General features: G+C 42.8%; 6 protein-coding genes across 10 annotated transcripts in view; 2 read left to right on the top strand and 4 right to left on the bottom strand.

Moving 5' to 3' along the window:
• The window catches only part of lin54 (lin-54 DREAM MuvB core complex component), a 12728-nt gene extending 9720 nt beyond the window's left edge, over positions 1 to 3008 (bottom strand). Inside the window, exons 1-4 of one of the 5 annotated variants that reach the window (XM_084571878.1) lie at positions 2876 to 3008; positions 1238 to 1301; positions 697 to 760; positions 1 to 313 (exon numbers count right to left, since the gene is read on the bottom strand). The exon at positions 1 to 313 is cut by the window's left edge and continues 463 nt beyond it. In XM_084571878.1, the coding sequence (XP_084428004.1) occupies positions 1 to 284 (284 nt within the window). In that variant the 5' untranslated portion in view covers positions 285 to 313; positions 697 to 760; positions 1238 to 1301; positions 2876 to 3008. Of the gene's footprint in view, positions 669 to 696; positions 761 to 1237; positions 1404 to 2875 lie in introns of those variants that run through there. The other 4 variants (XM_084571876.1, XM_084571877.1, XM_084571879.1 and 1 more) reach the window with 4 other exon arrangements.
• Positions 3009 to 4286: 1278 nt separating this feature from the next.
• On the top strand, positions 4287 to 9104 carry cops4 (COP9 constitutive photomorphogenic homolog subunit 4 (Arabidopsis)). Its single transcript, XM_084571821.1, has 10 exons — positions 4287 to 4394; positions 4790 to 4869; positions 4983 to 5134; positions 5225 to 5328; positions 5412 to 5565; positions 6651 to 6801; positions 6899 to 7069; positions 7349 to 7464; positions 7744 to 7828; positions 8625 to 9104. Exons 1-10 carry the CDS (start codon positions 4321 to 4323, stop codon positions 8756 to 8758), a joined length of 1221 nt encoding a protein of 406 aa, XP_084427947.1. The 5' UTR covers positions 4287 to 4320; the 3' UTR covers positions 8759 to 9104.
• Positions 9105 to 14183: 5079 nt separating this feature from the next.
• On the bottom strand, positions 14184 to 18440 carry LOC311508185 (placenta-specific gene 8 protein-like; the record flags this gene model as incomplete). Its single annotated transcript, XM_084572869.1, has 3 exons — positions 14184 to 14288; positions 16703 to 16827; positions 18356 to 18440. The coding sequence occupies 3 exons, from the start codon at positions 18438 to 18440 to the stop codon at positions 14184 to 14186; spliced, it is 315 nt and encodes a 104-aa protein (XP_084428995.1).
• An 11860-nt stretch (positions 18441 to 30300) lies between these two features.
• On the bottom strand, positions 30301 to 34202 carry LOC311507903 (placenta-specific gene 8 protein-like; the record flags this gene model as incomplete). Its single annotated transcript, XM_084572447.1, has 3 exons — positions 30301 to 30405; positions 31897 to 32021; positions 34118 to 34202. The coding sequence occupies 3 exons, from the start codon at positions 34200 to 34202 to the stop codon at positions 30301 to 30303; spliced, it is 315 nt and encodes a 104-aa protein (XP_084428573.1).
• A 13091-nt stretch (positions 34203 to 47293) lies between these two features.
• On the bottom strand, positions 47294 to 51365 carry LOC311507902 (placenta-specific gene 8 protein-like; the record flags this gene model as incomplete). Its single annotated transcript, XM_084572446.1, has 3 exons — positions 47294 to 47398; positions 50247 to 50371; positions 51131 to 51365. 3 exons carry the CDS (start codon positions 51363 to 51365, stop codon positions 47294 to 47296), a joined length of 465 nt encoding a protein of 154 aa, XP_084428572.1.
• Positions 51366 to 59009: 7644 nt separating this feature from the next.
• On the top strand, positions 59010 to 129764 carry adamts6 (ADAM metallopeptidase with thrombospondin type 1 motif, 6). The gene is given in 24 exon segments (XM_084571875.1): positions 59010 to 59668; positions 59761 to 60143; positions 62412 to 62586; positions 63204 to 63493; positions 63496 to 63618; positions 65824 to 65969; positions 69019 to 69062; positions 73112 to 73217; positions 76361 to 76507; positions 82476 to 82617; positions 88551 to 88658; positions 93131 to 93276; positions 95837 to 95900; positions 99533 to 99635; positions 101585 to 101718; positions 107364 to 107487; positions 108054 to 108134; positions 110867 to 111030; positions 113794 to 113932; positions 115541 to 115670; positions 119403 to 119607; positions 119684 to 119860; positions 122370 to 122526; positions 126647 to 129764. Coding segments are annotated over 24 exon segments (3498 nt in total). The 5' UTR covers positions 59010 to 59568; the 3' UTR covers positions 126757 to 129764.
• The last annotated feature ends 14415 nt before the right edge of the window (positions 129765 to 144179 follow it).

The raw sequence follows: 144179 nt of genomic DNA, 5'->3' as shown, positions 1-144179 counted from the left end.
GCGCTGGAAACCGAGACAGGAAGACGACTTCCAGGGCTGATGCTGAGTGTGGAGTCTGTGGCTGTGGAGGTGCTCAGAGCTGCTGATGAAGTGGCGTGTGAGCCGAGGCTCAAGTTTTCTGTCGCCACGGGTGTATCCGTTTCCATCGGGACCGACGTGTCGTCAGCGGGCTCCGACTGGACCGCGGCGCCGTCGGGTTGGGAGTGAGAGACGTCCTCTATGGCCTCGGTGTCCATGATCTCATCGGGAAGGAGGCTGTTAAGCTCTGGTGAGACTACGTCCATGTTTGCACCGTCTCAGCTCTCTGTTGATCCTGAAAGAACAACACAATTACTTTTCATTGTCGACCGAAAATAAGTCAGATATGCACAAGCAGAGGGCTTCTTCCCATTTGTCAAGGCTCGACTTCCTATGCTACTGTTGCAGGGTAAACAACGTGTAATAATAAAGTCTAGAGGTAACTTAGAGGCTAGACTACTAACGTTAGCAGCCTGGCTAACGTTGGCAGACATAAATCACTCGTCTTTTCGCCAGTTTTCAGGAGTTATGTTTGGTTATTTCTGCCGCTGTATTCACAATTGTTGACTGTATGTTTTTAACTTTTGCAGAAAAATCACAATTACGAGTTTTAATGCTCAGCACCAACATTTTATAATGAGAATAGACCACTACACTGGTGATATTTGTGTAACCTACCTAGCAATAACATGGAGGCGGGGCTTGAGAAATGGTAGGAGCCTTCTGATTGGTGGTTAGCAGACTAAGTCAGAAGGCAAACAAAGGGAGCAATTAAACTATCATAAAGCTATCAAGAAGCATGCATTTACTGCAATAAATGCACAATAGTGACTGAGTTCCACTTTGTCACATAACTCACACAATAAATGTATTATTTTGTTGCAGTAAACAAAGTGTAAAATTCAAAAACATTGCTCTGCATGACTAATAAATATGCATAACCTGATACCAACGCTGTCAGCTGTAAGAGGCTTTGCAGGAAATGTATGCAAACAATTAAAGCCAGCCAGTGAGTCATGTTTTTCACAGCAAAAGTGACTTTAGCTGTAAATGAGTAAACACTACAGAGGTGTGGGTGGTTTCTGATGGTTCTGACTGAAGCCGACGGCCGATACCGGGTTAGCCAGGCCTCACTCATCATCTCAGGCGTTATCTTGGTCCTGCTGCACTCCACTCAACATTAATGCACCGAAATGGTGGTGTTGTTTGTCTAACCTACCTAACAATAACATGGAGGCGGGGCTTGACAAACGGTAGGAGCCTTCTGATTGGTGGTCAGCAGGCTAGTAGGAAGGCAAACAAAGGTTGACTTAAAATATCATAAAGCTATTTAGAAGCACGCATTGACTACACAATAATGATTGAGGTCCACTATATCACAGGATATACACAATAGATGTATCATTTGGCGCAGTAATCGAGGTGCAAAATTCAAAAACATTGCTCAGCATGACTAATTAATATGCATAACTTCACACCAACGCTGTCAGCTTGCAAGAGGCCTTGCAGGAAATGTAAACAAACAATTAAAGCTAGCAAGTGCTAAAGTGACTTTAGCTGTAAATGAGTAAACAATGCAGAGGTGTGAGTGATTTCTGCTGGTTCTGACTGAAGCTGACAGCTGATACCGGGTTAGCCAGGCCTCACTCATCATCTCAGGCATTATCTTTGTCCTGCTGCTCTCTACTCAACATTAATCCACCGAAACGCACATATGAGCTCTACCCACCCCATACTACACACACAGACACACACAGCGAAGTGATCTGAGTGTTTTCCGGTCCCCAGATATAAACGAGCAGCCCAAACTGCACTGAACTGCTGTAGTTTATATAGAAACATCCAGAGAAGTGATCCCGGATGCGGCAAAGAGTGAGAAAAGGCGACGGGCTCTTGTGCTGGCTACGTTACTATTTCAGGCCGGGGTTGGATTTCGAAAGATCCGCCATTTTTACATCGTCATCAGCTCGGCTAGCTTCCCCGGCTAACGCCGAGCTACGCCAAATGATTGAACGCATTTAATATCACTGCACACAGTGTTGCGGGCAAAACACTCACCCGCAGCGACACGCCGCAAAACAAAGCGCAAGCCACGCGATAAGACTTGTTATTATCTGAGTACTACGGGCAAGTTACAAACTCTTTTAGCAGACTCCGACAACGTAAACAATGCTAGCTTTCTATAATTCCTCCTGTCAGTTGAGCGTTTCACTCGGATAATAACATTTAAGCCCGACAATGTAGTTATTGCAGCTGCATTAACAGATTCCCTTCTTATAGCCTGTGCTTTTGGGGCTAAAGTTAGCTTAGCCTAAACATTTATAAATGACATACTTTCGTTTAACATCACATAAACCCCATTTTTTACCCACTCACGTCAAGATCCGAGTATAAACCATTAAAAAAACATAAATACAGTAACGTTAACAGGTTTTCTGGCTAAAATAGTAACCGTTAAGAGCTAACTGCTGCTGACTTGTGTGGTGTAATTTTTGACAGCACATAAACAGTTGTCGCTAACTCTAGTTAGCTTTTACTACTAACTTAGTTCACATATTTCCACCACATGTAGTTAAAAAGTGCAAACTTTCTCCTAGCATAGATAACAGTACATTTAATCAGTTCCTGTGAATGTAGAGCTCTTCACTGGGGTCTACCCTTACCCATCGCTATCATCTTCATCACGCCAGCCCAGCGGGCAGGACAACTGTACTAGCAAACTTGCTGAGCTTGCTAACCCCGAGCTAGCTAGCACAACATTATATCTCAACATTGAACACGTCCTCGAGTTTGCGGCTTTCTTTCCGGATACGGTGCTAGCGAAGGCCGGGACGGACCGACGCGCGGTCGTGCTTACCCGAGATTTACACGCCAGGCAGCGTTTCCAGATTAAACGAGGAAAGGAAAAAGCGATTGTTCAAAATACCGCGCCGAGCGCCATTCCTCCCTGACATTTCACAGGCCGGCCACGCCCTCCGCGTACCACGTCACCGTGACGCAACCCTTAAAGGTACAGCGCAGCTTTGGCGACAACGTCACCCATGTTTAGTTTAGTAAATCAAACATTATTTTAAACTAACACAAAAGTATTAAAGTAAATTAAGTTAGCATTATTTTAATCCACTCAAAGGGTATGTAATATGTTATTTAAAATGTATTTTCTGTTTGTCTTCCCTGATTTTAAAACAATTTTTCATCTTTTCGGTTACAAATTGTGTATTTGTCACATATTATTTACAGTTTACTGCACTGATCTGCTCTTTTTTTTGTTCGTTATTGCAAACGAACAATATATACTCACTGGTGAAAATTAATACATTCCGATATAACAGTCCTGCACTCCAGGTTTTCAGCTTTTGTTTAGAAATAACTGAGAGAGCTGTTGATCCAACTGTGTTTCCAGTTATGGTTTGTCGAACTATTGTTTTGCCAACCCCATTTTGGTCAGTGGGATAGGCTAAATAACAGAAACACTGAGTTTAATTCAATATAATTTAACAGCACCACAAAGTACAACCTTCAAACAGATCATACAATTTAATTACCAGCTGCCACATGTACATATAGATATATACTTATTTATTTTGCTCGTATTTACACACAAACTTTATCTTGTATATAATAGTCCGTCCACATCACCTGTATATAGCCCCCATTCTTTCTTATTATTTGAGAGTCAAACCTGAAAGTCAAATTACTAGTATGTGTCGTACAGGGTGACATAAAGCTGACTCTGATTCTTATTTATTATTGCAATTCAATCAAAACAAAAGATAATAATTTACTAAATGAAAAAAATACATAAACTCTGCATGTACATGTCAAACAGAGAATCAACTTGATATTATTTTACTACCACAACTACTTTAATAAATGGTAGAAATAAAAGCATCGTGCTTTAAATATACAAACATGTAATACATTCGTGCAAATACAAATAAATAAGAAAAAACAGAGAATAATTATATTATATTATTTTATATTATAAAGATATACATGTAATTTTTCTTGTTGTTTGGTGCAATACATATATTAAAAAATAAAATAAAATAAAATTTAAAATAAACAAAGTACGCAAATAACATTAAAAGAGGGCGTTTTAAAATAATTAAGTTCGAAGAAGAAGAAGAAAAGAAGAAGAAGAAGAAAAAGAAGAAGAAGAAGCTTTCTTTGTGCGCACTCCCGCGGCTGCAGGAACGCGCCTCTGTGGCTGGTGGACGGACGTTACCGGGTTCCTCGCGGAAGTCTCGCCCCCTCCTGGCAGAGGAAACCGGTCTTGTTGACACTCCGACACAGGCGACAATGGCGGCCGAAGTGAGGCAGGAGCTTGCACAGCTCATGAATTCCACCGGATCTCATAAAGATCTCGCTGCCAAGTGAGTGATGCTAATCGTTAGCATTTACATTCACGCTCATAATAACCGCTCACCTCTCCAGGTCGGGACGTGAACTGTAACTGTTAGCTGTGATGCACCAAGCTAAGCTAACGTTAGCCACCTAGCTTCTTTAGCCATACATACAGCTAAGCTAGGAAGCTTAAACGTCAACAGTCTCGGATGATTTTAATGTTAATATGTAGTTTTATTATTTCATTATTTAGTATTTTATTTAAAATAAAATGCAGAAAGGCTACGTTAACCTTATATTTTTTAAAAATCATATTAGCTAACGAGTAGCAACCCTAAAGTTAACTACACATACTGCACATAGCTTTAAAATAGTTCGAACTTGAGCTAGTTAAAATGACACTAACCCCTAAAATCTCATGCAGGTATCGACAAATTTTGGAGAAGGCCATTCAGTTTACGGATGCAGATCAACTGGAGTCATTGAAAGCCTTTGTAGAAGCAAGTATGCTCTGACTGCCTTCTTCTTCTAATTTATTTTTTATATCATCCACATTTTCTGTTGTGTATTTCTGATGTAAGCGGGATGTCTCACTGTCATCTTCTGCGCTTTTGCAGTGGTTAATGAAAATGTCAGTCTCGTCATCTCGAGACAGCTGCTCACCGATTTCTGCACACACCTGCCCAGCCTGCCGGACGCCACGGCGAAAGCAGTGTACCACTTCACCCTGGAAAAGATTCAGCCGAGGGTCATCTCCTTTGAGGAGCAGGTGAACGCCCTCACTGTCTCTCGTTTTCCCTTGATCTATTCTGATTTGTCCGTCAGTGCGTACCTGAATAACGCTCTCACTCGTCCTCAGGTAGCCTCGATCCGACAGCACTTAGCAACCATTTATGAAAAGGAGGGAGACTGGAGAAACGCTGCCCAGGTTTTAGTCGGCATTCCCCTGGAAACGGGACAGAAGTATGTCAGCTATCTACAGGTTTGATTTGCTGGTTTTGTTATATTGCATCGTCTTTAAATACATGTTTGTTTCCTCCCTTTAGGCAGTATAATGTCGACTATAAGCTGGACACGTATCTGAAAATTGCCCGACTCTACCTAGAAGACGACGACCCGGTGCAGGCAGAGGCCTACATCAACAGAGCCTCGCTGCTCCAGAACGAGTCGTCCAATGAGCAGCTGCAGATTCACTATAAGGTACATGATGTCGCTTAGAATCAAAAGAAGTACGGCCGTCAGTTTAAATATTTAATCAGGATTAATCGCATGATTGATGTTAGCGATTAATGTCAGATTATTTAACATTTATTTAATCTGTTCTAAATGCACCTTAAAGGGATATTTTTCAAATTTTTAATTGGACAATTTAATGGACAGCTATTTCAACAATCCAAAATAATGATACTGCTCATTTTTGTGTATTTTTTTGCCATCTATGTAGACTTTTAATTCTTTAATTATCAAACCAATTATTAAAGTAGTAGCAAAACAATATTAGGCTGATTCTCAAGATGTTAAAAAAAGGAAAAGGAGATGCCACGTCTACATTGCCATGGTTTGCCTTTGGCGAGAGGAAGCTTTCTGTGGTTTTCAGAACTCATTGTGCTCCAATGGTGGCTCACTTCTCATCGACTGTGAATGAAGGTGGCTTTGTTGTTGTTGCTTTTGTTGGAAGAGCCATCTGGTGGGGCTTTGGGGCTGAACTTGCCATCCACAGCGTTGCTTCTGCATTGCTTCCTGATTTCCCAATTGCTTCTGACCATTTACTAACCCATATAACTTTTGTGTAATTTGTAGTCGTTTGGGAGATACTTAGATCTGCGTATATCCATATAGTGGGAGTGATTGGGGCACCAAAACGCAGCTTCTAAATAACGCATTATCTGCCCAGACGATGATAACGGGTAACTCGGACTCAACGGGGAGTAGCACTAGAGTATCATAACAAAATATTGGTGAAATGAATGGGTTTCGCTGCAGATAATGTGTTATTTAGAGGCTGCATTTCGGTGCCCCATTCACTCCCACTATATGGATGTACGCAGATATAAATATCTCCCGAAGGACTACAAATTACACAAAAGTTATATGGGTGAGTATACGATCCTCTCTTACGCCAGAAGTAAGGTCCAGGTTGTAAAAAACAGTAGTTCCCCTTTAAATCGCGAAAACTATGTCATTGTATAACTTTGACATCCCTACTATTAGGTAAAATATCAAACTTTGCAATACAGTGTCTGTAGTTGTGTGGACATGTGCTCAATGCTTGTTCTTCTTCTTAGGTGTGCTACGCCAGAGTCCTAGATTTCAGGAGGAAGTTTATTGAAGCTGCACAAAGATACAACGAGCTGTCATATAAGTCAATTGTCCACGAAAGTGAACGTCTGGAGGCGCTGAAACACGCCCTGAACTGCACAATATTGGCCTCTGCAGGTACCACCAGGACTAATGGGTTTAGTTTCACGTTGGTGGAAATAATCTGAAATGAACTGAGGTAATTTCCGCCTGTTTTTTTTTTTGTTTGTTTCAGGTCAGCAGCGCTCTCGTATGTTGGCCACTCTCTTTAAGGACGAGCGCTGTCAGCAGCTGGCTGCCTACGGCATTCTGGAGAAGATGTACCTGGACCGAATCATCAGAGGGAACCAGCTGCAGGAGTTTGCTGCCATGCTGATGCCCCACCAGAAAGCGACCACAGCGGACGGTACGTCAACATAAGCCGCCGGGGCTTGGTTTAAAAGCCTGCGATCGGGTTACACAGGTTGAATGTTAGTGCACGGTCTGGACGGGACCTTAGAGCTTCATGAGAAGCAACACATCTGATATGAATGTAAATTAGTAGGTTTCCTTGTGTAGAAGCCTAAAGCACCGAAAAGACGAGATGAAGTGACAAGATTGGGATAAGTTCTGGATACGGTGGTGAACTCTTGTTTTTCTTAAAGGGAAAAGTTTAAGTAAGTTTACTCTCCGTCCTCTGTTACAGGGTCCAGCATCCTGGACAGAGCTGTGATTGAACACAACCTCCTGTCTGCTAGTAAACTCTACAACAACATCACGTTTGAAGAACTCGGAGCGTTGCTGGAAATCCCCCCAGCCAAGGTGAGGCATGGACTGGCTTAACAAATGGATGTAATTAGCTTCCTGCTCTGTATGGAAATGATTTATATCTAGTCCTGCAAGGGAAGACAGCTCTTCAGAGACTCTCTAGAGGAGTTGTACGCAGTTTGTTTCTGCACATAAAGACCTAGAAAATTACACGATTTTACATTTACATTAACGTTATGCTCTGAGTTAGCGAATACAGCTGCATTTGAAAGATGTAATATGTCTGTTTTTACCTGAACGGACATGACAGTTCTGTTTGTTTTTTGTCTCCAGGCTGAGAAGATAGCTTCCCAGATGATCACTGAAGGACGCATGAACGGCTTCATCGACCAGATAGACGGCATCGTACACTTTGAAAGTGAGTCTGCAAAGCTGGCGTGTTCATCTTCATTCCAACACCGAGAGAGTCACTTGTGTTTGACATTAATAGCTCAAACTAAACTAAACTTTCTTTAGTCTCAGGAGCTTTGTCTGCACAGTGGCCCAGTGATCTAGTAGTTTTCCCAGTCTCTGCTTCAGGAGCCATTGTTGCAGAGTTTGCATGACTTATTGAATGTCTTTTACACAAAAGAAAATCTAAAATAGCTTGATTCTGGAGACATTTTGGAGAGTTCAGTAGGGACGTCCCAATGAAGTTTATTTTTCCCCCTGATCCGAGTCCTGATCCGATGTTAAATGTCCTAGAGTTGGTCTCCTGTTGCTTCCTAAATTCTGTCCTCGTCTTCCTTGTCTTCTCCTAGAGTCGACTGGATTCAGTCCAATAAATCTTTCTGTCTGTGGAGAGGGTAGCTGGTACCTTAAGATCTCTACCCCGCTGCCATAAACTCTCTAACCCTCTCTGGAAGATTTTTCTTGTTGACTCTGTCTCCAGGAAACTGATGCAGATTGGGAAATTGATCACTCAGTGTTGTTGCTTCCACTGCAGTGGCTGTTTTCCTAATTATCCCAGTTCCCAGATCTGTTTATAAGGCAAGGATGGGATGCTCAAAAGGGAATTTGATCCATTTACACCTGGAACATCTTGATCAGAAAGGCCAGGATGTACTGTGTGTCCATGGCCAGTAGAGGGCAACCTCTCCAGTCTGGATTGATGGAAACGCGTCTTCTAATCTCTCACTTTCTAATCTCTCTCTCTCTCTCTCTTTCTCTTTCAGCCCGTGAGCCCCTTCCTACCTGGGACAAACAGATCCAGTCTCTATGTTTCCAAGTCAACAACCTCCTAGAAAAGATCCGGGGGGCCGCTCCAGAGTGGGCAGCACAAGCTATGGAAGCCCAGATGACCCAGTGAAACACCACCTCCACCTCCTCTAAACCCCGGACGTTCTGTCTTCCTGCCACCAACCATCCCCTGCAGCCCCAGTAACGAAGCAACATCCACTCATTTTTTTTTTTTCTTTTGGCTAAATGTTTCAGACTGTACCGTTTTTATTTCTTTGCTCAGTGTTTCTTCGCATTGTTCACGCGTTACCGGGTGGAGTTGTTGGGATGTGTGTAATGAGGCGGCGAAGGAGACGCGTACATGGTGTATTTAAGCTCACTGCGTTCTCTGGTTTTTAACTTCAGAACACTGCTGCATCTGTAGAGCTGGGTTCATGTAAAAAACGCATAAAGGAAAAAAATAAATTCAAAGCTGAGAGAAAGTGTTCAGGTTCATGTTTGTTCATCGTCTGCTCCTGTGGCAAGTCAAAGAAGCGTCACCATTTAAATTACTTTTTAACTAAATGTTTTTATATTAGTGTTTATTGGGTTTACCTTACAAACAAATACAAGAACCACAATTAAAGTACAAAACAAAAGTAAATATTAGAACATGAACGTAGTAGAAGGGTGTATACAATCTTTATCAAGCCTTTTTATTATTATTGTTATTATTATTTGTCCAATATCTAGAAAAATGTTGCTTAACTAAAGTAGTCATTGTAAAACCTTAATCACTACAGTTTATATTATTATTACATAATAGGGCTTGGCTGACGTGTGACTAATTGTTTGATAGTCCCGCCCACTAACATGGAGGGGGCGGAGCTTATGACATATACTGCATCCAGCCACCAGGGGGAGCTCTACTTGATTTGGTTTCACCTTTGAGGAGCAGAGGAGCCTTTTGTACGCAGAAGGAAAAACAACTTAATTTTAAATGAAGTAACCATGAAATAAATCATTCATGCATAGATACTTTATTTATCCCGAGGGAAATTCGGTGTCCAGTAGCTTCATGTCCAGTAGCTTCATCACTTTGTTACCTCCCGAGTATGTAGCCAGGGGATGAAGGGAGGAAAACAAAAGAAAATTGTTTCCGGGCAAAAGGAAAGCGACACAGAGACCGATAACTGTGTGTAAAAGGATGTTTCTTTATTCAAAAACAAAATACCAATGATAACTAAGAAAGCTGGTCACGAAACTAAACACAACAGACCAGAACTGACAGCCACAAACAAACTAAAGGCGCCACCACACCTGGGGGGAAAAAAGACAAAACGAACCAAAAGCGCCACCACACCTGGGGGGAAAAAAGAACACAGGCAAAAGACCAAGAAAGATTACTGTCTTTTCCACAGAGAAGATTAGTCAGTACTTCACCATTCAGAGTTCCAACAAGCAAAGTCAACCTCACGCTTCCACCACTGTGGTCCACCATGTCTCTCTCTCTTTGCCGCACCTCTCCTCCACTCTTTAACCAGGATCAGCTGATTACCTGAGTGGAAACGGCTGCTGGTCGGAGGAGGGGCGATCACCTGGAGGAGGAGAGTGGGAGAGAGAGAGGCACAAACACACCAAAACAACCATAGAGGCACTAGGGCCGTTTGCTGTCTACGTTTTAAAGCATCACAATCAGCAATTAAGTGACCTGGTTTCAAGCAATAAAAACATGGTTTTTCACCTTTCGACCGCTGTACTGGAGCGCTAATGGTGGGAGCGCTAACAGGTGGGCAGGTAGGCTTCTGAGTTGAGCTACGGTTGAAAGATGTGTCATACCTGACAAAACTGCTCCTGTGGGTCAACGTGAACTCCTCAGCTAAAATGGCAGCCTGCTGTAAGGTGGACACCTTCTGCTCATTGAGGTAAGTCACTATTCGCTCAGGAAGGCAATTTTTAAACTCCTCCACTAGCAGCAGTTCTCTCAATGAAGTCATATCACATACTTTGCAAGCTGCACACCATCTGTCAAAGAGGAGACTCTTCTCCCTTGCAAAATCAGTAAAAGTCTGATTTTGACTTTTCTTCAGACCTCTAAACCGCTGTCTGTATGCTTCTGGCACCAATTCATAAGCCTGCAGAACAGCACTTTTGAGTTTTTCATAACTCAAGCTGTCTGCTGTGGTAAGGGAGGCGCAAGCTTCCTGGGCTTTTCCATTCAGTTTGCACTGTAGCAACAGTGCCCACACATCTTGTGGCCAGCCCAGCGCAGTTGCGATCCGCTCGAAAGAGCTGAAGTAAGTCTCGACCTCCGACTCACGGAACACAGGAACCAGGGGAATATTTTTACCGACATCGAAACCTGTGCTAGATGACTGTGACACATCTACCGACACAGGGCTAGCCCTAGCCTTTAGCTCCAGCTCCCGCATTCTCACTGTGGTATCTGCCTCTAATTTTTTCAGCTCCAGTTCTCGACGAAGCTGGAACTCCCTCTCCTCTTTCTCCTTCTCCCACTGGAGACGAGCAAGACGCACCCTCACCCGAGCATCAAGTCTTGAGCCAGGAGAGGACTCCACAGACATAGGGTCAAATTTAGGCAAGGTGACATGCGCTTCCTCAGCTACAAACCGTGTGCTGGGAGTACGACCGATCTGCTGTTCGCCTGAACCAGATGGGACTTCATCAAGCACTCCTTTTTCTACGAGGGCCTCCACCACCGCGGCCTTCAACTCTGCCTTACGTAGGCTACGAGAAACCGAGATGTTGTAATGAGTCGCCAACTCGTGCAAGTCACTCATCCTGCATTCATCTAACTGAGATAGTGACGGTGCAGCTGCAAACGTGTCCACACTGAAATTCTCAGACATTTTTTCTTAGTGTTTCTACAACCCCAATGTAATAAAACACAAAGATTCACACGATGGGAAAAGAAACCACTCAGACACACACTATACACCAACTTCCCCAGACCCTGCCTATCCAAGACTGAGCCTGTCTGTCTTCTTGGAGCGTGCCGGGCTCGAGGCGGCTTTAAAGGCAAACTTCGGCAGCAGAAGCTCCGAAACGCCTACCCCCGCCAGGGAATTGTATCCCCACCCAGGATTACTCCAGAAAATAAAAAAGGCAAAATAATAAATGAGTGCCCGAAGGATAAGCTGTGAGCAACTTAGCTGGACACTCCCCTACACTTACCAGGGAAGCCGTGCCAAACAAAAAACCAGGCTACAAACACCGCCAATCAAATCTCCCGACGCTCTCACAATGTGATCCCGGAGAAACAGATGCGAAATATAGAAATAGATAGAGTCTTATGTCCTGAGGGACAAACGTCCTCCTCAACCTGTCCACGGAGCAGGACAGAGACAGCAGCCTGTCACTGAACCAGCTCCTCTCCCTGACTATGGTGTCCTGTAGAGGGTGGTGGACATTGTTCATGATGGACCAGAGTTTCTTCAACGTCCTTTCATCTACCACTGATGTCAGGGACTCCAGCTCTGTCCCTACCACAGAGTCCTCCTTTTGGATCAGCTTGTCCGGCCGTGAGGTGTCCTTCTTCTTAGTGCTGCCTCCCCAGGACACCACAGCGTAGAAGAGGACACTGGCAACGATAGTCTGGTAGAACATGTCCAGCAGCTTCCTGCAGATATTAAACCACCTTAGCCTCCTGAGGAAATGGAGACTGAGTCTGTATCAGCCGACCAGTCCAGTTTGTGATCCAGATGTAGACCCAGGTACTTATAGGTCTGAACCACCTCTACACTCTCCCTGTTGATGGTTACAGGCTGCAGGAGGTGAGGCCTGGACCTCCAGAAATCCACTACCATCTCCTTGGTTTTTAGCTGCATGAGGGTTTTGTTTTTATTCTTTTTCCCATCAGCTTTCACTTTTGCCACCAGACAATAATCGGTGCAGCGTTTTATAATTTAAAGGATGTCATTTAATATAGTAGTGATCAAAACTAGAGCGGAGACTCTGAAATCTGAGGACTTTTAAACATAACCTTTCTTTTTAACACGAGTGTTAAAGGCTTAAAACAGTAGTTGATTTCTAAAAGCTTGGACTTTGATCCAGATTTGCATCTAAAATTAGTTTTACAACACCGAAGGAGCCTAAACAGGAACGAACGTCACAGCCACACACTGCAGTGACTATGATCAGTCCTCGATAAAGAGCAGCCCATCCTGAGCTGTAAAACATTAGATGGTTGTAACAATAAATTTACGGGAGTTTTCCCGTAACACTTTATGGGAGTCTTATCATTTCTGATAATTTCTGATAATACTGACTGTCATCAGTATTACGAAAAAGTTATGTCCACCGTCATGTTAGTGCAGCTATTGGGAGAATTATGTAATGCCAGCGCCCGTCTCAGTTTGCTGAGTTAGCTTCAGCTAATTTGAATAAAAGGACAAAGTACAGTTGAGGCTGATGTGAACTTCTACGTTAGATGGTATTTTATTAAAATAATGATGCTAGAGGAAAAGTCAGCCATGAATGCGGAGGACAAACACCACAGAGCTAGCATGACTAATAATAAAAATGTGTGCTCAACCTGGCGTCTAGTGATGTGCCATAAAATTATGACCGTCTAGTGAATAACTCTGATTATGTGGTTCCCATGGCTCCCATCAGTGGGTGGAGATGTATCAAAGAACACGTTGAACATTTTGTCCTCGGGGCTGACGTTAGGATTTGAGAGACTTTGACTAAACATAAACAAGCTGTCACGTCTGGATCAGAGCATCTCCAGAATTACAGCTCTTGATCCTGGTCTGCAGTGGTCCAAGGAAGGAGGAGAACCAGAGGCAGGTGGCGTCAAAAACTCTACAAGTCCCGTTGCCTTTTTTTAAAAACTCTTTTTGCATTTACCATGGGCATGGTGGTTAGCACTGATGCCTCACAGCAAGAAGGTTCTAGGTTCTAATCCATGTGCCGACTGGGGTCTTTCAGTGTAGAGTTTGCATGTTCTCCCTGTGTCTGCGTGGGTTCTCTCCAGGTTCTCCAGCTTCCTCCCACCGTCCAAAGACATGCTGGTTAGGTTCATTGGTGATTCTAAATTAGGTCTCTCTGTTAGTGTCTCTCTGTGTTAGCCCTGTGATAGACTGGAGACCTGCCCCCCCCCCCCCCCCCCGTGACCCTTCACAGGACAAGCAGTTACAGAAGATGAATGAATGAATGAATGAATGACTATACCATGACCTGGATGACTGAGAACCTTCACAGACTTATCCTATCCTAGGGTTAGGGTTAGGGTTAGGGTTAGTGGTGGTTTTAATCTTGTGGCTGTTCGGTGCATCAACATCAAAGATGAAATCAAGGATTCCAAATTAAAAATACTTCTATTTGACAAAACACAAACACAGAGGCTGCACTGAACTACATTTACTTTTATTTATCAGAACCGAGCTGATGCTTTATCAGCGCTGTCGTCCACATTTACAACTTTTCTCCACTGCCGCAACGACGGCCTCTGGAAGACACAAAGTTAGCATGTCACACTCCAGCTCCATAAATACATCAGTTTTTGTTTTTTTTCTGTCTGTGTGTGTGATATCTTTTTGGCATCACCCCGTTCAGAAGATGCCTTGCTCCTTCCGGCGCTCAATGTCTCTCTTGAGCTGGCAGGCGGAGCAGCATGGGCAGCAGCCCACCACCATGAAGTCGTTGCACAGCGACCCCTGGGAGCACAGGGCGGGTCAGGGTGAGAGGGTGAATGACGATGACTCAAATCTTTATCAGACTCCTGTTCGGCGGCTCGGTGTAATAACTGGATTTGCGTGGGCGACTGTGGCCATGGAAATTTGAACAATCGCGTAGCTGTGTTTTTTATTCATTTAGTTTTTCCTGCATCCACGAGGAAGAGGTGTGGCTGTAAATTACCCTATATGAGCTTTGCGTGTCATAATTCAAATTCAAAGATAATGTGTAACGCTTCATTTATGGTTATTTTAGTTTGTTGAAGAGATGATTTCCTCTTTAGCCCGAATGGAGGCAAGACACGCTGAATATAGTCGAAACCAGGGTGTGGTCAAAGTTATTTTAGGTCCTAATGTTTCTTTTTGTTTTAGTGCAAAGAAGAACAAATACATTATGATAATGTTCACATTTAATGAGCTATCGGTTTATTGGACATTTCTTGCCTCAAGATTCACAGTGGTGTTGTGGTTAGTTTAATGATCGATTAAAGCTATTGGTTTATTTCCTTAAAGTTTTTTGCATTTTCTGTAATATGCAACAGCTGGATCATACTTCAGATTTAATTTATTTATTTGCCATTTTAAAGAAGTCTTTCTATAACTGGTTACAATATTATTATCAGAGTCTGTCACACATTTACTTATTTTTTGGACATTTCTTGCCTCCAGGTTCACAGTGGTGTGGTGGTTAGCACTGATGCCTCACAGCCAGAAGGTTCTGGGTTCTAATCCATTATGGCCGACTGGGCCTTTCTGTGTGGAGTTTGCATGTTCTCCCTGTGTCTGTGTGGGTTCAGATTCATTTGAGAAGTGACTGAACATCTCAAAAAATTCTGCAAACTGTAAAGAAAACAGAAAACTACTACAGTGCTCTTTATGGTTTAGTTGTTCGTGCTTTTTGTTAGCCAAATGTTCTCCAGGTCATTAAGTGGCAGTTCAAAGATAACGTGAGACTTCATGTACGTGTTCTAACTTTTGCTTTTTATCATATTTTTGGAAAGCCTGAAGGTTGTAAGTCAAATGTAAATGGTTGGAAGATCGATGTGAATCCGTATAGGCTACAGGTGAAAACACTTTAATCCGTCCGACGCATTTCAGAGAAGAACGTGCAACTGCTGAAAATTTGGTTAAACTGAATTGTTCATTTTTGGGTTTTCAGAGTCAGTAGACCCCTGTCTCTACTGTTTTTTACAACCTAGGCCTTATTTCTGGCATAAAATACGATTGTTTACTCACCCATATAACTTTGGTGTCATTTGGAGTCGTTTGGACGATGTTGAGATCCGCGTATATCCATATAGTGGGAGTGACTCGGGCACCAAAAAACAGCCTCTAAATAACGCATCATCTGCCATGAAACAGGAAACTCCAGACTCAACGGGGAATAGCACTAGCCTACCATTACAAAATTTTGGTGAAATGAACGAGATAATGTGTTATTTAGAGGCTGCATTCTGGTGCCCCAGTCACTCCCACTATATGGATATACGCGGATGTAAATATCTGACAAACGACACCAAAGTTATATGGGTGAGTAAACGATCTTGTTTTATGCCAGAAATATGATCCAGGTTGTAAAAAAATCAGTAGTTCCCCTTTAACTCCAGCATGGGGTAGTTTATGATGGACAACATGAGGAGTTCGAGAGGCTCCCGTCAGGACGCAGACTCCGCTGTCCGCCTTGCCGGACACAGAGGAGGAAGGCAACCTTCATCCCGAGGGCTGTCCAGCTTTTGAATGACAACAGACTCATGAACACATGATTTTAACTGCCTCTTATGCACTTTGTTTTAATTGAAGCACTAAGGAAGCACTTTAAGAACTCTTAGAACTTTTAGAACCAATACTATGCGATGAATGACGATATGTGGTATGCAGTGTATGATTGTGCAGTGTGCCTGTGGAATATGTGCTGGTTGATTGTACAGTATGCGTGCTGCTTTTGTTGTTGACTGTGTCTCTTGTCCCTTGTTGAATAAGCTACTACTATGCGCCTTTTTAATTGCCCCTTGGGGACAAATAAAGTGCTTTGAATTGAATTGAATTGAATTGAATGAAGCTTTTTGTGTTTTTTTTTGGTGCTGTTTTAGAAAAGTGTTTCTGAGCCTGCAGGTTGTGAATCAAATCCACTGCAGAAGAATGAAAATATTTAATAATTTTTAATCAATTCCCGACTTCTTCCCTGTGTCCAGGTACCATTTATTTCTTAAATTATGCGGTTTGGAATTAGTATTACACACAGCCGGACTAGTCATATGATGAATAATTCTTCCGGACTGCTTTGACGTCATACTTTGGAGGGTGTAAAGCCAAAACAGATCTTAAATTACAGTTTAAAACTACCAAAACATCTTGAATTTAATTTGGTGAACTTAAAAATTTTTTGAAGTTCTTACGTTGATGTTGTATCTCGTCCTGTAGACACTTCGCAAGGCCATGGAATGACCGCACAAGAAGCACTCGTCCATGTCGCTGGCGATGGAAATGCCGAGCATGCAGTAGCAACACCAGCCATAGAAGACTGAGGATTTAAAGAAAAGGTTCACGGTCTTGAAATCTGTCTGGCAACTATGCTTTCTTTGCAGAAATTAAGAAGCGACATGTTGAAATGAATTCAGTGAGACAACTCCACTTGACATTGTTTTAGCTTTGTTTTAGAGAAATAATAAGAGTAAGCGATGGGGAACAAAATCCCAAGTCCTCTTTTTGTATAAAAATATGTTTAAGATGTTTCAGGTTTTTTTGTGCCACAGTTCATTTTTTTGCATTTCCATGCTGAGTTACAGGGTAATATAACATCAAAAACATAGATTTCTGGAATGAAAATGACTAATTATCAATTTACTTGGAGTCATTTTGATGTCAAAAGCCTCATTTTAACTTCAACTTTTACACCTGCACCATCGAGAGCATCTTGTGTGGGAGCATCACCACCTGGATGGGAAACCATACCAGGCAGGACTTCCTGGCCCTCAAAAGGGTGGTCCGTTCAGCGGAGTGGACCATCAGGAACCCCCTCCCCAACCTGCTGGACATTTATACCAAACGTTGCAGGTTAAGGGCCAAGAAGACCATGAAACACTCTCTCTACTCTCTACTGCCATCAGGTCGGCGTTTTCCAATGCCTGAGGACAAAGACTGAGAGGCTGAAGAAGAGTTTCTATCCACATGCCATCCACCTGCTCAACTCTGAGCCTTAACTGGATTTAAATACCACTGCACTTTACTCACATAGCTGCTTTCCGTACTGTAAGTGTGTTTATACATATACGAACTACCCCCTTCTAAGTTTACACTTGAGTTTACGTCTATATTTTATTCTATATTTCTTAGTTTACATTTACACTTATATTGTTTACCTTGTGTGTTATGTGCAATCACTACTGTTTTACTGTAGTACTTTTTTTTATAATAATAATAATAATAAATTTTATTTAGAAAAAGCGCCTTTCAAGGTACCCATTGACACTGTACAAATTAGGATAAGAAAGGACATAACATAAGTTGTTACTACTGGCTGCAGGTACAACAATACATTTCATTGTGCATTGTACTATTTATAACTGTACACGTGACAAATAGAAACCTATCTTATCTTATCAAATAAACCTTTGAACACGTTTTTGCACATGGAGTACAGTATTCAAAGTACAAAAGGAAGATGTTGGATATTAAAGGGTTAAGGTTAAAAACAGGAAGAAGTGCTCTTCTTCCATCGTACCAGATATGGGGTTGTTTTCTGCTTCGCTGCAGCCCTGCTCACGAGATAGGATGCACCACACTCTAATGTTTCACCTTAAGCTGAAGTCTCTGTACCTATTCTTTGCGTGCTACATAAATTGTCAATTGGAGAGAAGTTGTCAAGTGGTCTATTCATGGTTAGACTAACCTTTCCAATAGGTATAAAGATCCTGGGATGAAGGAGAGGGAAAAGTTCCTCCTTCGACAAAGAGATGTTATAAATACAAAAACTTCAGCAAGAAAACTGTTCTTGGATGTAACATCTGCAGTTTTTACAAACAAGTAACAGTAGAGGAAGGGGTTCTTACAGGTTCCAACGTCGTCGCAGCATTCACACAGGCCAGTCTGGAAGTCAGAGGGTTCATATGAGCGTGGTTGGTAGGTCATAGCCATGGTCGGGATGAAAACTTCTCTCTGCAGGATGAAAAAAAAAAAAAAAAGGATTCTTCTTATCGCCGTTCTCGAGCCTTAACGCTGAGGTTCTGACCGTGACTTCTCTTTCATTCCCCCCGGTGCAGACGTATCTATAAATTACCCCTCTTTTGAACATCAAACAACGTGGAAACGGGGCATAAGTTATCCGTTTTTTTTTTTTTCTTGGCAATTCAAGCGGGAGGTAAATCTTACCAGATGGTCGGAGGGGTTGAAGGACGGTGATGGAGGAGGCTCCTGGACAGGGCTGGGAGGCAGCGGGAGCTTTTATAACCGAAGGGAGTAGGTGACTGGCTTGTTGTAGACATAATTACCGTTTTATTGTGCGGAGGTTTTTTATTGTACAAGTTGGGCGTAGGCACATCACAACCCATCCGATGCCAGTAAACCTCAGATGAACATACAACTGATTGAAATTGAAATTGTCTTATATGTGCAATGGATTCTTGTTATCTATCTATCTATCTATCTATCTATACATACATATATATATATATTAGCCTAAAATAACAGTGATGGCTGGAAAATTAAGAGCATGGACTTTGTCTCATATGATGTGTCGTCCTGCTATTATGCCAAAGGTCTTTTTTTGATCAGTTTCAGTTTGAGAAAACTAACGAGCATCCAGTCAACCGACTCCAACTAAAGAAACAAAACAAAACACATATTCTGTGGTGTAAACTTTACGATAAACTCCCAGAAACTTTCAAACAGTAAATATTAAAGACAATCCTTTAAGATAATCTTCGTCTTCCTTTAAAATAATCCTTTAAGATAATCCTTTAAAATAATCCTTTAATTTATCCCACTGAGGGCATAAATTAATATTTATCAAAGCTAACTACAATAACATACAGAACTGACACAGCAGTTTAATTTGTGTAAAGGTTAATTTTTAGCTTCATACTTAATCTAAAAGTCTCTCTCCTGTTTGCCTCCTTTCATACAGACTTTGGTTGCTACCACTCATCTCTAACTGGGATTTATCATCTCCACATTAATTTGACCTATTCACATTAAATCTAATAAAGCACCAACCAGCCAACACTGGCAATTAGCTCCAGGTGATTAACAGGAAGGGTCTATTTACAGGGGACAATGTCAAATGAAACACTCAGTATTCACACCATCAGACTGCCATGTAAAATAAAAACAAAAATGATTTAAATAAATACGTACGCACATTAACATACCAGCTGTATGAACCATCCAAACCAAATACATAAATTTCTGATTCCATCGTCCCCCACACGTCTTGTGATGATGGTTTAACCCAAGAGTTTAAAAGCAGGCAATCAGACCATGCCTGGCTTTTTCTAAAAAAAATAAAATCTGTCAATTTAGAATCACCAATGAACCTAACGAGCATGTCTTTGGATGGTGGGAGGAACAGAAAGGCCCCAGATGGCCTGGATTAGAACCCAGAACCTTCTTCCTGTGAGGAATCACTGCTTAAGAATAATATTTGTAAGTTAAAATGTGAATACCTCTTCCAATACTTGTATTTCCTTGTTTTCCAACGTGATTGCATGTATTTTTTAGTCGTAAACATTACGAATGATTCATCTCGTTCTCATTCAGAGATTACTGAAAATGTAGTAATTGACCTGGAGTGACCTTTAGAAGACTGCAAAGTTTTACACTCACCTCCTCGACAACTATTTTAATGTTTGCTTGCTGTGCTCCACTCAGGCACACGGTGGCGCCACTTCCCACAAAACCCAGCCGACACTTACTTGGTCTGTGCAGGAGGGCCTGTAAATGCTGTGAATGACGACCTGACTGTAATGATATAGACTGCGACATAATGAGCGGCTGTGGCTGAAGCGCAGCAGTGGGCATGATTTTCAGTTTCCGACAGACTAAAGATAGACGTAGACTAAATTACACTAACGTACACAGAGCTGCTATTAGCCTGCGGCCCACAGAGCGACTCCATCACAACGCCTCTCTGCAAACTCTCAAATATACTGCAAATAAGCCATAAATAAGTCAGTTCTCAGTCTAGAGTGCATATTTTATTAATTAAATTCAAAGTCAGAGTTTAAAAAACACATTCATACCAAAGGGACTTCTACAAGTAGTTAAAATTAGCTCTTTTTCAGACAATTACAACAATTTCACATGTATGAATAAATCAACAATAATCTATACATATAATATTACAGCACTGACGCTGTATGATGAGACTTATAATTAATATTAAAGGCATTAAAATTCAGCCCAATATAAAAGTATTCTCTCCTAAATGGACTCAAAGTATAAAAAAATACTTGTTCTGCAGAAAAAAGAAGATGCTTTGATATATTTAATTTAATGTATACAGCTGTTTAGTCCAGGGTTTCCAAACCTATGGGTCGTGTCCCTCAAAAGGGTCACACTGCAAATCAGAGGAGTCCGGATTAAGATGAAACAAATTAACAAATGATTCACAAGTTGTATTTTTTTAGGATTACAAAGTTTTGGCAAAGAAAGTTGCTATGGAGTCTATCTGTTGGGATGTGATTCTGCTCCTGCAAAGATCTATCGGATCTGCCAATCAATCAAATCATTTGGGGGGGGGGGCTTTATGTGGTGATGAACAGTAGAGTAACAGTAGTCAAACACGTCATCTGAGCGCCATGGAGTTGAATTTGTTTACAACAAAATGTCTGTGATTGGATGAAGGACTAAGCAGTTGTGTGCAGAGTTTTTTGTTATCCTCTTGCATCAGTTGAAACACGCACCATAATGACATCTCATATTCTGATAATAAATTTATTCAAGTGAGACTTCACTTTCCAGTTTATGCAACTTTATATTACTTGTTCCTTACCGTTTAGTGGGAAACACAGTTATTTCATGTGTGTATAATCTAACCAGTAGCTCTAACTGTACAGTAAATGTAATGGAGTACTTAGTATAGAGTAGATTTAGATGGAAAAACTTCCATCAAATTCAAGCAGTCAAGTAAATGTACTTTTAACTTCAAATGTGGGTTCAAATTACATCTTAAATAAAGGATGTTTGGATTAATCAACTTTGGCCACTTATTAGTTTGTTATACGTGCTTTACTGTAAACTCTTAATCCTACAAAAATATTACTACTTTTGTACTTGAATGAAGTCTCAACAAAGATATTGACTACAGTGTAGAGTGTAGAGAAACTACTTAAGATAGATCAAAACATACACTCATACACTATTTTGGACAATATGTTGCATTATGTAGGTTTACAAAGTCTAAGTCAAAGTTTTTAAGTAAACCCTACTTGCATAAAGTCTATGGAATGGAGTAAAACAAATATTTTTACAGTGTAGATTAGGGACTTTTACTTAAATTCAGTCTAATGGACTTATGTCTCGTGGTGTATTCTTAAAAAATGTTGTATTTTATAAGTTGAGTACTTTTCACCTTTCATTTTGCTTCAAATACTTTCATACTTTGGAAAGAAAGCTCAACATTGACTTTAACTTATTATTTTGTTTTTACAGTGTAGAAAAGCTTCTTTTGCTCAAGATAAAATAATATATTAATCTGGACATACTGCTGTGTTTAACAGGCTTATAAAGTGCCTTTTTAAGTTAACTCATCTGTCAAACTTTTTTTTTTTTTTGCTGGTGTTTGCATGCACTTACTTTTCTCTCTCTCTCTCTCTCTCTCTCTCTCTCTCTCTCCCCCTCTCCCTCTCTCTCTCACTCTCTCTCTTAACCTTTCCAAATCCACTCTGAGCCACAGAACCTGAAAACAAAGTCTTGAATGTAGTCTCTGGCTGCTGGACGAAAGCCAAAAGCTCAAACTTTGTTCCTGTGCTGAGATCCTTGCTGCTTCTGCTTCTGCCGCTGCTGCTCCTGCTGCTGCTCCTGCTCGGGTAGTCCGGAGCTGAAGCGGAGACTCTCAGCGCAGATCCAGAGGATGGCCAGGGAGCTCAGAGGGAGATGAGAAGAGGAGAGCGGAGGAAGTTTGTGCATGGAACTTGAGGGGAGTCTGCAGGAGTCTTTTGTCCCGGGCTCTCCCTTCAATCAACACTTGGACCGGAGCTGACAGCGAGAATGAGCGTGGTAAATATCTCCTAACTCACTCTGCCTGTTGAGAACCGGGACCTTGTCTTAGCTGTAATTTATTTATTTTTTTTATGTCGATTTCACAGCCTCGTAGTTTTGAGTTGCGTGGGCAAATTTTCGCATTTTTGGCGAAGTCCCCCCTTCTTTCCCCCACTCCACCCATATTTTAAGCAGAGATACTGTGTCTTTAAAGCTATTGAGAAGGTATTGGGCTAAAACAAGGAGGATCTCATGCAGCCAGTGTAGTAACATGATCCAACATTGATTTGGAGTCAATAAATAACATGACCTGGAAGCTATTGAGCTAAAATGCTAATATTTACATATAAAAATTAATAAAAATATTGAGAGATGTACAATGTAAAACAAAGAGGTGTATATCATGCAGCCCATGATGGACTATGATCCCACACTGATTTGGAGTCAATAGATCACATGATCTGGAAGCTATTGAGCTGAAATGCTAATATTTACATATAAAAATTAATAAAAAATATTCAGAGATTTAAAATTTCAAAAAAAGAGGTGTATGTCATGCAGCCCATGGAGGACTATGATCCCACACTGATTTGAAGTCAAAAGATCACATGACCTGGAAGCTATTGAGCTAAAATGCTAATATTTACATATAAAAATTAATAAAAAATATTTAGAAATTTGAAATGTAAAAAAAAAGAGGTGTATCTCATGCAGGCCATGGTGGACTATGATCCCCACACCGATTTGGAGTCAATGAATTACATGACCTGGAAGCTATTGAGCTGAAATGCTAATATTTACATATAAAAATTAATAAAAACATTCATAGATATAAAATGTCAAAAAAAGAGATGTATCTCATGCAGCCTATGGAGGACTATGATCCCACACTGATTTGGAGTCAATAGATGACATGACCTGGAAGCTATTGAGCTAAAATGCTAATATTTATCAAGAAAAAATTATAAAAAATATTTAGACATTTAAAATGTAAAAAATAGAGTTGTAACTCATGCAGCCCATGGTGGACTATGATCCCACACCGATCTGGAGTCAATAAATGACATGACCTGGAAGCTATTGAGCTAAAATGCTAATATTTACATATAAAAATTAATAAAAAACATTCAGAGATATAAAATGTCAAAAAAAGAGATGTATCTCATGCAGCCCATTGAGTACTATGATCCCACACTGATTTGGAGTCAATAGATGACATGACCTGGAAGCTATTGAGCTAAAATGCTAATATTTATCAAGAAAAATTAATAAAAAAATATTTAGAGATTTAAAATGTAAAAAATAGAGTTGTAACTCATGCAGCCCATGGTGGACTATGATCCCACACCGATTTGGAGTCAATAAATGACATGACCTGGAAGCTATTGAAAACTCCACACAGAAAGGACCTAGTCGGCCCATGGATTTGAACCCGGAACTTTCTCGCTGTGAGACATCAGTGCTAACCACTTCTCCACTGTGCCACCCAAATCTCTACACATTTTTTATAAATTTTTATATGTAAATATTAGCATTTTAGTTTCCAGGTCATGTGATGAATTGAATAACCAACTTAAAACTAACTTCACTGTGGTCGCGCGGTGGAGATTTATGCGTCGCTTTCAGCCTCGGTGTTGTCATTAAACTGTCATCGGTGTTTAACTGATGAGGCACAAATGTAACTGAAAAAAAGAGGATAAAAGAATCAGCGCTGTGTCAAATGATGTGCAGAGTGAGAGCTGTAACGTGTTCAGTCACACCATAGCTGCGACTAACTATGCGTTTACGATGAATCTGCAACAGTTAGTCGATTAATTGATCGGTTATTAGCGTGCGGATGTGCAGCTTGTTCGAGGTTTACAGCACTGTAAAAACTTTGTTGGCTTGGGAAAGAAACTTTTTGTGTTTTTTTTGGGGACAATCATTAAAAACATAAAAATGCACTCATAAGATAAAACTGTCAAAACATTTTACGCAGTACTTAAGTAAAAGTACCTTTTTTACACTGTAAAAAATATGCAAACATCTATTAATTGATAGCGCCGTCATTGTGAAGCACCACCATCTAACGTAGAAGCACCACCGGCCAGGCTCCTGGTCTCCTGTAGCTTCCTAAAGTCTGTCCTTGTCTTCCTTGTCTTCTCCTAGAGTTGACTGGATTCAGTCCAATAAATCTTTCTGTCAAAGTTAATGTAGTGTGGAGAGGGTAGCTGGTACCTTGTGTTCTCTACTCCAGAAATGTTCTGGTCATCCAACGCTGCCATAAACTCCCTAACCCTCTCTGGAAGATGTTTCTCCTTGACACTGTCTCCAGGAAACGGATGCAGATTGGGAAATCCCTAGTTTTCAGTCTCCTCCTCCTCTTGTGCATGTCTTCCTTGTGGTTTCCTTTGCATCTACCTAAATATCTGAGTCAGAATATTAACAACGATCACTCAGTGTTGTTGCTTCCACTGCAGTGGCTGTTTTCTTAATTATTCCAGTTCCCAGATCTGTTTATAAGGCAAGGATGGGATGCTCAAAAGGGAGTTTGATTCCTTGATACCTGAAACATCTTGGTCAGAAAGGCCACTCTATGGAAGATGTGCTGCGTGTCCATGGCCAGTAGAGGGCAACCTCTCCAATCTGGAATGTTGGAAACATGTCTTCTAATCTCTCACTTTCTTATCTCTCTCTCTCTCTCTCTTTCTCTCTCTCTCAGCCCGTGAGCCCCTTCCTACCTGGGACAAACAGATCCAGTCTCTGTTTCCAAGTCAACAACCTCCTAGAAAAGATCCGGCAGGGCGCTCCAGAGTGGGCAGCACAAGCTCTGGAAGCCCAGATGACCCAGTGAAACACCACCTCCACCTCCTCTAAGCCGCTCCCCCAAGACCTTCTGTCTTCCTGCCACCAACCATCCCCTGCAGCCCCAGTAACGAAGCGACATCCACTAATTTTTTTTTTTTCTTTTCTTTTGGCTAAATGTTTCAGACAGTGTTTCTTAACATTGTTCACGCATTACCGGGTGGAGTTGTTGGGATGTGTGTAATGAGGCGACGAAGGAGATGCGTACATGGTGTATTTAAGCTCACTGCGTTCTCTGGTTTTTAACTTCACAGCACTGCTGCATCTGTAGAGCTGGGTTCATGTAAAAAACGCATAACGGGAAAAAAAATAAATTCAAAGCTGATAGAAAGTTCTCAGGTTCATGTTTGTTCATCGTCTGCTCCTGTGGCAAGTCAAAGAAGCGTCACCATTTAAATTACTTTTTAATTAAATGTTTTTATACTTTACTGTTTATTGGGTTTACCTTACAAACAAATACAAGAAAAGTGTACATTAAATTAATTAATTAATTTAATGTATACATATAATATATATAATTAATACAAAAGTAAACATTAAAACATCTTTATCTAATCATTATTTTTATTATTATTTGTCCAATATCTAGAAAAATTTTGCTTAACTAAAGTACTCATTGTAAAAAAAGGCAACCTTAATCACTGCAGTTTATATTATTATTATTACATAATAGGATCTGACTAATTGGTTGTTAGTTATCAGTTTTGTAAAAACTTCTGACCATGTTTAAAACAGACATGGTCGCTGCTTTAGTCCCACTACTACTCCAAAGGGGCCGCTTTGCGGAGCGGTTAGCATGGCAACCAGTTGTCGCCATTGTGTCACATCCTGTTTCTATAGCGTCAAATAACTTGAACATACATCAACATTATATTAAAAAAATGTATCTGACGTGTATTGTAGTGTTTTAGTTTGGCCCAAGTCCCACCTACTAACATAGAGGGGGCGGAGCTTATGACCTATACTGCAGCCAGCCACCAGGAGGAGCTCTACTTGCTGTGGCTTCACTTTAGAGGAGCTGTTCCGCTGTCGTCCATCTTTATACAGTCTATGGATTGTACGCCATAGACTGTTTCTTTAACGTCCTTTCATCTACCACTGATGTCAAGGACTCCAGCTCTGTCCCTACCACAGTGTCCTCCTTCTGGATCAGTTTGTCCAGCCGTGAGGTGTCCTTCTTCTTAGTGCTGCCTCCCCAGGACACCACAGCGTACAAGAGGACACTGGTAACCATAGTCTGGTAGAACATGTCCAGCAGCTTCCTCCAGATATTAAACCATCTTAGCCTCCAGAGGAAACAGAGACGGCTCTGACCTTTTATGTTTACTGAGTCTATGTTAGCCCACATGTCCAGTTTGTGATCCAGATGTAGACCCAGGTACTTATAGGTCTGAACCACCTCTACACACTGTTGATAGTTACAGGGTGCAGGAGGTGAGGCCTGGACCTCCAGAATTCCACTACCATCTCCTTGGTTTTAGCTGCATGAGGGTTTTACTTTTATTCTTTTTCCCATCAGCTTTCACTTTTGCCACCAGACAACATTCGCTGCAGTGTTTTATAATTTAAAGGATGTAATTTAATATAGTAGTGATCAAAACTAGAGCGGAGACTCTGACATCTGGGGACTTTTAAACATAATGTTTATCCTTTCTTTTTAAAACGAGTGTTAAACGCTTTAAACAGTAGCTGATTTCTAAAAGCTTGGACTTTGATCCAGATTTGCATCTAAAATTAGTTACAGGAACAGGAACTACTGTCACAGCCACACACTGTAGTGACTATGTTCAGTCCTCGATAAAGAGCAGTCCATCCTGAGCTGTAAAACATTAGATGGTTGTAACAATAAATTTACGCCGTCGCCGGCGGCCGGGAGTTTTCCAATACTTTATGGGAGTCTGATCAGAAAGACTGTCATCTGTATTACGAGAAAGTTATGTCCACCGTCATGTTAGTGCAGCTATTGGGAGAATTATGTAATGCCAGCGCCCGTCTCAGTTTGCTGAGTTGGCTTCAGATAATTTAAAAAGGACAAAGTACAGTTGAGGCTGATGTGAACTTCTACGTTAGATGGTATTTTATTAAAATAATGATGCTGGAGGAAAAGTCAGCCATGAATGTCTTTACCCGCACAAAATCACCAAGAAGCAACCCGCGCAAGACGCGGAGGACAAACGCCACAGAGCTAGCATGGCTAATAATAAAAATGTTTGCTCAACCTGGCGTCTAGTGATGTGCCATAAAATTATGACCGTCTGGTGAATAACTCTGATTATCTGGTTCCCATGGCTCCCATCAGTGGGTGGAGATGTATCGGGGAACACGTTGAACATTTTGTAATCAGGGTTGATGTTAGGATTTGAGAGACTTTGACTAAACAATGCAGGGCCAAGCTGTGATGTCTGGATCAGAGCATCTCCAGAACTACAGCTCTTGGTCCTGGTCTGCAGCGGTCCAAGGAAGGAGGAGAACCAGAGACAGGTGGCGTCAAAAACTCAAAAACTCTACAAGTCCCGTTGCCTCTTTTTTAAAACTCTTTTTGGATTTACCGTGGGCATGGTGGTTGGCACTGATGCCTCACAGCCAGAAGGTTCTGGGTTCTAATCCATCATGGTAGACTGGTTCCTTTCTTTGTGGAGTTTGCATGTTCTCCCTGTGTCTGTGTGGGTTCTCTCCAGGTATAAATACACCTCCCACCGTCCAAAGACATGCTGGTTAGGTTCATTGGTGATTCTAAATTGGCCGTAGGTGTGAGTGTCTCTCAGACTCCTATTTGGTGGCTCAGTGTAATAACTGGATTTGCGTGGGCAACTGTGGCCATGGAAATTTGAACAATCGCCTAGCTGTGTTTTTTATTCATTTAGTTTTTCCTGCATCCACGAGGAAGAGGTGTGGCTGTAAATTACCCTATATGAGCTTTGCGTGTCATAATTCAAATTCAAAGATAATGTGTAACGCTTCATTTATGGTTATTTTAGTTTGTTTACGAGATGATTTCCTCTTTATCCCGAATGGAGGCAAGACACGCTGAATATAGTCGAAACCAGGGTGTGGTCAAAGTTATTTTAGGTCCTAATGTTTCACTTTGTTTTAGTGCAAAGAAGAACAAATACATTATGATAATGTTCACATTTAATGAGCTATCGGTTTATTGGACATTTCTTGCCTCAAGATTCACAGTGGTGTTGTGGTTAGCACTGATGCCTCACAGCCAGAAGGTCCCGGGTTCTAATCCATGGGCCAGCTGGTTCCTTTCTGTGTGGAGTTTGCATGTTCTCCCTGTGTCTGCGTGGGTTCTCTCCAGGTACTCCAGCTTCCTCCCACCATCCAAAGACATGCTGGTTAGGTCAGTAGCGGTTTTAGGCACGGGCAAACCGGGCAGCCGCCCTGGGCGGCATTTTTTCATGACACAAGGGGGGCGGCACGAGCACTTGGAAAAAAATAAACAAATAAATCTGCACCGCTCCATGGTTTTCTATTATCTGTCATATCTGTGTTGGGAATTGGCAAATTGTCGCCACCTGCAGCTGCAGGCACCCCTGCTGCTGAGAAGGTGCTGTGCACAGAAGGTGTGTGTGAGACTGGGGACAGTTCACCTCTGGGTCTCTCCCAAATTGAACGGGGGGGGGGGGGTCCACTGTATAAAAGGGCTAAAGTCAGTCACACCTTGACTGTCTTACATGTAACGCACATTTCATTCATAATATTATAAATACAGGCCTAATTTCTGCACGTTTTTGTATTCATGAAATGTGTGAAATGGCCAAATAAAAATAGGTAATACAAAACGATTATGTGGTCACCAAGGTGAATTGGTTTAGTCTTGACTTCTGGTCGTGAGTGACAGCGTTGGGGGAGATGGAAATCTGTTGATTGTCGAGTGTCAAATAAATGCAGAGATGGACAGAAAAAGGTCAAAGCCATCAGGTGACCAATTTAGGAAAAAAAAGAAAAGATAAAGGTATGCTATGTTCTCTCTGTATGATTACAGTATCCATGTCATGAATGAAGGGCTGATGTTAATTGGTGGTATACGTTTGTTAGCCTTTTTGCTATGATGCTTGCAATGCTTATACAACAGTAATTCGTCTTAACAAACACCAGATCTAATTTCACTGTAAGATTGTGCTTTACAACAAAACTGTTACAAGTTCAGTTATTAGTTATTTCCATCACGTTGGAATTTTCATATCTGTAGGTAGTTTCAAAGATGAACATTTGCCATTTGCTACAACTCTATTTTGCGTCAAAACATACAAGCATAGAATTCGAGGCAGCAACGAAAAAGCTAATTGTTGATCACTGAAAGATAGATAAATATAGCGTCTACTGACAGACACTTAGCGTTCTTGGTGGGGTGCGCTCGGAGGGGGTCTCGCCCGGGGCGTAATTCAATGTAGAACCGTCACTGGGTTAGGAATTGGTGATTCTAAATTGGCCGTAGGTGTGAGTGTGAATGGTTGTCTGTCTTTCTGTGTTAGCCCTGTGATAAAGTCCAGGGTGGGATCCCGCCGTGACCCTTCACAGGACAAGCGGTTACAGAAGATGAATGAATGAATGAATGAATATACCATGAGCTGGTTGATTGAGAACCTTCATAGACTTATCCTATCCTAGGGTTAGGGTTAGGGTTAGGGTTAGTGGTGGTTTTAATCTTGTGGCTGTTCGGTGCATCAACATCAAAGATGAAATCAAGGACTCCAAATTAAAAATGCTTTTATTTGACAAAACACAAACACAGAGGCTGCACTGAACTACATTTACTTTTATTCATCAAAACCGAGCTGATGCTTTATCAGCGCTGTCGTCCACATTTACAACTTCTCTCCGTTGTCGCAACGACGGCCTCTGGAAGACATAAAGTTAGCACGTCACATTCCAGCTCCATAAACACATCAGTTATTTATTTTTTTTCTGTCTGTGTGTGTGTGATATCTTTTTGGCCTCACCCCGTTCAGAAGATGCCTTGCGCCTTCCGGCGCTCGATGTCTCTCTTGAGCTGGCAGGCGGAGCAGCATGGGCAAAAGCCCACCGCCAAGTAGTCGTTGCACAGCGACCCCTGGGAGCACAGGGCGGGTCAGGGTGAGAGGGTGAATGACGATGACTCAAATCTTGATCAGACTCCTATTCGGCGGCTCGGTGTAATAACTGGATTTGCGTGGGCAACGATTTATTTTTTCCTGCATCCACGAGGAAGAGGTGTGGCTGTAAATTACCCTATATGAGCTTTGCGTGTCACAATTCAAATTCAAAGCTAATGTGTAACGCTTCATTTATGGTTATTTTAGTTTGTTTAAGAGATGATTTCCTCTTTAGCCCGAATGAAGGCAAGACACGCTGAACATAGTCGAAAGCAGGGTGTGGTCAAAGTCATTTATAGGTCCTAATGTTTCTCTTTGTTTAGTGCAAAGAAGAACAAATACATTATGACAATGTTCACATTTAATGAGCTATCGGTTTATTTCCTTAATTTCTTTTTGCATTTTCTGCAATATGCAACAGCTGGATCATATTTTAGATTTAATCGTCTAACAGGTTACAATATTATTATCCGCGTATATCCATATAGTGGGAGTGACTGGGGAACCGAAAAACAGTCTCTAAATAACGCATTATCCGGATAAATAATTCTTCCTGACTGTTTTGACGTCATACTTTAGAGGGTGTAAGGCAAAACAGATCTTAAATTACAGTTTAAAAATACCAAAACATCTTGGATTTGATTTGGTGAACTTGAATCTGTTTACAGGTGAAAACACTTTAATCCGTCCGACGCATTTCAGAGAAGAACGTGCAACTGCAGGACTTAAAATTTGGTTAAACGGAATTGTTCTTTTTTTGGGTTTTCAGCGTCAGTAGACCCCTGTCTTAAAGGGGAACTACTGTTTTTTACAACCTGGACCTTATTTCTGGCATAAAATACGATCGTTTACTCACCCATATAACTTTGGTGTCATTTGGAGTCGTTTGGACGATATTGAGATCCGCGTATATCCATATAGTGGGAGTGACTGGGGCACCGAAAAACAGCCTCTAAATAACGCATTATCTGCCGCGAAACAGGAAACTCCGGACTCAACGGGGAATAGCACTAGCTTATCATTGCAAAATATTGGTGAAATGAACGAGTTTTGCTGCAGATAATGCGTTATTTAGAGGCTGCATTTCGGTGCCCCAGTCCCTCCCATTATATGGATATACGAGGATGTAAATATCTGACAAACGACACCAAATGACACCAAAGTTATATAGGTGAGTAAACGATCGTATTTTACGCCAGAAATAAGTTCCAAGTTGTAAAGTATGGGATAGTTTATGATGGATAACATGAAGCTTTTTGTGTTTTTTTTTTTTGGTGCTGTTTTAGAGAAGTGTTTCTGAACCTGCAGGTTGTGAATCAAATCAAACAGGGTGCAAAGTTGTTACTCACAACTACTCGGCCTAACAGGACTAAATTCATATTTTTTAGATGTTTATTTTTGGAATATTTACATTCATGTTCAAATGAAACCATTAAAAAAGTGACTTTAAAAATGTTTGAAGTTCTTACATTGATGTTGTATCTGGTCCTGTAGACACTTCGCATGGCCATGGAATTACCGCACATGAGGCACTCGTCCATGTCTCTGGCGATGGACTGGCCGAGCATGCAGTAGCAACACCAGCCATAGCAGCCTGAGGATTTAAAGAAAAGGTTCATGGTCTTTCTTTGCAAAAATTAAGAAGCGACATGTTGAAATGACTTCTAGAAAACTGAGACAACTCCACTTGACATTGTTTTAGCTTTGTTTTAGAGAAATAATAAGAGTAAGCGATAGGGAACAAAAGATGTTTCAGTTTTTTAGTGCCACATTTAATTTTTTTGCATTCCCATGCTGAGTCAAAAACATAGATTTCTGGACTAAAAAGGACTAAATATCAATTTACTTGGAGTCATTTTGATATCAAAAGCCTCATTTCAACGAGAGCATCTTGTGTGGGAGCATCACCACCTGGATGGGAAACCATACCAGACAGGACTTCCTGGCCCTCAAAAGGGTGGTCCGTTCAGCGGAGTGGACCATCAGAACTCCCTCCCCAACCTGCAGGACATTTATACCAAACGGTGCAGGTTAAGGGCCAAGAACACCCTGAAACACTTTTTCTTCTCTCTACTGCCATCAGGTCGGTGTTTCCGATGCCTGAGGTCAAAGACTGAGAGGCTGAAGAAGAGTTTCTATCCACATGCCATCCACCTGCTCAACTCTGAGCCTTAACCAGATTTAAATACCACTGCACCACTGCACTTTACTCACATAGCTGCTTTCAATACTCATTCATTCATCTTCTGTAACCGCTTATTCCTGTTAAGGGTCGCGGGGTCTGCTGGAGCCTATCCCAGCTATCCCAGTCATCGGGCGAGAGGCGGGGTACACCCTGGACAGGTCTCCAGTCTATCTCAGGGCCAACACAGAGAGACAGACAACCATTCACACTTACACACCTACGGCCAATTTAGAATCACCAATGAACCTAACCAGCATGTCGTTGGATAGTGGGAGGACGTCGGAGTACCTGGAGAGAACCACTGCAGACACAGGGAGAACATGCAAACTCCACACAGAAAGGAACCAGCTGGCCCATGGATTCGAACCCGGGACCTTCTCGCTGTGAGGCATCAGAGCTAACCACCTCTCCACTGTGCCGCCTTACACTTGAGCTTACCGTCTGTATTTTATTCTATATTTCTTAGTTTAGATTTACAGTTATATTGTTTACCTTGTGTGTTATGTGCAATTACTACTGTTTTACTGTAGTACTGTTTTTTACTAATAATAATAATAATAATAAATTTTATTTATAACGCACTTTACATCAAAGCAATGACCTCAAAGTGCTACAATGCACATAAAACAACATAAAGACTTTAAAACTAGCATAAAAGAATAAAAAAGAGAGACATTAAAAATAGCAGTTTTAGCCATAGGCTTTTATAAAAAGATGAGTCTTAAGGCCTTTTTTAAAAGAGTCCACAGTCTGTGGTCCCCTTAGATGCACAGGAAGAGTATTCCACAGGCTGGGTGCAGCTGAACAGAAGGCGCGGTCGCCCATGGTTCGAAGCCTTGTCCTTGGAGGCTACTGGCTGCAGGTACAACAATACATTTCACTGTGCACTGTACTATTTATAACTCTACACGTGACAAATAAAAATCCATCTTATCTTATCTTATCTTATCAAATAAACCTTTGAACACATTTTTGCACCTGGATTTTATCCTCTATCATTAACAATCAAAGTACAAAAGGAAGATGTTGGATATTAAAGGGATGAGGTCAAAAACAGGAAGAAGTGCTCTTCTTCCATCATACCAAATATGGGGTTGTTTTCTGCTTCCCTGCAGCCCTGCTCACAAGATAGGATGCACCACACTCTAATGTTTCACCTTGAAGAAATCAGTTAGAGCCGGCCTCGGCTACACTTGGAAAACTACTGATACACGAAAGGCCGCGCTGCTCATATTACCTTCAGGAGGAGCCTAGTAAGAACAAAAACTGTTTCGTTCAGGGCTTCTCCTTTTCTACCCATAAGGTGGTTAAGCAAAAGTCTCATCGCTGACTCAAGTGATCTATTCATAGTCAGACTAACCTTTCCAATAGGTATAAAGATCCAGGGCTGAAGGAGAGGGAAAAGTTCCTCCTTCGACAAAGAGATGTTATAAATACAAGAAAACTGTTCTCGGATGTAATGTCTGCAGTTTTTACAAACAAGTAACAGTAACAGGGGTTCTTACAGGTTCCAATGTCGTCGAAGCATTCACACAGGCCAGTCTGGAAGTCAGAGGGTTCATATGAGCGTGGTTGGTAGGTCATAGCCATGGTTGGGATGAAAACTTCTCTCTGCAGGATGAAAAAAACCCCAAAAAGTTTCTTCTTATCGCCGCTCTCAAGCCTTAACGCCGAGGTTCTGACCGTGACTTCTCTTTCATTCCCCCCGGTGCAGACGTATCTATAAATTACCCCTCTTTTGAACATCAAACAACATGGAAACGGGGCATAAGTTATCCGTTTTTTTTTTTTAAGCAATTCAAGCGGGAGGTAAATCTTACCAGATGGTCGGAGGAGTTGAAGGACGGTGATGGAGGAGGCTCCTAGACAGCAGATTGAGGGCTGGGAGGCAGCGGGAGCTTTTATAACCGAAGGGAGAAGGCGACTGGCTTGTTGTAGAAATAATTACCGCTTTATTGTGTGGAGGTTTTTTATTGCACAAGTTGGGTGTAGGCACATCACAACCCATCCGATGCCAGTAAGCCTCAGATGAACTGCATGGTTTGCTCTTGTCACCTGACGTCATACAACTGCCACCTCCCGTGTGAATAATTCAAATAAAACCAGTGAATAATTGTAATTGTCTTATATGTGCAATGGATTCTTGTTAGCAGTCTATCTATCTATCTATCTATCTATCTATCTATCTATCTATCTATCTATCTATCTATCTATCTATCTATCTCAATATATTAGCCTAAAATAACAGTGATGGCTGGAAAATTAAGAGCATGGACTTTGTTTAATACAATGTGTCGTCCTGCTATTATGCCAAAGGTCTTTTTTTGATCAGTTTCAGTTCGAGAAAACTAACGAGCATCCAGTCAACCGACTCCAACTAAAGAAACAAAACAAAACACATATTCTGTGGTGTAAACTTTACGATAAACTCCCTGAAACTTTCAAACAGTAAATATTAAAGACAATCCTTTAAGATAATCTTCATATTCATTTAAGATAATCCTTTAAAATAATCCTTTAAGATAATCCTTTAATTTATCCCACTGAGGGCATAAATTAATATTTATCAAAGCTAACTACAACAACATACAGAACTGACACAGCAGTTCAATTCGTGTAAAGGTTAATTTTTAGCTTTATACTTAATCTAAAAGTCTCTCTCCTGTTTGCCTCCTTTCATACAGACTTTAGTTGCTACCACTCATCTCTAACTGGGATTTATCATCTCCACATTAATTTGACCTATTCACATTAAATCTAATAAAGCACCAACCAGCCAACACTGGCAATTAGCTCCAGGTGATTAACACTAAAAGGGTCTATTTACAGGGGACAATGTCTAATGAAACACTCAATATTCATAATATCCCACTGCCATGTAAAATAAAAACAATCAATTATTTAAATAAATACATATGGACATTAACATATCAACAGTATGAACCATCCAAACCAAATACATAAATTTCTGATTCCATTGTCCCCCACGCGTCTTGTGATGATGGTTTAACCCAAGAGTTTAAAAGCAGGCAATCAGACCATGCCCGGCTTTTTCTAAAAAAAATAAAATCTGCCAATTTATAATCACCAATGAACCTAACGAGCATGTCTTTGGATGGTGGGAGGAACAGAAAGGCCCCAGATGGCCTGGATTAGAACCCAGAACCTTCTTCCTGTGAGGAATCACTGCTTAAGAATAATATTTGTAAGTTAAAATGTGAATACCTCTTCCAATACTTGTATTTCCTTGTTTTCCAACGTGATTGCATGTATTTTTTAGTCGTGAACATTACGAATGATTCATCTCGTTCTCATTCAGAGATTACTGAAAATGTAGTAATTGACCTGGAGTGACCTTTAGAAGACTGCAAAGTTTTACACTCACCTCCTCGACAACTATTTTAATGTTTGCTTGCTGTGCTCCACTCAGGCACACGGTGGCGCCACTTCCCACAAAACCCAGTCGACACTTACTTGGTCTGCGCAGGAGGGCCTGTAAATGCTGTGAATGACGACCTGACTGTAATGATATAGACTGCGACATAATGAGCGGCTGTGGCTGAAGCGCAGCAGTGGGCATGATTTTCAGTTTCCGACAGACTAAAGATAGACGTAGACTAAATTACACTAACGTACACAGAGCTGCTATTAGCCTGCGGCCCACAGAGCGACTCCATCACAACACCTCTCTGCAAACTCTCAAATATACTGCAAATAAGCCATAAATAAGTCAGTTCTCAGTCTAGAGTGCATATTTTATTAATTAAATTCAAAGTCAGAGTTTAAAAAACACATTCATACCAAAGGGACTTCTACAAGTAGTTAAAATTAGCTCTTTTTCAGACAATTACAACAATTTCACATGTATGAATAAATCAACAATAATCTATACATATAATATTACAGCACTGACGCTGTATGATGAGACTTATAACTAATATTAAAGGCATTAAAATTCAGCCCAATATAAAAGTATTCTCTCCTAAATGGACTCAAAGTATAAAAAAATACTTGTTCTGCAGAAAAAAGAAGATGCTTTGATATATTTAATTTAATGTATACAGCTGTTTAGTCCAGGGTTTCCAAACCTATGGGTCGTGTCCCTCAAAAGGGTCACACTGCAAACCAGAGGAGTCCGGATTAAGATGAAACAAATTAACAAATGATTCACAAGTTGTATTTTTTTAGGATTACAAAGTTTTGGCAAAGAAAGTTGCTATGGAGTCTATCTGTTGGGATGTGATTCTGCTCCTGCAAAGATCTATCGGATCTGCCAATCAATCAAATCATTTGGGGGCGGGGCTTTATGTGGTGATGGACAGAAGAGTAACAGTAGTCAAACACGTCATCTGAGCGCCATGGAGTTGAATTTGTTTACAACAAAATGTCTGTGATTGGATGAAGGACTAAGCAGTTGTGTGCAGAGGTTTTTGTTATCCTCCTGCATCAGCTGAAACACGCACCATAATGATATCTCATATTCTGATAATAAATTTATTTAAGTAAGACTATGAGGTAGTTGAGAATTTCCAGTTTATGCAACTTTATACTTGTTCCTTACTGTTTAGTGGGAAACACAGTTATTTCATGTGTGTATAATCTAACCAGTAGCTCTAACTGTACAGTAAATGTAATGGAGTACTTAGTATAGAGTAGATTTAGATGGAAAAACTTCCATCAAATTCAAGCAGTCAAGTAAATGTACTTTTAACTTCAAATGTGGGTTCAAATTACATCTTAAATAAAGGATGTTTGAATTAATCAACTTTGGCCACTTATTAGTTTGTTATACGTGCTTTACTGTAAACTCTTAATCTTACAAAAATATTACTACTTTTGTACTTGAATGAAGTCTCTACAAAGATGTTGACTTGACTTGCTATACATTATTTTTACAGCGTAGAAAAGCTATTTTTTACTGAGGCAATGCCTAAAGGACAGAATCCAGGGGTTTTATTTTGGCAATATTTTTTTTTTTTACAGTGTAGATAGGGAACTTTTGCTAAGACTAAGATTTATTCGGACAATATGTTGTATTTAATAAGATTATACGGAAAGTTTTTAAGTAAACTCTTCATCTGAAAAGTAGCTTGATTTTGCTTCAAATAGTTTCATACTTTGGAAAGAAAGATCAACATTGACTTTAACTTATTATTTTGTTTTTACAGTGTAGAAAAGCTACTTTTGCTCAAGATAAAATAATATATTAATCTGGACATACTGCTGTGTTTAACAGGCTTATAAAGTGCCGTTTTAAGTTAACTCATCTGTCACCTGTGAAATAAATTTCACAAAATATATTTTTACAGTGTATAACTCCGGTAAACGACATGAATGTCACCGTGTTTTGGGTGATCTCCTCCTCAGAGGAGCTGCTGAGGTGTTATTTCGGGGCGGCACTGACAGACATGCGCACAGCTGATGGAAGAGAGGCACATCTGCACTGACGTCACCTCCACCCCCTGAAAAAGCTGCCAATTTGAAGCTGTCCGAGACTGAGACACAACCCGGTCCCTGCAATGTAGTGAGGAGGAGCTGCTGCAAGCCAAACTCTTTTTTTTTCTTTTTTTGCTGGTGTTTGGATGCACTTTCTTTTCTCTCTCTCTCTCTCTCTCTCTCTCTCTCTCTCTCTCTCTCTCTTTAACCTTTCCAATCCACTCTGAGCCACAGAACCTGAACACAAAGTCTTGAATGTAGTCTCTGGCTGCTGGACGAAAGCCAAAAGCTCAAACTTTGTTCCTGTGCTGAGATCCTTGCTGCTTCTGCCGCTGCTGCTGCTGCTCCTGCTCGGGTAGTCCGGAGCTGAAGCGGAGACTCTCAGCGCAGATCCAGAGGATGGCCAGGGAGCTCAGAGGGAGATGAGAAGAGGAGAGCGGAGGAAGTTTGTGCATGGAACTTGAGGGGAGTCTGCAGGAGTCTTTTGTCCCGGGCTCTCCCTTCAATCAACACTTGGACCGGAGCTGACAGCGAGGATGAGCGTGGTAAATATCTCCTAACTCACCGGGACCTTGTCTTAGCTGTATATATATATATATATATATATATATATTTTTATGTGGATTTCACAGCCTCGCATTTTTGAGTTGCGTGGGCAAATTTTGGCATTTTTGGCGACGTTTACGCACTTGTATCCACAGTTTGCAGAGCGTAAAGTTTGTCCCTCGGCTTTAGGCAGCGAACGCACCGTTTATTTTGACTCGTAGACGCTCCTTGAGGTGCCGGTGTAATGCATGCGGGCCGGCAGCCAACTGTCAGAGTGGCCAAGTAGGTAGTGCTGTCTGTCTGGACCGCTCGGAGCTCTGCAGCTGAAGAAATACGCCCTAAATCCCCCTTCTTTCCCCCACTCCACCCATATTTAAAGCAGAGATACTGTGTCTTTAAAGCTATTGAGAAGGTATTGGGCTAAAACAAGCGGTGTATCTCATGCAGCCAGTGTAGTAACATGATCCAACATTGATTTGGAGTCAATAAATAACATGACCTGGAAGCTATTGAGCTAAAATGCTAATATTTACATATAAAAATTCATAAAAATATTGAGAGATGTACAATGTAAAACAAAGAGGTGTATATCATGCAGCCCATGGTGGACTATGATCCCACACCGATTTGGAGTCAATAGATCACATGATCTGGAAGCTATTGAGTTAAAATGCTAATATTTACATATGAAAATTAATAAAAATGATTTAGAGATTTGGGTGGCACAGTGGCGAGGTGGTTAGCACTGATGTCTCACAGTGTTTTCTTTTTTTTTTTTTTTACCAGTCTATCGCATGGCTAGACTGGCAATAAAGTATTTTCTGATTCTGATGCAAACTCCACACAGAAAGGACCTAGTGGGCCCATGGATTTGAACCCGGAACTTTCTCGCTGTGAGACATCAGTGCTAACCACCTCTCCACTGTGCCGCCCAAATTTCTAAACATTTTTTATTAATTTTATATGTAAATATTAGCATTTTAGTTCAATAGCTTCCAGGTCATATGATGAATTGACTCCAAATCAGTGTGGAATCATAGTCCTCCATGGGCTGCATGAGATACACCTCTTTTTTTGACATTTTATATCTCTGAATGTTTTTTTTATTAATTTTTATATGTAAATATTAGCATTTTAGCTCAATAGCTTCCAGGTCAAGTCATCTATTGACTCCAAATCGATGTGGGATCATAGTCCTCCATGGGCTGCATGAGATACACCTTTTTTTCTACATTTTAAATCTCTCAATATTTTTTTATTAATTTTTATATGTAAATATTAGCATTTTAGCTCAATAGCTTCCAGGTCAGGTGATGAATTGACTCCAAATCAGTGTGGGATCATAGTCCTCCATAGGCTGCATGAGATAAACCTATTTTCTTTACATTTTACATCTCTCAATATTTCTTATAAATTTTATATGTAAATATTAGCATTTTAGCTCAATAGCTTCCAGGTCATGTGATTTATTGACTCCAAATCAATGTTGGATCATGTTATTACACTGGCTGCATGAGATACACCTCTTGTTTTAGCCCAACACCTTTCTGCTTTAAATATCCCACATTTTTATTTTGAAAACCGGAAGTCGATAGCCGACTTCTATCTCTGTGTGTTTACCGTAGAGTCTGTAGTACGGGTGCACTTGAAATGTTGAAGTGGCTTGCTTGGAGTCGCACTGTACCCGTAGTGAAAAATAGGCTTACCCAGAGCGAATGTCTGTCGAATATCCAACTTAAAACTAACTTCACTGTGGTCGCGCGGTGGAGATTTATGCGTCGCTTTCAGCCTCGGTGTAGTCATTAAACTGTCATCGGTGTTTAACTGATGAGGCGCAAATGTAACTGAAAAAAAGGAGGAGAAAAGAATCAGCGCTGTGTCAAATGATGTGCAGAGTGAGAGCTGTAACGTGTTCAGTCACACCAGAGCTGCGACTAACGACGCGTTTACGATGAATCTGCAACAGTTAGTCGATTAATTGATCGGTTATTAGCGTGCGACTGTGCAGCTTGTTCGAGGTTTACAGCACTGTAAAAACTTTGTTGGCTTGGGAAAGAAACTTTTTGTGTTTTTTGGGGACAATGAATAAAAACATAAAAATGCACTCATAAGATAAAACTGTCAAAACATTTTACGCAGTACTTAAGTAAAAGTACCTTTTTTACACTGTAAAAAATATGCAAACATCTATTAATTGATAGCGCCGTCATTTAAATGCACAAGAATCTGAAGCAAAGTCATTTACTGAACTACTCTACGTTGATTTTGTTTGTACTTGAGCAGTTGTTCTCACCATATTCGATTTTGTTGACACGTTGGCGTAGAAGATTAAGATGAAAATGTGCAGTTATGTGCTTTTAAATTTAAGTAGAGTACTCGAGTAAATGTTCTTACCAGCTCTGATTTTTCTTCAAATGCTTTAAAACCTGAATGAAGGATCAATGAATAAGTTGACTTGAACTTGTTTTACATTAGTTTTACAGTGTAAATTAGGCACAACATCTTACTTTGTCCTAATTTCTGTCAAAAAAACAAAAACAAAATGAAACCCAAAAGTAAACTCCAGGTCTGATTTTTCTTCAAATGCTTAAAGCCCAAACCATTAAATAATTGACAGAAAATTCCAATTCTTTGAAACTGGAGCCTTTATTGGTCCTTCTGAACAAACAAATTTTTTTTTTTTCAAATATCAATTTCCATATAGGAGTTTTGATTGGTATCATATTTGATACAGCGGGTCACAATGCTCAAAGATTTTTTTTTTTCTCGAACAAAAAATACACAAACAAATCCAACAAAAACAATGCAGCAATGGAACTGGCAGGGTGGAAGTCTGGAAGACATAACATTTCAGTTATTTTTACTCATTTTGCGGTTCACAACCTTTTTATTTTGAGTGATGGTAGGCTTGAAAACAGTTTCTGTCCTTGTTCAGACAAAGATGCACTCTGCATTTCTCACAGTACACATGGGCAAAGTGGCCAATGCAGTGCTTGCATCTCTGTCGGGTTTCCCATGTTGAGAAATGATGAAGGCCATCCTTTCTCACATCAAGGGGCAGCTCAGGGGTTTTCCTCTTCCGGGGAAGGGTTGCCGTTGCTTCTGGAAAGGACAGTGGTCTGTCACACTTTTTGACCTTTCCTGCACTTGTGAGGGCGGAGCAGGTTTCAAATATGTATTTGAAATACATATATGGTGTCCAGTCAAGCCTCTCTTCAGAGTCTTCCTCAACACATTCCACAAACTCAACAGATGGAGGTTCATGTCTTCTCCACCGATACTCCTTCTTTTTCACTGGGCCTTCATCATCATCATTACCATCTGGGTTTTCCTCTTCCTCCTCCTCATCCTCATCATCATCTTCTCCGAGCTGCTCCATGTCACTTGAATTCCCATCCATAATCATTTTCAGAGCATCTTCAACACTGTATTTCTTTTGATATCTAAAACACACATGCACACAAAAAAACAGATTATTGTGTATTTTTTCTTTGAATTGGTCAGTTTTTAGTGAAAATCAGTAAGCAAAACGAAGTTGCTATCAATCATACCATTGCAACACCCAACTAGTCATCAATCATCACGATACAGCAAGTTGCATATCTAATTTTTTGCTCTGAATGTACCAAATAATGTAAATTAAACATTTAATTAGTTTACTTGAAAAATAAAAAGACTGTATGTTGCTTGATGTTATTTATAATGCATGAAATACAATAAAATGACAATTGACTGATTTAGAGTTACATGACCTTATACACCTGCTGTATCAAATTTGATACGTCATTTTTAACACGTATCTAACACATGTATATAATTGTATACATCGGGTTTTTCAGGGAAAAAAATGTCACACTGCTCATGTAGAGGGCTCAAAAACTCATGTATCACATATGATACGTTTGGCGTTATAGGGTTAAAACCTAAATGAAGGATCAATGAATAAGTTGACTTGAACTTGCTTTACATTAGTTTTACAGTGTAAATTAGGCACGACATCTTACTTAGTCCTAATTTCTGTCAAAAACACAAAGCAAAACCCAAAAGTAATCATTTGGGAAGCGTGAATGTTTGTCATCTTTTACAACCGATCGATTAATCGACGCCTCTACAGCGCTAATTTCTGCTCGATTTCCTCCGAACAGGAATGCAGATGGATCAGTCAAGACAAGTTTCCAATATAGAGCTTCCCGTTTGGAGTTACACCTGAGACTGACTGCGTCTGATGGATTACGGTGTTTTCTGCAAGCGGCTGACATGACTCCAGGGGCCAGCGAGATGTGGAAATGCTCGCCTTCAGGAGAAATCTGAGACCTGGATGAGCCGCCTTTGACGCTGTGAGAGAATTCAAGCGTAGGAGACAGACCATGGACTTGTTATGGTGTGACATAGTGTGCTTTTAACCCATCTGCAGCGCCCTCTCTCTCTTCTCTCTCTCCCCCCTATCCCCCTACCTACCTCCCCCCCATCCCACCCCATGTCACATCGTTCCCTGAATTATGGAAATTTTGTGGAAGACGCTGACTTGGACTCTGAGCCTGGTGGTGATGGCTGCTTCTGAATTTCAAAGCGTCAAAAGACTTTCGCACAACTCTCAAGGTATGATGGTGCGGCTGGGAGGCTTTGAGAGCTTTTATTAAAACGTTGTCACATAATTGGTGTCTCTTCTTCTCCCACCCTTCCTGTGAAAGAGGAGTTCCTGTCCTACCTGCAGCACTACCAGCTGACTGTCCCGGTGCGGGTGGATGAGAATGGAGAGTTCCTGAGCTACACTGTGAAGCACCACCGACCGGGCTCCTGGTCTCCTATAGCTTCCTAAAGTCTGTCCTTGTCTTCCTTGTCTTCTCCTAGAGTCGACTGGATTCAGTCCAATAAATCTTTCTGTCAAAGTTAATGTAGTGTGGAGAGGGTAGCTGGTACCTTGTGTTCTCTACTCCAGAAATGTTCTGGTCATCCAACGCTGCCATAAACTCCCTAACCCTCTTTGGAAGATTTTTCTCCTTGACGCTGTCTCCAGGAAACTGATGCAGATTGGGAAATCCCTAGTTTTCAGCCTCCTCCTCCTCTTGTGCATGTCTTCCTTGTGGTTTCTTTTGCATCTACCTAAATATCTGAGTCAGAATATTAACAACGATCACTCAGTGTTGTTGCTTCCACTGCAGTGGCTGTTTTCTTAATTATTCCAGTTCCCAGATCTGTTTATAAGGCAAGGATGGGATGCTCAAAAGGGAGTTTGATCCATTTACACCTGAAACATCTTGATCAGAAAGGCCAGGATGTACTGTGTGTCCGTGGCCAGTAGAGGGCAACCTCTCCAGTCTGGATTGATGGAAACACGTCTTCTAATCTCTCACTTTCTAATCTCTCTCTCTCTCTCTTTCTCTCTCAGCCCGTGAGCCCCTTCCTACCTGGGACAAACAGATCCAGTCTCTATGTTTCCAAGTCAACAACCTCCTAGAAAAGATCCGGCAGGGCGCTCCAGAGTGGGCAGCACAAGCTCTGGAAGCCCAGATGACCCAGTGAAACACCATCTCCACCTCCTCTAAACCGCTCCCCCAAGACGTTCTGTCTTCCTGCCACCGACCATCCCCTGCAGCCCCAGTAATGAAGCGACATCCACTCATTTTTTTTTTTCTTTTCTTTTGGCTAAATGTTTCAGACTGTATCGTTTTTATTTCTTTGCTCAGTGTTTCTTAACATTGTTCACGCGTTACCGGGTGGAGTTGTTGGGATGTGTGTAATGAGGCGACGAAGGAGACGCGTACATGGTGTATTTAAGCTCACTGCGTTCTCTGGTTTTTAACTTCAGAACACTGCTGCATCTGTAGAGCTGGGTTCATGTAAAAAACGCATAAAGGAAAAAAAAAATAATTCAAAGCTGAGAGAAAGTGTTCAGGTTCATGTTTGCTCATCGTCTGCTCCTGTGGCAAGTCAAAGAAGCATCATCATTTAAATTACTTTTTAATTAAATGTTTTTATACTTTACTGTTTATTGGGTTTACCTTACAAACAAATACAAGAACTACAATTAAAGTACAAAACAAAAGTAAACATTAAAACATCTTTATCTAATCATTATTTTTATTATTATTTGTCCAATATCTAGAAAAATGTTGCTTAACTAAAGTACTCATTGTAAAAAAAAAGGCAACCTTAATCACTACAGTTTATATTATTATTATTACATAATAGGATCTGACTAATTGGTTGTTAGTTATCAGTTTTGTAAAAACTTCTGACCATGTTTAAAACAGACATGGTCGCTGCTTTAGTCCCACTACTACTCCAAAGGGGCAGCTTCGCGTCCTGTTTCTATAGCGTCAAATAACTTGAACATACATCAACATTATATTAACTACCTAATATGTCAGAAACGATCCTTGAAAAAAAAATGTATCTGAGGTGTATTGTAGTGTTTTAGTTAGGCCCAAGTCCCATCCACTAACACAGAGGGGGCAGAGCTTATGACCTATACTGCAGCCAGCCACCAGGAGGAGCTCTACTTGCTCTGGCTTCACTTTAGAGGAGCTGTTCCGCTGTCGTCCATCTTTATACCGTCTATGGATTGTACGCAGAAGGAAAAACAACTTAATTTTAAATTAAATAACCATAAAATAAATCGTGCAGCACTGGAGCTGAATTATAAAGTATCACAAAATGGAAATTCAACTTTTCACTGCTGTCGTTTGGTGCTAATTTTGTTAACATGCCATTTTATTATTTGCTAAACACCAGCAAGTAAAACTATGACTGAGGTTAGCATTTCACTCATATCACTGTAGACAGCTGCATTTGTAGATAGATCATCACATAGAAACAGATATTTAAGATATATATGTATATATACATATAATGCACACTCCCCCTGTTGATGGTTACAGGCTGCAGGAGGTGAGGCCTGGACCTCCAGAAATCCACTACCATCTTGGTTTTAGCTGCATGAGGGTTTTATTTTTATTCTTTTTCCCATCACCTTTCACTTTTGCCACCCGACAATAATCGGTGCAGTGTTTTATAATTTAAAGGATGTAATTTAATATAGTAGTGATCAAAACTAGAGCAGGACTTTTAAACATAACGTTTATCCTTTCTTTAACACGAGCAAACGCTTAAAACGGTGGCTGATTTCTAAAAGCTTGGACTTGGATCCAGAGTTACATCTAAAATTAGTTTTAAAACACTGAAGGAGCCTAAACAGGAACCTCATCTCTTAGCACGCTCAGTAACGTCACAGTCGTACACTATAGTGACTACGTTCAGTCCTCGATAAAGAACAGCCCATCCTGAGCTGCAAAACATGAGATGGTCGTAGCAATAAATTTACGCCGTCGCCGGCGGCCGGGAGTTTTCCAATACTTTATAGGAGTCTTATCAGAAAGACTGTCATCTGTATTACGAGAAAGTTATGTCCACCGTCATGTTAGTGCAGCTATTGGGAGAATTATGTAATGCCAGCGCCCATCTCAGTTTGCTGAGTTAGCTTCAGCTAATTTGAATAAAAGGACAAAGTACAGTTGAGGCTGATGTGAACTTCTATGTTAGATGGTATTTTATTAAAATAATGATGCTAGAGGAAAAGTCTGCCATGAATTTCTTCACCCACACAAAATCGCCAAGCAGCAACCCATGCAAGACGCGGAGGACAAACGCCACAGAGCTAGCATGACTAATAATAAAAATGTTTGCTCAACCTGGCGTCTAGTGATGTGCCATAAAATTATGACCGTCCGGTTAGTAACACTGACTATCTGGTTCCCATGGCTCCCGTCAGTGGGTGGAGATGTGTCAGGGAACACGCTGAACATTTTTTCCTCATGGTTGATGTTAGAGAGACTTTGACTAAACAATGCAGGATCAAACTGTGACGTCTGGATCAGAGCATCTCCAGAACTACAGCTCTTGATCCTGGTCGGCAGTGGTCCAAGGAAGGAGGAGAACCAGAGACAGGTGGCGTGAAAAACTCTACAAGTCCCGTTGCCTTTTTTTTAAAAACTCTTTTTGGATTTACCATGGGCATGGTGGCTAGCACTGATGCCTCACAGCCAGAAGGTTCTGGGTTCTAATCCATCATGGTGGACTGGGGCCTTTCTGTGTGTAGTTTGCATGTTCTCCCTGTGTCTGCGTGGGTTCTCTCCAGGTACTCCAGCTTCCTCCCACCGTCCAAAGACATGCTGGTTAGGTTCACTGGTGATTCTAAATTGGCCGTAGGTGTGAGTGTCTCTCTGTGTTAGCCCTGTGATAGACTGGAGACCTGTCCAGGGTGGACCCCACCCACAACCCTTCACAGGACAAGCAGTTACAGAAGATGAATGGGTGAATGGACAAACCATGACCTGGATGACTGAGAACCTTCACAGACTTATCCTATCCTAGGGTTAGGGTTAGGGTTAGGGTTAGTGGTGGTTTTAATCTTGTGGCTGATCGGTGCCTCAACATCAAAGATGAAATCAAAGATCAAGGATAAAATCCTTTTATTTGACAAATCAAAAACACAGAGGCTGCACTGAACTACATTTACTTTTATTCATCAGAACCGAGCTGATGCATTATCAGCGCCGTTGTCCACGTTTACGACTTCTCTCCGTTGCCGCAAAGACGGCCTCTGGAAGACATAAAGTTAGCATGTCACACTCCAGCTCCATAAATACATCAGTTATTTATTTTTTTCTGTCTGTGATGTCTTTTTGGCCTCACCCCGTTCAGAAGATGCCTTGCTCCTTCCGGCGGTCGATGTCTCTCTTGAGCTGGCAGGCAGAGCAGAGTGGGCAGCAGCCCACCACCAAGTAGTCGTTGCACAGCGACCCCTGGGAGCACAGGGTGGGTCAGGGTGAGAGGGTGAATGACGATGACTCAAATCTTTAACAGACTCCTATTCGGCGGCTCGGTGTAATAACTGGATTTGCGTGGGCGACTGTGGCCATGGTAGGTGTGTTTTTTATTCATTTCTCTTTTCCTGCATCCATGAGGAAGAGGTGCAGCTGTAAATGACGCTATATGAGCTTTGTGTGTCATAATTCAAAGATAATGTGTAACGCTTCATTTATGGTTATTTTAGTTCGTCTAAGAGATGATTTCCTCTTTAGCCCGAATGGAGGCAAGACACGTTGAATATAGTCGAAACCAGGGTGTGGTCAAAATTATTTTAGGTCCTAATGTTTCCCTTTTGTTTTAGTGCAAAGAAGAACAAATACATTATGATAATGTTCACATTTAATGAGCTATCGGTTTATTTCCTTTTTTTTTTTTTGCATTTTCTGCAATATGCAACAGCTGGATCATACTTTAAATTTAATTTATTTATTTGCCTTTTTAAAGAAGTCTTTTTCTAACTGGTTACAATATTATTTTCAGAGTCTGTCGCACATTTACTTATTTTTTGGACATTTCTTGCCTCCAGATTCACACTGGTGCGGTGGTTAGCACTGATGCCTCACAGCAAAAAGGTTCTGGGTTCTAACCCATCATGGCCCGACTGGTTCCTTTCTGTGAGGAGTTTGCATGTTCTCCCTGTGTCTGTGTGGGTTCAGATTCATTTGAAAATTGAAAAGTGAATGAACGTCTCACAAAACTCTTGCAAACTGTAAAAAAAAAAAAAAACTACTGTAATGTTCTCCAGGTCATTATGTGGAGGTTCAAAGATAACATAAGGCTTCATGTACGTGTTCTAACTTTTGCTTTTTATCGTATTTTTGGAAAGCCTGAAGGTTGTAAGTCAAATCTAAATGGTTGGAAGATCAGTGTGAATCCGTATACAGGTGAAAACACTTTAATCCGTCCGACGCATTTCAGAGAAGAACGTGCAACTGCTGAAAATTTGGTTAAACTGAATTGTTCTCTTTTCAGTTTTCAGCGTCAGTTGACATTAGTCATACATCTTAAAGGGGAACTACTGTATTTTTACAACCTAGGCCTTATTTCTGGCATAAAATACAATCATTTACTCACCCATATAACTTTGGTGTCATTTGGAGTCGTTCGTCAGATATTTACATCCGCGTATATCCATATAGTGGGAGTGACTGGGGCACTGAAATGCAGCCTCTAAATAACGCATTATCTGCCGTGAAACTCGTTAATTTCACCAATATTTTGTTGTGATACGCTAGTGCTATTCCAATATTGCATTATCTGCAGTGTAACAGGTACAGCTCCGGACTCAACAAGGCCTAGGTTGTAAAAAAACAGTAGTTCCCCTTTAAGACATATGACTAATGTCTACTGACGCTGAAAACTGAAAAGAGAACAATTCAGTTTAACCAAATTTTCAGCAGTTGCACGTTCGTATTTTATGCCAGAAATATGGTCCAGGTTGTAAAAAATGGTAGTTCCCCTTTAACTCCAGTATGGGGTAGTTTATGATGGACAACATGAAGCTTTTTTTTTTTGGTGCTGTTTTAGAGAAGTGTTTCTGAGCCTGCAGGTTGTGAATCAAATGGAACAGGGTGCAAAGTTATTACTCGAAACTACTCGGCCTAACAGGACTAAATTCATCTTTTTTAGATGTTTATTTTTAGAATATTTACGTTCATGTTCAAACGAAACAATTAAAAAAGCGACATCTCACAACTCCTACAAACTTTGACTTGGAGTCTGAAGCATTTTACTTGAGCATGATCATTTTCTGCCACTTTTTAGTCCATTGCATTTCAGAGAACGACGTGCGACAGTCTGACTCTCTGGTTACACCATTTGTTTCCTGCATAATATGACCATATTATGACCATAATATGACCAACTGAGTCATGTTTACCAAACGTAAGCCTAGCTGCTCAAACAACAATAAAAACCAAAGAAATGTAAAATTACCACTGGAGACGGTAAACAAAAACAGGATAAAACGCTTCTGGACTGGACTTATTGTTGCTGCACATCTTGCACATGGTTGTGATTTCACTTCATTTCATTGCAATTTCAATTTGCAATTATTTTATTATTCTTGTAAATACTGTGTATATAGATTTTGTTTTCCTATTTTATTTTTCATTGCTTATTTTAGTTTTTTTGTAATATATTACGTGTACACTGAGTGTCTGTACATCGCTTCTGCACCAGAGAAATTTCCCAATTTGTCATTAATAATCTATTTTAAGAGAGCAAAACAAACATGAGGTTCAAAGACATAAAAGTGTTTCATGAGATCTCCAACAATCTTTTAATCTCAGGGTTATCTTGTGACATCTGCGTGGAAGATTAACTTTAAACGAAGTAGATAAGAGCGCCTCCAACAGTGGCATGAAGCTCATAAACTGGATATGATAACTTATCATTCACACGAGCCCTTTTATTATGAATCTTGTTCTTATTCTGCAAAGTAAACCTGTATATCTTTACATTTCGCAGCTAAAACCAAGGAATTTTAGATGAAATAGTCAATTATGAAAGTCACTGCAGAAGAATAAAAATATTTAATCATTTTTAATCAATTCCCGGCTTCTTCCCTGTGTCCAGGTCCCATTTATTTCTTAAATTATGCAGTTTGGAATTAGTATTACACACAGCCGGACTAGTCATATGATAAATAATTCTTCCTGACTGCTTTGACGTCATACTTTGGAGGGTGTAAAGCCAAAACAGATCTTAAATTACAGTTTCAAACTACCAAAACATCTTGAATTTAATTTGGTGAACTTTAAAATTTTTTGAAGTTCTTACATTGATGTTGTATCTGGTCCTGTAGACACTTCGCATGGCCATGGAATGACCGCACATGCAGCACTCGTCCATGTCGTTGGCAATGGAGATGCCGAGCATGCAGTAGCAACACCAGCCATACAAGCCTGAGGATTTAAAGAAAAGGTTCACGGTCTTTAAATCTGTCTGGAAACTATGCTTTCTTTGCAGAAATTAAGAAGCGACATATTGAAATGACTTCACTGAGACAACTCCACTTGACATTGTTTTAGCTTTGTTTTAGAGAAATAATAAGAGTAATCGATAGGGAATACAACTTTTACAGGGTAAATAACATCAAAAACATAGATTTCTGGAATGAAAATGACTAATTATCAATTTACTTGGAGTCATTTTGATGTCAAAAGCCTCATTTCAACTTCATCTTTTACACCTGCACCATTGAGAGCATCTTGTGTGGGAGCATCACCACCTGGATGGGAAACCATATCAGGCAGGACTTCCTGGCCCTCAAAAGGGTGGTCCGTTCAGTGGAGTGGACCATCAGAACCCCCCTCCCCAACCTGCTGGACATTTATACCCAACGTTGCAGGTTAAGGGCCAAGAAGACCCTGAAACACTCTCTCTACTCTCTACTGCCATCAGGTCGGCGTTTCCGATGCCTGAGGACAAAGACTATCTATCCACATGCCATCCACCTGCTCAACTCTGAGCCTTAACTGGACTTAAACACCACTGCACTTTACTCACATAGCTGCTTTCAGTACTGTAAATGTGTGTATATACGAACTACCCCCGTCTAAGTTACATTTCACTGTGCATTACTATGTATAACTGTACATGTGACAAATCTTATCTTATCTGATCTTATCTTATCAAATAAACCTTTGAACAAGTTTTTGCACGAAACGGGGACCGTGGATTTTGTCCCCTATCATTAACATTCAAAGTACAAAAGGAAGAGATGCTATAAATACAAACTTCAGCAAGAAAACTGTTCTTGGATGTAACGTCTGCAGTTTTTACAAACAAGTAACAGTAACAGGGGTTCTTACAGGTTTTAACGTCCTCGAAGCAGTCACACAGGCCAGTCTGGAAGTCAGAGGGTTCATATGAGCGTGGTTGGAAGGTCATAGCCATGGTTGGGATGAAAACTTCTCTCTGCAGGATGAAAAAAACAAGAAAAAGTGTTTCTTCTTATCGCCGCTCTCGGGGCCTTAACGCTGAGGTTCTGACCGTGACTTCTCTTCCATTCCCCCCGGTGCAGACGTATCTATAAATTACCCCTCTTTTGAACATCAAACAACGTGGAAACGGGGCATAAGTTATCCGTTTTTTTTTTGTTTTTTTTTTGGCAATTCAAGCGGGAGGTAAATCTTACCAGATGGTCAGAGGGGTTGAAGGACGAAGATGGAGGAGGCTCCTGGACAGCAGATTGAGGGCTGGGAGGCAGCGGGAGCTTTTATAACCAAAGGGAGCAGGTGACTGGCTTGTTGTAGACATAATTACCATTTTATTGTGCGGAGGTTTTTTATTGTACAAGGTGGGCGTAGGCACATCACAACCCATCCGGTAGCATGCCAGTAAACCTCATGTCACCTGACGATCATACAACTGCCACCTCCCATGTGAATAATTCAAATAAAACCAGTAAATAATTGAAATTGTCTTATATGCGCAACGGATTCTTGTTAGCAATCTATATATCTGTATATCTATATACACTACTCACAATAAGTTAGGGATATTGTTATTTACATGAGTGCTTTTCCTATTTGGTCTGAATTTTAATGAAATAAGTAAAAGTTCCCTTTGATATTACTAATAATGAATGAGAAGAAACACCATTTTCATTAGTTTAATATTTATTACCCCAAAAATTTAGACAATAACAAGGATAGCCCCAAATAACAAAAATTGACAATGTCAGTAGCGGGTGTTTCCACCATTTGCCGCAATGACAGCTTGACAGCGACGTCTCATGCTCCTCACTAGCCTCATGATGTTGTTCTGAGGCAGTGCGTTCCACTCTTCTACAAGTACGCAGTTCTGCCAGGTCACGTCGGGGTGGGGTACGATCATCCAGTCTCTGCTTCAGCTGGTCCCAGACGTGCTCTATGGGGTTCAGGTCAGGGGACATTGCTGGCCATACCATATGAGGCACTCCGACTTCCTGAAGTTGAGGTGTGACAATTCTGGCACGATGTGGTGGAGCATTATCATCCATGAACAGAAAGTTGGGGGTGTGCTGGCGGAATTGGGGGATGATGATGGGTTCTATGATGTCTCTGAGGTAAGAATGTGCAGTGACTGAGCCATCTACAATAACCAAATCTGTTTTGTGCTGACTGGTGATGCCTGCCCAGACTGTTGCACCTCCTCCACCAAAGTGAACACTGGGGACCATGTTGACCTCGGCGTATCGCTCACCTCGCCTTCTCCAGCAACGTTGACGACCATCATTTCTGTGCAAGTTGACCCGACACTCATCAGTGAACAGGACGGTAGACCACTGCTGCATTGTGCAGGTTCACATGATCTTGTGCCCACTGTAAACGTTCACAGCGGTGTCTTGGTGTCAGTGGAATCACTTGCAACGGTCGTCTGGCATTCAAGCCAAAGCGGTGGAGTCGGTTGCGAATGGTTTGTCTGGAAACCCTAGTACCCCTCACATCTCGTAAACGGGCCTGCAGCTGTGTGGCAGTTGCATAACGATGTCTGAGAGCATAGGTCCTTAGGTACTGGTCTGTCACTCGTGGGGCTCCACTCCTGGGTCTGTCACAAACTCTGCCAGTAGTTCTGTGTCTTGATGCAAGTCTGCTGATGACACTTTGAGACACACCAAGTTCACGAGCAACATCTGACTGCCTGCCACCGACCTGAAGGCACGCTATGGCCAAGTGACGCTGCTCATCCGTTAAGTGACGTCGTGTGTTCATGGCTGTTTGAATGATGAACTTGGAATGACTTACTGACAATACCAGCTTTTTATACCCACAGAATGTTGAAATTGATGCCACATTGAAAAGGGTTGTCTTTTAGTAGTTTTTGGTATTGGCCCCAATATGTAACACACACAGTCCACAGTGAGACCATTACGTGGAAAACACAAAATGAGGTGTGTCTATCACCCCAATACAATTGTCTCCCTATCCCAAAAATCTCTGAAGTGAAACAAACACCGTATGTATGACATCCACTGAGTCTCTCACAATATCCCTAACTTATTGTGAGTAGTGTATATATATATATCAATATATTAGCCTAAAATAACATTGATGGCTGGAAAATTAAGAGCATGGACTTTGTCTCATACGATGTGTCGTCCTGCTATCATGCCAAAGGTCTTTTTTTGATCAGTTTCAGTTTGAGAAAACTAACGAGCATCCAGTCAACCGACTCCAACTAAAGAAACAAAACAAAACACATATTCTGTGGTGTAAACTTTACGATAAACTTCCAGAAACTTTCAAACAGTAAATATTAAAGACAATCCTTTAAGATAATCTTTGTCTTCCTTTAAAATAATCCTTTAAGATAATCCTTTAAGATAATCGTTTAATTTATCCCACTCAGGGCATAAATTAACATTTATCAAAGCTAACTACATTAACATACAGAACTGACACAGCAGTTCAATTCGTGTAAAGGTTAATTTTTAACTTTATACTTAATCTAAAAGTCTCTCTCCTGTTTGCCTCCTTTCATACAGACTTTAGTTGCTACCACTCATCTCTAACTGGGATTTATCATCTCCACATTAATTTGACCTATTCACATTAAATCTAATAAAGCACCAACCAGCCAACACTGGCAATTAGCTCCAGGTGATTAACAGGAAGGGTCTATTTACAGGGGACAACGTCTAATGAAACACTCAGTATTCACAACATCCCACTGCCATGTAAAATAAAAACAATAAATGATTTAAATAAATACGTACGCACATTAACATATCAACAGTATGAACCACCCAAACCAAATACATAAATTTCTGATTCCATTGTCCCCCACACGTCTTGTGATGATGGTTTAACCCAAGAGTTTAAAAGCAGGCAATCAGACCATACCTGGCTTTTTCTAAAAAAAAAATAAATAAAAAATCTGCCAATTTAGAATCACCAATTAACCTAACGAGCATGTCTTTGGACGGTGGGAGGAACAGAAAGGCCCCAGATGGCCTGGATTAGAACCCAGAACCTTCTTCCTGTGAGGAATCACTGCTTAAGAATAATATTTGTAAGTTAAAATGTGAATACCTCTTCCACCACTTGTATTTCCTTGTTTTCCAACGTGATTGCATGCAGTTTATTGTCATAAACATTACGAATGATTCATCTTGTCCTCATTCAGAGATTACTGAAAATGTAGTTATCAACCTGGAGTGACCTTTAGAAGACTGCAAAGTTTTACACTCACCTCCTCGACAACTATTTTAAAGTTTGCTTGCTGTGCTCCGCTCAGGCACACGGTGGCGCCACTTCCCACAAAACCCAGCCGACACCGACTTGGTCTGTGCAGGAGGGCCTGTAAATGCTGTGAATGACGACCTGAACTGTAATGATATAGACTGCGACATAATGAGCGGCTGTGGCTGAAGCGCAGCAGTGGGCATGATTTTCAATTTCCGACAGACTAAAGATAGACGTAGACTAAATTACACTAACGTACACAGAGCTGCTATTAGCCTGCGGCCCACAGAGCGACTCCATCACAACGCCTCTCTGCAAACTCTCAAATATACTGCAAATAAGTCATAAATAAGTCAATTCTCAGTCTAGAGTGCATATTTTATCAGTTTTTATTAATTAAATTCAAAGTCAGACCCTAAAAAAACACATTCATACCAAAGGGACTTCCACAAGTAGTTAAAATTAGCTCTTTTTCAGACACTTATAACAATTAACAACCCCACATATATGAATAAATCAACAATAATCTATACATATAATATTACAGCACTGACTCTGCATGATGAGACTTATAATTAATATTAAAGGCATTAAAATTCAGCCCAATATAAAAGTATTATCACCTAAATGGACTCAAAGTATAAAAAAATACTTGTTCTGCAGAAAAAAAGAAGAAGCTTTGATATATTTAATTTAATATATACAGCAGTTTAGTCCAGGGTTTCCAAACCTATGGGTCGTGTTCCTCAAAAGGGTCACACTGCAAATCAGAGGAGTCCGGATTAAGGTGAAACAAATTCACAAATGATTCACAAGTTGTATTTTTTTAGGATTACAAAGTTTTGGCAAAGAAAGTTGCTATGGAGTCTATCTGTTGGGATGTGATTCTGCTCCTGCAAAGATCTATCGGATCTGCCAATCAATCAAATCATTTGGGGGCGGGGCTTTATGTGGTGATGGACAGAAGAGTAACAGTAGTCAAACACGTCATCTGAGCGCCATGGAGTTGAATTTGTTTACAACAAAATGTCTGTGATTGGATGAAGGACTAAGCAGTTGTGTGCAGAGTTTTTTTCCCTCCTGCATCAGTTGAAACACGCCCCACAATGAAATCTCATATTCTGATAATAAATTTATTCAAGTAAGACTATGAGGTAGTTGAGAATTTCCAGTTTATGCAACTTTATATTACTTCTTCCTTACCGATTAGTGGGAAACACAGTTATTTCATGTGTGTATAATCTGACGAGTAGCTCTAACTGTACAGTAAATGTAATGGAGTACTTAGTATAGAGTAGATTTAGATGGAAAGCTGTCATCAAATTCAAGTAGTCACGTAAATGTACTTTTAACTTCTAATGTGGGTTCAAATTACATCTTAAATAAAGGATGTTTGAATTAATCAACTTTGGCCACTTATTAGTTTGTTATACGTGCTTTACTGTAAACTCTTAATCTTACAAAAATATTACTACTTTTTTACTTGAATGAAGTCTCGACAAAGATATTGACTTCACTTGCTATACATTATTTTACAGTGCAGAAAAGCTATTTTTTACTGAGGCAATGCCTAAAGGAAAGAATCCAGGGGTTTTTATTTTGACAATATGTTTTTTTTACAGTGTAGATAGGGAACTTTTGCTAAGACTAAGATTTATTCGGACAATATGTTGTATTTAATAAGATTATACGGCAAGTTTTTAAGTAAACTCTTCATCTGAAAAGTTACAGATACACCTGTAAAGCAAATGTAATCGAATAAGAGTAAGATTTTTACAGTGTAGATTGGGTACTTTTACTTAAATTGCATATAATGGACACTCAATGGTTTAATCTTTTAAAAAAATGGTATTTGATTAGTAAATGTACTTGATGACTATATATATATATATTTAACTTATTTAACTTATATTATTTTTACAGTGTAGAGAAACTACTTTAGATGGATCAAAACATACACTCATACACTATTTTGGACAATATGTTGCATTATGTAGGTTTACAAAGTCTAAGTCAAAGTTTTTAAGTAAATGCTACATGCATAACGTCTATGGAATGGAGTAAAACAAATAGTTTTACAGTGTATATTAGGGAATTTTATGTCTCGTGGTGTATTCTTAAAAAAAAATTATTTTATAAGTAGAGTACTTTTCACCTTTGATTTTGCTTCAAATACTTTCATACTTTGGAAAGAAAGATCAACTTTGACTTTAACTTGTTATATATATATATTTTTTTTTACAGTGTAGAAAAGCTACTTTTACTCAAGCTATAATAATATATTAATTTGGACATACTGTTGTGTTTAACAGGCTTATAAAGTGCGTTTTTAAGTTAACTCATCTGTCACCTGTGAAATCAATTTTACAAAATATATTTTTACAGTGCATAACTCCGGTAAACGACATGAATGTCACCTTGTTTTGGGTGATCTCCTCCTCAGAGGAGCTGCTGAGGTGTTATTTCGGGGCGGCACTGACAGACATGCGCACAGCTGATGGAAGAGAGGCACATCTGCACTGACGTCACCTCCACCCCCTGAAAAAGCTGCCAATTTGAAGCTGTCCGAGACTGAGACACAACCCGGTCTCTGCAATGTAGTGAGGAGGAGCTGCTGCAAGCCAAACTTTTTTTTTTTTTTTTTTTTGCTGGTGTTTGGATGCACTTTCTTTTCTCTCTCTCTCTCTCTCTCTCTCTCTCTCTCTCTTTCGCTCTCCCCCCCCCCCCCCCCCTCTCTCTCTCCCTCTCTCTCCCTCTCTCTCTCTCTCTCTCTCTCTCTCTCTCTTAACCTTTCCAATCCACTCTGAGCCACAGAACCTGAACACAAAGTCTTGAATGTAGTCTCTGGCTGCTGGAGGAAAGCCAAAAGCTCAAACTTTGTTCCTGTGCTGAGATCCTTGCTGCTGCTTCTGCCGCTGCTGCTGCTGCTCCTGCTCGGGTAGTCCGGAGCTGAAGCGGAGACTCTCAGCGCAGATCCAGAGGATGGCCAGGGAGCTCAGAGGGAGATGAGAAGAGGAGAGCGGAGGAAGTTTGTGCACGGAACTTGAGGGGAGTCTGCAGGAGTCTTTTGTCCCGGGCTCTCCCTTCAATCAACACTTGGACCGGAGCTGACAGCGAAGATGAGCGTGGTAAATATCTCCTAACTCACTCTGCCTGTTGAGAACGGGGACCTTGTCTTAGCTGTAGTTTTTTTTTTTATGTCGGTTTCACAGGCTCGTATTTTTGAGTTGCGTTGGCAAATTTTCGCATTTTTGGCGACGTTTACGCACTTGTGTCCAGTTTGCAGAGCGTAAAGTTTGTCCCTCGGCTTTACGCAGCGAACGCACCGTTTATTTTGACTCGCAGACGCTCCTTGAGGTGCCGGTGTAATGCATGCGGGCCGGCAGCCAACTGTCTGGGTCAGAGTGGCCAAGTAGGTAGCGCTGTCTGTCTGTCTGGACCGCTCGGAGCTCCGCAGCTGAAGAAATACGCGCTAAATCCCCCTTCTTTCCCCCACTCCACCCACCTCCCCCTACAAGAAAAGAAAAGCTTCTCCGCTCTCTTTCATTTGACATCATCATCCCTCTATCACCGGCATCCGCTGACGTTTGTTTATACGAGTCTAGTTTGCGCATGCTGCCGTGGAGCGCGTCAGTGAGTAGTAGAAGAAGAAGAAGAAGAAGAAGAAGAAGAAAAAGAAATTAGATCAGTGCGCGCGGTGGAGATTTATGCGTCGCTTTCAGCCTCGGTGTTGTCATTAAACTGTCATCGGTGTTTAACTGATGAGGCGCAAATGTAACTGAAAAAAAAAAGGAGAAAAGAATCAGCGCTGTGTCAAATGATGTGCAGAGTGAGAGCTGTAACGTGTTCAGTCACACCAGAGCTGCGACTAACGACGCGTTTACGATGAATCTCTAACAGTTAGTCGATTAACTGATCGGTTATTAGCGTGCGACTGTGCAGCTTGTTCGAGGTTTACAGCACTGTAAAAACTTTGTTGACTTGGGAAAGAAACTTTTTGTGTTTTTTTGGGGACAATGAATAAAAACATAAAAATGCACTCATAAGATAAAACTGTCAAAACTTTTTACGCAGTACTTAAGTAAAAGTACTTTTTTTAACACTGTAAAAAATATGCAAATGTCTATTAATTGATAGAGCCTTCATTTAAATGCACGAGAATCTGAAGCAAAGTCATTTACTCAACTACTCTACATAGATTAAGCTTGTACCTGAGCGATTTCTGGCTAAAGAGTAAATGTTGATGCGTTGGCGTAGAAGATTAAGATGAAAATGTGCAGTTATGTGCTTTTAAATTTAAGTAGAGTACTCGAGTAAATGTTCTTTCCAGCTCTGATTTTTCTTCAAATGCTTTAAAACCGGAATGATCAATGAATAAGTTGACTTGAACTTGTTTTACATTAGTTTTACAATGTAAATTAGGCACAGCATCTTACTTTGTCCTAATTTCTGTCAAAAACACAAAACAAAACCCAAAAGTAATCATTTGGGAAGCGTGAATGTTTGTCATCTTTTACAACCGATCGATTAATCGACGTCTCTACAGCGCTAATCTCTGCTCGATTTCCTCCGAGCAGGAATGCAGATGGATCAGTCAAGACAAGTTTCCAATATAGAGCTTCCCGTTTGGAGTTACACCTGAGACTGACTGCGTCTGATGGATTACGGTGTTTTCTGCAAGCGGCTGACATGAATCCAGGGGCCAGCGAGATGTGGAAATGCTCGCCTTCAGGAGAAATCTGAGACCTGGATGAGCCGCCTTCGACGCTGCGAGAGAATTCAAGCGTAGGAGACAGACCATGGACTTGTTATGGTGTGACATAGTGTGCTTTTAACCCATCTGCAGCGCCCTCTCTCTCTTCTCTCTCTCCCCCCTATCCCCCTACCTACCTCCCCCCCATCCCACCCCATGTCACATCTTTCCCTGAATTATGGAAATTTTGTGGAAGACGCTGACTTGGACTCTGAGCCTGGTGGTGATGGCTGCTTCTGAATTTCAAAGCGTCAACAGACTTTCGCACAACTCTCAAGGTATGACGGGGCGGCTGGGAGGCTTTGAGAGCTTTTATTAAAACGTTGTCACATAATTGGTGTCTCTTCTTCTCCCACCCTTCCTGTAAAAGAGGAGTTCCTGTCCTACCTGCAGCACTACCAGCTGACTGTCCCGGTGCGGGTGGATGAGAATGGAGAGTTCCTGAGCTACACTGTGAAGCACCACCGGCCGGGCCGACGGAGACGAGGGCTGGCGGACGCCATCGCGGGACCCCAGCCTTCGTTAGACCCCCCAGAGTCCCGCCTGTTCTACAGACTGTCGGCCTACGGAAAGCACTTTCACCTAAACCTGACTCTCAACCCGCATCTGGTGTCAAAACACTTTACGGTGGAGTACTGGGGCAAAGACGGGCTGGAGTGGCGGCACAACACGGTAGATAACTGCCACTACGTCGGATTCCTGCAGAATCAGCACAGCACGACGAGAGTGGCGCTCAGCAACTGCAAAGGCCTGGTGAGTGGCGCGAAGCTCAAACAAACCCTCGTATTATTGCTGTCACACGGTCGTAGCTTTGGAGCTGCTGTCGCTGCAGCCGGTCTTCCAGAGGAGAGTTTGCTTAACAGTAATCTTGGCTTCCTTCCACCTGGCACTCTCTGTCTGAGTCTGCAGGCAGCTCGTGTAGATGCTCCGTTAGTGACAAGCATCAGGGCTTAAAGATCACACATGAGATCTTCACCTGGTCCTAAAGCACAGATGTTCCACCATGTTTAGTTTTCTAAAACACCTCTAATAAGGCGTCCAGTCAATTAAACAAAGAGTGTGAGTGTGTGTGTGTGGCGTCTCTTTATCTAATCAAACAATTGGGAGAGATTTTAATAGCTGTTATGCCTCCTTGCTCCAGAATAACTCTAAAGAAGGAGATTTAAAAAAAAAAAAAAAAGGAAAAGAAATGGCCTGCTGCTGCATATTGGCAAATGTAATCATGTGGAGAAAACATGCGGCCAAATGTGTTGGCAAGTCCTGCACCGAGCATCATAAATTGAATTAGTGTTTGCTCTTTTTTACTTACAGCACCAAAAATGGAAAAAATAAAAACCCTCTCACTCTGTGTGTGTGTGTGTGTGTGTGTGTGTGCGCTTTAATGTAATCAGCTGTCTGGGCCGTTTGAGATCTTGACATCATGCGCTATTAAAACCCTGAATCAGAAATGTTTGCTAGTGTGATATGTGCTTAATTGCTTTTATTGTTGGCTTTTACCGAGCCAAGCCAGTGTTTCCTATAAACCTAGTCTGAAAGGTCTTTACGCTCCAGAGGGAGCAATGACGGGGGGAGAGGAATGTTTTAAATGTTAGTCTTGATGTGTTTGATTGCTCGGGGTTGTTAAATTTGACTGCAGATAAGTGACTAATGCATTGGAAGTGTGAAAACGTCCCTAATCAGGAGGAGGAGGAGGCCACATGACGGGACGTGTTGCTTGATTAAAGGCATATTTCAGTTAATTAGGACGGCAAATCCACAAAGGCTAGAAAGAGCGAATGAAATATCCTGGCTTTAACTCCCCAAATAGGCTGGATCCTACAGTTCCCACAATGCAACGCAGCATTAGAGCGCGAATTTAAGATAAGCTCTTGTGTGACGTCTATGTGTCTCTCGGTGGACAACTGGACAACTTCTGTTAACTGTTGTCCAACATTTACTTCAGTTACGAAGTGGTTTACATGGAAAGGCCCAGAAAACGAATAAAACGCCATAAAAGAGAAAACAAAAAAGTACAAACAAAACATTAAAGAATGGTGCGAGGCAGTAAAACGGATCATAAATCCACAGCTCGGGCCAACACGATGAACCCGGTGCCAATATGAGGCTTGTTTGTATAAATGAGTCTTTAAAAGCTGTCCGGTGAGTCGACACGTCGACAGCAAAGGCACGATCGCCTTTGGTTTTTTATAATTAGTTTCTTTGAATGGCGCCCTCTTGTGGTATTTGCAACTGGAAAGTTTCCGTTAAGGGCCGAGGGCACGAGGAGTGGCGTGCATGACTTTGCCAAGTTTCATTTGAAAGGGATAAGTACGCAAAGAAACTCAACTCACTGCCGGCTAGCGCTGGTGCCAGCACAAATGCTCAAAACGTGAGGAAAGCTCTACGCAGATCCGTTGCACAAGTATAAACCAAGCTTTGCGCAGCTCTTTGCAGTGAGTTCAGACAGAAAAGGAAGCTAATCTGTGCGGATTTGCCTCAGATACCCTGTGCTGCAGCTTCACAAAAAACTAGCAATGTCCAAGCTAGCTGCTCAGCTCTTCTTCACCGTTTTGCTAACTCTCTGACAATTTACTTTCCTAATCATGAAGCAGATAAGTTAGACACTTTCACTTTGTGCTCACATGTTTTTGTCCTTTTGTCTTAACAGTTACTCCTAAAATTAAATTGATGTGTAAAATTAGACGATTGCACCTTTGATATAAACCAGGGGTGTCAAACTGATCCGTGAAAGGGCCGCTGTGGCTGCAGGTTTTCATTCCAACCATGCAGCACCCATGCAGTGGGTGTGGCTGGCAAGTTTTTGTTCCAATCAAGCAAGAGGACACCTGAAATGACTGCGTGAAGGCAGTTCAGTTGATTGATTGAGCCAAGTCAGGATTGCTGCTGCATGGTTGGAATGAAAACCTGCAGCCACAGTGGCCCTTTCACGGATCAGTTTGACACCTGTGATATAAACAAAAACCCTTGCATTTCTGCTTGGTTTGCACAGTTTCTAACCCGTTTCTTTCTTTCCCCGACAAGCATGGCGTCATAACAACAGAGGAAGAACAGTATTTAATAGAGCCTTTAAAGAACATATCCTCCACCACCTCCAGCGAATGGAACCTGGAAGAAGCACAGCAACATGTTATTTATAAAATGTCTGCCATTCCCTCACCACAAGAGCATAGCCAGGAGTTCAGCTGTGGCATTTCAGGTTGGTGAACCTCCATCTGGGTTGGTCTCCTGTGTGTGGGTGGAACTGACGTAAAGGAATGGCTATACATAGCAGGTTGGAGGAAGTGCTGGTTTGGTTCTAGGCCCAGGTTCTGGTAGACGTGACCGGGCCTCTTGTGTAGCCGCTCCTGGCCTGGACACCTTTTAACCTGTGAGGGGAAGCCTTGCTCCAGCTTTCATTCAGTGCTCAAAGACAACTTGGCTCTATAGGAGCAAAAGAATCCTATTTATAGAGTTGAAAATCATGTTTGGGTTTTAAAAATTCATGCTGCTCAGTTCCGTCCAAAGGCGGCGTCTCTTGAGATGTGACGAATTGGAAAAAGAACCAGGTGGATATTTAGGTATTTGGTCCAAGGTCTTATAAGAAACAGCAAAGGCTGTCATCGCCAGGAAGCTAGCATGCCCCAACATGTACCATCTTATAGCTTTTTTCCCAGAGCATCTGGGTCATAAAACAAAGGCTTTAGCTGCAAGGTTCAAAGGGGCAGACTCCCTATCTGCATCTATCATACACAAACCAGCCCTCCTTCCAACAGACCATGTGTTATATTTCCTAAATCCCTAACCCTGCCTCCCACCCACCCTTGTCGTCCACAGACCTCATTAAAAGCAGCGTACCTTGCCAGGTTAGCACACCCTCCCCTGTCCAGCCGTCCTCTGTCCCCCAAAACGACAGCGAGCCGTCGAACAGCACCCACAGGCAGAGGCGTTCCGTCAGCACCGAGCGCTTCGTGGAGACGCTCGTGGTCGCTGACAAAATGATGGTCGGCTACCACGGGCGGAAAGACATTGAGCACTACATCCTGTCCGTGATGAATATTGTAAGTTTGATCCTACTTTTTGGTCACGTTGCCCGTTTCCGTTTGCAGACGCCTAAATGTTGTCTAGTTGTCTGACTTTGTGTCTTTTCTTCTTTTCTGGAGGTCAGGTTGCCAAACTTTACCGCGATGCCAGTCTAGGAAATGTTGTGAACATTATTGTGACCAGGCTGATTGTTCTGACTGAAGATCAAGTAAGTTCTTCATTGTGCTGTGTTTCTTTTCTACCTGCACCCTCACCTGTAGCAAGTGTATAACTGATGAGCATGGCGTGAGTGAGCGGCAGTATTTTATGTGGCTGAAGGGCAGGGGGAGAGTATTCACCATATGGCCACCACTTCAGATGAAAGATGTGCTCAGGCATCTTCCCTCAGGGGGCTTCCATTGAGGATTGTACACGCTCTGTACATGTGTATGTATGTGTGATGGGAGAAACAGCATCCTCCTACCATCTGTTTTTTCTAAAGGGGTCATAGCGGCTCTTTATGCAGCATCAAGTCCAAAAGTTTTCATGTGAAGAGTCAAACTTTGTTCTATTTTGGTTCTAGTCTATCTCTTACGAATCTCCACTTGGTCACCATGATGGGCCCCTTGTCATATTTCCTGATCACTTAGGCTTAGAAGTGCACTGCTTAAGTTGTGTAAATGTATTCTCTACAGTGTACTACAGACTTAGCACTAGTGTGATAGTGTGTGATATGATACGATACAAAAAGATACCACATGTGATACGATAAGATATGAAACAAAGCGATACAATACGATATAAAATGGTTTAATAAGATACTTCAATATTTGATACAAAATGATAAGATACGAAACAAAACTATAAGATACAATATGAAGTGATACATTGGGATGAAATGATCTGATATGTTAAGATACAAAATGATACAAAGCCGTACGTTACAATATGATGCAGGAAGATACGATACAAAACACGGAAGTTATAAGATAAGATACAATACACTGTGATGCAATACAATGTGATACAATATGAAAACTAAACTAATCTAAATCATGCAGTTATAGGATATGATACAATATGATGAAATGTGATACTATACTATATGATGTGACAAGATACAAAAAATGCGATACAAAACAAAAAGATACAATACGAAGTTATACGATATGATACAATGTGATACGAAACAATGTGATATGATACAATATTAAAAGATATGATAAAATACGATATGATACGATATAAAAGAAAACAGTACGATACGATACAATGCAATACGATACGAAACGATATGAACCAAGACAAAACAAAGCGATGAGATACAATGTGATACGACGTGATACAATATGAAAACTAAAAACTAAAGTTACAAGACAAAACTATACGATACAAAACTAAACTAAACTAAATCATACAATATGAAGTTATAGGATATGATACAATATGATGAAATGTGATACCACACTATATGATGTGACACAATACGAAAGAAAACGGTACGATACTATACAAAACAAAAAGATACAACATGAAGTTATGTGATATGATACAATGTGATACGAAATGATGTGATATGATACAATACGATATGATACAATACAAAAAATACGATACAATACAAAGTGATACGATACAGTGCAATACGATACGAAACAATATGAACCAAAACAAAACAAAGCGATGAGATATGATGCGATATAATAGGAAAACTAAACTAAACTAAAGTTACAATACAAAATTATACGATACAAAACTGAACTAAACTAAGCTAAATCAAACAATATGAGGTTATAGGATATGATACAACATGATGAAATGTGATACCACACTATATGATGTAACACGATTTAAAAAAATACGATACAAAACAAAATGGTACGATACGATACAAAAAGATACAATATGAAGTTATATGATACGATAAAATGTGATATGATACAATGTGATTTGATACAATATTATAAGATATGATACAATACGATATGATACGATACAAAAAATATGATACAAAACAAAAAGATACAATGCGATACGATACAATATGAAACAAAACAAAGCAATGAGATATGATACAAAGTGATAAGATGCGATACGATGTGTAACAAAACAAAACAAAGCGATGCGATGTGATACAATACAATACAATGCATAGCAATATGATAACGTACAATGCTGTAGGTCATGATGTCTTTGAACGTGACGCAGCGTGATAAAATACGGCACAGTTAGACAAATATAGTATAAATGTGACAGCACATTATGATATGGTGCAAAATAAGACGATACAACACATCATGAAACAGTACGATATGACACAACATAACCTAATACTGTAATGTACTGTAGCAGAATGTTTGTGCTGTATTACTTGGTCTGGTTCAGTTGTATTGGATTTTACACTGTACCGTGTTTTCATGTGTGTCCTTTGCAGCCAAACCTGGAAATTAATCACCACGCTGACAAGTCTCTGGACAGTTTCTGTAAGTGGCAGAAGTCCATCCTGTCTCATCACGGCGATGGAAACAGTATTCCAGAGAACGGGATGGCTCATCACGACAACGCTGTCCTAATCACCCGGTAAGACTTGGCTCACAGCTGCAGATACGAACCACATTTTGCTCAGTTGTCAGTGCACTGATCCAAGCTGGAACCGTGAGACGTATTATTTTAACAGCACTTTTCCTTGTAAGTACCGCTTATTTTCTCATTTTGAGGGAACACGTTGTGGAATATTTTCTGCTGGGGCCAGGTTCCTGCGCGCACACTTTACCTGTAGCTGTTAAAGCCGAAGTGAATAAAGACCTCCGTTCTGCTGCAGACGCACTCTAACCTGTCAACCTGCAATTTATGTTAAGGGTGTTACTACAAAACAGAAAAACTCTGTCATTACCTAGAATAGGCCCCATTGTTGCCAGATCTGTTTTGGCCACATAACCTAGCAACTAGAGTGCATCTCCTCCACACCACCGGTTGCGTCTACAGAGAGGATACGTTTATGTGATTGACGCAGGCTAAAGCCAAGATTTTTGACTTTCTGGACTCTGGACAAAACAGCCTTTCTGTCAGAGGTGTGCTCTCGGCTGTTGCCTGTCAGCTGACGTTCTCCAGCTCGTTTGGCTTCTGTTTTTATTATTAGTTTTAGCTTCACTTAGTAAGCAGAAGCACCGGAGGCTGAACGAGAAGAGACTACAGGCCGTGGTCATGGAGTTTATCTCCCGGGCTTTCCCTTTTTTTTTTTTTTTTTTTTTTTTTGGCAGGAAGATGTGAAATGCGATAGCGCATTGTTTTTACAGACCTCGTAGAACCGGTACACCACCAGCTCATTCATGTTTAGCAGGCTGTAGTCAGCGCTGTCACCTGCAGCGTCTGATAATTAAAACTTTATGAAGAAGGGAAGCGGTGCTGGCTAATGCTTGTCAGTGGTTCCATCTCCAGCCCCTCCACATGCCAAAGACAACAAACCCCAAGTTGCTTGCTTGCAAAAAAAACAAAGCCCCTCGCATTGCTTTGCCTTCACTTCTCTTTGTAAACTACTAAAGCAGTACCGTTGGCAAATAATGGCGTACATACACATCTATTTGTTTGCTACGAACTTAGTCTCGATCTGATCTTTAATGAAGTCTTTCCTTGTCTTCTCCTAGAGTCGACCGTCAAAGTTAATGTAGTGTGGAGAGGGTAGCTGGTACCTTGAAACGTTCTGGTCATCCAACGCTGCCATGAACTCCCTAACCCTCTCTGGAAGATTTCTCTCTTCTTTTAAACGTTCAGTGTTTGTTGTTGTTGGTTGGGTGCAGCCTTTAACCTGAGTGGACTCCATGGATTCTGTTTAGTGGTTTTGTTTTTGGAGCTGTTGAATCAAGGTGGTAGTATTGAATGATGATCAACTACCACCACCTCCGTCAGACTTACTTAATTTTGCAGAGTGCAGTTCTTCCACACAGCAGACATGTGTAATCATTTTCTTCTTCTTCTTCTTCTTCTTTGATTTTTGGCAGCTTTGACGATAGCCAGCTGCCATTAAAACAGAAGAAGAAGAAGAAGGCGCTTTGACGCTACAGGGATGTGGTTTTGGTTTATGTTCGTACCTTCGTTCGTTCTTTTTCTGTAACCCATTGTCTTGTTAAGGGTTACGGGGCGACTGGAGCCCAGCTGTCATTTAGGTGAGAGACGGGGTACACCCTGGACAGGTCTCCAGTCTATCTCAGGGCTAACACAGAGAGACATTCACACCAACGGCCAATTTAGAATCACCAATGAACCTAACCAGCATGTCTTTGGACGGTGGGAGGAAGCTGGAGTACCTGGAGAGAACCCACACAGACACAGGGAGAACATGCAAACTCCACACAGAAAGAAACCAGTCGGGCCATGATGGGTTAGAACCCAGAACCTTTTTGCTGTGAGGCACCAGTGCTAACCACCACGCCCATGGTATAGCCAAAAAGAGTTTAAAAAAAGGCAATGGGACTTGTAGAGTTTTTGAGTAGACGCCACCTGTCTCTGGTTGTCCTCCTTCCTTGGACCACTGCAGACCAGGATCAGGAGACACCAGTGCTAACCACCACACCACTGTGCCCTGGTTTTGGTTTATATCAGACCAGAAATAAATAACTACAAAAGATCTGGACTTGCTTGAAGCCTGATCTGATCCAATCATGATAAAAAACAATTGGGACATCCACAACCTAACCTCCAAAGGTTCAGCCTTCTCTGGGGTCAAATATATTTTCTAGAGCATCACATTTGCTTCCAACTGGTGTAATGAGTTCTAATAAAGTCCTTCAGCTCTTCACTACTTACTTAATGTATTAACTTATTAAAAGAGACAGAGGGCTTTGTGGCCGGTCAGTCAAACCAGGAAGCAGACATTGTTCCCTGCAGTTCTTGATTAACACTGATCAGCGGTGATCTCCTGCAGCGTGTTGACATAACTCACCATCCCTCACCCGTCTTCATTAAAGCGACCTCCTCCGTCGTTGGCCTCTGCGTCGGATAAAGTGTTTTTGCCCGAATTAGCTGAATAAATCTAAACAAACGTACCTCGTTGGTTCGGAGCGCCAGAAACGAAGCAGAGGACAGAGAGAGAGAGGGAGGGAGAGGAATTCACCGGGAGAGAATGAGGGAGGGGAGGGAGAGTGAAATTAAATTTGCAGTGCCCTTGGTTTTAATAGATTAAAAGCTTTAGGAATGATTGGATCATTCATTAGAACCGTATGATGTGTTCTTAAAGCACCGGAGCACAAAGTGTTCTGGCATTTTATTTATTTATTTATTTATTTATTCATTTATTCTTTATTCCTCTACTGGATTACCTGGGTTAACAGCGAGAGCAAAGCGTGACCGGAGCCTTTCTGCTTGTTCTGTGTGTTAAGTCAAGTGACGTTTTGCAGAGAGCTGTAGATGGAGGAGTGAACCAGGTGTTTTCCAGAACCAAACCTGTCATGACTTCATCATATGCCTTTGTTATGCTAAAGGCTGAGATTATATCTCGCCAGACTGTGTGATTAAACGGGGAAAGAATGAAATGGCAACGAGCCAGTGGAGGAAGAAAAAAAACTGTATAAATATAAAATATATATAAATAAAATAAAAGCAGTTAATTCAATTGTTTGTGTTCTTTTCTTAGGTATGACATCTGCACCTACAAGAACAAACCCTGTGGCACTTTAGGTGAGTGGACCGAAGCTCATGTGCGCTAACGTGTGTTTTCTTGCCAGATAAGTAATCGTAGCCGATGTTGACGATACGAATCTCTGGTTTAAGAGTTTTTTTTTTATCCGTCTCCCCTCTGGAGAGGCTTTCGTCCTTCAACGTGTCCTCAGACAAACCTTATTTAGCAGCCTTCACGGTCTCCCCCTTTAGAAGAAGAAGAACACCAGACGGCTCCTGTGAGACATAATGAGAAGGATGTTTTCACTTGTGTTATTACAGCCCCCCTCAGTGGTGGTCCCCCCCCACCCCCCATCTGTGTTGGTTGAGGCCTGAACCCTGGACGGCCCGTGGTAGCCTCCTCCGGGTTTATGAAACTCCTCCGTCTCCGTCCTCTGCCTCTAACCTCAGTTTGTCTAAGGTGTTTACAGAGAGAGGGAGAATTTAAAAAAAAGAAGTGTTGGAAAAGCTGAGGAGGGAGAGAGAGGTGGGTTGAAGAGGAGAGGAGAGGAGAGTGATGGCAGAGGGAGGAGGAGGAGAAGGAGAAGAAGAAGGAGAGGAGGAGTTGAAAGGAAAATGGAAGGGGAAAAGGACAATTATAGGGAGTGTTAGAGGACGCGGAGGGGAGATAGAGTGGGTGATATGCAGGCTGTGGGTGATGCTGGGGGTGGAAAAAGGACAGCAAGCGGTGTCAGGGTGAGACTCTCCCCCCTTTTCTTTTCTCCCCCCCACCCGCCTCCCCATCTTATCTTTGTGAAGGCCCCGCAGGCACCACAGTATATCTTGGAGGTAATATTGTGACTTCAGGGGTGGTTTGACAGATTGACCGCATTCGTCACATTCCCCGGTCGCTTTAATTGCCCTGGCATCTGCTTGGCTTCCTCGTTGTCTCACCGCCACCCCATCCCCTCCTCCCTCCCTCTCTCTCTCTCCCCCTGTCCTCTCCCCTTCTCGGGGATCGTGCTCCCGGGTCAGATCTCTGGCCTTTAGGGTCACCGAGTAATCACGGGGCTGGAGATAATACACAGTCCACCCCGGTGTTAAGAAAACAGCTTGCAGTGCACTGTGTGTGTGTGTGTGTGTGTGTGTGTTTGTGTGTGTTTGCACTCACCCACGACCCACACTTTACTCTCTCTCTTTCTTTCTCCCCTCCCCTCCCCTCCCCTCCCCACTACCACCACACACACACACACATTCTTAAACTAATCGTAGAGTAGCCACCCTCCTTCCTTTCCCTCCCTCTCCTCCTTCTTTCTTCACCTCCGGGCTCCCTCTCTCCCCGCAGTAATGGTTTCAGTGGCCTCCTGATTTGCGAGTCTATTCTTGTTTAGCCTCTTAGCGAAGAGGATACAAAAGCCATGACACTTTTAGCGGGGAGGCCAGGGAGTCGGTGCAAACTACACAGGAGAGGGGAAAAAAATAAATAAATCTGAAGCAGGACTGATCGCCGGGCTTTTCATTTTGCAGGAAATGTTGACCCTGATGTCAAAAACGAAGTCCGTGCACATGCAAGAAAAACGAAGCGTCAGTTCATCCAAATGTGTGTAGAAGTTCACACATTCAGTTTGCAGACACTTCCGAAAACCTTCACCTTTGTTTTCCTTGTCAGTGGAAAGATCTCCACGTTGAAAGCTGCCGACGGTGAAAGTGTTCTGCACAATTTAAAACGAAAAGAAAACCGAGCGGGAAGAAGTTTTAACTCTTGGCAGAGAGCGGGAGAAGTTGTTGTGACATTAGTTGTGCAATATAGCAGTCTCAGCAAAAATAAACCATTCTTCTTCTTCTCCTCTACCTGGGAGGTAAAAAGAAACAGCAACAGATGGAACGATGAGATCATTAAAGCCGTATTTCATCTTGTTTTCTGCGCCGTTTCTGTTTGTCTGAGGTTTTAACTCCAGCTCTTTGAATCGTGTTTTTCTGGTTAAGAACGTGAGGATTCACCTCCGAGGAGGCAGAAGTCTTACGCCTGCAGAAAAATGGGCTAACCTTGGCTAGCTATGTGGTCTGTGGCGGCTTTCAGGCTTATTTAAGACCTACTTCCTCATTTGTATATCAATATATGTGTCTGAGCAGTCTCACTCTTCTTTGGTTTGGTTTGGTTGGACGTTCTTTGAAAGATTAATGTGTGGTTTCCACATTTTGCTCTTCTTTTGAGAGGGGTTGCAACAGGTCATCTATTAAATATGAACTTAAGCTCAACCAGGTGGGCTATCAGGGTGAACTACACCACTTCGTTTTTGAATAATTCAATTCCATTTTATTTACATAGCGTCAATAACAAATTGTCACAAGACGCTTTACAAAATCCGGTCTGAAAGAACCAGAACAAGCATGTAGACAACGGTGCAAGAAAAACTCACAGCAGATAGGAGCTTGGTGCTGGATAGAAGAGAGAAGAGAGAAGAGGATAGGAGCTCGTGCTAGAGAGAAGAAATTAAAGGATAGGAGCTCGGTGCTGGAGAGAAGAGAGAAGAGAGTAGAGGATAGGAGCTTCGTGCTGGAGAGAAGAAATTAGAGGATAGGAGCTCAGTGCTAGAGAGAAGATAGTAGAGGATAGGAGCTCGGTGCTGGAGAGAAGAGAGAAGAGAGTAGAGGATAGGAGCTCGGTGCTGGAGAGAAGAGCGTAGAGGATAGGAGCTCGTGCTAGAGAGAAGATAGTAGAGGATAGGAGCTCGGTCCTGGAGAGAAGATAGTAGTAGGAGCTCAGTGCTGGAGAGAAGAGAGTAGAGGACATGTGCTCAGTGCATCGTCCCCCAGCAGCCTAGGCCTATAGCAGCATGACTTAGGGACGGTTCAGTCCAGCTCTAACTATAACCTTGATCAAAAAGGAAAGTCTTAAGCCTGACCTTAAAAGTAGAGAGGATGTCTGCCTCCTGAACCCAAACTGGGAGCTGGTCCCACAATAAGCCATAAACTGAGTAGCCTGGAAGCCAGACCAGCTCTCTTCGCCCACAACTACTCCGTTGGGAACTGATTCTGCTCCTGCAACGATCTGCCTGGCCAATCAGATCGCTTGGGGGTGGGGCTTAACGTGTTGATGGACAGAAGAGAAACAGTAGGCTGGTTGGAGGACAATCCAGTTGCATTTAGATCTATCGGTTACTTCTCTCACCCGACTACTTCCTGTTTCTTTCCACTGTTACCTCAAACATAAATAGATAGATTTAGATAGACTTTATTCATCCCGTGGGAAAGTTGGGCTATCAAGTAGCGTCGTTACACAGAGACAGGAGGAATTACAGTCAGAAAAAAGGGTCAAAAATAAAATAAAAGTGATGTAGAATGTATAAAAGTATGTATAAAACATACAACTTTGATCTGCAGCGCATCACGTCCGCCACGCAGCAACCAGACTTTAGTTTTCTATCTCAGCGTCACAGGCTTCCATTGAAAACGTTGAGAATATAACAAAAGCTGTAGATAACCGACTAAAACCCGCTTCAATCAACAAGAAATAACTGAAACCTTCTACACATTAACACACACACCTGCTTTACGCCGTCACATGATCCACTCTCCCGTCACCTGTAGATGCAATCTGTGAGGGATTGCCTGCAGTCTCCCTATCTGACCTGTCAGGCTTTGGGAAGAAAGGACCAAACACACCTGGACTGTGGAGCAGTTTTTAACTTTAAACACCCTCTACTCTCCTCTCCTCCCCCCCTTTTCTCTCTCTTTCTCTCTCTCTCGCTCTCTCTCCAACTTTTGAAAATGAGGAAAACATCTATATTTTCTGACAGGTTTCTGCCGGGGCACAACGTTGGTGAGGGGGGTTCTTATATTTCTGTTCTTTGGCTCCCGTTGTAGGCGATCCCTTGTTACATGGATTGAAATGTATAAATCTAACCCATGTCTAGACATTTTCCAGCAACTGAAATATATATATATATATATATATATGTGTAAATAAAAGAGAGAGACGTCTGGGCCTTGATGCTAACCTGGTGCAGCGTACAGGGCCGTCCTATGTGAAGAATCCTAGTTTTTTACGACCGCGTCTCTGAAGAATGCTTCAACCTGACCTGGCGTTTGTATGTTTGTCCGCCGTGTGTTTGTGTGTTTGCGTCCAGGCCTGGCCTCAGTCGCTGGAATGTGCGAGCCGGAGAGAAGCTGCAGCATCAACGAAGACATCGGCCTCGGCTCCGCTTTCACCATCGCGCATGAGATCGGCCACAAGTGAGTTTTGAGTCACGCAGGAGTTGTTCAAGAGACGTTGTCTGATTTCAGATTTCCAAATGTGCCTACACTGCAACAACTCAAGAGATAAAATATTTAAAATGAGGAGTATATGACTTAAAATGAGCAAAATGATCAGTACAATGTGACTTGCAATGATTAGCTAACCTCAAAGAACCAGCAGATATCTCCAAACTACTAATAAAATACCAAAGATAAGTAGATTTGTGCTGATACAAGTGAAATGTGAACAGAACGGTGTAAAGTGGGAGACGGCCTCAGACTGATTTCTGTCTTTAAATGAGACGTGGGGGTTGTTCAAGAGACGTTGTTCAGATTTAAGATTTCCAAATGTGCCTGCGCTGCAAAAACTCAAGAGATAAAATATTTAAAATAAGGAATATGTGACTTAAAATAAGCAAAATGATGCAAATAGAATAAGCAAACACATCTAACCTCAGAGAACCAGCAGATATCTTAAAACTACTAATAAAATACTAAAAACTAGTAGATTTGTGTTAATAGAAGTACAATGTGAACAGAACAGTTCACTCTATTGCTATGGCCGTGACTTTAAAGTCAGTACTGTCGTTGGTCTGGAATGTATTTCATCTATTGGCATACGTAAGACTGACAATAATCATCATCTTATTTTTTTAAGTTAAGTAAGTTAAGTTAAATCCCAACTTTGACAAAGTAGTTGTTGCACTCACCTGTCTTCATCTAAAACCGTTAAAACTGTAGTGGTTCTATTGTGTTCGGCAAACTGTGGCTTCCAAATTTGCCTACACTGTAAAAACTCAAGAAAAGTAAAGTTAAGCTTTGACTTTAAACAAGCAAATTGATCAGTAAAATGTGACTCGCCATGATTTTTTAAATATATCTCTAGCCTCAAAGAACCAGCAGATATATCAAAACTACTGATAAAATACTAAAAAAAACACAAGTCGATTTGTGCAACAGTCGTGACTTTACAGTCCATGATGTTATTGCTTTCATCATTCATGAGTATGTGTAATGAATGACATTTGGTTAAGAGTTAAGAGATGAAAAGGAGAAGAAGCTTGAAATAAGAAATTCTAACCAGTAAGAAAATCTCAATAACGAGTTCTAACAGATTATTAAGATCATTTAGGAACATTCATTCATTCATTTTCTGTAACCGCTTGTCCTCTGGAGGGTTATTGGGGCTGGAGTCTATCCCAGCTGTCATTGGGTGAGAGGTGGGGTACACCCTGGACAGGTCTCCAGTCTAATCACAGGGCTAACACAGAGAGACAGACAACCATTCACACTCACACCTACAGCCAATTTAGAATCACAAATGAACCTAACCAGCATGTCTTTGGACGGTGGGAGGAAGCTGGAGTACCTGGAGAGAACCCACGCAGACACAGGGAGAACATGCAAACTACACACAGAAAGGAATCAGTCAGCCATGATGGATTAGAACCCAGAACCTTCTGGCTGTGAGGCATCAGTGCTAACCACCGCACCTAGTAATAAGAATCATCTTACAGGCGTCCTTTGCCTTGATTTAAGATGTTTCATCTTAGTGAGATTTATTTTTTGTCTTAATATTTTATATTTTGTGCTCAGTTTACACACGTTGTCGTGGCAACTTACACAGATATAGACTTTATTCACCCACAAGGGAAATTGATTGGTCACAGTAGCTCAATTGCACATAAAAAAACTCTTGAGAACCACAAGTAAAAAGAAAAACATAATAAAAATAATAAAAAATAAATAATAAAAAATAAAATAAAAAAGTATAAGCAAAAAATATCCAAAATTAGCATATGAACAAATGTACAAGAAGTAGAGACAGAAATAAATATATATATTATATACATAAGAAGGCTATACAACGTATAGTTGTCATAGAGCGTTTCTATATCTTTACATAGAGTCCATGAGTTTTCCCATTTTTCCATTTAGCGCCACCATCAGGTGTAAATTTAAATATTTCTCCAGATCTGTGGCTTTTAATCAAACGCCTGCAAACCAGTGGCATTCCCATCAGCCTCTGCTGTACAGCGCTAATTAGCAAGCATGCTAACATGTTAAACTAAGGCGGTGACCGTGGTATATCTGATTAACCTTCAGTTTTAAATCTTTTTTTTGGATTAAAACCTCGACCCAAACCCTTTAACTTCACTTCAGATGTTTTTTTTGTATCTCATCCACAATTGTAAATTGCTCTTAAACAAACACTGCTCAGGTTCCCCAGTCTTACATGTTAGCCTCCCCCCCCGTTGCAGACGTCCTGAACTGTATCTCGACATATTTCCTCATGCAAATGTCAGCGTCCACATACCTCTGGCTCTTTCTTCCTGAATATAAAGCAAAATAATGATGATGTATTAGTCTACGTATCCCTCTCCAGAGAGTTCAGCAAGATGGCGATTTCCTTTATTATGTCTCGTGTCTGCTTCTGTTGTGGGGCAGTTGTAAAAATAGTCTCTGCTTCTAGAGGATGTATAAAAAAAACACGAGCACACACACACACACACACACACACACACACACTGCAGCGGGGTTTCAAGCGGCCTGATTTATTTCCAGAGTAGAGTAAAATGTCATAAACGCCAGCCTTAGAAAAACAGGTTGAGGCTGCACGATGTGGTCGGGTTTGTTATATACATTAGAGCTGATTTGTGCTCGTGGACCGTAAGGAAAAGTGAGCTTTGACATCCTGCTGCAGCGTCAGGCTTTTCTCTTGAATGCACAGATTTAAAAAAAAAAAGAAGAAGAAGAAGAATTGTTTCAGTGATTAATATGCAGCGTGAATTCAGAGTGAGCTGCATTCTTGTGTCCCGGCTGTAAGTCGGCGGTGACTCTCCCTCCCGGCCTGCTCAGACCTGCAGGCGGTGATTGACAGGCAGGCATCAGAGTGGTGATTAGAACTTTTTTTCATTCCTGCCGAGCTCCAGACAGGGTTTGACCCCTGACCCCTTCACATGCACAGCTGTTTCAGAGCCGCAGAGCTCCGTCTTTACAGCCTGCTCGGGTTAGACTCCAGCCTGCAGCCTGGACCGTCCACCGCCGCGGTTCAAGCCAGGGCCACCTCCAGACCAGAGGAGCATCATTTCCAGCAGCTGCATTAACTGCGGCTTTTGTGTCTTGTGTGTGTGTTTCAGTTTCGGGATGAACCACGACGGCATCGGGAATTCCTGTGGCACCAAAGGCCACGAGACGGCCAAGCTGATGGCCGCTCACATAACAGCCAACACCAACCCTTTCTCCTGGTCCGCCTGCAGCAAGGACTACATCACCAGCTTCCTCGAGTAAGTGGATGAGTGTGTTTGGATGTGCTGTTGAGTAGAGGAGAAGGTGCACTCCTGTTTTCCTGCCTGCTTTGCAGCAGCTGTCTCGCTTTACAACTCGCCGCCGCCGGCTGACCCTTGCGGTGACCCGCTCGGCCGCGTCGTATTTAAGGCCTTCCCCGCTCATTCACATCCATTTCATCACCAAGGCTCCTGCCAGACCTCCTTGTGGCTGTGTGTGATAACCGAACTGCTTTCCGCTGCTGCGTCCGTGCACCGCGAGGCGGATGACGTTGGAGCTCGGTGGTGGTGGCGGCGGCGGCGTGCAGGCCAGCTGCCTCCAACCACCGCCCTGCTGTTTAGGCGGATGAGCTGAGAGGAGACAAAATGCAGGAGCACACAAATAAATGAAAGCAGATTGAAGGTCCTGGGACACGTAGGGTCTACATGAGCAGATTAAGATTAAGGATGAAGAAAAACGTCGCTTCTTTACCAGATTAAACCATTTAACCTGATAAATTAAAGAGCAAATAACAGGTTGCATGTTCTAACACATAACATATACATCAAACCAACTCTTGCACAAACTCTTTCTCCTTTTCAAAACCTGCTTTGCCCCTCTGTGCAACTCGACCAACAACAGTTCAGCTGTGTTTTTCCTGGTGGCGGCTAACGCTAACCCACAGAGCAGCTAATACCTTTTTAATGATCCCAGGATGAGGTCAAGGACCCCCCTCCGACTTATCTTAGTAACATTTGTGGGATTGAAAAGGTCGTCTTCTTATTAAAGTTTTAGAATAAAGAGCACCAACAAAAAAAAAGAAAAAGAAAAAAGAAAAGGTCACTAAACCTGTTTGCAGGAATGAGATGCTGACTCTGCAGAAGTAGTAGTGCACAGATTAGAATTATGAAACAGGATTAAGAGCCTGATAATGATCTGAAGGCTGCTGCAAAACAGATTTTTACATAAAGAACGGATGAAATGATTCATTAAATTTACAAAATATTTAAATGCTGTTTAGGCAACTGGATATTTCAACGCAGACAATGAGGAACAAGTCCAGACGTGACGGAGAGACGGTTATCTATTTAATATTTGAGAGATGACAGCGTCTGGTATCATTCATGAAGGACTGAAGACGCCTTTGTTGGCTTACAAATTGACTTTACTTTTGGGTCCCGTGGGTTGAGGGGGAGGGTCCTCCTCTGTGGATCATCCCACAGATACTTGATCAGTTTGGGATCTAGTGAATTTGGAGGCCAGGTCAACACCTTGTGCTGTTCTTCATGTTTTTTTGAATTGTTCCTAAAGCGTTTTTGTGGCTGCATCCTGCTGGGGATGGCTGCTGCCATCAAGGAGTGTCATTGCTATGGGGTGGGGGTGCCTGGTCTGGTCTAGGTGGGTGCTACATGTCTAAGTAACATCCACACCAATGAATGCCAGGTCCAGAAGTTTCCCAGCAGAACATTGAACTGTCACAAGATGGTTTAAATGTTATTTACTTCTCCTGTTGGTGGTCGTAATATTGCGGCTGATCGGTGTAGCTACAGTAGATTTATGAGGCATTATGGTTTAGATGCAAACTAAACAGAGATGCTGTTCTCCTGATGTTGAACAAGCCTTATCTGCTGCAACAGCCCTAAGTCCCAAATAAATTCCTTTAAACTTTAACAATTTGCACATTTTCTACACTTTTTATATATTCTTTTTTTGGCACACATTGAAATTAGTGTGCAGCTGTGTGCACGTCGTCAGGTTTTAGTGGGATTAGCCGCCTTGCTGGAGGACACTTCAGTTGCATTTGTTCCTTTCAGTCCTTGGATTCAAACCAGCGACCATTTGGCTCACGGCTTTAGACAGAAGTAGAACTTAAACATTTGATCTGAGTCCAGTTTTGAAACACTTGAGGTTTTCGGTTCGGCCTCCTGCTGTCCGATTATGCGTAATAATAATGATAATAATGTGCATTTATCTGCAAAAAGTGTCATCTTTCATTGCACCCTTGATGATAGAGCCTATTTCTAGCAGGATGCCTCCGTTTGTCACGTCACCAATTCACTGCGAGGCGCTTCTTCCAGATTCCCACATACATCCTGATGGTGGTGGTGGAGGTTTGGCTACGAGTCTGCGGCGTGTCCGTGTCTTTGTTGCCCGTGTTTAGCCGGCGAGGCCCTCCGAGGAAGCGGATAATAGCGTCCGCGGTTGTCAGATGATGTTTCCGGCTGAAAACAGTCGGAGGAGGCTCGGTGAGCGGTGTTAAATGCCAGCTTCCGACTGGGGACACAAAGAGCCGCTTCTCTGCTGCCCCCGCCGGGTTCCTGTCCATTTCTGGCTCGAGAACGCAAAGAGAAACAAAAATATATAAATAAAAAAGCAAGACAGTTGTTTTACTTTAGAGAATTGGAATATCTCATCTCACACACCTCTTTGCATCAGTCCGGGCCTATTTGAGCTTTCGCCTTTTATTGCCTTTATAGCTTTTATGTTTCTCACAAAAGCGTTCTGTCTGTAAACTCCAATTATCCTCCCCTCAATCAGAGTTTTGGATATTGCTCGCGCTTCTCCCTGCCAAGTAAACAACTTTGGCTGCGGTGTTGGCCTAGATTCACCGCCGTTTTTTTTTTTGTTTTTTTTTCTTTAGCTCGAGCAATATGCGCCGCTTTGTTTGGGGATTTTTAGGAACGGTTTATGAATGCGCTCACAGTTCAGTCATAGTTTATTCTCCCGGGCCTGCGTGCCAGTTTGCTATAAACGTTAAGAGGCAGGCAGTTTGGCTTTATTAAACCCTCAGAGGCCACGTACTCGATTGATTCTGATTTTGTTTGACTGGGTGCCTTATGATAATCGTTGGGTTAGCTTGATTTAATCACGCTGCTGTCTGGTTAATATCTATATATATGCGAACGGCCCCGGTGTCAGAGTTCAGGGATCGCTGACGTTTCTGCTTATTAGAAGATATTTCCCCTTGGTGTAATGAATTTGGCTGAATCCACCGGACAGGAAGCCTTTGCGACAACGTCAAACAATAGCCCCTATGTTTAAACTTTGACTATTTTGTCTCTCTCCAAACCAATAAATACTGAGTCTGGGGGCCTCAGTAGCTGGTGAGAGGGTACTCGGAGGAACGAGAGTCGGGAAATAGGATTATTCCACCCAGGAAGCGAGAAAAAAGGGGGGTTTGAGAGAGGAAGAAAGACAAGAGAGAGTGAAGGAAGAATGTCCTGCTCCTTTTACTCCGGAACATTTGAATCTGTGCAATGCATTCTGGGATATCTACCCGTACCAAGTCCACACGAGTTACCTCCCGATTGTCTGGGATTTGGACTGTACTTTAAACTTGGGCAACAACTCAAGATGTTTCAAAAGAAATCAAACAATAATTGACCATATATGGGCAATGGGAGGTGCCGGGGCAGAGCGAGGGGTGGATCTAGCTGACGCTGACTTCAGATGGAACTGGTGCCTTCGTGATTACGACACACGGAAGAAGTTGTTTACATGAAATGGCTGAGGAATAGGTGATAACATCCGTAAACTTGCACATAGGAGACACAGAGGCTAACAGTTTAGCAAGCTAGCGGCCGACAGCTAACTGAATGTGGAAAACGCTACGACATAAACGAAAGGATGAGGTCGTTGCCTCACACGTATTATAAAACTATAAGGAAAACTCACTTGAATCATGTTGATAACCTGTAGCCTAATAGTTGTGATTCCACTACTTCAACTGTTTCTCAGCGTTAGTGCAGTTACCTCTAGACTCATGGCTAGCAAGGTCTCGTGGCAACGTGTGACAGCAGCAGTAACGTAGGAAGTCAGGACTTAAAGGGGAACTACTGTTTTTTACAACCTGGACCTTATCGTTTACTCACCCATATAACTTTTGTGTCATTTGCACTCGTTCAGGAGATAATTAGATCAGCGTGTGTCCATATAGTGGGAGTGACTGGGGCACCGAGAAACTCGTTCATATCACCAGTATTTTGTTATGATACGCTAAGGTCAATCTACAGACCCCGGATGATGATAACAGGTAACTCCGGACTCAACAGGGAATAGCACTAGTGTATGATAACAAAATATTGGCTAAATTAACGAGTTTCGTGGCAGAAAATGCGTTATTTAGAGGCTGCATCTCGGTGCCCCAGTCACTCCCACTATATGGATATATACGCAGATCTAATTAGCTCTTGAACAAGTGCAAATGACACAAAAGTTGAGTCAGTGAGGGTGAGTAAACGACCGTATTTTGTGCTAGAAATAAGGTCCAGATTGTAAAAAAACAGTAGTTCCCCTTTAACAAAGGGGAGGAGCCATCTGGTTGGTGGCCAGCAGACCAGTCAGACCTAAATGTCCTAGAGTTGGTCTCCTGTAGCTTCCTAAAGTCTTTTCTTGTCTTCTCCTAGAGTCGACTGGATTCAGTCCAATAAATCTTTCTGTCAAAGTTAATGTAGTGTGGAGAGGGTAGCTCGTACTCCAGGAATGTTCTGGTCATCCAACGCTGCCATAAACTCCATCTCCAGCTCTTTTTAAAAGCAGCGTTCAGGGTTCGTTGTTGCTGTTTGGCTGCAGCCTTTGCCCAAGAGTGGACTCTGTGGTGACATTGAATGACAATCAACCACTACCACCTCACCGAACATCCACATTACACTATTTACCAACTGCTGTCTGACTGACTTCATTTTACACTGGAAACTTCTTCTAAAGAACAGACACGTTTAGCTTCATCTTCTTTGATTTTTGGCAGCTTTGATGTTAGCCAACCGCCATTAAAACAGAAGAATAAGTCTTGAAGCTGTAGGGATGTGGTCTTTCTACAAAAGATCAGTCCAAATCCTAACATTTTAAAAATGTCTGGATCCCTAAATAAAAATATAGATGTGAACGCTAATTGTGAATCCAGATACAAGCAACAAGCAAGTCCTGACGATATCCATTGACCTGCATTAAACCGAGGAAGAGGATATCTCCAAACCTGGCCACGTAAATCCAAAAGCGTCTCATTAGAGGTAAATGAGCAAATATATATTTATATGTTTAGTAATTTGGGGGCGAAGCAGCAGCCGCCGTTTTAATTTTCTCCCAGCGCCAGCGTTTAATCTCCCCTCTCTCGTGTTGCGGGGCCCGAGTTGCCGTCTGCTCAATCATAAAGTCTAGCGCTGCGTTATTGTTGTCACCGGGCCCACTTTTCCTTTCGAGGGATGGAAGCATTCCACTGCATGTTGCAGCTGCCACAGCTGGAAAGAACAGAGTGTAATAGTAAATAGTCGGGAGTAATATTTTACATCCAGAGAATCCTCTGACTCAGGGAGAAGCGCGAGGTTCGGCGACAGGATGAGATACGCCGGTGTTTGTTCAACGGCGTTTGTCTTACGCGAATTTAACTGAAACGCACCAAGAAAATATCCTCATTTGCGCAAACTCGTTATCATCCCGACCCAAAACAAACAGTATTCTGGTTGTTTTAGCTACCAAGAATACTGAAATGTAATCTGTGCATTTTTTTCTTCTTCTTCTTCTTCGAGTTTTCAGCGAGTGCACATATTTCTATCTGACAAAACAGACTAAACATAATCCTAGGCCTGGACGTATGACCCATAGCTCACTCCAGATTTTTCTCTTCCTCTCCCTCCTCTGTCATTTTATTGGCTCCTCAGACTAAGCAGTGACACAGAGGATCGTGGAGCCATATAATCAGAGAGGACGGGTCTCTTTAGGCCTCCGGTGAAATGAGCCTCGCCGCTGTTGTTTGATGAGGAGGCGCTGATGTGTAATATCTACATTAATCACGTGTCATTTGAGATCTCCTGCAGGGGTGGTGAAATAATTAAATGAGTCAAACACCAGCCGAGGTCTGGGAGGAGGAGGAGGAGGAGGGCTGGCTTTAATTGTCCGGTGTTGGCATCTCTAACTCTGCCATTAGCCACGTGTGGAAAGGTTTCTTTTGGTGTAAGAAACAATCCTATTGTAGGTTTGTCTTTTTGACAGCTCAGGTCGGGGGACGTGTCTGGACAATGAACCTCTGAAACGAGACTTCCTGTACCCAACAGTGGCCCCGGGGCAGGTGTACGATGCAGACGAGCAGTGCCGCTTCCAGTACGGGTCCTCCTCACGCCAGTGCAAGTACGGGGTAAGAAACCAGCATCTCTTCCAACTCCTCACGCTTCACACTCAACCTTAACCCGGGTCATTCAGGGATGGTGTAATTACAGACATCTCACTGCATCCTCCAAAGCAGAGCGGAGACATAAACACATATGAAAACATCATTTTCATGGTAACAGAGATGGATTTGTGCAGTAATGTACACCCTTAAATTAAATATTCTTACATCATATACACACTGGTGCAGAGTCTGGATCTCCGGTGTCCAACGTTGTTCCAACGACCGACAACTTGTTGAATATAAATTGTGGATTTACCTCCAGAAAACTGAGCATCTTTGAGTTCGTTTCAAGTCTTTCTCAAGAATTTATGAGCTTTTTTTTTTGCAATAATTAACTGGTGAAACGAAGTTTATGAGTAGACAAGACGAGAGGGAAATGGATGGAGGGATGGATGGCTGATGGTTGAGGAACCCGGGAGGAAGGCTTCCTGTAGTGAAAGGTGGAAGAGGAAGAAAAGAAAAGAGAGAGGTAGAGAGAGGTAGAAGGTTAAGATACACCTATTATGACCCATGTGCACCAGTATCCAGGTTTTGAGGCTTATTCGGAGGCGGTTCTAGCCTGTTTAGCGCCCTGGGTGAATTTTAGCAACCTCCAAAGCAGCTTCTTCTTCTGCACGGTGTTAATTAGTTAATCATTTGTGGTTCATTTCATAGTGTTTTAAATGCACCGACGGGATGCTAACATTAGCTAAGTATGCTACTTGGATTCGATTCCCTTTGGAGGCTCAAGGCTCATTTAAGGTGGTCGGGACATAGACGGCATAACCTACGTACGTAGCCTACGACAATGCGAGCCATTTATGTGCGTCCATCAGTCTTTTTTGACAGTCGAGTTAATTTTTGTTTTTACTTCCTGTGTCACTTTTGCCGATATTTTGTTGAAATGTCGTGCTCCCCAGTTAAAGGGGAACTACTGTTTTTTACAACCTGGACCTTATTTCTGGCATAAAATACTCACCCATATAACTTTGGTGTAATTTTGAGTCGTTCGTCAGATAATTACATACGCGTATATCCATATAGTGGGAATGAATGGGGCACCGAAACGCAGCCTCTAAATAACGCATTATCTGCCGCGAAACTTCATTTCACCAGTATTTTGTTATGATACGCTAGTGCTATTCCCTGTTGAGTCAGGAGTTACCTTTTATCATCATCCGGGGTAAAAAACAGTAGTTCTCCTTTAACCTTTCCATCTTTATTGATCCAAATCAATCAATTCGAAAATTGCGGAGATGAAGAAGCAGTCAGAAATACTGACGCGGAAACACGCTACTACCAAGCCGACCGTCGGGCTACGGCGTTAGGGTCTGCTGTGCTGGCATCGTAGCTATGCCGCCAAATTGACGCCGAAGCATAAACTGCCTGTCAGCGTCTGTTGCACAACTCAACCAACAGCACCTTTTTCAGTGGCCCGGACACGTATTTGGTCTTTTTTCTTTGGTCTGACAAAGTAAAACAAACTCCATCATCAGTTTCTCTCAGGGTCGTGACGACGGTCGGCCGTTTTATGAGCGCCGGGGCCGTCACTGAGGGTCTGCAGCCTCAGTTCGGACGCCGTGTTCCTGCGCCGTGTTCCTGCACCGTTGGCGCGGCTCGCCGTGTCAAATTGGCGGTGGAACGAGATCATCCGCCTAGGGAGCCAGTTAACAAGAAGAGAAATGGAAGCGTTGAAAGTTTTTCCTCGTTTCTTCGTCTCATCTGCGCAAATCCAATCCACAAATATTTCCAACATCAGCAACATCTAGAACGAATAAACTCCTCATAGCTTCCTGACCTCCCAGCTATTAGCTAGATCTTCTGGAAATGCAAGATGGCCGCAGCGGTGCATTCGAGTGCAACAGGCGACAGTTTGATGCATCCCTACTTTTAGAGTTAAGCTCTTTACGTATGAACTAAGTGTCTGTTAATGCTGTAATATTTCCCAGTTAAGATTTAAAGGGGTTAATCATGAGAGGAATTGTTTAATAAATGTCCGAGGTGTCTTTCCACGCATTACCTCATTCCTCCTTTTAATCTCTACATTTCCCAGACACAGAGATGAAGGGCTGAAGTCAACACTCCCCTCTTTTCTTTTTTCTTTTTTCTTTTTTTATAAAGTCTGTAATGATAATGATTCACCCGTCTGCCCGACTAATGAGAAAACCTTGGTACGGTCGGTGACACAGGCAGCGAAAGACGAGAGCCGGTTCAAAACGAGCGGCTGAAAGATTCCTCGCGGATTTAATGAGCAGTAATAGAGAGAGAGAGAGCGATTAGCTGAGATCATGGAGTTATTTCGTTTCAGCGAAAGAGAATTTCTGAAAAGCAGATTACGACAGGCCCCCAAAATCAAGAGCGCTGCCATTGTGGCTCCTGAGCTCATAATTGTGGTTTTAGATCAGAATGAAAGACGAACGTTTACAGGGTTATGAGCTGATTTGAGGCGGCAAGAATCGGAGCGTTTTCATCTGGTAATCAGATCTGTTTCATACGGTCACCTGGGAAAGAGATGCCCTCTGCATGCAGGATAGACCGCAGGAGGAATAATAAATGGTTTCTGAGTCTGGTTCCTGAAGCTAAAGCTCAACCATGACCCACTGAACTCATCCACTTTTTTTTTTTTTCTGAGCATATTGCAAAATAATTCATAAGTTGAGTGATAAGAAAAGGAAGTTTAACTGCATCAGAATTTATCTATCTAACAAATCTATAAATAATGTCACGTTGTAGTTGTAATATTTCACTGGTGGAACATTAGGACACAAGGGCTGGGAGATAACAAGATGATTTGTAAGATTTGCAGCGAAACCACAAATCTGCATCGCGTTCGTTTATCTTCGGGGCCGGGACGGAAATGCAGCACCACGCGTGACCTGGTGTGAAGAGAGACTGTGTGAACGGGGCATGTAACGGACCCCCAGACGGTCGGTCACCGGAACAGCTTCATTTTATTTCCTAAGAACAAAAACCGCTTCAGGCGACGAGTGATAGTGTCGGATAATAAGTTCCTTGTCGTGATTTGGCACCAATCAGAGCAGCGGCTTAATCACTGCGAACCGTTCGTCCTTTAAAGTTATTTAGATGTCGATCTACACCGATCAGCCACAACATTATGACCACTGGCAGGAGAAGTGAATAACATTGACCATCTTGTGACAATTCAGTGTTCTGCTGGTAAACTTTTGGACCTGGCATTCATTGGTGTGGATGTTACTTAGACATGTAGCACCCACCTAGACCAGACCAGGCACCCCCACCCCATAGCAATGACACTCCTTGATGGCAGCAGCCATCCCCAGCAGGATGCAGCATGACACAGACACACACACAAAAACACTTTAGGAACAACTAAAAAAAAACATGAAGAACAGCACAAGGTGTTGACCTGGCCTCCAAATTCACTAGATCCCAAACTGATCAAGTATCTGTGGGATGATCCACAGAGGCCCCTCCCCTCAAAGGCCCCCCCACTAACAACATTCAGTTGCCAGACACCACAGGACACCCTCAGAAGGCCCATGTCCATTCTCTGATGAGTCACCACAAGGGAGACCTACACAATACTAAGATATGGTCATAATGTTATGCCTGATCGGTGTATTTTACAACAACAGCCACGACTTAAAGCCGCGCCCAATCTGATTTGATCTAATCAGTTCCCAACAGAGAGACTCCAGACCAACTTTACGCCACAAAACATCTGGAGGATGAAGAAGTTGTCGTAGCTTCTGAGCTAAATCAGAACGACGACAACCGTATTCGGTCGTCTTCGAACCTTCAAGGTTTGTAATTGATTGATGAAAACTTTCAAAGTTTTAATTGGAAAGAAAAAACACAAAATAGAACCAGAGTTCTGTCAGATTTAAATATTTAAAAATAAACGCCAAGAGGAATAAAGGGTCTTGGACGGACGGTAGCTTGTCTCACACGTCAGCTCAATCCGGAAAACCCAACTACGAGGTTATTAACTGCAGCGACTTTAAATAAATAGTCATAAAACTTAATCCTCAGAGCATATACATGCTAATGACTGCATTAATCCTTTTAATTCATCCTGCAAATGCCTCAACGTTGCAACAAGAGCTCATCATCCTGAGGTAGCTAGCATTAGCATGCTAATGGTGGACACGCCGTAAAGGGCTGTAAAGGATAAAAGAAAAAGCTTTTACATCTGTCTTATTTTATTATTATAGTGCCGATTTTCAGGTTGTTTAAATCTCCACAGATTAAAGTGAACACCTACATGTTCACATAAACACACAGTTTATTAGTGACACCGAACTGAAACTAATGCTGCCATCAATCCTCCGCTCATGAAAGGTATAGTGTTTAGTTTCTGTTTAAAGCTTTATTGTTACTGCACATTAAACCCGACAGGTGTTTCTTTTATTCCGTCCAACCCGCCAGACATCAAACGGCCTTTCGCGGCGGCGACTGCGCAGGACCCACGCAGTCTGGCGGGCCGGGTTATTTGGTGTCAGTAAAACTCTGGCGACGCTGGATTTAATAAATTCAGACAATAGAAGCGAAAAATAAATCTGTCTTCAGCTGAACGGCTCACGGAGTCGTGATTGCTTTGGGATTCTGGAGCCGCTGCCAAACGAGTTCGGGGAACCGCTGATGCAGAGTCACACAACGGCGATATTTCACCCACGGTGCCTTCAGGGGGGGTTCGGCTAAATTTTAAAGATTTTAAAGACGATTGAAAGTCGAGTTTGGGGCGGTGCAGATGTTAAATCACTGTGTCAGAGGTGGGAAAAGTAATACAGACGTCAAGAGAGGAAGTCAGGGTTATTTAGAGCAATAATTTCGTGACAATGATGCGGCCCACTCCTCGGTTTTACTCCGACTGGTTTCCAGACCCCAAACAAACAACCTTTGATCGCTGTATTAGCGAGACCCCTGCCCTTTTTTTATCGCCAGCTTGTTCTCTCCTAACGTAAATCCATCAGGCCCGCGTCCCCGTTCGTTAAGGCCCCCGGCCCCCTGACCTTTTAGCATGGCTGAGATAGTGAATGAAGCTGCAGGGCGGCTTATTGAAACCAGCTGGGTCGAGGGGAGTCCCTGCAGCCAGAGATCGGCAGTTTGCTGCTTTATTTAATCTGGACAGGCTCAGGGAGCTGCGGGGCCGTGGCATATTTACTGACCCCGGGGTCAGGATCTATGCGTGGGATCATAACTCTCTTTCATGGGTCTGCTCTTCTGCCGTACACAGTTGTCCTGTAAAAGCCTTTGAAGTGGAGACGGGACGCGACCCGGTTCGGTTTAATGGGTAATCTAATGCGAGGTTGTGCGGCTCAGTCCTTGTAACATGTGTTCACTTTACGCTGTTATTTATCTGAGGGCAACTTAGTGCTGTCTTCCTGCTCTCTTAGTAATCTAAATGGATTCTCCTCATGTTCTAGACGCAGGAGTGATGATGTTTGCTCAGATCACTCAGTAATACTAAAGATATTTGTCAGGCCTGCACGTCGTCTTTATCTCAGACTTGGGGGGGCCCATTGCTCACTCTTGATTTCCCCCAAGAAGCCAAAATAGGATTTCTTGAACTGATGTCACGGTCCCGTGTGGTCTCGAGGTGAACGTGAGCAAACGTTAGTCATGGTGTTGATCCAGCTGACTCTTCATTTCTCATAAGAGAACATTAAGAGCACCCGCTGACCCTCGGCGTATTGCTCAAGATGCACGATGATCCGAAGCACATGGGGCTCTTGAAGATGCCTCTCAGCGGCCCTTGATGTGGTCTCATCAGCTCCTCTGATTTGATCCCCAATCGTGCAGATTTATAGATTTGCTTACACGCCGTTTGTGTTCGGTCCTTTCGTCTTCTCACAGCTGTCAGAAACAGCCAGATTTAACAATTTAACAAACGAATTGATTTATTCTGACCAACTTGCCTTTGCCTTCTTTCCTAGGAAGTGTGTAGAGAGCTCTGGTGCCTTAGCAAAAGCAACCGCTGTGTAACCAACAGTATCCCTGCTGCAGAGGGGACCCTGTGTCAGACTGGCAGCATCGAGAAGGGGGTAAGTGTTCTCATAAGACGAGTTCTTAAAGTTTACGTGTGCAGGTAGTGCATACAAAAACATAAAAAAACAACAACAAATCTGTGCATATTTCTAGAAACACGATTTGTGCACATGTGCAGAGCAAAAGAGCGTGATTTCTTTCCGTTCTGCAGCAGTCACCTTTAACTCAATGTAATAAATACTCCTCATCAAAATAAACTGAAGTACAACAATGCATTTAAAAAAAAAAAAACCTCTGTGCAGGAAAAATGCATCACTTCAACCAATCAGAAAATTATATAGCAACAGTCGCTAAGGAGGAGGGAAAAGACAGAAGCGAGTTTTGAGATTTGACAGATTTGTGACCTTTGGAAGTTACTTATTGTGATGCCTGATAGTTTGGTAAATGGTTGTACAAATAATGCCTGATGCACTTCCTGCACATTTTAATGTAAATAGTTGTAAATAACTTTGTTGTTTGCTAAATTTTTACATAAGCTTTTGAAATTTACAGTTTAGATTTACATTCTAAGTTATAAAAGTGGTTCATTAAACATGTTTGTGGTTGTCACAGTGAAAAATCTAACTTTTTCCTGCTCGGATTTTATATTTTAGTGTAGTTTTAAGTCCAGTGTGTTAATACAGTATGTCAAAATGAAAAAGTAACTGTAAAGTCACACATGTGAGGTTGTGCTGAAAAGAATGACACAAAACAAGGAGAGGTAAAATGTTTTTAAGATGAAACATGAAGGTAAAACCAAAAGTAGTCAAAAATTACACCATAGACCTCAGAGGGTTAAGGAATAGCTCCTTAAATAAATAAATAAATAATGGAGCTAGGAACTTGAAATTTGGTCCACCCATTCCTGGGACATATGAGACTTGTCCAGTGGAGGCACAGACTTCCTGCACCACTGACAACCGTTGGGGACATAGTCAAAAAATGGCAAAAATGGCTGACGATAAAAATGACCAAATGAATTCTGTTGTAAATTACCACTAAATGATATTGATTCATAAGCATTATACTAAATAAACCCATTACATGCAAATTCCAGGACCGCTTAGCTAGCTCTAGTATCAAAGCATAATTAATTAATTAATTAATTTAACCTTTAATTGTCCCGCAATGGTGTTTGACCCATCTATTCATTCACACAGTAGCGTGTACAGTTGGAGCAGTGGGCAGCAGCCCGGGGAGCAATTTGGGGGTTAGTGGGTCACCTCTAACCACTACTCCACAGCTCCCCCCCATAAAGATCTCATTCACGCAGAGACAGGAAGAACATGCAAACTACACACAGCTGGCCAATGGCTTTGAACCCAGAACCTTCTGAGGCATCAGCGCTAACCACCAAACCACCAATGGCAAACATGCGTAGCTAGCGATTGCTAAAGTAAAACTACCTTTAGTGATGTTTTATTCATCTGTTAACATGCCAGATTAACCAAGACTGTGACAGGATGGTAGCTGAGCACGGTATGGTGCCGTAAAAACCTGGTTGAAAGTTATTACGATCTTCTGATTTAATACACAAACGCTAACGTTGGGGGAAAACCACTCGAACACACACCTGTAGAAAATATCAGGGACTGAAGCGGGGAAACACTCCTACCCTACGCAAATCAGACAGCAGCAACGCAACGAAAATCACGTGTGTTCTACGGTTAAATTTACAGTCGCCGTAGTCGAATTTACTCGGCAGCTTAACGTCAACTTTTTCATCAGACCTGATGAGTTTAATTTATCTGGCCTTGCTGCTGTGACTTCATCTGAATACCAAACTGTCCTCGTGACATTTCCTGCAGCCTCCTTCTGTGCATCATCCAGAGGAAACTGACGCATATTAAGGTTTGCTTTTAAACTGACGTCAGTCCTGCAGCGAATTCCTGCAGGGAAGAAGATTCAGAGGTGGAAACTTCAAATAAAACTAGAACTGTCCTCCTGAACGAACCCTGTGACCGTCACACATGGGACATGAAGCACTCGTACGCTCTTCTGTGTGTGCAGCAGTCACCGCTCAACTGGTGGGATCTCACTGCCTCGACTTTCACTGTGGGAAGGGATACGATTCCCTGAGTGTGCGCTAATGCTACAACACACACACACACACACACACACATAAGCAGGCCAGGCCTTAGGTCATCAGTCCGCTGTTGATGCCAGCCAGGTTAGAGGAGACAGTTTTAACACGGATTACGGCGGCCATTGTCACCGGATGGTCCGACGTCTAAAAGGGAAGAATGGGAGAGTGTCACGAGCTGTCACCCGTGATTACCATTAGCTCAGTGGAGACTTTGAGGGCCGGGGCCCACGGACAGGGTCCTGGACAACACAGGGGGCCCCAGGTTGAGCCCCGGGGGCTTTGGAACAGCTTTTTTGGAGCAGCTTTAGGAGAGCCAGCGGCGGGACGGCTTCAAAGCAATACGACTGTCAGCCATTTCTCACCCAGCGTGTAATGGAGAGAGGCCCCTCCAGCAGGAGCAGGAAGAGACGGAGGCAGAGGCTGTGGGTGGTTGGGAGGGGGGTGGGCGCTCGGCAGAGAGGCGGAAACAGAGGGGAGTTTTAAAAATTAACCCACGGACGTATACCGTCTTCTCCTCGCTCCCTCCGCTAATCCCCTTAAGACAGCGTCTCAGGACGTGAATGAGTAGGAGAAAGAGGACAGTGGCCCAACGTAGCCCTCACCTTGACTGTCCCTGTCTCTCTGGGTTATTAACCCACTGACACAGTTGGGGAGACAAAGGGCCGTCTCTGATCCCCTCGCCTCTCTGGACCTCTGAACGGATTATCTCCGGGCTTAGCGCTCCGCTCACCTGCCTCTGAAACCAGCTCACAGTGCAGCCCAGACCTGAACACACTCTGCTGCAAAAACACACAAAATCTAAACCAGAAGTCATTCTTTTAATTAAGATTTTATGTGTGCAGCAGAATTACAAACAGAATCTGACAAATTAAGAACAAATGGAACCAAATGCACTAATGAAAGAAACAGTTCTGCAGTTTGGAAAATAATAAAAACGACTGTGTCTGTTTCAGGGTGTTAATTGGTGTTCGTTTGGCCCTGGTTACTTCCTGGGTCTTTATGCTAAGCTAGGCTAAACCCAAGCTAACCCACCTTAAAGGGGCTTACACACACTTTTTTGGTATTTGAAGTTCACTTTGAAAACCAGAAATGATGCTGTATTTTCCTTCACTGAAACAGGAAGTAGCAAACAGCATGTTGAGTTTCCAGGTCTCTCTGGTCCAGGAAGTAGTGTCCATGGTGACCACTGGTCCAGGTTTCTCTGGTCCAGGAAGTAGTCTTCATGGTGACCACTGGTCCAAGAAGTAGTCTCCATGGTGACCACTGGTCCAGGAAGCAGTCTCCATGGTGACCACTGGTCCAGGTTTCTCTGGACCAGGAAGTAGTCTCCATGATGACCACTGGTCCAGGAAATAGTCTCCATGGTGACCACTGGTCCAGGTTTCTCTGGTCCAGGAAGTAGTCTCCATGATGACCACTGGTCCAGGTCTCTCTGGTCCAGGAAGTAGTCTCCATGCTGACCACTGGTCCAGGAAGTAGTCTCCATGCTGACCACTGGTCCAGGTTTCTCTGGTCCAGAAAGTAGTCTTCATGGTGACCACTGGTCCAGGAAGTAGTCTTCATGGTGACCACTGGTCCAGGAAGTAGTCTCCATTATTTTTTTTATTTTAGAGTCTAAAACCAAACTAAAAATACCAAAAACTACATGGACCGTGGTTCATACCCATAGTGTCATTGACTTTATTTCATCTAGACTAAGTAAAGACTAGGCTCCGTGTAGTTTTCAGTATTTATCTTCGTCTTCTTCTACAAAATCTTCTGGTTTCATATGAATCAAGTAACAGCTGTTTTCTCCTTTAGTTCTCTGTCAGTTTTATTTTTTGTAACATATTAAAGGACAAAAGGTGAATTTACTTTTCGATTTAGTTTATTAAACTGAAAATCAAATAAACTGCCATTCTTTAATTTATTTTAATCGAAATCCAAACTTGAAATGTGCTCGGGAACGGCGTTACCAGGGCAACCGGAGCCTGGAACGTCCCGACAACTCAGGATGAGATTTATCAGTTTATGAAAAAAAAAATAAGAAAAAGCGAATGCTGAACTATTCCTTTAATGATAAAATAAACTGCAGGTAAAGGGGTAAACCAGGACAGAAAATGAACGGTTAGAGAGGAGCAGCTACAGGACTGATGCAGAAATAGACATCATAGGATGAGTGATGGTGTAATCACCAGTTACTTTTTGTGTATATACGTGGTTTTAAAGATGGAGAAGGAGGGGGGTTGAGTTAATGTAGGAAAACTTCATCAGTCAGTTTGTGTATAGTCTAAATTTCACTCTCTACCCATGCACGTGGATTTATGTGAGCTCCTAAACTGTTGGAAAACTGTAAAACTGACACTGAAGTATTTTGAGTCTCTCTTTGAGTCTCTCTCCTTCTCTCTGCTTCTGCCCGGACAGTGGTGCTACCAGGGGGAGTGCGTGGCATTCGGTACCTGGCCTCAGAGCGTGGACGGGGGCTGGGGTCCGTGGTCGATGTGGGGGGAGTGCAGCAGGACCTGTGGGGGCGGTGTTTCCTCCTCCATGAGGCACTGTGACAGCCCAGCGTAAGTAGGCAAAGTAAGCCACAGCAAACTGAACACACACAACCAGGTCCTGCCTACAGGTGTGTGTGTGTTTGTGTGTGTGTGTGTGTGTGTGTTGTATGGATGTGTGTGTAGAATTGTAGCAACTAGACTGTGTTTAATTTCATGGTTAACTCCTGCAGGATGTGATGAAGCTTTTAACTCAACCTATGACTGTAATGGACAGGGGTGTGGTCTGGAACTAAAGGAAGTGATATGTTAACTATGGGATATACACCGATCAGGCATAACATTATGACCACCTTCCTAATATTGTGTAGGTCTCCCTTGTGGTGACTCATCAGAGGATGGACATGGGCCTTCTGAGGGTGTCCTGTGGTGTCTGGTAGCAGAATATTGTTAGTGGGGGGGCCTTTGAGGGGAGGGGCCTCTGTGGATCATCCCACAGATACTTGATCAGTTTGGGATCTAGTGAATTTGGAGGCCAGGTCAACACCTTGTGCTGTTCTTCATGTTTTTTTTAGTTGTTCCTAAAGCGTTTTTGTGTTGGGATGGCTGCTGCCATCAAGGAGTGTCATTGCTATGGGGTGGGGGTGCCTGGTCTGGTCTAGTTGGGTGCTACATGTCTAAGTAACCTCCACACCACTGAATGCCAGGTCCAGAAGTTTCCCAGCAGAACAGTGAATTATCACAAGATGGTCAATGTTATTCACTTCTCCTGCCAGTGGTCATAATGTTATGCCTGACCTTAAGAGTTTCCATCCATTTTCATCCGCTTATCAACAGGCGTGGTATTCCAGACATCCTACTACTTAGCATCTCATAGTAGTTGATCATGAGGATCATTTTGCTCAACAACTTGAAGTTACAACTCTTTTATTTCGGTCTCTACACAAAGTTCATGACCATATGTGAAGGTTGGAACGTAAACTGACTGGTGAATGAAAAGCATTATCCTTAAAGGCTCTTATATAGCACTGTGGGACATAGATGGTGTAGCCTACGCCGGTGCGATCCATTTATACTTGTGCTCTTGTCAGTCTGACCTTTCCCTGTAACAACTCCACCCAAACACTAGTCGGCGCTGTGTCTTTGTTTCGACTTCCTGCTTCACTTTCAACCAACTTTAGCTGAAATTTCACCAAAGACGAGTCGAACAAATGTTTGAACCTCCTCAGTTAACCTTTCCTCCATGTGTTCCGTCTTTATTGATCCAAAACAATCAATTCGAAAATTGCGATGGAGATGGAGAAGCAGCCAGAAATACTAAAACAGAAACACCAAACGGACCAATCAATCAGCAATGCGTAGTTACATTTCTGAACAACACCCAGAGATACTTAAACACACTTTCTTGCAGCGCCAAACTGCTGAGCAGGTCCCGGTTTGATCCTCGCCACTTAAAAGCGGGTTTAAAAAGAAATTTGGTGTAACTGACGAGTCTAGAATAAGTTATTAGGTGCAAAGTGTCACTTAAAGTGAAGGGATGAGTGGCTGTAACAGAAAACTGACCCACAGGGCGAAGGAGAATGTCTTAAAATCGACGATCAATCACTGTTGCGCGTGTCGACCAAGACAAACACACCTTTAAATGTCGTTCTCTGTAAGATTTAAAGCTGCAAATGAGCTAAAATCATCACAAAGACGAATATTTATCATATTAACTGCTGAGAAAATACAATCTTTGTGTTGAAAGTCTTTGCGGTTTGAGGTCTGCCGTGTAGCATGTGCAGGAAGCTAAGACAGAGCTCCTTCTTTAGAGATTAGAGGGATGCGTAGTTTTGTTTTAAAGCCTCCCCCCTCCTCCTCCAACCTCACCCCCCTATGCGTCCTCACCAGACAAATCACTGACCGGCGCATCGTCGGCTGGCTGGTTGGCTGGCTGGCAGACATCTGGGATCTTTATCCTCCCTCCGTTGCAGCATTCCTCTGTTTTGAAAGCGAAGGTATTACGTCAAACACGTCACGGGACGAAAGGGTGAACCAGAGGGAAGGGGGGAAAAGAGATGGGGGGGGGCATAATGTGGAACACCTGTGAAAGGTGATCGCCGCTGCTCAGGCATCAGTGCAAAGGAGGAGGGAGGCAGAAAAAACAGATCCAGACCAGCCTCCAACACATTCATTACAGAGCCTGTCTTTCTCTAGCAGTGAAGTGGAAATAGTCGTGGAGGGGAAAGGAGGGAGATGGGGGGGGGGGACGTTGGCGGGACAGGGGGTGAAGGCGAGAAGAAGGAGAGAGATGATAAGAGAAGAAAAACAAACCCTTATAGAGATAGATAGTCGTAGATGAGCGGTCGGAGAGTAGACGAACGAGAGGGAGAGAGGTTACGGACTTTTTGGTTTCTCTCCCGAAAAAAATCTAAATGTCATGTCACACTAAAGAGCTCCGGGAAGGCAGCTTGGATTTCATGAATGAATCGCTGGCACTCAAACACACTTTGTGTTCTGGCACAGACCTTTTATTTTTTTTTGTTTCAGTCACCAACACTACTTCCTATATCCTAAAAGAGGGTTTCTTTTAAGAGTTCAATGTGATTTTCTGACTGACTGACACTCATTTTAATTGTCTTGTGTCTCTCAGGCCGTCCGGAGGAGGCAAGTACTGTCTCGGAGAGAGGAAACGATACAGATCCTGTAACACTGATGTGAGTTTTCTGCTTCTACTTCTGCCTCCTCTCTGCAGAACATGTTATCTTTACAGGCTGCACGTCAAGCCCTCCGACATATTTCCTTCCTGGAACGACGGCGACGAACGAAAATTCAATATCCCCCCGGTGTCTTCGGGTTTATTCGCTCCTTTGTCACTTTTCAGTTCATATATTGTTCGGGACACTCCGCTCCAGTCAAACGATGATGACAGCTTCGGAGCGTATTTCATTGAAAAAGCGATTCGCAGACGTTTTCCTTTTTCTTTTTTTAGGGCTCTGGAGCAAAGCTTTAAACAAATATTTGACATGGCCGCGAGCTGAGATCTCTGTTCAACTATTTCTAGGTGGCCCTGCTGCTGCTTTTTTTTTTTTTTCTGCTAGGTGAAAATTGAAATAGTTCGGGCCCCGCTGGATGTTTTACCGCAGCGCTTAAAAATAACAGCTCTAGAGCAAGGACCGAGTGTTTTTGTTGGAAAACAAACATCCCCCCTAACCGCCGTTTCATCACACTGACCACACCTTATCCAAGGAAATGTGTGTGAGAGGGAACCAGATATATGCATAATGACAAATACTCACATGCATAAACCAGGGGTTCTACTTTTTATGTATTTCTTGTTGCTACTAAACTGGTATTGGTCCTATGAGAGATCACTTTATATTTAGATTAGCCCATTGCTGTCTAGACTCCACTAATGATTAGCTTCAAAGATGATTAAAGGGATATTTCAGCAGTTTATTAACGTACTTCAGTACAGATATACTCTAGTTGCTGTTTTTCCAGCGAGCGAATTTAGCAAATTTAGCAGAAATGGAGCTAATGCGATAAATTATCGCGCCATATAAGAGATAGATGAAGTTAAGGGATCTAAAAAATTGTTAGAAATCATCCTCAGAAGGGCAGGAATGGGTGCACCAAATTTCATGACAATCCTTACATTTATTGAGTCGATTAACTCAAAAAATATCCCAGACGTCATTAGAGTCAGTCCTCTGGTGACCATGAGTATCTGTTCAGTGTGTCCTGACAATCGTGCATGGAGCTATAGATCTTTATTTGGATAAATTAAAACATGTTGTGTCGTCAGATGAGAAGTCGAAAGGGTCATCAAAAGGATTAGGATTCATCCTCTGATGACCATGAATATCTGTTTGAAATAAAGCTTTTATTGGATATTATAGTCTAAACAGACATTTCATCACTAATTAAATGACTTTGATGTGTAAAATTAGCGGTATTCCCTTTTTCATTAGGACATTAGAGGACGGAAGGAGCAGGATATCTTTAGGATTCATCCTCTGGTGACAATGAATATCTATCAAAAGTGCCATGTCAATCTTGCATGGTGCAATAGATGTTGAGATCTTATTAAAACTTTTAGCAGCTTGTGTCGTCAGACGAGCACCCCAAAGGGTCACCAAACCCATTAGGATTCATCCTCTGGGCACCGTGAATACTTGTCCAGGATTTGATGACAATCCTGCGCTGTGCAATAGATGTTAAGATCTTTGTTTTGATAAATACTAACTAAGACATAAGATAAGTCAAAAAAGTCACCAAAATTGTTAGGATTCGTCCTCTGGTGACTCTGAATGTCTGTTTTAAGATTCCATGACAATCATGCATGTTGTCATACAGGGTGGTGGTATTAATGGTATTAGAATTGATCCTCTGGCGACCGTGAGTATCTCTTCAAAGTGTCATGACAATACAGCCAGTGTAAAAGACCTTTCTGTGGATAAATTAAAACTTTTAGCAGCTTTTGTTGTCAGATGAGAAGTTGAAAGGGTCCCCGAAATGATTAGGATTCATCCTCTGGTGACCATGAATATATGTTCCTCTGGTGACCATGAATATATGTTCAAGACAGTCTTGGGTGGTGCAAAAGATGTTGAGATCTTTCTTTATTTAAACTTTTAGCAGCTCGTGTCGTCAGATGAGCAGTCCAAAGGATCACTGAAATCATTAGGATTCATCCTCTGGGCACCATGAATATCATTTCGAAATAAAGCTTTTATTGGATATTATAGTCAAGACAGACTTCTCATCACTAATTAACTGACCTTGATGTGTAAAATTAGTCATTATACATTTAGAACAGAAGGAGTAAATCATTAGGATTTATCCTCTGGGCACCATGAATATTTGTTCAGGATTTCATGAAAATCTTGCTTGGTGCAATAGATATTTAGATGTTGAGATCTTTTTTTGGATAAACTAAAACGTTTAGCTGCTCGTGTCGTCAGATAAGCAGTCTAAAGGATCACCAAAATCATTAGGATTCATCCTCTGGGCACCACGAATAGCCTCAAATTAGCAGCGTTCCCTTTCACGTTGGTAAATTGGAGGACGCTGGTGTTGTCATACATATTAAATTGATTATTTGATTGGCCAGAAACAAAATATATTAGTTTAGTATGAAGGAACTCCAAACACTCTCCTGTCCCAGTGACCTGTTGAATTTTTAGTGCTTTTCAAACAGCAGATCAACAGATTGATCAATAATGCAACTAACAGTTGAACTTTAAAGTCCTTTAAACACCTGTAAATCTCCCTGTTTTGTCATTCCAGCACACATTTGAAATAATATTATTCCGTCTCTTCGGACTCGATCTGCGCGTTTGATGTGACAGTTTAAAGCTGCCACATTGGCAAAACACTGGAGCTGGTAATGAAAGTGGACTCCTGGACTCCCCATGGCCCACTCCAGCACGGAACACTTACAGCATTTGAAATACAGCTTTGACCTGAGAGCTTTTATTTGTCCCGGGGGAGTGTGTTTTGGGGGTTTCTATGGACCTTTTCACACCAATAAAGCGAGTGCCATCCCACGTTAGGGCATCCAAGAATCCGAGCCAGATCCAGGTCTGCACCAGCCCGGACCAGCGCAGCGCTGTCTACGTCTTCTGTTTATGTTTCTAATTACCCAGCCAAAGAAATGCTTCATCATCCACCATAAATCTGCGCAGGAGCATTCCCTCCAAACGCAAAACACAGTCCTCCCAGGCAGGAATTCCGCGAAACGAGTCTGTTTTAGTGCCTGAAAATAAAATGTGACATCTTAATACAGACTCTGTCCAGCTGTTAATAATGCTGTTGTCTGCGAAAGTAAATAAATAGTCTAAGAGGATAACTCAGTTAAGTCAAATGGCAACAACGTGCTAGCCTGCATCTCCAGACTTGTATGAATGCAGACTCAGAGGTTTGGATGTTTATTCCACTCTTTGAGGCTCATGTTGTCGACGTTAGATTTATTTTTTTTTTTTGTCAAATTTAGACGTTTATCTTTGCGTGGCGATGCTGGTGTTAATTTCCAGACATCATAACATTTGTAGGATAAGCATTAAACTTAATGGACAGCACGTTTTTATGCAGCTCTATGTGAATCCATTACTGGCAACAAAACCAGAAGCCTACTGTTTGCTGAGTGTTCCTTTTTTTAATCCAACTTCCAATCATCCAAGTAGATTTTTCCATTATATAGGTCACTTCATGTTGTATACAAGCAAATTAAATGCTTAGACATTGTTTAAAGTATATTCAGTCTGGTATAAGACATGCTAAAAACCCTAATATGCTCCTTTAAACATCTACAATTCAACTTCTTTGGTTTGTTTTTTTTCTGCAGGCCTGTCCTGCAGGAGCTCGGGATTTCCGGGAGAAGCAGTGCGCCGATTTTGACAGCATGCCTTTCCGTGGGAAGTACTACAACTGGAAACCTTACACCGGCGGTGAGTTCAAGGCTCTGCGGCATCAACCGTTTGCGCAGTGTTTTATATTAAATACCAAAACAAGCAACAGTCAACAGTCACGGACTCCCATTGAACAAATTACTTAAGACTGATGCCGGGCTCAGACTACAGGAGCGCTGGGCCATCTTATCCATCTTTTTATTCTATCCTCCCAATAATCTAGCCCGGACCTCGCTCAGGTTCATCTCAGATCATCCTCTGATTATTCAAATTTTGTAAAAGTGGTATCATGCGTCTATCACGGCTTTCCCCATGGTGCATGGAAGGCTAACGTTAGCTAGCATGTTACTGTAAATAGATACAAATCTGACATTGTTCTTGCTGAATAAGAATGTGCACATGTCTCTAAGCCACTTCTTTGGGAACAGTAGTGAATGGATTCTTATTTAACGACCCTGCACTAAATTGTACGAGCAAATCCGTTGGTGGAGACCAAAAACAGAGCTAAAATAGATCAAATATTTCACTTTCAATTCGTCCCAGAAACATCAGAAGTCATGTGTTGGTACAAGACCACGGCCTGTAGAATGAAAACACAGTTGAATCAACATCTCTCTCAGTTACTTGAAACAAATGCTGAATACCGTCATGGAGCTAAGATCTAGTGCAGGACTGTGCACAAGTGTACCTAATGAAGTGGCCAGTGAGCGTAGCCTTGTGTTCTTATTTTCTAAAGTGCAAAGTATGATAGGAATACAGCAAAAATGTTGCACAAACTGTTGATGACTCTGCTTCATGAGATCACATCAGACAGTGCATTCAAAGCCCCGTTGGCCTGCCACAGTAGGGGGGAAAATCAGTGTCGTAGTTTTTATGAACAGTTTGAAAGTGCCTCTTCACATTTCCCAATACTGGATTGACAGAGCAGACAAACACACTTTGAATATGACATGGTGAAAACAAAAAGTTCTGCTCTCATACTGCATGGAAGTCTTTGGCTTCTTACTCGGTCAAGGACTCCCAGTCGTTTTTAAACCCCCTGCTTTAGTCGATGTAAACTGGAATGATAAATACTTAGCTCCCTAGAGCTCTGCACATCGGCTTTGCAGCAGCTCGCTCCGTCAAGTCTGCAGTCTGAAAACCTTCCCGTCATCCTTTCTGTGTCACAAAAGACGATTTGCAGGCCGGTCTGTCTTGTGTGCGCTGTTAACACCAGCGGATTGAAGGTCTGTTTGATGCGTAGGGAATTCTTTAGATTCCTCTACACTGAGCAGAGTTTGACGACCCTCGCTGTCCTGGCTGCTGCCGTCGCCGCTGCTGCTGCTCCTCCAGTCTGAGATTTTACAGGCTGAACTGACATTTTGACACATCTCAAGTCAAGAATCTCCCAGAAGGAGCGCTGGGACTCATTTTTCTTTTAGCCTTCTCTGGATCAACACGAACCGTCTGAGCCAGAATGGATGGAAGTTCTATTTTACCATCATAGTATTTGGCAGGAGTTTAGGAGTACGGGCCTGGTGTCATTCCCCATCCCCCCCATCTAAGTTCTCTCCTTGATGTCTGCAACTCGTGGAAAATATCCACTTAACTAAAAACACAAATAGCTCAAAGAAAAGTGATAACGTTGGAAGCATGTAAACACAGCTTTTGTTTTCCTTCGGCGTTGGAAGAGCTCAAGTCTGATCTTGTTCATCAAAGCGGCCTGTTTTGTCAAATCCGTCACCTCCCGACTCGCGGCGCTCCGTGTGCCGGGAGCCGCCACGTGAAAACAGCAGATAACCTACGCATGGATGTCGGAGCCATCTCTGCAGGAGTCGCGGTGACGTCAGGTTTTTGGGGTTTTAGATGAGAGACGATTATTATTGTCAACAAATGGAAAGGAGATCCCAGAGCTGGCTGCAACGTCCCGGGACGACGTTTGCTGGTCTCTACATCGAGGTCACGCTGTCTGCTACAGATAATGATGATGTTCTCTATCTGTATCCCAGGCGGTGTTAAGCCCTGTGCGTTGAACTGCTTGGCCGAGGGCTACAACTTCTACACAGAGCGCTCTCCTGCAGTCATAGACGGCACCCGGTGTCAGGCAGACTCTCTGGACATTTGCATCAACGGAGAGTGTAAGGTAAGGCAGCTTTCAACGTGAAGCTAAGTTTTACTTTGCTTACTTTGCACTTCATGCTTCTACTACTTACGTATTTGGTTTTATGTGATGGTAAGCTGACGCAAAGCCGACTACAATCCTGCTTCTTGCCTCCTGAACTTGAATACACAGCAGAGACTACAGCTGGCATTCTTCAGCAAAAGAAAATAACACTCCCTACCAGCAGGTGGCAGTAGTCCGTACACGTCAATGTTCAATACAGGAAACTGCCCTTGTTTTGAACATAGACTGTAGGAAAAAATGGACGACACGTCTCCTTTTCCATCCATCGGTCAAACTAACAAAATAATAAATCAAACTGAATGAGCTTACAAGACGAAAAAAGGTGCGGCAGATATGTTCAAGAAAATAAACAAATAAACGAAAAGACAACCAAAAAGGTAGCAGCCTACTAGTAGGTAAGCACAGATACGTCCAAGAAGAATTAACACACAGCTTTACGAAAGGACCGGGGAAAAGATAGGACTATAGAACAGAGAGCTCATGTGCTATATACTGTGCAATGCAGATATGTATAGCCTGTATAAAAACATGCAGCACCTCAGCACTGTCAATAGCATTTAATAGTACTCCACAGCGTCTGAAGCCTTCTCCGTGTCCTGCAGCTAAAGGTCTAAATAAATTTATCAAATAGTTAATGTTCAGCCGTTTGGTGAAGTTGTTAACTGACTGCTGTCAAGAGGATTTGGACCGTTCCTCTGCTAGCATTAGCATTAGCCTTTTGAGATGCATTGCAGTAGTGTTTTAGTTGTATTTCAGGAACTGACAGCAGTATGGGCTTCATCTTTAGTGAAGTATTACCACGCACTTTATGAACTGCTGCTAGTTTGCTGCAACGACCCACTGGGCTCCTCACCTGTCTTCTAGGAGGCATCCATGTTGTTAGTCGACATGATGCTTAAAGCGCAAAGTCGACAAAGTGACTAGTCCTGCAACTAATGGGTAAATGAGACATAAGGAAACTAATAAAACATAAAACTAATAAACATATACCATCCAAAAACAAGCTGAAACAAGAGCAGCTGGTCTTCTTGAGTTTCCTGAAGTCATCTGAGCAGCTTCTTCAGTTCTAAAGGACTGGTGGAGGAGTCTGGGTTTAAATAGAAACATCTGTCAGAATCCCACATGACTTCAGGGTCTATCAACAACCAGATACTCACCTGTAGACGGAGCAAACTGTTCTGATCCTCTCCACCAGTCTTTTATAACTGAATCACCTTCTTGGACGAGTTCAAGAGCCTCCACACGAAGACGAAGAGTAGATATAAACTATTAGAGGATATAAATATGTGAATAATCCTCGTTTGGTTCAGGCAGCGATGCAGTAGCTGACTCTGGTCCAAACAGAACCTGACACATCGATCGCTTTTCAGATCAACTGCAATAAAACAAAAGAAGGAGAAAAAAAAAGGATTGACCCAGCATGTTTTGACATTATCCTTAGTCACTGATATTTTGTCGAACTCCTGCCAGAGCGACATATTATCTCTCCATTAACTGACCCTGCAAGAGTTTCCTCAGCCTCTCTGCCAGGTTTTTTTTTTTTTTTTTTATCTCCGACAGCTCTGCTTTCCAGATACGCATAAATGCATAAACTGCCCGAGCACAAAACCCCAAAAAACGCACCATTCTCTCGGCAAGGAACAATCAGGCCTTTGAGCCGCCGATTGTGATCGAATGACGCTCGAGTGGCTCCTTTCTGACTCTTATCAGCTCCCTGCAGCCTCAAATAAGATTGTTTCCTAGTAAATAAAGCACAAAAATCATTGTTTTTTTATTGAATAATCATTTTGCACAGTGCATATTTGGAAAAAAGTGATTTAATAACAACGCAGAATAAGGTTTCATTGAAAGGAGTTGGCAGTTGATGGCGTCTTTGTTTTCACAAGCGTAAATCAGCATTTGCTTTGACTTCCACCTGACCGTACATTTCGATTCCCGCTTGGCATGAAAAGGCGGCGGCCCGTGCCCACGACGTTACTCTGATTGTAATATAAAAACACAACATAGTGTGGGCTTTAACACACACACACACTCATGCATCCCAATCCCCACCAAAAGGAGCATTACAGGTTTGTTTCCAGTCTGAATCCAGAGGTCGGCTCTCTGGGTTCGCTGCCACGCCGTGATAAATCTCTGGAACACTGTCTGCTTGGAAAGCTCCAAGAAAACACTCAAAGCTGCTACGATGTGCACATGTGCTGCAGAGAGAGAGAGAGAGAGACGGAGAGAGAGAGAGTAAGAAGCAGAGATCTAAAAGAGGAGTGGAAGCGTGAGTGACGGCAGAAATCCTTCACACCGCATTAACACGCATAAGCAGCTTAAAGGTTGTTACAATCCCGCTATCGGCTCGTCCTTTGTTAAGTCCGCGCGATGATACAACCCGGGATCTTTTTCTCAGATTTATATTTTTGTACTTGAGCCAACGCTGTCCCGATCAGGAATGCGGTGTTTTATGAACGTGCCATCATATGGAAATAGACTTAATACATGCTTACGCTGCAGATTCTCTCAGTTAAAGGGCCAATCTCCCAGATTTTAGTTTGAATAAATGTCCGTTAAGGCACCAGATGAAGTAGAAAACTGAAGAAATCGTGCTGAAGTCCTTTAGTTTACTGGATGTCTCTGGCGCAAAATCACACGCAACAGTTTTTCCTTCTGCTTAAGTTACAAGTAAACACCACCATGGCCAAATATAATACCTCATGCAACCATCAGAATAGATATAGAGGGGTGGTGTCAACCATTGCTAAATCGTTCAAAAGGAAAACATTACCTCTTGATGTGCTGGTTTCTCTCTATTCTTTCTGAGAATGTTTGCTGCACGTGGAGTAAACCTGCACAAGTGTTGTTCCAGTTCAAAGTACGAATCTGACCAAATGCCCCGCCCGTTTCATCCAGAACGCGAGTGGGCGGTTGGTACAGCCAGGTATCCCAGAATACATTTTGCAGGCGTCATCAAGCACGTTGCCATTGCATTTGCAAAACGACGTCCTGCATCCTCCTGTTCGCCAGAGTCTGTACTTCAGTGTCTAACCTGTCAGCTCCAAAGTTTGCAAACTTGGTACTGATAAATTAACCTCATATCGTGTGATGAGTTTCCAAGAGGGACAGAAACATGAAGGCTGCAAAACAAAGTGTTTGGAAAGATGAACAAAGCTGACGTTAGAGACTTGGAGACATCTCGGTTCATCTTCCTCTACTGAATCAATTCAGTGTTGTCAATAAAGCTAAAAAAACATACGTTTTACGTTTCATACATCTGATCAGATGATTTTATTTATGCTCAAGAAGACAGACAGCTGCTGTTAACCGTTTATTGCCAAAGACAGTAAAACTAAGAAGGTTAATTAAAAGCTTGGTAAGTTTCCAACAACTTTTTCTGCTCAGTAACCGATTAATCGTGCAATTGGCAGCTTTGTTGATGTGTTGCAGCTGAAATATATTGCCCTAGATATGTATTGCATCCACATGAACCTTTGGTATGATCCAGATTTATTGATTTCTGCTGCGGCTCAACCCACATGACACTCGTGATGCAAACTGGTGATGATTGCAATGCATAAAATCTCAATTTACTGCTCCGCTGTAGAGTTATATACACATAAAGAAACAGTGCAAAGTCCTGCATTGACAAATAAAAGTTGTTTTTTTTCTGTTAGATGTACTAAAATATTAGAAGTGAACTGAAGGAATGTCTCCTTTTCATCCAGCGTGTAGCGCATTAGCCCTAATCATCCACAGAAAACACTGAGTGTTGCAGCTCTTCGAGGCTGAATAATGAAAACCTTCAGTCGAAAAACCTACCGAATACCAGCGCAGCCCTCCCCCCTCACGCTCCCGCTCCCCCTCCCCCGTGAAGCTCCGAGGCATTACCGATCAAGCCATGAAGCAATCACTCCAAACTGAGCACAGATAAAGATTTAATGGGCTCCATACGGCCTCCATATAAAAGTTTATTTTGAAGCCAACACGTTTTATATTTACACCGAGTCCATCCTTTTTTTATGAGGCCTCATACCACCTAAAAACACCTGCCGAGTGACTAACAGTCACAGCAGTAACCGCTAATTTAGCTCTGAGTAGATAAGACTCGTGTCATTCTTTAAGGCTAAAACCAGCAGTAGTTTTCCTGAATTTGTAGAATGAAATCACTAAAGGCTCAATAAATTGACATTTTCTTGCATAGTACATATATTTTTACCTTTATTTCAGAGGTTGAGGATGAACTTCCAAGCTCAAGGTTCAAGCATTTTGCTTAACTTCAGTTCAGTCGGCCCAATTCTGCAGAAACTCTGCAGAAGGTTGTACTTCCATGGGACTGAGTGAATGCTGCAGAAATAAAAAAAGGAAAGCCTTGCATTCTGGTGACTTCCTCTATAAACAAACAAGACAAATCCTTCCCGAAAAGCCCTCCTGCACAGACTGTGCCACTCAGCTTTTTTTTTTTTTTTTTTTTTTCCCAGGCTTTATTTGTTTTTAAGTAATAGTTTGACATTTCGGGAAATGTGTTTATTTGCCTTCGTGTTGAGAGTCAGATGAGACGATCATTGAGCATTGCTCTGTTGACTCTGTTATATATATTACTTTGCAGGGCTGCAGCTGGTTAGCTTAGCTTAGCATCAAGATTGAAAACAAGGGGAGTAGGCATACTCTGTCTAAACTCACATAAATACTTTTTCCAGTCCTTCTTAAGCTCAATAATTAAACTTATCTGTTTGATTCATATAAAGCCAAAGAGATTAGAAGAAACTAGATCTGACACTTTAATTAATAATCTTTATGTTTTTTTTTTGTTGCTACATTTGGATCAGGGATTGTTTATAAAGGTGGACAAATTGTCCGTAACTTCTCCCATATGTTTCCTGATGAGCGTTTTTGAAGCTCAGAGTGGTGTTTCTGGTCGCCGCCATCTTGGTCTGACTTCATCTAACTCCCAGCTTATTCATACATGGTTTAAAGAGGTGCAACATGAGTGGAGCTAAGGCTAAAGACAGCTAGCAACCTGTGAGGATGCCTGCCTGTCACTCAAAGCAGCCACGCCCTTAAAATTAAGAACGAATATGATATTCTCACATTTTAACATGGACGTCTATGGGGATTGACTCACTATTGGCGCCAGCCTCTAGTGGTCATACCAGGAACTGCAGTTTCGAACATTTTACTGTTGCTGCTTGGTGAAACCTGATAAATTTGTGTTCTGGGGACACTTTTCTATGTTTCTTAGATTACTCTGCACTGACACATGTTGGATTGCTGGTGAAAATGATTTATATCGAACGTTATTCCATCTCTAAAGACTTTGAATCACTTTTGGAGCCAGCTTCTAGTGGCCATTTCAGAAACTGCAGTTTTTTTGGCTTAATTTTTAAGCCCCTGAGGTGAAACGCTTGTTTTAGACAGAGCTATGCTATCTCTATGCTAAGCTAAGCTAGCTGTGGTTGTTAACAAACAGGCACAAGAGTGTAATCAATCTTCTCTCTGCAGGAAAGTGAATATTCTTTTAAGATAATGGAGCTTGTGCAGACTCCTCAACACTGAATCTTCAGTTTTTAATTCTAACACAGCTGACTGTCATTTTCTGAATGTGTTTGCTTGCCTCAAAGCACGTGGGCTGCGACAACATCCTGGGCTCTGACGCTAAAGAAGACCGATGCCGAGTATGTGGAGGGGACGGCAGCACCTGCGAGGCCACCGAGGGACTCTTCAACGAGTCTCTACCCAGAGGAGGTAAAACACAGCAGCCACCTCAGGGTTTCTATTGGATGTCAGCTGATGTGTTGCAGAGTTAGTGGAGACGACTGTGCATTAAGGAAAACAGACAAAATCAGAAAAAAACACGAGCCAGGAAGATAATCTCCCATGGCTGTTTTTTGCATTTGTCGCCCACTGATTGTTTTTACCTACTCGGAATCATCTTGTCAGAATATAGATCAAAACATAATATTTTTCCCATTAATTACATCATGCACTGAAGAAATCAGGACCAGAGATAGGGACTTGGCCGTAGCATGAGGTCGTCTATAGAGAGCAGGAGAGAAAACATATTTCTCCTTCTATGGTATGGCTAGTAAACCATCTAAAAATACTGTGTGTCTGTGTGACTGCAAAAAAAAAAAAAAAAAAAAAAAAGGAGGGGGGATTGTTTTTGTCCTCCTGCAGGATAGCTTTGCCTTTTTGGGGTGATTTGGAATTTATTCTACACAGTCTGTATGATGATATGTAACATGTCTGTGTTGTAAAATGCATCGCGTGGAAATGAGAAACCTTTAACGGCGCCTGTCCTTCTCTTCCAGGCTACATGGAGGTGGTTCAGATCCCAAAGGGCTCGGTTCACATTGAGATCACAGAAGTTGCCATGTCAAAGAATTATATTGGTAAGTGGCAGCCTTCAAGTGATAGAGTCACACATATAATTAGCGCTTTAAGGAGTATTTTATTAGCCTTGGGACATTGGATGGCATCCAGGGATGGTCCAAACTGGTATATCTTAACGACATCTGGACCTTTGATAGCCTGGAAGCCAATGAGAGCTGATTACGCCCCATAATGAAATCCAAATGGAGTGTTAAACACCAGGCTAAGCATTTGTGAGTTTATGTTAAATCTTTACAACTCTAAGATGGATTGCCATTAAAGTTTGGTGCACATAGCCAGAGGATAAACCCTAAAGACTTTGATGATTTGTTTTAATCTGTCAGTAGCACCTTGACTTTTGTGTTTTTAAGTGAAATAGCTTCACAACAATTGGAATTTTGGTGCAGATATTCATGGTACCTGGAGGATATATCCTGATTTATTTTAAATTTTCTCTCACTCTTTGTCAGGGATGACATGTTTGTTTTTAAGTGAGATAGCTTCAAAACTCCAAAAGGGCCTGCCATGAAATATGGTGCGGATATTCATGGTTCTCAGAGGATAAACCCTTAAGATTTTGCTGATTTCCTTTCATATATGTCTAGCGGCTGGATAATTTGGGGTTTCGTGTTTTTAAGTGTAATATCTACACAGCTCTTGGCAAGAGGATATATCCCAAAGATCTGCAAAGATTTCCTTTACTTTGCCCCTATCATGACAATGAGGTTCACTTTTGTATTTTAAGTGAAATAACTACAAAACTCTTAAAAGCCATCTAATTTGGTGCAGGTATTCATGGTTCTCAGAGGATAAGCTCTTAAGACTTGAGGCTGATTTCATCTAATCTCCATCTAGTGGCTGGATGTTTTGGGGTTTTGTGGTTTTGAGTAAAATATCTACACAACTACATCATGAGTCGTAATGAAATATGGTGCAGATATTCATGGTTCTCAGAGGATAAACTCTTAAGACTTTGCTGATTTCCTTTCATATACATCTAGCGGCTGGAAAACTTGTGGTTTCGTGTTTTTGAAATATCTACACATCTGTTGGATGAATTGGAATGAAATTTGGTGAAGATATTCATGGTTCCTGGAGGATCAATCCTAAATACTTTAATTTCCCTCTAGCATCTCGGTGACGTTGACATTGAGGTTGTTTTTTTGGTGAAACCATTGGATGGATTGCCATGAAATTTGGTGCCCAGAGCATGTTAGCATGCTAACGTTAGCTTTTGGTGAACATTCTCACCTAGCCACAGTTTTAGCTCCTCCTACAAGTGTTAGCATACATTTCAGTCACAATGTTTAAAAAAAACCCATGTGGTTATTCTGATGATATTGACCTGTTAGATGAGTTGCACCTTTGAAAACACAAAATGTTGAAAGAAAAAGACTTTTTCTATGCAGCAGACTAAATATTTATCATGAGGAAGGTCAATAGAAAATGATCTGAAATGATCTTGCTCTTACATGACTTCATAGAGCCACTAGCACGGCTGCAAGTCTCCTCTCGTTGTCGATCCATCAATCGCTGCTAAATCCAGTTTGCAACATCAGGCTGCTTCGTATTATCTGTTCCGCTCTGTGTCGACCACATATCCAGGGATTTCCTTGCGTCTTTGTCGAGAGCAAATCAGAGGATGCCATCGTTTAATCTCCCCATTGCTTTCAGTGAAGCCATAAAAGCAGTAAAACTCTTAAATCTTAAGCTTTGCATGTGTGACAGCTCACTTGGCACCGTCCGGACTCATCCGCTCGCTTTCAGACTAAATAAAAAAAATAAATTATTCGCAACCCTGGCAGCGTCAGAACCAAAACAAATCAGACGACCGGATTCAATTAAGCCGGGCCCTGTGTCTTTTCATTAGCAAGAGAAAGACATGTGACAGCGTGTTGAATTTATAGCGGATGGTGTTGATGGAGGGCTTAAGTTACACTTTGAACCAGGGAGCTGCGTCAGATTTATAGGGCAGTGGTGACAGCTGCCTGGTCCACCAGGATTACAAGGGGATATGATGTCTATATATCAAAGTTTAAAGAGTGCAATTTTGGCGGTTGCGTTGGACTCGATTTTCCCGTCCAAGCAATTTGCAACTGTGTTATGAGTCTCATCTGTGACCTCAGTGATAATGATAATATTTTTCTTTCGTGTAGCATTGTCTGAGTCGTTGTCTCTGTTTAGGGCAGAAGAGTTTGCATTTGACTAAATGAGACGATACAAATCTAGAGGCTGGGATACTGGTGAAGACGTGTGTAAACGAAAAAAAAATTCACAGTGCCCTCAATCAGTGCCAGATGTGCAGAAAAAGACACGTTCAAGAGCGGTAAACTATTGTTCATGTAAACTGCGTGAGCGCTGCAGAGGGGGGGATCTGCAGAGCACGAGTCAGAAGAGAGTCAGAATAGCCAGTTGTTTGGACTGTTTCTCCTCAATTTGGCCCCATTTCAATGCGGAGAAAGTGGATATTTTCAGATCTGTTGTGCTTGGAGACCGGCTTTTGTTTTGACAACCAGACAGAGTGGTATTCATGAGCTTCGTCCTGGCTTTCACCTGAACTGTGCTGTCTTTCTCTTCTTAAATTAGACGCATGTACGTGTCGGCGCTCGTGAATGTCTTCGTTGGCAGCGTCTCTCTCTCTTTCTCTCTCTCTGTGTTTGTTTCTGTCGAGACGTCAAGCCATCACTGACATCAGGGAGGATGATGAAGAGGAGCAATGGCAATGACATCACTTCTGTTTCTGTGATTGTAGCTTTGAAATCCGAAGAGGATGATTACTACATCAACGGAGCGTGGACCATCGACTGGCCCAGGAAGTTTGACATCGCAGGGACGGCCTTCCACTACAAGAGACCCTCTGATGAACCAGAGTCTTTGGAGGCGCTGGGGGCTACCACTGAAAACCTGGTCGTCATGGTAACATACTTGTTTCTTTGTTTAACGCACAGTAAAATCCAGCGAACTTGTCAAAATTAAGCTTTTGTCATTGTCTGTGTCATAGGTCTGTAGAGTCGAATACGAAAGCTGGTCTAAAATGATCATGAAGTTGAAAATGCACATTACAATCTCATAATTCAACCGTTTTTTTCTTTGAAATCTTCGTTTTGATTGTAAATATACTCTGACATACTCTGTCACAGTGCAGCAGGAGTCTAAAGTTGTGTTTGCATTCGCTGGTACTCACAAAAACACATTGTTGGCGCCCTGAACTCCAACAAATGTGTTTAAAGCAAATCTTTAAACACACAGAACAGATTTTTGGAGCATTTTTACGTACGTAGCATCGTTTACATCCATTTTTACCAGCTTGCAGCGTTCTTCTTCTTTGGTGCCTTTGCAGGTGCATTGCTACACACACTTAGAACACTTACTGACACTTGACGCTCAGTGAATTGGGGTGAAACTGTTAGCATGAGTACGTCACATGCATACGCTAGAGGTTGAATGACTTCAGATTTTTTTAAGTCGACTAATATGTGGTGTTGACGTTGATTAGTCAATGACTTCACACATAAAAACACAGTAGAACGTAGTGAAATCTATATTCTTGATGTGAATACGTATTGTAGCGTCTCACACAAAATAAGCTACGGAGGCTTTTCTGCAAGTTTATTGAATCTTGAACACGGGATACTGTCGGCTGTAGATCACGTCAGCACCATAAACACCGTCAGTCACTGCTGATACGTGACTCTCGCTCGGCAAACTCTCAGCTCTACCATAACTTCTGTCTTTCGCGTGGTGCATTCAATGACATCAAGGACAAAAAAAAACACGCTCTACAACCACAGCAACAATGTCAACTAATAGAACACAACAGCTTATCAATACTGGGTGCTGCAGATATGTTTAGCCTATAGATTTATAGCATTTGATAGTACTTCATCAGCGTGTTGTAAGAGGATAATGTAGCCAAGATAAAAAAACTAAATACGGTATATCTCTGGCACGTTTTTGGTGTATAGCAGCTAAAGGTCTAATAACTTTATCAAACTGTGCAGCCTCCTTCTCTCTGTTACCACAGGACGTTTGGTGAAGTTGTTAACTGACTGCTGTCCAGAGGATTTGGACCGTTCCTCTGCTAGCGTTAGCGGATGCCTTTTCAGATGCGTGTGAATTGTAGTAGTACATTGTTGTATTTCAGGACACGGTAGAATGGGCTTCATCTTTAATGAAGTATTTCCAAACACCTGATGAACCACTGCTAGTTTGCTGCAACGACCCACTGGGCTCCTTACCTGTCTTCTAGGATGCATTGATGTTGTTATTGTTACTAGTCGACTTCCTGTTTAAAGCATCATGGTTAGCCGCTACAACTCCTAGCATACGCACCTGCATATTTTTTTTGTTAGCCTGAAACCTGCTGCCTGTTGATCCTGCCATCGAATGTGTATAAAGATGGACAAACCCTCTGTGACGTCACTTATGGGTTCCTGAAGAGTAGATTAGGTGGCTATGGCCATCGCCATCTTGGCCATGCTCCACTTAAATCACAGCTAAATTAAAAAAACGGTGCAGAATGAGTAGAAGTGAGCCAGGCGGGTGACGCCAAGAAGACAGCTAGCAACCTATGAACTGAGACCAAAAACAGCTGTTGATTGACTCAGTTTTGTAGCCGGCCTCAAGAGGACATTTGAGGAACTGCAGCTTGTGGCACTTTGCACCAGGAGATTTGCAGCTGCTTGGTTTCTGCAGGATGATCGGACGTTTGTTCTTATTTTTATTCTGTAGCTTCTCCCTCAAAGTTCTAGCAGTTTCCTTTATCGCCCTTCCTCGTGCATGTCTAAATTCTTCTTCTCAAACAATATTACAACACTGGTAGCTGAAGATTTCACTGATTAAATGATGGAAGTATTCCAGACACGAGAAAACAACTCCTCTTAGTTTGCAGCTTTATTTAAATCTTTTCAGCTGTGTGCTGTTGGTCCGTCTCAGTCCACTTAACCTCAACATCTGGCTGTTAACCTGAGGTGACCCCAAGCCAGCGGTTTGGGGTTAAAAGCTATTCAAATGTGGATAGTCTAAAAAGTATTTTTGGCCCGAGAGCGAACTTAATGCGACTTGATTTGTTTTGAACGTCTCGCATGTGCACATGTCGGCGTGGATGCACACGTTATCTTAAATAAGTGTATGAGTGGATCAGCTCAGCATTTTCTCGTCTTCACTGAAAAAAACCCCAAAAAAAACAGACCACACAGCATCTCTGTAATAGAGAAGCGATGGCCATTCAACCGCTGGCCATTTCTTTGCGGCTCACAAATCTCAACTCGCTCAGACTCGCTCTGCGTCCAGCAGACTGATAGAAACCCACAAGATCACACTAATGTGGACGACTCTGTTGCTCTCAGCTCGAGGAGAGAGGGGGGTTTAAAGGGGGTTTTCACCCATATCTAAACTGTTTTCATTCACTCCTAACTGTACATTAACTACACCGGAGTTAGAGATGAGCTGGCAGACATACTAATCCATACTGATCTGCATTTATGGGAGATAGAGACATATTTTTCTTTCAGGTGCTGCTGCAGACTAATAGAGATGAGTAAAAAGGTGTTAGAAGACAGATTAAACCACTTTCTGCTGACATTTTAACTCCGTACCCAACTATTAATGCAGGTTTTAGAACATAAATCCACTTTATTTTAATTTTTTTAATATACATTTTAACCTCCGTCCCTGCAGGTCCTCCTTCAGGAACAAAACCTCGGGATACGATACAAGTTCAACGTCCCCATCCAGCGCACGGGCAGCGGTGACAACGAGGTGGGCTTCTCCTGGCACCACCTGCCCTGGTCTGAATGCTCCGCTACCTGCGCCGGAGGTAAGTCAACGCTCGGCTGTCTTCTGGACTTCAGACGGTTCCTGGCTCCAGAAACCTCCACGTTGCTCGGCTGAACTTTTGCTCACGCACTCGTGTTTTCTCCGCCTTCCGTGCAAATGAAATATCCGCTCTTCAGGTGTTGGCCTGCTGGAGAATGCAAAATCAGTCCAAATTTTGCATGTTAAATTGGCCCACATGTATTTTTTAATCAGCTGCATACAAATTACTGCAAAAAAACAAAAAAAAACCTCGACCTTCTGATGAGCTCTGGTTTCCTTTTAAAAAAGAGCACTCCAAGCATTTTGGCGTTGAGTGCCATAACACGCTGTGGGTGTTTAAATTCCTTCTGAATAACCTTTTGCAAACATTTAATACTTTCGTACCGTGTGTGTGTGTGTGTGTGTGTGTGTGTGTGTGTGTCATTCTGTAAATCTTCCACAACCAATATTTCCACAAATGCTGAAGAGCAGTGCGCGGAAACCCGGTATCATAATTGGTGATGGGTTTCCAGAATCATTCAATATGTATATTATCCATATTTTAGCCGGCGGTAATGAATATGGTGTAAGCGCTGCGAGTGAGCTGCTCTGCATAGCTTCGGGTTTACCAGTGCAGCGCGGGGATGCGGCCGCTCCTCCGGGGCTCTTGTCCTGCGAAGTCAAACATTCAGCGTCTGGAACCGCAGCGAAATGTTGACCACGGCCACAAGAATGACTAAACCAAACCTTTTAGCCCAAAAGCAATGGGTTTCATGTAACAATAAATAGGGTTTCTTCCCAGTTGTCAAGCGTGGCCTGGACGGGTTTGTAATATTTTGTAAAAGCATGACTGAATAAGCATGTGGGTTTTTCTCTGAGGAAGGATTTCCAAGTCCGGGGTTTGAAGCTATTCCTTAGATGGGGGAAGCACGCACGGCCTTCCCAGCGTCATAAACATGCCTTTGCATTGTTTATCCAAATGATCTAATTTGTGTCTCCGGCCGCGCGCAGCTTTAAATCAGCGACGTGTTATTGAACCACACACACTCTGGATGGAGCTAGCTCAGCTCATCACGAAGCGTTGTTTAATATATCAGTGCAGTCATAAAATCTATGGAAAACACCCTCTGACAGCCGCACGACTGAAACGCTTTCACCCCATGCTTCGCACTATTCCACTAAACTGTATTTCAACCGAGAGCAGATTTTTCTTTACTTCACGGGCACACACACACACATCCATATCTCATTTCATCTGCCAGACGAGTCTGCTGTGGGATACGTCCCATGAGGGTCCAGACAGACCCTTTCTTAGCTGGTATGCTATACACACAAAACACACACACACACACACAGTGGGAGGCGTGACACCGATACGGTAGCCCTCACTCTCTCCGGTGGAAGCCAAAGTAAAGAGCTCTCTGCTCTGTAAAAGTGATTTGCCAACATATCCTGCAAAGAATCAGGAATTTACATGTCTGGATTTACTACAGACTGAAAACGATACCATCCTCCGCTCAAACACGGCGGCCGGCCTCCGTGTTCCTGAAGGGGGAGAACAGCTGAGCTCCATGCCGACTTATTGATCAGTCTTTCTCACCTCCTTCCCTCCCTCCCTCTTCCCCGGCAGGCACCCAGAAGCAGGAGGTGGTGTGCAAGAGGCTGGACGACAACTCGGTGGTGCAGAACAACTACTGTGACCCAGACAGCAAACCTCCAGACAACCAGAGAGACTGCAACACTGAGCCGTGTCCTCCAGAGTACGTACACTTCATGGTTGTTTTTTAATTATCAGCTCGGGAGATACGGAAAAACATGACTGAAATTATACTCATCGTTTCACCACTAGGTCCTAATCGCCAGCAGCCCCTGATTTGTTCAGATATTTTGGATGAGAAACATTTTTCTGAAAACTTCTAGAGAGCTTTGATTCATCCTAAAATGTCAGCTTTAAGCAATAAACTGTCATATTTTCATCTGATATGTGCACAATAGATAGATTTGCATTGAATCGGGGTCGTTTCTGGCCACCTGATGAATAAAAGTACACATTTTCATGCTTTTAGCTCTGGTTTGGGTCTCTACCAGCTGAAGTCTCTTAAAGGGGCGCCCACACAGGATGTGACCAGCAACAATGATGTGGCAACAAAACCATGGAATATTGATATAAAAAGACAAGAATAGCAATGACAAGAGTCTGGTGAAGTGGGCAGGCAGGAACCTGGAAAGTTGAACGAATCTCAACTTTGAGGTGACGCGATGACCAATGTCCCCTTCTTTGGTTCCTACCAATAAATTCACCACGCTTTCAGTTGACTTTGATGCCAAGAACTAGCTCCTTGAAAACATTTTGGGCGGGAAATACACCGATCAGCCGCAACATTATGACCACTGACAGGTGAAGTCAACAACATTGACCATCTTGTGACAATTCAGCGTTCTGCTGGGAAACCTTTGGACCTGGTATTCATTGGTGTGGATGTTACTTAGACATGTAGCACCCACCTAGACCAGACCAGGCACCCCCACCCCGACCAGACCAGGCACCCCCACCCCATAGCAATGACACTCCTTGATGGCAGCAGCCATCCCCAGCAGGATGCAGCCACAAAAACACTTTAGGAACAACTCAAAAAACATGAAGAACAGCACAAGGTGTTGACCTGGCCTCCAAATTCACTAGATCCCAAACTGATCAAGTATCTGTGGGATGATCCACAGAGGCCCCTCCCCTCAAAGGCCCCCCCACTAACAACATCCTGTTCCCAGACACCACAGGACACCCTCAGAAGACCCATGTCCATTCTCTGATGAGTCACCACAAGGGAGACCCACACAATATTAGGAAGGTGGTCATAATGTTACGCCTGATCGGTGTATGTACAAGAATGTAACATAGGCAACCAGAGCCTGCAACGTCCACTAGTGACCAACTGTCACCCACAAAGATATGGAAGACGACGCTAGCGCTTAAAATGCTAACTGCTCCAATATGTTCATTAGCTTCTTGTTAGCATCCAAATCCCAAAGACTGAAAGAAATAACCAAAACAAGACACTAAAACGCTCTGCTCTCGTTGACATTTGAAGTAAACGTGGAAAGTCTAAGTTGAGTTTTTTCCATAAAAATGAGACTGACTCGCGATATTAATTCGCCTTCAATGAGCCCTGGTTGTAAAATGTGTTTGGAGGAAAATAAAGAAATGAAATGTCAGTGATTTATAACTTCATATGTTAACTATTTTCAAGGGTTCGCCTCGTGCCAAAAACAAGAGCCCCGAAAGTGACCACCTGTGTTTGATTGTTTTGGCTCCGTCCACCGAAACCTCGAGGGGGGGAGGGGGGAGCGCACACGTACACAGGTGGAATAATGTGAACTCGCGTTTGGTGGCCAAGCGTCCGTTAAACCCAGACTCACTTCGATCACATCTGGAGAGATTAGTTTCAGAATATCTGACACTTCTTCGGCGTCCGATAGTGTTCTAATAAATCCACTGTATCAGCGGTAATTTGCTCAGACAACAGTCCCGGGTTTATTTATCTCCCCATCTGTGTTCGGTGGATGCAGACTCGCGGTGTCTCATTTATTTTGATTAGGCCGTGCGCTCTGAGTTATAGCTCGCACATGGCATTTGTGTCTGTTAGGAAGGCAAACACCTCTCGCTCAGCGTCAAGCAAAGGGCCGGCTGAAGGAGGCCGTGTAAACACAATTGTTTTAGAATAGCCAGCGGTTTTACGGGCTCGGGTAATGAACGCCAACACAGATGTTTGAACACGTCGTTAATTCTGTATACATTCCTTCAGATGATGTAACACCTCGCAGCCTGGATGTGTTTGGAGGACTGTTGTCTGAGTGGGTCCGTGATATTAATTGCCAACTCTTGAGGCAAGAGGATTGAATAAGACTGACCTGGGATGACATCGCAGATGTAATAGACTCATCAGCGTCAGGGTTTAATATCTGCAAGGCAGCAAGAGATGAAGATGGATGTCGATGATTAGCCTAGCCTTACTAGCTTATCCAACACAATGAGATTCCTAGAAAGCAGTTTTAAAGATCACTGTATCCCCGGTTGTTGCCATCTTGGCTCCTGTTTTAATTTAAAGCGTTAAGGGAGCTGAGTCGGGTGAGAAGGACACCCATCTGTCACTCAAAGTAGCCACGCCTCTTTAATATAATTTAAAAGTTATATAAAAGTTCTACCCCATACAGTTGTCAAGAATGGAGAAACCAAAACAGTTTTTTCATACCAGGCTGTAGGAAAAATGGATTCCATTAAGTCAGCCATGGAGCTCCCCCTGGTGGCCTGGCTGCAGTATAGGTCATAAGCTCCGCCCCCTCCATGTTAGTGGGTGGGACTTGGGCCAAACTAAAAAACACATTTTAGGTAGTTAATATAACGCTGACGCATGTGTCTGTTTTTCTGAGTAGTTTTGTTTTAGTTATTTGACGTTATAAAAACAGGATGTGACATCATGATGACTGACAGTTTTCACTGACAATAAAAATAAATAAATACATAAATATAGTGTATAATCAAACATTTCTTAGTAGCTGGTGGAGGTAGAGCAGACGCAGCATTAACCAAACGCTAACACCGCTGCAGAAAAAGCAAGTAGAGCTCCCCCTGGTGGCCGGCTGCAGTGTAGGTCATAAGCTTCGCCCCCTCCATGTTAGTGGATGGGACAGGAATGTGAGAGTAGAAATAAATAAATAAAGCAAATGCAGTGTATAATTAAACATTTCTTTGTAACTGGATCTCTGGACTCTGGATCTAAACTTGCAAGATGCCGCCGCACGTATACCCGGGATACTATCATCAATTTGAGGCGCAGCGTCCATTGTTTTTTCCCCCCTATGGAATTGACTCACGTTTGGAAGCAGCCTCTAGTGGCCATTAGTGGAACTGCAGGCTGATCCAGCTACGTAAATTCCTCTAAACCACGAATGGCCATGTTTACATCAGTGTTTGTTTGTGCACCGGTTAAACAGATGATGTCCTTATTTCCTTGTGCTTCCAAGTCTCCATTGGAGGCTATAAGCTAAATGTCCTCAGACATGAGACTGGTATTGATTTTTGCAGCTGCTTTTCATTTCATATTTTACTTTTAGCCGTCCATATTCCCAAACAAATGTCCAGTTGATGAAACACGGTAAACTCTTTAGACTTTAGGAGGCTCTAGAGGGTCTGTGACTCTACTTACTGATGAATTTTATGCAAAGTTTCCCGTAACAGTGCAGATACAAGACCTGAATTGATTTTTAAAGAAAAGCCTAAAAGAAATACCTGCTGTATATGATCTTTGCCCAGATTTATTCATCTGAAATTGGCAATTTTTTTATTTAAATCAGGAAGTAGGATCTTGTGAACTTTATGTGCCTTCTTTGCCCTTCTGACTATGATGAGGTATCCTGTTGGTGAAGAGGTAATGACAAGTAGCCTCATAAAAGTCACAGAAACTTTTTACAACAGTCGTGCTTCTCCCCTGCAGGTGGTTTATTGGCGACTGGTCGGAGTGCGGGAAGACGTGCGACGGCGGGACGAGGACGAGGACGGTCCTGTGCATCAGGAAGATCGGTCCCGCCGAGGAGGAGACACTGGAAGACACCCACTGTCTGACTCACCGGCCGATCGAAAGAGAGTCCTGCAACAACCAGTCCTGCCCGCCCAAGTGGGTCACACTGGATTGGTCTGAGGTGAGGAAAGGATTTTATTTTTCTGTTTTCTTTAGCTCACTGTGCCGCCCCCTCACACCTTCTCCTCTGTCTTCAGTGCACGCCCAAATGCGGCCCCGGCTTCAAGCACCGCATCGCCCTGTGTAAGAGCAGCGACCTGACCAAGACGTTCCCGCCGGCGCACTGTCCCAGCCACAACAAACCTCCGGTCCGAATCCGCTGCAGCCTAGGACGCTGCCCCCCTCCCCGCTGGATCCCCGGTGAATGGGGTCAGGTAAGACTTGCAGCTCCTGAGAAATCACGCAAGAACTCCGTCTTATTTTTTAGCGAGCGAGCGGCGCAGTACGCCGGGTAATCCTTTAAAAGGATAGCTTGAATGTTTAACAGACAAAAACATGCACGGATAGATTCCATGTGTCTGTGAGTGGTTAGTATAATTTACACCTGATGACATAGAGGGGGGGTTCCACTCAAGTCCGTGTCTGCGTAGAGGCTGTGTTTGGGAGTCCATGAGCTCCTGCAGGCCTGGAGTGTGTGATGGGTGGCAGTAATATCCTTCTGGCTGTTTGAAGTTTATCTCTGCCTCAGACCAGACCTCCCCTCCCTCCCTCCGCCTCCCCTCCACCCTCCACCCCAGTCACTTCCAGGAACAGCATTTTGAGGAAGACAGAGGAGCAGCCTTCTCGTGCTCGGCCTGATGTGACTTAGTGCGCTCAGGGAAAAAAGAAAAGCTGCTGAGCACTTTACAACACAGCTGACTCATGTTGGTGGGAGGACGCCAACAAGTCGTGCGTCAGAGATAGTAGCTTGTTATTTTGTAGGGTTTGTTAATAAAGAGGATCTTTTAAACAGAGCGCTCTGATGTTTAGAAGGCTTCGTGAGCTGCGCTGCTCGGGTCAGATGTCAAAGGTCAAGAAGAGATTCTCCCCGCGTCGGACACGTCAGTTAAACTCCTCTGAGGCTCAATCAGAGCCAATAAACAGAGCAGAGCTGGCTGATAACCTCGCCGTGGTCCATCAGAGGACGGGTTTACCTCACCGAGCAACAGCTGGACTCTGCTCTTCTTTTCTTTTGAGGCTGTAATCACAAGCTTCACCTTCTCTGCTCCTGTCCTTTTACTTTTCGGCCTTCGAAAGCATCAGCGAGAGGGGCGGGGGAGATTGTTGCCAGCCCCTGAGCAGATTGATCTCCCAGGCCAAAAAAGGTCACCGGTTCCACCGCCGCCACTTAAGTTGCACCACTGACGTACGCCATCTGTCTTGGCCGCCGGCCGGGCCCTTAATAAGACACTCTAATTGGGAAGGGATGACATGAAGGCTCAGTGATCTGAGGGAGGTGGAGGGGGATCATTGAAGGTGACTGGAAAGACTGGTTTCATGTCAAAACACTCGGACGTGAGCCCAGGGTGATGGCCGACAGGTGTGTTGTTTTTATACTCACCTTTATTGTCCTCATTCTGCAAAAGAGTTGACTACAGTAGACTGCAGCTGGCACTCATTTAGAGAAGTTAGAGGCAGGGCTGACTTTTCAGTTTGCATCTTCTGCAGAAGAATCTGGTCGGATGTGGACCACGTGCTGATGGAGATGCCTACAGGTTGCTTTTATCAGGACTTAACATGTCAAACTGCAGTGTTTGGACACTCGCTGGCAAACTAATCCTAAATAAGTGAGCAGTAATCCCTGCAGACGCATGTGCAAACATATTAAAAGCTGAAGCAACAGGCAAACGGCAAAAGGCTTTACTTTTTCTTGAAGACCTTCACGTCCGAACGTCTTCTTCGGCTCTAATGTCGCACGACTAGAGTCTCAGTCTCCAGTCTCAGTGTGTGAAACCTTTTGGAGACAGACGTTAAAGACTGCGTTGTCAATGCACGATAAATTAAATCCACTGCTTTCAATTTTACATCAACGGCTTCCTTCCCTTCCTCTTTGCGTGTTCTCTGCATGAAATGTGGATGTTGTTGTTCAAAAAAAGAGTGTCCCTTGTCCTTCAGGTGTACTCCTCTGATTCCAGGTGATTATCTGGTTGTTTAACAGAGAGCCACAGAAGTTCCAACTCCACACCAGCCATCTCTCGTGACAAAGGTCCATTAACAACCCAATGCTGACCAAATTTTTTACAGTTAATGGTTCTTTAATGACCGTAAATATAATTGGAGGTCATAGATATTAAGACTGTGGTCCAGTTCCGGTCCACGTCCCTGTTCAGAGAGGATTATTTTCCAATTTGATGTAGATGGCTTCCTTTACTCCTCTTTAAAACCATCTGTCTTCTCTTTGGATAAAAAGTCAAAGTTTGTAAAGAGGTGTGCATGCAGAACAGGTGCATCCACAGGGTAGTTTAGCATCTAACCCCAAGTGCAAATAGCAGCAAGTGCAACATTAACCCAACTGAAGGGGACCAAGCCATGACTGGCTGTTGGACTTTGCGGTTCCTCCAGGTTTTGCGGAAAGAGATAAACACGCCTCAACACAAAATACCTGCGTGCAAGAGATTACAGGGTACAACAGGATATAAAATCAAGAGAAAGACAAAGTTTATGTGTTGATTTGAAGCTGGGAACCAGAGTCAAGCAGCCATGTGAATCCCATCGGGGCTGAAGGTGACTCTGGCTGGTTCTGTCTGCTCGCTGCCTCCAGTGATTGGTTGATTGGATCAAGTGGGTGCGTGAGGGCAGTGCAGCCTCCCTGCCCAGAAACTCGGGGTCAGAGAGGAAGGATGGTCCACGCTCACCTCGTTAAACCCATTGGCTTAATGTGCTCCTTCTTCTTTCTTGTTTCAGTGCTCGGCGCAGTGTGGCCTGGGCCAGCAGATGAGGACGGTGCAGTGCCTCTCCTACACGGGGCAGCCGTCGAATGAGTGCACCGAGTCCCTCCGACCCACCACCATGCAGCAGTGCGAGAGCAGGTGCGACGCCACCCCGATCTCCAACGGCGACGGTAAGCTCTGGACTCGGCAGAACGGTGCATCATTCAAATGTGAACGCGCGTTGAGCTGCTCTTACACACACACACACAAAAAAAACTGATTTTAAAGCTTATAAACTGTCTCTATCTCCATCTCCACCGTTCTACTATGACCTAAACACACTTGGATGACACACTCCTCTACATTTTGCCAGCTACATTAATCTTTCCAGCGAGGTTGGCTCCTGGTCAAAGCGGAGCGGCTCAGCCCTCCATATACACTTACACATGATGGATGGCTATTCAGATGCACAGAGAAGGGCCCTTCGATTAGCCTGAATGGAAAACGTGAGCAGCGTTTACAGGCTGGCTAATGGGATTAGCTGTGGGCTAATTGTTCCTTTACGGACAGGCAGTGAGGCAATGTCTCGTTTCATTTGGCTCCGAGGAGGCAGGGGCCGAAGCCTAATAAGGGAAGACACTCTGATCGTGATAAGGCATTTAGAGCGCTGCCTGAGCGGCATCCAGCGAGCGCTTTGTGTGTGAGCTCGCATCGCAGCGATGGCAGTCGGCCCAGCCGGTGAACGGGGCCAGGATCTGTCTCGGTCTCGGCCGCCGAGTCCAAGTATAGCTGCAGGGTTTTATTCTGACGGGGCCCCAGGGAGACGGAGCAGTCCTCGTGTAGCAGGTTAGCCCCAGTTTGTGCCTCTCGTATTTTATCTGTACGTATCCGTCACGGTGATAACAATCCCATTTTCCTACAAATACACCAGGATATTCTTTTGAATCCAGGTTGTTTAAGAAGTTAAATTTATTCTGAAGGTATTTCCTGAATCCTTAGAGACTCTTTTAAACCACCTCAGTGAAAGAATACTCATTTGTTGCACAATAAAGGAAGAAGATTTGAACCTTTTTCCTACGTTTCTGAGACTCAAGACCCTAATCAAAGTTGAGAAAATTATCCTTTTTTCTATTAACCATGTATTTTTGCATAGTTATAGATATTGGAAATGAGAAAATGTTTAATTTCTGTTCACATTTATGCAAATTGTGTGAGATCACATGTCATTTCTAGCTGCTAGTTCTGTATGGATTCAGTTTTTCATGCTGCAGCTGGAATATTTTTTTTTGAGAATTCTGGAAATACCTTTAGAGCATTAGTCATAAAAGCGCTAGTGCAATGAATTTTAGAAAGATGAGGCAAAACGTGGCGAGTTTGAGCTCATTACTTAACTGTTCAGCCTGTAGCTAGCCACCACCGCTAGTTTTCCCGCAAACTCTGTAGGCTAGCTTGGAATTTAGCAGCTAAATAGCTAGATGGTTTCGCTCTGGAGTTGGTGGAGACCAAAAGTGGAGCTAAAAGAAAGGTGAATATTGGATCATGTTACAGCGTAGAGGTCGAACTGTTCAAAAGCTGTGGTTGTTAGCGGTTGTTAGCGGTGGTGAGGTAAACTTGAGGGGACACAAGAGTAGAATTACGAGGAGAAACATCCACATGACCAGAGGTCGTTGGCGAGACACAGGTGAGACTAATGAGGGCGGAGCACACAAGGAGAAACCAATCAAACAATCAGAAAAGGACAAGAAACACCAACGAAAAAGATTAGAAAACAAAAACAGGAAACACAAACAACTTCTTTCTTGTCATATAAAGGAGATAATACATCTGTCTAACTCATCCCTGTACTACTTCACATCATTGCTTCATGTCATTTTGGTGCAATGCTTGGTGCAACTACTACTGGAGGTACTCTTTTATTCATGATATTCATAAATAGGTGGTTTAGGCTTCTGCGTCAATTTGACGGCGTAGCTACGGCAACAGCGTAGACCCTACGTAGACCCTCGCGCCATAGCCTGACGTCACTTCCCCAGAAATGTAACTGTGCGTTGCGGCGACGCAGACCGCAAGAGCTGTGATTGGTTCGCTGGGTAGCAGTGTGTTTCCGCTTTAGTATGTCCAGCTGCTTCTCCGTCTCCGCAATTTTCTAATTGATTGTTTTGGATCAATAATAATAATAATAATAATACATTTTATTTAAAAGCGCTTTTCAAGATACTCAAAGACACTTTACATAAAAAGGACATCAAATTAGCAAAACAATGTGAAATATAACATCAAAAACACAATAAACTGAGCTAAACATTAAAAGCAATTTTAAAAAGGTGTGTTTTTGTCAGAGATTTGAAGGTAGGAAGGTCGGTACAGTCGCGGATGTGTTTGGGGAGAGAGTTCCAGAGGGAGGGGGCAGCTGCAGAGAAGGCTCTGTCGCCCCAGGTTCGATGCTTGGTCTTGAGTGGTGGAGTAAGGAGGTTTGCGTCACATGAACGGAGGCTGCGGGATGGATTGTGGCGATGGAGCAGGTCAGTGAGATAGGAAGGGGCCTGGTTATGGAGGGCTTTGTGTGTGAGGAGGAGGATTTTGAACTGAATACGCTGTGGAACTGGGAGCCAGTGGAGTTTCTGGAGGACAGGAGTGATGTGATCACGGGAGCGGGTGTGGGTGAGCAGACGTGCAGCAGAATTTTGGATGTACTGAAGTTTATTTAAAGTTTTGGATGGTGTGCCATAGAGGATGCTGTTGCAGTAGTCAATTCTGGAAGTGATGAAGGCGTGAATGAGGGTTTCAGCAGCAGAGAAGGAGAGTGATGGACGGAGTCGGGCAATGTTCTTGAGGTGGAAGAAGGCAGTTCTGGTGATTTGATTGATGTGATGATCAAAGGAGAGGTTACTGTCAAAGATGACTCCGAGGTTGCGGCTGTTGGGGGATGGAGACAAGGTGGAGTTGTCGATGGTGAGGCGGAAACTGTCTGTGGTGTTGTTGAGGGATTTGGGGCCGATAATGATTAGGTCTGATTTGTCACAATTTAGTTTGAGGAAGTTGATCTGCATCCAGGATTTGATGTCAGCGAGGCAATTGGAGAGAGTGGAAAGAGTGGCGGGAGTGATGGAGTTGGTGGAGATATAAAGCTGGACGTCATCAGCATAACAGTGGAAATGGAGACCGTGGTGGCGAATGATGTTGCCAAGGGGGAGCAGGTAAAGTATGAAGAGGAGAGGACCAAGCACCGATCCCTGGGGGACACCTTGGGACAGAGGAACAGTGGAGGAGGTGCAGTTGTTGATGTGGATGAATTGTTGTCGGTCTGAGAGGTATGATTTGAGCCAGGAGAGTGCAGTGCCAGTGATGCCGAGGGAGGACTCAAGGCGGGAGAGGAGAATGGTGTGATTTATGGTGTCGAAAGCTGCAGTGAGGTCCAGGAGGATGAGGATGGTGAGCTGGCCGGAGTCTGCGGAGAGGAGGATGTCATTGGTGACTTTCAGGAGGGCTGTTTCGGTGCTGTGTTGGGAACGGAAACCGGATTGAAATGGTTCGAACAGGTCATTTGAGCAGAGGTGGGTTTTGAGTTGTGTGGCGACAATACGCTCCAGTATTTTGGACAGAAAGGGGAGATTGGAGATGGGCCGGAAGTTCGACAAGATGTCAGGGTTGAGTCCAGGTTTTTTGAGGATGGGGGTGATAGCAGCCAGTTTGAGTGAACGGGGGACTGAGCCAGACCTGAGGGAGGAGTTGTTGATTTCTGTGATGAGTGTGGAGATGGCTGGTAAAGAGTCCTTAATGAGGTGAGATGGGATGGGATCCAGAACACATGTAGAGGTTTTCATGCCTATCATAATTTTGGGCAGCTCCCCTGGTGACACGGGGGAGAACTGAGACAGAGGCTGAGAGGTGAGGAGGGGAGGAGCAGGTGAGGGAGTGGGAGTGCAGATGTTGAGGGATGTTGAGGAAAGGATGTTGAGGAAAGGAGCGAGCCAGACTGATGAGCGCACAAGTATAAATGGCTCTCACAGACGTAGGCTACGTACGTCTACGTCCTGCTGTACTCTAAAAAAAAAAAAGAGCCTTTACCACTTCAACCTTCCAGTAGCATCATGGACCTTATTCTGTTTTTTTGTATTTTTGTCGTTTCCTGTAACACTTTCATTTCCACACGGGGATAAATAAAGTCACATCTTATCTTAGCAGGATTAGAACAGAGCTACCAAAACCACAAGATCGTGATGAACAGGTCAACTCTAAAGAGACGAGTCGAGGCATTTTTATTAAACCTTCTCCACTCTCTAACCCAGCTCTTTTTCTTTCTCTCTGCAGAATGCAAGGACGTAAACAAAGTGGCCTACTGCCCGCTGGTCCTGAAGTTCAAGTTCTGCAGCCGAGCGTACTTCAGACAGATGTGCTGCAAGACCTGCCAGGGACACTGACCCCCGGAGCAGGAGAGCGAGGCGTAGCAAGAAATAAATAGATAGATAAATAAAACAGAGCGATGCAGCAAGATGGTGGGATAGGACCGGCCAGACTGAAAAGAAAAGGCAAACCAAGACTCTGGACCAGAAAGAAAAAGAGATCAGCGCTGTCGTCCTCCTGCCCTCTTCACCGTGGTGGAATCCAAACCACTGCTCAGCCCGCGACGCTGACACACATACACACACACTTAAATGTCACTTCTGTGAAGTGGAACTGGGAAGATTGTTTGTTGCTGATGTTAATTTTTTATTATAATAATAATTATTGATATCATTGTTAGTCTTCCTCCGTGTTTTACGAATCCAAAGTGCTGGACACATCGGCTCGCAGTGGATGCACCCCCCCCGTCCTACTCCTGGAGATCTGAAGAGAAGAGCAGGGCGGGACGGGACAGGGGTGCGTTTGGGACGACTGTGATGGTGCTGTTGGCAGGCAGACTTCAGGCTTCGGTGCACTTTTTTTTTTTTTCCCGTGTAAATACTAAATGCCAATTTACCGCTCACATACGACAGAAAACCCCCATCGGTGTACTGTATATTTATTGTACGATTCCAAACAGAGCTGAGGTGTCTGATACTAGCCTACTGTCACGGAAGGGAATGTAATGTGATTGAATTCATATTCAGTGTGCTGGAATGAAAATATTACATACTGTAACGTACCCTTATATACTGTAAGGACTTATATATATTATATATGATGTTAATCGAGGGCCAGAAGATACCAGGTGGTTATAGGAGGAGTTTAAAATCATATTTTTTAGTTTTTTTTCTTTCCCCAGACGGGTGCCTTAGTTCCTAACAGTCAAATTAAAGTTCATCCAGCCTGGGCCACGTAAAGGGCCGTTACCAAGCTGGCAAACGTCCCATGGAGAAGCTTACAGTTCACTTTTGAAGGATTCGTTTTGAAGGAGCATGTTCTATGAAGCAGCACCGTGCAGTCACCATTTTAAACTCTTTTCTAGGCTGCTCGATCGTCTAACCACGTGTCGGTCGGGTGTCACGGCTCAGCAGAAAGAGTTAAAGGAGTAGTTCAACATTTTTGGGAAATGAAACCAAGCCGTCTGCTGGTTAGCTTAACTTAGCTTAGCTTAGCTTAGCATAAGGACTGGCAATGAAGGGAAACCACAGCTCTACCGCTCACTGATTAACAAGTTGTAGTTGCATAAACTGAAGACTCCAAAAACACAACTGGGCTCGTAGAGTTTCCCTCATCGTGACTAAGGGTCCAGTCATGCGACACCCACACATGTTCCTATTTAAACCCCAGCTCCCCATCGGTCCTTCAGAGCCAGAGACTCGGATGAAACGTCTTCGAGAAACTCCAAATGTCAAGTTGACCTTTTTTATTTTGGATATACAACACTACCCAGATGATTGAGAACCTTCACAGGCTTTAACTTCCGCTGTGAGGGGTGGTGTGAACCTTTCTTGACCCTTTCGGTAGGAAACCCCGCCATCTGATCAATACGTGGTCTGGTTTGGAATAAGTCCAGTCTTTCTGAGCGCACTTCCTCCACGTGGGATGAAGAAAATGAATGAGTTTCCAGGAGGGACAGAAAGCATAGGAGGCAGCAAAACAACCAGATAAAGGAAGGTGGAATCCATGTGGGCAGTGCTTTGTACAAAAAAGTTTTATAGTGATAGATATTTCAGGGCACGTAGTCTCATTAGATCATTTCATGCAGACAATTAAGTTCTGATCCAAATGATTGTCCGTACAAACGTGGCCATAAGTTGCTGCAATACCCCGTGTGGCCACTAGGACAAATAGCTTAGTTCTTGTGAGCTAGGTGCGACGGAACTAGTCCGTGATTGAACTTTAGTAAGATTCAAGGTGTTTGAGAAGCTGTTTTTAGCGTTTATTTTAGGCAAATGGCATATTTCTTTTCAAAATGTTGAACTATTCCAACTCACACATCCAGGCTTCAACCCTCCACCCTCTCAGATAAAGTTCCTCCTTCCCCTCCCCCCTTCGGTGGAAAGAACAGCCAACTCGACGGTGCTCATTGTATTTTTATTATTTTAATTTCCACGGAGTACTGTGTTTACCTCTTCTTTTCCTCCTGCTAATGCTCCGAGGGGTTGCGGCCTCCCCTCCCCCTCCCCATCCGCCGGGCTGGGCTTCTGGTGCTAATCAAGCGGGTGCTTCCATTCAAACCCTCCTCCAAACAAATATGAAATAATGTACGCGTCAATATCTCTGTTTGGTAAATGCTGGTCATGTCCTTGTTTTTGTTTTGTGTCTGTTTATACCTCACACTGGGATTTTTCATTGTTTAACCGTGCATTTATCGATTGTGCAACCAACAAAAAAGACAAAAAAGAAAAATGGCCGCTCGCTCGCCTTCCCCTCCCCCCCCCCACGGTCGTAACGGATCCCTTCACCACACGCTTGCTACAGAAGGAGAAATCCGAGAGACAATGCAAGGCGTGTAGGAAAACAAAATTTTTTTTGCTGCTGCTACTTTTTCCGTAGCCACCTTCAGTATGAACACATTTTAAAAATCGGTTATTTTAACCTTGAATGAGCCGGGGGTCGGGACAGGACGGCGGACGCTGGGAGGGATTTGCTCAAAACTGCTCGGGCCGACTCGTCCGCCGGGGACAAGGAGCCTCCAACGAGATGAACTCGATGAAACTGGTCCTCATTGCTGTGAACCTGGATGTCTGAATGTCACATTGCTAAATTACCTTAAAAAAAATAATAAGTGCAAGAGAAATGAAAAGCATCATGTGATTAGTTGCGTATATTTTATATTCAGTATTAATGTTGGTACACTGTTACTAATTTTTTTTCTTTCAAATGTAAATTATATGCTAATTTATTGCATTGTCTCACTTGTACATTTATTTCACTGCATGCAAACAGAAATTTAGCATAGTGAAAAAAATGCAGTGATGCAGCCCTTCACCAACATTTTTTTTTTTAAAGTAGATACAATAAAAAGAGCAGCTTTTAAAGAGACTCTGAGTTAGTCAAGTCATTTTATGTCTAAATCTAAACACACCGATCAGCCACACCATTATGACCACCCTCCTATCCAGCAATTTAAGCGCTAGCGAGATTCGATCGTCTTCCATATCTTTGTCGGTGACAGTTGGTCTCTCGTGGACGTTGCCTAGGTTCTTGTATACACCGATCAGGCTTAACATTATGACCACCTTCCTAATATTGAGTAGGTCTCCCTTGTGGTGACTCATCAGTGAATGGAAAATGGGCCTTCTGAGGGTGTCCTGTGGTGTCTGGCAACTCTGTCTGGGATCTAGTGAATTTGGAGTCCAGGTCAACATCTTGTGCTGTTCTGCATCTTGCATCCTGCTGGGGATGGTTGCTTCCATCAAGGAGTGTCATTGAATTTGTTCTCGCTCCTAGGGCCCACAATGGTTAGCGCATGTGACGTATGCTGCAGTGGGAAGTCCTCATAGGGCTAGCAAACGTCACATGTGCTGAGCATTGACGACGAGAGGCACTCTTCTTATTATTTTCAGATGTGGGCCAGTCATTTTGACATCCATGTCCGTCGGATCGCGCCGTTCATTCATGCATGCACACACACTCAGTATGCCGATCTCTACCCAGGAGAGATTAGCGGTCATGCTGCGAATACTAGCATCTGGGAGCTAACAGAGTGGACGCTAGCATTTCCACTTTTCCATATCAACCATGCCTACTTCAGCTTTCTGACCCGTCACATGATAGCTGTTGGACACAACACGAGAAAAAAGTTCTGCCCAGTTGATGTGTCAAGAACAAGCTGCAAGAACTCCCAAATGAAGGATGTGAGAAACAAGAAGTTTGTTCTCGCTTCCCAGCAGAGCAATCATTTACTTCTCCTGTCAGTGGTTTTAATGTTGTGGCTGATCGTGTGTATACATGCCCGTGCAGCATTTCCAGTAGAGTGTGTGTTACGCCGTGTTGGGAGAAGCTCTGAAAAGCCCTGAGGATCAGATGAGAGGCGTCGGTGCCAGGATGGATGCTCCGTTCTCACAGGCTTTCAGAGATATACACCTCTGTCCTTTCATTCAACTCTTGGAAAGCACCCACAGCCTGAGAACAGCTAATGGCTCCACACCAGGACTCCCATCCGCCCCCCTGCCTCAGTTTAGGGTGACCGGATCGAGAGAAGGGGCTTTTGTTCTTATCAACTTAACTCCGACGCATCTGAGGTTCGGTGCCGTGATAAACGTCAGCTACCGTGAATCGTCCCGGTCTCCGTTGCCATAGTGTTATTATTACGCCGCTCTCCTTCCTCTCATCCCACACCTCGAGTGTCTGGATTCGCTCTTTTCTGGGAGCTGTGAGGTTTCCACTCTCCTTGGTAATTAATTCCAAATAAACAGAAACTAGCCCACTTGGCCGGGAGGCCGCCGCCGTCTCCTTCTAATCCGCAGCGTCCAATTACAGCGGGAGACGGATGGCCTGTTTGGTTTAAAGTAACCAGTTTAGAATACCTGTATGTCTGGGCCCCGGCTTCTGTCTCTCGCCCCGACCCCGTCTGCGGGGGTCTGTGATTACATTAGTCCCAACCTGCGGAGCTTAGAGAGAGATTCAAAGAAGAAGACGCCTCAAACGGAGGATCCGGTATCTGAGCCCCGAGGTGGCTGCTTTACACCAAACATTTAGACTGGACCGCCAGTGCGTATGCGCCCGTACGTCGACGATAGCTCGTTGTAGATTCGAGCCGTCCACTGGAGAGCAATGAAAGGAAGGTTTACTGCTATTTATCTTTCCAAGGGATGTCTTGGTTTCAGCTCTGCAGGTCTTCAGACACTAGAACGTGGCAAAGGTGGATCTAATCTGCTTGAAAAATATTTGTTTCTACCGCTGTACCTTGGTAACCGACTGGTCGAACACTGATCCGTCCCAAAAGATGCTCGGGGTATTGAGTTTTGGAATCTCTCTGTTTTCATAAATCGTTTTATTTTGAAATGCCCCTCACTCTGTGTCTTAGTTGCACTTCCTGTCTTTGGCCATATTCGCACACGATTAGTTTAGCCTGTGATTAAGAAATGACACCTCCTGAGGTTTTGCGTGGCTCATTTGCACGGGATAAGTGAATTTAACTTACAAATGTACTCACTTTATCCCTGTTATGACGTCCCTGCTAATTTCCTCTTAGAGTAAATATTCTACCTTTTATTCCTTCACATTTTTGACACCTTTAGTCACTTTGCAGTATTTAAATCTGCTGCCACGCGTCTCATCTGTCTCGTCATCCTTTGAGATTTAGTTCTTCTGATGTCATATTGACTTTGCATCCAAACATCCGTCCAAACTTTTATCTATAACACAGCCTTAAGAAGAGGCACTGGACTGTCACAGGACCTCTGTGTTTGGAGAAATATGGTCGGTAATTTGCAAACTCGAGATTCAAGAGGGATGATTAGAGGTCTCCAGGTGAAACTAATCCCGTGTAAACAGGGCTTTTGTCTGTGCTCCCTCCTCCCTAACTGGTCTCACCTGTGTCTTGTTCCCTCATTAGTCTCACTAATCTCAGGGTGTATATATATATATATAGTCCTGCCCCTCAACAGTTTCTCTGTTCGCTCGTCTTTGATTCACCTGTCGTTCTTAGTTACCTAGATGTGTTTCCTCATTCTCTATCCTTCAATTTTCTGTTGCCTCCATTTAAACTGAACTTCACTGTTTCCATCTGGTCTTGCTTCTATCGTGCCTCCTTGCTACATGTCGTGATAATTTCATCTGCTACCACGGTGCACGGTGTAGGGAAATGAATTAAAGAGTCCAGACGTCAGAAATACTTGGTAGTACGTGGAAGAACTTCATTAGACAGACGTGTTTCAGCTTGTTGCTTTCACCAGGTCCCTTCCAAGGCCTCCACCTTTCTCATACTTGTTTGGTTGAATGAATAATTAATAAAAAAGGAGGACTAGAGCTCCCAGTGAGCTTAGCGCAGTCGTCCAAGTGACAAGTAGTTCCCCCAGATGCTTCATTCAAACAAAAGCTGCCTCACAGCTACTGAGCAGATATTAATTCATTCATTCATCTTCTGTAGCCCCTTGTCCTCTGGAGGTTCGCGGGGGGGCTGGAGCCTATCCCAGCTGTCAATGGGACGAGAGGCGGGGTACGTCCTGGACAGGTTGAGAGACAGACAACCATTCACACTCTACACCTACGGCCAATTTAGAACCACCAGTGAGCCTAACAAGCATGTCTTTCCAACCTCGACGTCGGTCAACAAACTTTCATTTTGTTTTAATTTTCATAAAAGTTTACCCTGACGCCCACTCACAAGAGAATATCACGTTTGATTCAGTCTCAGGTGCTCCGTCGTCTTCACTGCTCACCTTACAGAGTCACGTTGTCTGAGATGCAAATGCAGCCCGGCCTCGGTGGAGCAAATGTTTGGGACATGTCCTGTCCTCAGCAGGTAGTGGGAGAGAGTAAACAGAGGCTAACTCCTGACTTCCATATTCCACCCACTCAACTGTGAGCTTACAAACACTGTACTGTTGCTTATGCTCCGTATTGGTTTGTGTCCCGGACAATAAGCTAAAAAAACATTCAAATGAACTGCAGTGAGGTTACATTCAATGGTTTCATTCCACTACATTAAATTTCTGAGATGAGGGGATGATATCCGTCTCCCTGACACGTACCATGTGTACTCGATTCGACAAGTGACTGCGCAATTTCCTAGTACATCGGGCTGCTCCTGATAAGAGGTGTAGAGAGGACGGGGAACAGATTTCTCCACTTCTCTGGGATTTTGCACTTCAAATGGACACGACTGACAGTGAGAGAAGCCACTGCAGCGGCTTATCGGCAATAAAATATCCCCCGTGAGCCGCACGACGAAATAAAGCTGTGCATAGATACGGAGGCGATAAGACGTTAGCGATCAGAGGGATGCGCGGAGAGGAGAGGTTCCTGCTGCGTGTCAAACTTAATCATCTGCCTCCCCTGTAAGTGGAGTGAGGACAAACTGTATCAGAGCTCTAAACTTAAAGTCAGCGGCTGTTTGTGTGTTTCTTCTCCGACGGGAAGGTGTGAGGATTAGCACAGCAACGGACAAAGTTGCTCGAGTGCTTCAAGGGGTCTCGGACACTCTTCCATCCCGACACAGTCGCAGCAGGACAGGCAGCTCCAGATGGTGTGGCTGGAGACGGTGCATGCACGGACCCGGGGGGTCTGACAGGCAGGAATGCTGGCCTGGGACGGGAAGGTCACGGATCCAGCACCTGCTATCTACTGGGCTCCGTCCCGTTAAGCGCCGGCTGGCTGCCGCTCTTTCCCACAGCTGAGGCCCAGACTGAGCTGCCACGGAGGAGATCAAAGCCCGAGGGGGCAACTGGCTGCAGAGGAGAGGGCAACAACCGCTGCATCGCGTTTACCAGGGGAATCTGTTTTTCTTTTCTTTCGCACCTTCAAAGATGTGAAGAGAAATGCTTCAGCTGTGCACCCCCACCCCGCCCAGAACCAAACACGCTACTGTTCATATGGATAACATACCGTAACATTTCAAACAGCGTTCAGGTAGAGTAGGAAGCCCGTGATATAGCTTCCACTTGCAGAATGTGCAGCCGGGACAGAACTGAAGACTTGCTTTATAAAACTGGTCCTGAATGACAAGTATGGTCCCCATGGGCTCCAATTGGAGTGTAAAGTTATGGATCACATGACATCCAGCCTAAACTCATCAGCTTAAAACAAACTCAATGATTGTGATTCTATTTTTATGAATGCTGGCGTCCCAGAGAGCAAGGCCTTGGTCTCTGGTCAGTCTTCAGTCCGTTAACAGTTGCTTGCAACCAGTGTTCAAGTTCACACTAAACAGGAAATAGTTCAAAGTTCAGTTCGCACAGATAAAAGTCAACTAGTTCAAGTTCATAGACCTGCCTTTTTTGAATACCCAATGACTGTATATGCTAGGCAAAACTCAACTGTTTGCGTGCATCAGTTGCTTCTGCGGTGCCGGAGGCGGCTTCTCATGCTGTATGCCGTAAATCGCGCCTCGGCTGACAGATGTCGTAAAACTTATTTATCTATTTTTTTTCCTGAACGGGGGTGAACGTCGTTATTTCCCTCCAGATTGAGCAAAACTCACGTCTGCGCTCGCGGTTCAGTTCACAGCTCACAAAAATACTGCTAGCAACATGCTTCAAATAAACTGGTTCTTACAAAGTCTCGTTTGATCATTGACCATTAATAGTTTGGCAAATGCAACTGAATGACGCCACAAAATAGACGACATAAGATGGTTATGCACACCTTAAGCCTCACCTCGAAGGGTTTTCTTGGTGTTTGCACACACAGGGTTGGGGTTAGGACGCAAAACACTCTGTGAAGTACTATTAAATGAAGCTTGAATAACTGAGGTTCAGGAACCTGCCTATATAGGCTCCACCCCAACCCTCTCTGTTCTCTCTTCTTCTTTACAATCTCTTTGCAGGAACCGGGGGGTCAAGGAGTCGACGCCTCCAGAGATATGCCCCCACCCTGAATCTCTCTCCTCGGGTTCCTACATCCAGACTTCCAAGGATCGCCATCGGTTGCTATTCCATTCTCTTCCTATTCCCCTCGACCCCTCCGTTCCATCTCGTAACCTTCCTCCTCCTAACCCGGTCAAATAAACTTCTTTGAACATCAAGAGGCGTGGTCTTGTTAGTGAAATGCTATTGATGGTGCTGGGGTGCTGCCTGTTTTTAGACATTCTATACATATCTGCAGTGCACAGGATGTATGTCTTCTGGTCGAGAATATAGATTTCACTGTTGCAAAGCATTACTTTCTGCTGGGTTTTTACTACTGACTATCTAAGGTAGTGCAACCCCTAGTAGGAAGGATGGGGGGGGGTTGGTCTGGCTTCCAGGCTACACGGAAACATTTGCACCTCCATGGAGGAAGCTCAGTCTGACAAATGAGGCGCCATCTTTTATTCCAGTGTCCAGTTGTTTGTCTTCTAGTTGTTTGTCTTCTCGTTAGTGGCCGCTATTCCCTGTCCGGACATCTTCTTTGCACTTGCTGCAATTCGGCAGGTAGCTGGGTCACCTTTAAGGGACACCGTTTGGTCGCCACGCTGTCCTCTGTCAGCATTAAAAGACAGGTAAGTGGATTAGGTGTATGAGGAATCAATAGTCAATCACTTAGGCCGGTGGAGGAAAGCCAAGAGCTTTTGCTTGGTCGTGGATTAGACTGAATTATTTTGCGTGTGCGCCTTCATTTGTGTAAATGTCTCTTTTGAACGGCGTGCTCCACATTGGGCGTACTTAAGGACATCCTCTCTCAAGAGCATTATGAAATCCATCAGGAATGAATAATGCTGTGATTCAGCCTCCTCTGCCCGCCACTAATAAATGACAGCAAGCTAATGAGGACGAATGATAATGGGGCAGCGGTCGCAGTGCAGAGAGCTGCGGGGCTCATGGTTATTGCGCTGTCCGGCTACATCGTAGTGCCGTCTCCGTTTCATAGCTCACATGTCCTTCAGTCTCGACGGGGAAAAGGTGAATCTTTGTATAATACATGAGGACGTCCGGTGACAGTTTGACAGCCGCTGTAATGTGGACCCTCTTTGAGATATATTCATTTAGAGGCTCTGAGGCAACAACAAAATGTTTTACGGAGAGTAAGTCATCCTGTTTTACAGTCTAATCTCTCCGCTCTCTCGTTACAGTGAAGGAGTGGCTGTAAAGACGAAATAATCAGCTCTGGAGTAATTCATTTAAAAAAGACACGCCACAGAAACGAGAACAGAAGTCCCTGATCTTGTATTTAAGATATTAAAATAGCAGAGGAGTTTGTGCAGACTAATAATACAACAGTGGGAGTCATCTTGAGGACTTCTGATGATACTAAAGTCTGATTTATGCTTCTGCATCGGAGCTGTGCCCAAAGGCTGCACGATGCACGGTGCTCTTATGTTGCATTGAAGCAGATCAGTCTGAAATGCATGTCCTTATCCATGTCTCACAGACCGTCCACTTGGTGGCTACTTTAAACAATGGTGACAGAAACTGAGCAGCTTATGGAGTTAAAGTTAATAAATAAAAAGAAAATCCCTGCAGTGCAGAAAAAGGAGAAGACGTCTAAGTAGCATGTTAGCAGCCTGGTGCAGACGCCGCTGCAGGCGCTCTGGTCTCTAACTCACCATTGCATGTTATAGTGGCCTGCTTTATGTATATGTCGCCTTAGTCGTGGGCTTTTATTTACAAATCCATTCTCTGCACGATCCATAAAATGTGAAAAAAACTCAGTCTCTGTTTTAAGGATAAACTGAATTTTGTGGTTTTTAAGGTACGAACTGAATTTAGGTTCAGTCTCAGCCAGATCTTTGATCTCAGTGCGACAAACCTGCTTAAATAAAGTCTAAATAAGATAAATAAAACCACCAGCCTACAAGTGTGAATGCTTACGATGCTAAAACAACTTATGTAGGCTATGCCAACGTTTTGTGTAGGTTTATTGCAAAAGTAAAAACTAATCTTTAAAGGCATGTAGGAGTAAATAGAAATTGTAGTTTTGAAGTTGTTCTTTATTTATATTACAAAATATGAGATAGGAACACACAAGAAACAATCAACAGTTTCTTTAAAGCTGTACGATTCGATAGTTGGCCACTAGGGGCCAGAGAAAAACGACACAAACAACCACAATGTGTCATCAGCTGATAAAGTTGGCTGTGGTTATTTTGGTGGCAAACTAGTAGGTGCAGAAAAATGAGTCTGGAGTCATGATTTTGTTAATCTAACAAGTTTTTTAAATCCTAATAAAAGCAAAATAACTCGATCCGTGTGCTAGACGTTCAACTTTCTTCACCAGCTTGTCAGTCTTCGCTGTTGGGAATGTCTTTGTACTTTAGGAGGTTTCTAATCTTCAAAGTGGCGGCCTTCCCAGTGTCAAGAAAAACTTTAAAAGAAGATGAAGAGCTGCATCGGTTCAAAATAACCAAATAAGTGATTGATGATAGAAAGTCCTTCAGTGACAGGAGCGTGAACGTGAAGTATCGCCTGCTTACAAACAAACACGGCCTTTTTATCTCCTTTACCTCGAAGGCTGCATACCTCAGATTGTGGACTGAGCAGCGGTAGAAATAATGACTCCAGACACGTGCCCTTTGCACTCATGCGTTCATTAAAGCCACAATTTGCATTTTGGAAGAACTTGTTGGTTCATAGACACCTTGGTGGGTCAGAGAGTGCATCGTGGAGGTTCTCAGAGTTCAGCCTCTGCAGCAATCCCAACAGATGTGAGGAGATCATGTAGATGTTGAGGATGTGCAGGGTAACATGGAATAAGGTTTATTTCATATCAACTATGTCAACTCTAAATGCACCTTTCTGGAAAGGTGATAAAAGTGAAACTAAGATGTGCCGTTGAGTCACCAGAAAGAAATGTTCTCGTTGATAGAAATGCTTCAGAATAACTAACAGCTGCTCCGTGACCTGGTAATCTAGGTTTCCTGTTAAACTCGCACACAACAGAAGATGAATCAGAGCCACGTCTATGAAGGCCACTGTAATGAATGGGATCCTGTCTGAACTGGTAAAACAGATGAGCTCAGGGTTTCTTTCGAGAGCTCAAGTGGTGTCCATTTCTAGAAAGCAGAATCTGCAGGCACTTGTTCAAAACCTCACTGGACTGGAATGGAAGATGTTTGCCCTCCAAGGTAACTGCTCGCATATTCCGTCTGTCACAGGCAGAAAACAAAAGTTGCACAAGCTTGCATGCAACATTTATTAATCACTGAACTGCTGATGGGAAAGTAATTTAGTTTGCCTCCCAAACCAGATTAACAAAACACCTTTCACACTGATGGCACTAGAGGGGATAATTATTGTGAATAGAATCCATCCTCTGGGTACCATGAACATTGTGAAATGGAATCGCAATTACATTTTTGTGAAAACCAAACGTGTCAGTGGCAATTAATTTACTAGATATCTGTATGGACATTTTGCTTAGATTACCACATCCTGATGTCATCCTCTGGGCACCATGAATGTCTGTATGAAACACAATCCATGAAATTGTTGGGGTGACATTTTGGTGAATGAATGTCAGTGCCAATTCATATACTCAAATTTTAATTAAATCACCACAGAGTTATTGTCAGGGTACCATGAACGTCTGTAGAATTCATCCTCTGAGTACAATGAATGTCTGTATGAAATGGAATCCATCCAATAATTGAGGTGACATTTGAGTGGAAACCAAAAATGTCAGTGCCAATTCAATAAACCGATATCCGTATGGAAATTTTGATTTGTTAATCAAGTTTTCCTCTGGATACCATGAACATCTGTAGAATTAACCCGCTGGGTACCATGAACACATGTATGAAATGGAATCTATCCAATAACTGAGGTGATATTTTTGCAAAAAACAATAATATTTGTGCCAATTCATGTTACAGGCATCTGTACCCAAATGGTCATTAGATTACCACAGTTATCCTCTGGGTACCATGAATGTCTGTATAAAATGGAATCCATCCAATGACTGGGGTGACATTTGAGTGGAAACCAAAAATGGCAGTTGCGAATTCATTTATTCTGTATGGAAGTTTTGATTAGGTTACCACAGAATTCATCCTCTGGGTACCATGAACATGTGTATGAAATGGAATCCATCCAATAACTAGGATGACATTTGAGTGGAAACCAAAAATATCAGTGCCAATTCATTTAACAGGTATCTGTATGGAAATGTTGATTTGTTAACGACAGAGGTTTCCTCTGGATACCATGAACGTATGCAGAATTCATCCTCTGGGTGCAAAAAAACAATAATATTAGTGCCAATTCATGTTACAGATATCTGTACGCAAATTTTCATTTGATTACTACAGAGCTATCCTCTGGGTACCATGAACATCAGTAGAATTCATCCTCTGGGTACCATAAACATGTGTATGAAATGGAATCCATCCAATAATTGGGGTGATATTTTAGAAAGAAAAAAAATGTGAGTGCCAGTTCATGTTACAGATATCTGTACCCAAATTTTCATTAGATCACCACAGAGTTATCCTCTGGGTACCATGAATGTCTGTATTAAATGGAATCCATCCAATAATTGGGGTGACATTTGAGTGGAAACCAAAAATGACATAATTGGGGTGGTATTTTAGAAAACAAAACAAAAATATCAGAGCCAAATTTTCATTAGATCACCACAGAGTTATCCTCTGGGTACCATGAACATGTGTATGAAGTGGAATCCATCAGAAAATTGCAATGAAATGTTTGCGAACACTAAAAACATAACCTTTGTCCCGGCGCTAGAGGATAAGACACAGAATCGCCAAACTCATTGGGATTCATCATCTGGGAACATGAACATTGGAACCAAATTGTCCAGACCATCAAATATTTGAGGATCCATTTTAGTTTTTGACCCAAAGTGGTCGACTGAAAAAAGTTTCCCAAACGGTTATTAAGACATTTGCTAATGGGGCAGCCAGCAGGAACACGGCATCAGCACAAAGACCAAACCATTATTATTACCGTCCATACAATTCAATGTTCTACTGCTACATAGTTCTCTAATAATCTCTCATTATGTGGAATAAATTGACCCCGACCTTAAATGGAAATATTTCAACTAGAAGGTTAGGTAGCAGCTACCGTCCATATGTAACACAACCCGGAATATTCTTCCACTTTGAGGTGAAATATTTCTGAGGTTTGTTTTTTTGGAGTTTAACCTTGGTCTTAGTTATAGTCCTGAGCTTAATTTATTGTTTACGCTAGTTTCCTTCGCTGGCTTCGGCTTTCGGGAGGAGATAATAGCGCTCATTCCCCGTTCGGTCCCGTCCAATCGCTGCGGTATTGGAAATATATCTGAGGCCGACCTTGTTCGGACCTCATGTTTGGCAGGACTCGTGTTGAGGAACGGTTGTGTTAAATTCTTAATGTCCCGTCCTGTTGTGGAGAGCACCGGCTGCCATCTTCTGCACGGACGTGTCCCCCTTCAAAGGTGAAAATGTCCCGGCAGCTACAAGGAGCAGAGCGGGACAAAGACCGCTTTGTTTTTACCCGATCATCTTAGTATGTTCACACACAAGAGCACATGTTAATTCTGGTCCGTTGTAACACAAGAAGCAGAGCGTGTTGGTAGAGTGGAAAAAGAGGAGGAGGAGGAGGAGGAGGAGGAGGAGGAGTGGTGTAACGGGGAAGAGAAAGACTTGAAAAATCCGAATCTCATAAAGTAGCTGTGAAATATGACCAGAGACATGAGGACGTTTATCCAACTAAAGCACATTAAAGGAGAAAGAGCCAAGATAAAGCTGACATTAAAGGACAGCTTCACAGTTTCTACCTTTAAACAAGACTCGTGTGATCACAGGAACAAAATGAGAAAGCATAAAAAAGCATTTAATAAATCCACTCATCCATACATTTACTCAACAGCTGGAGCAACTGGTCATTTGAAATGTTCGATTCCAGTTGGGGAATGTGCACCGATCAGCCACAACATTACGACCACTCACAGGAGAAGGAAGTGAGTAACATTTACCATCTTGTGACAATTCAGTGTTCTGCTGGGAAACTTCTGGACCTGGCATTCATTGGTGTGGATGTTACTTAGACATGTAGCACCCACCTAGACCAGACCAGGCACCCCCCAGCTGGGAAAGGCTCCAGCAGACCCCTCGACCCTTAACAGGAACAAGCGGTTACAGGTGATGAATGAATGAATGAATGTTGGTTTGCACCTCTCGGCCACCGTACGAAGGACCTCCAGAAGCATTCCTTCTTCCACTGTGGATGCAACAGTCTTTCTAAAGTCCCAACTGTCTGACAGGGGTTGTTCCTGATGTTTGACAGTTTAGCAAACGTCCTCCTCTCCCCCCACCCTGCTCCACTGAGTCCAGAGGACAGCCCAGGATGGATCTGGCCCTCTTCATCAGTTTGCCCCGTCTCTTTTTGTCCCTCTCCGTGACCACATTACACCGGTACTGGCGTCCCTACGCTGGCTTCCAGTCCATTTTAGGATTCATTTTAAAAACTGTTTTTTAAGAATCTTAACAGCCGGGGCATCATCTTACCCGTCAGAACTACTTTGTCGCCACACTCCGGACAGAGCTCTGGAACAGCTGACCCAAAAGCTGCCCAGAGTCTGGATCATTTCAAATCTTCTTCTCGCTGGCCTTCAGTCCAGGTTGAGGAGGACATCTTGGATTTTATTATGCAAACACAGTTTTTAATGACAATTTTACTTTAGTTTTATTGCCTAGTTCAGCTCATATTTATTTTAAGTTGACGGGGACTATGGATTTTATTTAGATTTGTTCCGCTTGTACGGCACTTTGGTTCAACTGAGGTTGTGCTTTAAAAATAAACTTTAACTTGACTACAGCTACTTCAATATGATTCTGGATGCAGGACTTTTACTCTGTAGTTTTCTTTGTCGGGAGTTTCGCTGCAGGGGAGGGGGGCTTCCTGCGATGCAATGCAAGGATCTGACCAAAGAAGAGGAAAGCTCTTCTCCTCTGCTACAAGATGCCGGCATCCAGCAAGGAGCTGTGTTTGGAAAAAATGAAAGAATACAATGTGAATTCCTTCTGTTTAGCTTGGGATCTCTAGCATTACCGTCCCATTACTGAGGCTCCACAAGTAAAGATGTTTGATAGACGCCGGCTTAATTGAACTGATTAGAAAGTTGAACAGTCACATCTCTTTCTGGTTGGTATGGACAGGAGGGGGGAGGACGAGCAAAAAATGAATAACATCTTAAAGTGCACGTGACGGCTGTGGATGGAGCCGGGAAAAATTCTGAGCATGTCCTTTAGCGCCGGAGTGAATAAAGCTGACAGCGGAGACAAATGAACCCGCTGCTCCGTCCTTGGACATGTGTGAATGACAAACCATCTCTGCCTTTGATCCCCAGAGCTCATCAATATCCCTCTACCCTATAAACACATGCTAACCCGCCGAGCGCTCTCCTCCTGCACACCGCGTCCATCACACCCCGGGGAATTAGCCGAGGAGAGAGAGAGGACTCATGGTCTGGGGTCAGAGGTCAGCCACGTGTTCTCACACACGTGGAGAACTTGCAACAGATCTTCCGTGGATTTAGACTCGTCTCTGTGTCTTCTCTGTCTGTGCGTAACCCCACAACGCCGAGATCAAGGACTCTGCTGTGGGAGGTCTCCCTGGGTTTCTCGTTGCTATCCTGCGTAGAAAATGAAAAGAGAATGGAAAAATGCGTTGCCTCGTCTCTCACAAAAATAAGTTGGATTTCGACCAGATGAGAAGGATTAGCCGTCTATATTTAGCCCTTACCCCCGCCCCGCAAGGGCAGGAGGAGATAGCGGTTGTAGAGGAGCTACCATAATGCTATTACCATCCCATCTCATCCCTAGCGGTCACGTGACTCGTCAGGAGCAAAGAGCGGCATTTCCTGCAGGGAGCCCGGGCGCAGTGACACGGAGGAACGTTAAATATTCTCCTGGCGGCGATGGAGGCGAGTTACACCGCCGCGTCCTTCGCTCCGGTCTGCCCCTTTTAGAAAACACGAATCACTGATTTATGAGGCGAGCAGCGTCCTTGTAAAAAGCAAATTTATGGGAGCAGTCAGGGACCTTTCTGCGCATCTTTAATTTGAAGTTCGGAACAATAGTGACGTGCTGTACATTTAAAAGTAGAGAGTTTTCCTCCTGAACTGAAGCCTTTTAGCTTTCTGATCTGCAGCAGAGGGATGAAAAAGTCAAATTTGATGCTAAAACTTTGCAAGAAATCCACTTAATCTGTTCATCTGAGACTTGGCTGAATTTTATGTTGCATTTTTGCACACGATGAGGACATTGCTAACATTAAAGATGCATTCAGGGCGGGTTATGAACACTGCTTGTCGTCTGGAGGGTCACGGGGGGCTGGAGTTTAACCCTGCTGTCATTGGGCGAGAGGCGGGGTACACCCTGGACAGGTCTCCAGTCTATCGCAGATATCGAGCATGTCTTTGGACGGTGGGAGGAAGCCAGAGTACCTGCAGAGAACCCACGCAGACACAGGGAGAACATGCAAACTCCACTCAGAAAGGCCCCAGATGTTCCGCTGTGCCGCCCCATTGGAGAATTATAAGCACAAAATAAGATTATGTCTTTTAATTTCTAAATCTCTCTCCGTTTTTCAGCACCGACCGGGACCCGGAAGCACACTTAGCCGGTCAGATCACCTGTTTTAGATTTGCGGGAGCTCAAGCAGAGCCGGCCTCATAATGTTACATTAACTCTCCTTCCTGTTCCATATGAAAAGTTAAGCATAATCCCAGAAGTGCAGTTAAAAAATCGTGTGCCGGCCAAGTGCAGCTCCTGGTCACACACACACACACACACACACACACATGGCAGCGGCAGATCATTTACCCCAAAAAACCACCACGGTGAGGTAAAGTCTTTGGTTTAAACAGT

This window comes from Chelon labrosus (assembly GCF_963514085.1).
Source record: "Chelon labrosus genome assembly, chromosome: 22".
Taxonomy (NCBI): domain Eukaryota; kingdom Metazoa; phylum Chordata; class Actinopteri; order Mugiliformes; family Mugilidae; genus Chelon; species Chelon labrosus.
This window is presented reverse-complemented; position numbering and strand designations above follow the sequence as displayed.

What these genes read in the sequence shown, in the direction of transcription:
- cops4 (XM_084571821.1), top strand. Translation starts at nt 4,321, where the DNA reads ATGGCGGCCGAAGTGAGGCAGGAGCTTGCACAGCTCATGAATTCCACC. An exon ending in AGCTGCAGATTCACTATAAG is followed by an intron (nt 5,566 to 6,650) that starts GTACATGATGTC and finishes TCTTCTTCTTAG; the next exon opens with GTGTGCTACGCCAGAGTCCT. An exon ending in CGGCATCGTACACTTTGAAA is followed by an intron (nt 7,829 to 8,624) that starts GTGAGTCTGCAA and finishes TTTCTCTTTCAG; the next exon opens with CCCGTGAGCCCCTTCCTACC.